The sequence below is a fragment of the Macaca thibetana genome, chromosome 13 (genome assembly GCF_024542745.1).
Source record: "Macaca thibetana thibetana isolate TM-01 chromosome 13, ASM2454274v1, whole genome shotgun sequence".
Lineage (NCBI taxonomy): Eukaryota > Metazoa > Chordata > Mammalia > Primates > Cercopithecidae > Macaca > Macaca thibetana.
Genome location: NC_065590.1, coordinates 21,636,366 through 21,780,544, shown reverse-complemented (window position 1 = coordinate 21,780,544; position 144,179 = coordinate 21,636,366). Strand labels below are relative to the sequence as shown.

General features: G+C 43.4%; 1 protein-coding gene across 2 annotated transcripts; it reads left to right on the top strand.

Moving 5' to 3' along the window:
- Positions 1 to 53,886: 53,886 nt before the first annotated feature.
- Positions 53,887 to 137,266, top strand: KCMF1 (potassium channel modulatory factor 1). 2 transcript variants are annotated; one of them, XM_050754968.1, is made up of 7 exons: positions 53,887 to 54,306; positions 109,443 to 109,610; positions 116,438 to 116,577; positions 125,789 to 125,879; positions 128,320 to 128,505; positions 131,550 to 131,832; positions 136,642 to 137,266. In XM_050754968.1, exons 1-7 carry the CDS (start codon positions 54,291 to 54,293, stop codon positions 136,901 to 136,903), a joined length of 1,146 nt encoding a protein of 381 aa, XP_050610925.1. In that variant the 5' UTR covers positions 53,887 to 54,290; the 3' UTR covers positions 136,904 to 137,266. The 2 variants fall into 2 exon arrangements, with proteins under 2 accessions (XP_050610925.1, XP_050610923.1); XM_050754966.1 differs by lacking the exon at positions 53,887 to 54,306 and adding an exon at positions 54,982 to 55,080.
- The last annotated feature ends 6,913 nt before the right edge of the window (positions 137,267 to 144,179 follow it).

Sequence of the window (144,179 nt, the reverse complement as noted above, 5' to 3'; positions counted from 1 at the left end):
AGTGGCCGGATCTCAGCTCACTGCAAGCTCCGCCTCCCGGGTTCACGCCATTCTCCTGCCTCAGCCTCCCCAGTAGCTGGGACTACAGGCGCCCGCCACCTCGCCCGGCTAGTTTTTTGTATTTTTTTAGTAGAGACGGGGTTTCACCGTGTCAGCCAGGATGGTCTCGATCTCCTGACCTCGTGATCCGCCCGCCTCGGCCTCCCAAAGTGCTGGGATTACAGGCTTGAGCCACCGCGCCCGGCCGATAACGTTTAATTTATAAATTAGGCACAGTAAGATACTAACAATAACTAATAATAAAATAGAACAATTAAGTTAAACAGTTGAACACAAGCACTGTGATGCTGTGACAGTCAGTCCTAACTGAGATGGCTGCTAAGAGACTAGCTAATGGGTGAGTAGTGTATACAACGTGGAAATGCTGGACAAAGGGATGAGTCACATCCTGGGAGGGACAGAGTGGAATGCCATGAGATTTTATCATGTTACTCAGAACGATGAGCCATTTAAAACTTATGAATTGTTTATTTCTGGAATTTTTAATTTCATATTTTCAGACCAAGGTTGACCAGGAGTAACTGAAACTGCAGAAAGCAAAACTGAATAAAGTGGGGAGTCGAGAACCTAGAGAGCTGGTAAAGCATTCTTTCTAGGTGTGTCTGTGAGGGTGCTTTCACAGGAGATTGGCATGTGAGTGGGTGGGCTGACTGAGGTGGATCTGCCCTCGATGTGGGCGGACACACCCACTTGGCTGTGGGCCCAGATAGAACCAAAAGGCAGAGAAAAGGCAAATGCTTTTTTCTCTCTCCTGAAGCTGGGCCACCCTTCTTCTGCCCTTGGACATCAGAACTGCAGGCTCCCCGGCCTTTGGACTCTGGGTCTTACATCAGTAGCCCCCAGGTTCCGGGCCTTTGGCCTTGGACTGAGAGTTACGCCATCAGCTGCCCTGGTTCTGAGACTTTAGGACTTGAACTGAGCCCCACTGTGGTGTCCCATGGTCTCCAGCTTGCAGACAGTCTGTCGTGGGACTTTTCACCCTCCCTAATCTCATGAGCCAATTCCCCTAATAAATCCCCTCTCATACATCTATATACAGTCACCCCTCATATCTGTGGGGGATGGGTTCTAGGTTATGTTGCCCAGGCTGGCCTTAAACTGTCGGGCTCAAGCTATCCTCCCATCTCAGCTTCCCGAGTAGTTAGGACTATCATATTCTTTCTTTTTGGAGATGGAGTCTCTTTCTGTCACTGAAGCTGGAGTGTAACGGCATGATCTCAACTCACTGCAACCTCTGCCTCCTGGGTTCAAGCGATTCTCCTGCCTCAGCCTCCCAAGTAGCTGGGATTACAGGTGCCCGCCACCACACCTGGCTAATTTTTTATATTTTTAGGAGATAAGGGGTTTCACCACATTGGTCAGGCTGGTCTCGAACTCCTAACCTCAGGTGATCCACCTGCCTCGGCCTCCCAAAGTTCTGGGATTACAGGCATGGGCCATTGTGTCCAGCCAAACTGTATTCTTAAACACGTTTTGTTCTGGCTTATTGCTGCTTACCAAATAACTCCAAGACTTACTGTCTTAAAACAATCACTATTTTGTTATATATCCTGTAGGACAGGAGTTCTTATCTCCCTGCAGATAGCAAAATCCAGAGAAGGTCAAGTCTCTGCTATAAAATGGCATAGTATTTGCACATAACCTATGCACATCCTCCAGTCTACTTTAAATCATCTTTAGGTTATTTATAATACCAATGTAAAGGCTGTGTGAATAGCTGTTAAACCATATTGTTTAGGAAATAATGACAAGGAAAGAAAAGTCTATACATATTCAGTATAAATGCTTTTCTCCCAGATATTTTCAATCCACAATTAATTGAATTCACTGATGTAGAAACCCCGGATATGAGGAGCCAACTATATATATATATATCCTACTGGCTCTTTCTCTCTGGAGAACTCTAACATGCCTTCCAAAACATTTAGAAAGCAAATATGATCCTGAAAACAAAATCTACTATGAATATTGTTGCAAACTTCTGAATAAAATACTAGTAAATTTAATCAAAAACTATATTAAAATAACAAAACATGGCCAAATAAGGTTTATTCCAAGGATGCAATAAAATTTCAATACTAGGAAATCTGTTGTCATAATGCAGCACATTAACTGGTAAAAGCAAAATATGTTCATCTTTATTTTTATTTATTTATTTATTTATTAGATGGTTTTGCTCTTATTACCCAGGCTGGAGTGGAATGGCACGATCTCAGCTCACCACAACCTCCGCCTCCCAGTTCAAGCGATTCTCCTGCCTCAGCCTCCCAAATAACTGGATTACAGACATGTGCCACCAAGACTGGCTAATTTTGTATTTTTAGTAGAGACAGGGATTTTTCATGCTGGTCAGGCTGGTCTTGAACTCCCAACCTCAGGTGATCCACCTGCCTCAGCCTCCCAAAGTGCTGGGATTACAGGCATGAGCCACCACACCCGGCCAAAATATGCTCATCTTGATATGAGCCTGTGATGGTTAATTTTATGGTCAACTTGAGTGGGCCCAGATTAAACATTGTTTCTGAGTATATTTGTGAGGGTGTTTCTGGATGAGAATTGCATTTGAATTGGTGGGCCTAGTAGATTGCCCTCCCCAGTGTCTATGCAGCCGCATTGCTTGAACTGGCACATCTTTTATCTTCTGCCGCCCCCAAACTAAGATTTATGTCATCATTTCCTCTGCTTCTCAGGTCTCTGGACCCAGACTGAATTATAGCCCAGGTTTTCCTGGGTCTCCAGCTTGTAGAAAGCAGATTGTGGGACTCTTCAGCCTCCATAATTGCATGAGTCTACTCTTCATAATAAGTTTATTCTTAGGCCAGGCACGGTGGCTCACACCTGTAATCCCAGCACTTTGGGAGGCCAAGGTGGGTAGATCATCTGAGGTCAGGGGTTCAAGACCAGCCTGGCCAACATGGTGAAAACTTGTCTCTACTAAAAATACAAAAATTAGCTGGGCGTGGTGGCGGGCACCTGTAATCCCAGCTTCTCAGGAGGTTAAAGCAGGAGGATTACCTGAGCCCAGGAGCTGGAGGCTTAATTGAGCCATGATCATGCCGTAGCACTTCAGCCTGGGCAACAGAGTAAGACCCTGTCTCAGAAAAAAGAAGAAGGAAGGAAGGAAGGGAGGAAAGGAAGGAAGGAGGGAAGGAGGGAGAGAAGGATTCTAGTTATATAATTCTATGTATAAAATATGCAAATTTTTAAAATATAAGAAAGACATAAAGTTATATTCTTTTTGACAAAAAGAATTTTGTGTAATACAGATATTATGTAAAGGCTATTTATAAAAGATATTAAAAAGAAACTAGTAAATAGGAGAAAGAGATGTAAACAGAGTCACAGATGTAAAGATGCATTTTTGGTAACAAAGATGAAAAAGAGAATAATATTGTATGAGAAATAATCTTGTATGGTAAACTTTTGTCCTACAGTGAAATGACTGTTTATTTAAGAAAGAGGGAAATTTAGGACAAAATAAAAAGTTCAAGTGTGTTGTAAATTTTCTGTATAAATCATGATAAAGTTCATGAAAAGAAAAGTTATAAAAAATTTTGTGTATGATTAACTTGGCTATAATTAAAAGGAAATAATTTATAAGAGTCCTTCTAGAGATTGAGCTTTGATATTAGAAATACACTAATAGGCCGGGCGCGGTGGCTCAAGCCTGTAATCCCAGCACTTTGGGAGGCCGAGACGGGTGGATCACGAGGTCAGGAGATCGAGACCATCCTGGCGAACACCGTGAAATCCCGTCTCTACTAAAAAATACAAAAAACTAGCCGGGCGAGGTGGCGGGCTTCTGTAGTCCCAGCTACTCGGGAGGCTGAGGCAGGAGAATGGCGTAAACCTGGGAGGCGGAGCTTGCAGTGAGCTGAGATCCGGCCACTGCACTCCAGCCCGGGCTACAGAGCGAGACTCCACCTCAAAAAAAAAAAAGAAATACACTAATACAGGCCAGACGTAGTGCCTCACACCTGTAATCCCAGCACTTTGGGAGGCCTAGGTGGGTGGATCACCTGAGGTCAGGAGTTCGAGACCAGGCTGGCCAACATGGCAAAACCTGTCTCTACTAAAAATACAAACCTTAGCTAAGCATTGCAGCACGTGGCTGAAATCCTAGCTACTAGGCGGGGTGGGGGGCTAAGGCAGGAGAGTCACTTGAACCTGGGAAGTGGAGGTTGTGGTGAGCCAAGATCACATCACTACACTCCAGCCCGGGTGACAGAATGAGACTCCGTCTCAAAAAAAAAAAAAAAAAAAGCAGCTGGGTGTGGTGGCACATGCCTGTAATCCCAGCTACTCAGGAGGCTGAGGCAGGGGACTCGCTTGAACCTGGGAGGTGGGAGTTGCATGAGCCAAGGTCAAGCCACTGCACTCCAGACCTGGGCAATGGAGTAAGACCCTGTCTAAAAAAAATTTTTTTTAAAAGAGGAAGAAAAAATTAAATCTGGTCCTGCACCCCAATATTAAGTATATCTACCACATGGGTGCTCCTACAGGGAAGGCTACTTCCGTGAACACAGAGAGTGGGTGAGAGTCTCAGGTCCTTGAGGAAACTGCAGGCTTCCGGTTCCTCCCAGTCCTGGGGAGTTTCCCAAACCTCTCTCCCTTTGTCTTGACACTTCCTCTCATTCTCTTCCCCTGGGGTCAACCCACATAATCCCGGTGCAGCCCATTCCTTCCGGGATTAGCCCACTAAAATGCTAAAATCCTTCAGAGTTTCCTTACCACCAACACTGCTCATGAACACACCTGTCACCAGGACATGAACTGTACCAAGGGATGCTTTTCCCAACTATAATCTTCATCAACCTCTTAAATAAAATAAGCACTTACAATATCCTCATATAAACACGAATAAAGGCATCTCTGGAAAATGTTTCTGTTTTAGTTAACCTGCAAACGCTTCATCCTTACAAGGCACATACCGTTTCAAGGCAAATCATAGCTGCCCCCTGCATCCCTAGACCACCCCCTCCTGACTGAAGCAGGAGAGCAGGGTCTGGAGGCAGGGAACCTAAGGTCGATTCAGTGTGAATCGACCTTAGGTTCTAGAACTAAATCAAAAGGAAAATCCCAACTTTCCACACCTAAGTAACAAAAGGACTGGAGGTTACTCCCTTTGCAAACCCCACCGACCTTTTCTGTGGGGCCGTTGGAAAATTGAAAGTATGTCTGATTGGTTGCTTTCTGCAACCAATCAGATATTTGCATAGGAGTGTATCTTTGTAACTTCACTTCAGCCTCTTCACTTCAGCCTGGTTGGTTAATTTCGCAACCAATCGCACTGATAGTGGGCCACTATTTCATTTACCTAGAGTGTACACCAAGTCGCCAATGGGAAACCTCTAGAGGGTATTTAAACCCCAGAAAATTGGCCGGGCGCGGTGGCTCAAGCCTGTAATCCCAGCACTTTGGGAGGCCGAGACGGGTGGATCACGAGGTCAGGAGATCGAGACCATCCTGGCTAACACGGTGAAACCCCGTCTCTACTAAAAAATACAAAAAACTAGCCGGGCGAGGTGGCGGGCGCCTGTAGTCCCAGCTACTCGGGAGGCTGAGGCAGGAGAATGGCGTAAACCCGGGAGGTGGGGCTTGCGGTGAGCTGAGATCCGTCCACTGTACTCCAGCCTGCGCGACACAGCGAGACTCCGTCTCAAAAAAAAAAAAAAAAAAAAAACCCAGAAAATCCTATGCTTGGTCTGCTCACACCCTGTGGAGTGTACTCTCGTTTTCAATAAATCTTTGCTTTTGTTATTTCATTCTTTCCTTGCTTTGTTTGTGCATTTTGTCCAATCCTTTGTTCAAACTGCCAAGAACCTGGACATTTTCCACCCATAACATAACCAGATTGCTGCCTCTGAGCCTCTTCTTTTTAGAAATTCTAGAGGCGCTGCTGAGAATATGATGCATGTCCCTTCAGCCACTAGCTGTTCCCATCCTCTCCATCCGCCCACAGGTTCAGGGAGCCAAGGGAGCCTTCCAGAGCCTCTAAGACACCTCTCTGGGAGGCTGTCTGCCTGGCCCACACACAGGCAGGCCCCATTCTTGGCCTCCCCAAGCCAAGAGGGCACAGACTGATGATCCAGGGCAGGTCTAGGCAAGTAGGACATGCAGGGATATTGTATTATAAGCCTAAGCATCACGAGAGGATCTGATGACTCAGGGAGCAATTTCTTGAGCCCATATTGTCCACCTGGGAAGAAATTGTGGCTGAAGAGTGTTCAGGAGCAGCTATCGGGGAGAGAGGGGCAGAAATGCACTTCAAGGTAGGCCTCTACTGGGTTCAGGAGATCCCGGGGCTAGGCAGAGAAAGGCAAGCTTGAGACCCAACAGTGCCACCCACGGTGCATAAATCGGCTCGCTAGTCATCAATTCGCTTATGAATACCGAGGCCCCAGAAAGGTGAAGGTGTGCCTTCTGGTGGCCAGCTGTGGAGGTGGCCTCAGAGAAGAGTGACCCCAGTGACTTCAGTTGCAGTGAGCGCCGGCTGCGTGCCCAGCCGCGTTGCACAACTCCAGGGACACCAGGGGGCGCAATTCTCACAGGCTCCAGCGCGAACGGTGCTCCTTGGAGTTGAGCGGCGCGATGGTCCTGCAGCAGCCAGCCTGGGATGTACCCACAGCTCACCGGGGAGGCCGGGCCATACTTCAGCTGGATCTTGAATGAGATGAAGACGGGAAGAAAGGGCCTTCCGGACAAAGGGCTTACGCCCTAGATAAAGGGCGTGGAGGGGCGTGGCACATTCAGTCTGGACAGAGCATAAAGTGCATTGGAGAGAGGCTGCAGACAGCATGGAAAAGGAGGGTGGGAAGAGCTGTGAAGGGTCCCCAGAGCCTTGCTAACGTGTTTGGACTTTATCCCGCGCCAGACATTTTAAAGGTAGTAAGTAGTTTACAGATGTGCATTTTGAGGCCAGCACAGTTTTGTTTTTTTTTTCTTTGAGACGGAGTCTCACTCCCAGGCTGGAGTGCAATAACTCGATCTCAGCTCACTGCAACCTCCGCCTCCCAGGTTCAAGTGATTCCCCTGCCTCAACTTCCCGAATAGCTAGGGCTACAGGCGCCTGCCACCATGCCTGGCTAATTTTTATATTTTTAGTGGAGACGGGGTTTCACCACGTTGGCCAGGCTGGTCTCGAACTCCTGACCTCAGGTGATCCTCCCGCCAAGGCCTCCCAAAATGCTGGGATTACAGCCATCGCGCCGGGCAGCAGCACAGTGTCTTAAGCAATTTTGGATGTGAATATCTTCAAGACGAGCTTGCGCTCCCACAGACCCCACCACTCCTGCAGTCTGTAATTACCCCCAGCTGCACCCATATACGTAGCTTCCCTGGTCCAGAGGGACGTGCGTGTGTGACCCTGCAGGATAGTGGGGTGGTCTTGCATGGCATGGCTGCCAGTGCTAAGAGGGATGTACCGCCAGCCTCCGGTCCCTCTCACCCGCGGGCCCCCCATCATCATCACTATATGATGACCTCAGGCTCCCGAGGAAAGGCTGCCGCCCTGGTTCCTACAGTGGACGCCTAAACACAGAGTCCTAAACACATGCAGGGTTGGAGGGAGACTGACGAACTCAACCACCAGCCTGCAGTCGGCAGCCGTCAGTGGATTGCAGGTACCCTGCGTGCGAGTCTCGGCTACATTGCGGAAGAGGCCTTAGGAAGTGGGAACGGGCGCCATCTGGTGGTCATCTCTGGAGTGACAACAGAGAATTGGAACATATTTCATATTTTGTTCCGACTGCTCCATGACTTGAATGAAGCAGAAACAATTCGGAGAGTAATGTAGTATTAAATACCTAAGGACAGGCCGGGCGCGGTGGCTCAAGCCTGTAATCCCAGCATTTTGGGAGGCCGAGACGGGCGGATCACGAGGTCAGGAGATCGAGACCATCCTGGCTAACACGGTGAAACCCCGTCTCTACTAAAAAATACTAAAAACTAGCTGGGCGAGGTGGCGGGCGCCTGTAGTCCCAGCTACTTGGGAGGCTGAGGCAGGAGAATGGCGTAAACCCGGGAGGCGGAGCTTGCAGTGAGCTGAGATCCGGCCACTGCACTCCAGCCTGGGCGACAGAGCCAGACTCCGTCTCAAAAAAAATAAAAATAAATAAATAAATACCTAAGGGCCACACCAGGCCAGAAAGAGCAACAAAAAAGAAATGCTAAAAAGAAGTTCTTCAGAGAGAGATCCAAGAAGGAATAAGTGAAGGTAAAATGAAATATTTTTTCTTATACTTAATTAACCTAATAGATAACTGATCAAAGTTCTAACAGCAACAATGTATTAGGCAATTATAGCGTATGGATAAGTGAACTGAATAACGGCAATGTTATAAAGGATGGGAAGGAGGAATTGTGGATGCATAAATGGTACCTGCACCACTTGTAACACTTGTGAAGTGCTGCAGCGTTATTTACAAGTGGAAGTAGCCAGACACGAAAGGGCAAATATTATATGATTCCATTTATATCATTGCCTACAATAGCCCAAATTAGAGAGAGAGAAAGTAGTATAGAGTTTACAGGGACTAAGTCAAGGGAAAAATGGGGAGTTGTTATTTAATGGGTAGAGTTTCCGGGATCGTGAAAAAATCCAGAGACAAGTAGCGGCGATTTTTCTTTTTTTTTTTTTTTTGGAGATGGAGTCTCGCCCTGTCACCCAGGCTGGAGTGCAGTGGCCTTCTCGGCTCACTGCAACCTCCGCCTCCCAGGTTCGAGTGATTCTTCTGCCTCAGCCTCCCAAGTAGCTGGGGCTACAGGCGCCTGCCACCACACCCCGCTAATTTTTGTATTTTTTAGTAGAGATGTGGTTGCCATGTTTGCCAGGCTTGTCTCAAACTCCTGACCTTGTCATCCACCCACCTCGGCCTCCCAAACTGCTGGGATTACAGGCCTGAGCCACCGCGCCTGGTCCAGCAGTGATGTTTATACAACATTGTGAGTGTACTTGATGCCACTGAATTATACACTTAAATATTGTTAAAATTTGTCAGGCATGGCTGGGTGCGGTGGCTCACACCTGTACTCCCAGCACTTTGGGAGGCCGAGGTGGGTGAATCACCTGAGGGCAGGAGTTCGAGACCAGCCTGGCCAACATGGTGAAACCCGTCTCTACTAAATACACAAAAATTAGCTGGGCGTGGTAGCGCATGCCTGTAATCATAGCTACTCGGGAGGCTGAGGCAGGCAGAATTGCTTGAACCCAGGAGGCGGAGGTTGCAGTAAACCGAGATTGTGCCACTGCACTCCAGGCATTCCAGCCTGGGCTACAGGGCAATACTCCCTTTAAAATAAAATAAAATAAATAAAATAAAATAAAATTTTTTCGGGCATGTTGGCTCATACCTATAATCCCAACTCTTTGGGGGGCAAAGGTGGGAGGATCACTTGAGCCCAGGAGTTTCAGACCAGCCTGGGCAATATAGTGAGACCTCAGCTTTACAAAAACTTTAAAAAGTAGCCAAGTGTGTGCACGTGTAGTTGCAACTACACAAGAGGCTGAGGTGGGAGGATCCCGTCAGTCTGGGAGGTGGAGGTAACAGTGAGCCGAGATCATGCCACTGAACTCCAGCCTGGGCAACAGAGCAAGACCCTGTCAAAAAAAAAAAAAAAAAGGTTAAAATGACAAATTTTGGGGCCAGGTGCGGTAGTTCACACCTGTAATCCTAGCACTTTGGGAGGCCGAGGCGGTTGAATCACTTGAGGTCAGGAGCTCGAGGTCGACCTGGCCAACACAGTTGAAACCCCATCTCTACTAAAAATACAAAAATTAGCTGGGCATGCTAGACTGCACCTGTAGTCCCAGCTACTTGGGAGGTTGAGGTGGGAGAATCACTTGAACCCAGGAGGCGGAGGTTGCAGTGAGCTGAGATCACAGCACTGTACTCCCACCTGGGCAACAGTGAAAGACTTTATCTCAAAATAAAAATAATGAGAATAATAATAAACGACAAATTTTATGTTATGTATATTTTACCACAATAAAAAATGAAATAGGCTGGGTGCGGTTGCTCACACCTGTAATCCCAGCACTTTGGGAGGCTGAGGCTGGCGGATCACCTGAGGCTGGGAGTTCAAGAACAGCCTGACCAACATGGAAAAACCCCATCTCTACTAAAAATACAAAATTAGCCAGGTGTCGTGGCACATGCCTGTAATCCCAGCTACTCGGGAAGGCAAAGGCAGGAGAATCGCTTGAACCTGGGAGGCGGAGGTTGCAGTGAGCCGAGATCACGCCATTGTACTCCAGCCTGGGCAACAAGAGCGAAATTCTGTCTCAAAAAAAAAAAAAAAAAGGGAAATAAGTAACATGTGGCCAGGCACTGTGGCTCACACCTGTAATCCCAGCACTTTGGGAGGCTGAGGAGAGAGGATTACCTGAGGTCAGGAGTTCAAGACCAGCCTGGCCAATATGGTAAAACCCCATCTCTACTAAAAATATAAAAAATTAGACAGGCGTGGTGGTGCACACCTGTAGTCCCAGCTACTTGGGAGGCTGAGGCAGGAGAATCTCTTGAAGCCAGGAGGTGGAGATTGCAGTGAGCCAAGATCGCGCCACTGTAATCCAGCCTGGGCGACAGAGCAAGACTCCATCTCAAAAATAAAAAAAAAAATTAAAAAATAAACATGTGACATGAATAGAAAACAGTTACAAATATGGTAGATATTAATCTAACTATATCAATAACCATTTAAAATCTGAACCATTTTTTAAATCTACTCTGATGGTGTGATTACATCCGAGTGGATTTTAAAAAGAAACCCAATTAGATGGTGTATACAAGAAATCCACTTTAAATATGAAAACTCAGATTGATTAAAAATACAAGAATGAAGTAAGATATATTATGCTAAAATTAATCCAAAAAGAAAACTGGAATAGCTATATTAACTTTGGACAAAGCAGGCTTCAAAACAAGGAAAATATCATGGATAAAGAGGGCAGTATGTAATGACAATGGAGTCAGTTTTCCAGAGGGATATAACAATCCTTAACCTACATATACCTAACAATAGAACATCAAAATATGTGAAGCAAAAACTGATAGAACTGCAATGAGAAATAGACAGATTCACCATTTTAGTTGGAGACTTCAGCGCCCTTGTATCCGTAATTGACCCACTTATGAGGCAGAAAATCAGTAAGGATATAGTTGAACAGAAGAGCATCATCAATCAATTGAATCTAATTGACATTTATAGAATATTTCATCCAACAACAGCAGAATACACATTCTACTCAAGCTCATATGTAATATTCACTAAGATAAACCATATTCAGAGCCACAAAACATGCCTCAACAAATTTAAAAGAATAGAATACAAAATACATTCTGAGACCACAGTGGAATTAAATTAAAAATCAGTAAGAGAAAGATAGCTGGAAAATCCCAAAATATATGGAGAATACACAATATAATTTTAAATATTCCAAATAAATAGATCATAATACAGCTGTCAAGGAAATGTTTACATATTTTGAACTAAATAAAAATGAAAATACAGGTCAGCCATGGGGGCTCATGTCTTTAATCTCAGAACTTTGGGAGACCAAGATGGGTGAATCACTTGAGGTCACGAGTTGGAGACCAGCCTGGCCAATATGGTGAAACCCCATCTCTGCTAAAAATACAAAAATTAGCTGGATGTGATGGCACGCACATGTAATCCCAGCTATTCGAAAGGCTGTGGCAGGAGAATCACTTAAACCTGGGAAGTGGAGATTGCAGTGAGCCGAGATCGTACCACTGCTCTCCAGCCTGGGCAACAGAGTGAGACTCATTGCTAAAAAAAAAAAAAAAAAAATAGAAACTACAACTCATCAACATTTGTGGGCTATAGTGAAAGCAGTGCTTAAAGGTAAATTTATAGCATTACATATAAATAGAAAAGAAGAAAAGTTAAAAATCGATAATCTGGCCCGGCGCAGCGGTTCACACCTATAATCCCAGTACTTTGGGAGGCCTAGGTGGGTGGATCACGAGGTCAGGAGTTCTAGACTAGCCTGGCCAACATTGTGAAACCCCATCTCTATTAAAAATACAAAAAATTAGCCGGGCATGGTGGCAGGCACCTGTAATCCCAGCTACTTGGGAGGCTGAGGCAGGAGAATCACTTGAACCTGGGAGGCAGAGGTTGCAGTGAGCCAAGATCATGCCATTGCACTCCAGCCAGGGCGACAGAGCAAGACTCCATCTAAAAAATATATATATTTTGGATCAATAAATAACAACTTTCCATGAAAGAAAATACCAAGCCCAGAGAGTTTCAGTGGTGAAGTCTAACAAACGTGTTCTTAATATCAGTTCCCTCTCATCTTTTCCAGAAAATAGAAGCAGAGACAATACTTCTGTTTTGTGTTTTCTTACAGTCTATATTTATCTGTTTCACATCCATTAGTCACAGGGCCAAACTAATGGCCAAAGTTGTTTAGCACCTGTCCTGCAATCCAGAGTCCATACCCTGAACCACCACCCTTTGTATCTAATTCTCAGACATCAAGACAATATTTTCTTTTCCCTAAATCAACCCAGGGTCCAGTACCAGACAACTAGGGACAGCCTCTATGCCCCAAAGCCCACTGGAATTCTTCCAACCGGCTAATCCTAAAACATTTCCTTCGCCCTGCCTTGCTTTTCCCATGGAAAACACAACATAGGCTCTGGGCCAGGCTGTCCCCTGGCTCACTCTGCCTCTTGACCTACTTTGGTACTTCCCCATGTGGCCCTCTATTGCATGCCCCCTTCTCCTGGGAAACACAAATAATAAGTTATTCTTTCAAAGACAGTTGTCTGTATGTCTGTCAACTTACCACACCTAATTAAGACAAATCCCAGGTGCACATTTTAGAGCAACTTCCTGACTCATTGAATGGGGCCAGCCTTACCCTAATACCAAAACCAGATAAAGGCATTATAAGAAAGGAAAACTAGAGATCAATATCTCTCATGAGCATAGATGCAAAAATCCTCAACAAAACATTAGAAAATCAAATTCAACAATGTATAAAAAGAATTATACACCATGACTAAGTGGGATTTATTCCAGGTATGCAAGGCTGGTTCAACATTCAAAATAAATTAATGTAATTCATCACATCAACAGAATAAAAAAGAAAAATCATATGATCATATCAATTGATGCAGAAAAATGCATTTGATAAAACCCGACATTCATTCATGATAAATGAGCACCCACTCTCAGCAAACTAGGAGTAGTGGGAAACTTCCTCAAGTTGATAAAATCTATCAAAAAGCCACAGTTCACATCATACATAGTGGTAACAAACTACATGCTTTCCCCCTAAATTCAAGAACAAGAAAATTACATCCACTCTCATCACTCCTATTAAACATCACATTGAAAATCCTAACTTATGCAATAAAATAAGAAGACAAAAAAAATGTTAAAGGCCAGGTGCAGTGGTTCATGCCTTTCATCCCAGCACTTTGGGAGGTTGAGGTGGGAGGATCTCCTGAGTTCAAAAACAGCCAGGGCAACATAGTGAGACCCTGTCTCTAAGAGAAAAGAAAAATGATCTGGGCATGGTGGTGTGCACCTGTAGTCCCAGCTACTTGGGAGGCTGATGTGGAAGGATCGCTTGAACCTGGGAAGCAGAGGTTGCAGTGAGATCAAGCCACTGCACTCCAACCTGGGCAACAGAGCGAGACTGTGACTCAAAAAAAAAAAAAAAAAAAAAAAAAAAAAAAAAAGAGAAAGGAAAGAAAAGAAAAGAAACATTAGCTGGGCATAATGGTGTGCACCTATAGTCTCAGCTACTGGAAAGGCAGAAGTGGGAGGATTACCTGATGCCAGGAAGTCAAGGCTGCAGTGAGCCATGATCATGCCACTGCACTCCAGCCTGGGTGACAGAGCAAGACCCTATCTAAACTAAAAAATAAAAATAAAAATAAAAAAGAAGAAGAAGAAATAGTAGGGGGTAGGTATAAGCATTGGCAAGGAAAAAAAAAAACCTGAGTTTCCTCACAGATGGCATTAATGTCTCTGTGCCCAAAAAACTCAACAAGATCCTCCTAATGCTAATAAGCCTTATAGCAAGGCTGCAGAATCCATTAGTCGCAGGGCCAATATGCAACAGTCAATTGCTTTCCTATACACTAGCATGAACCATTGCAATTTGAAATTTATTTTTATTTTTTATTTATTTATTTTTTGAGACAGAGTCTCACTCTGTCACCCATGCTGGAGCACAGTAGCCTAATCTCAGCTCAATGCAACCTCCACCTCCTGGGTTCAAGCGATTCTCATGCCTCAGCCTCCAAGTAACTGGGTGCCCACCACCACACCCGGCTAATTTTTTGTATTTTTAGTAAAGATGGGGTTTCACCATGTTGGCCAGGCTGGTCTCGAACTCGTGACCTCAGGTGATCTGCCCACCCCGGCCTCCCAAAGTGCTGGGATTACAGGGGTGAGCCACAGCGCCTGGTCACAGTTTGAAACTTAAAACACAATACCATTTATATTAGCACCAAAATAGAAAGAAGAAAGAAATATTTTGGAATAAACCTAATAAAAATAAAAGGAGAGATATTCCACGTTCATGAATGAGAAATTTCAATATTATTAAGATGACAATTCTGCCCAACCTGATCTATAGATTCAAGGCCATCCCAATTAAAAAAAAAAAAATGCTGGCAAGTTATTTTGTGGATATCTACAAATTGATTCTAAAGTTTATATGGAAAGGCAAAAGACCCAGAATAACCAACACAACATTGAAAGAGAAAGAACAAAGTTACAGGTCTGACACTATTCAATTTCAAGACTTACTATCAAGCTACAATAATCAAGGCAGTACGGTATTTGCAAAAGAACAGACAAATAAATTAATGGAACAGAATACAGAGCCTTAAAACAGATATACACAAATACAGCTATCCGATCCTTGACAAAGGAACAACGACAATACATTGGAGAAAAGACAGTCTTTTCAACAAAGAGTTGGGAACAATTAGATGTATATAGGCCAAAAAAAAAGAATCTAGGTCGGGCGCGGGGGCTCACGCCTGTAATCCCAGCACTTTGGGAGGCTGAGGCAGGCGGATCGCCTGAGGTTGGGAGTTCGAGACCAGCCTGACCAACATGGAGAAACCCCATCTCTACTAAAAATGCAAAATTAGCCAAGTGTGATGGCGCATGCCAGCTGAGGCAGGAGAATCACCTGAACCCAGGAGCAGAGGTTGCGGTGAGCTGAAATCGCACCATTGCACTCCAGCCTGGGTGACAAGAGTGAAACTCCATCTCAACTAAAAAAAAAGAAAGAAAAAAAAAGGAATCTAAACACAGGCCTTACACCTTTCACAAAAATTAACTCAAAATGGATCAGACACCTAAATGGAAAATGGAAAACTATGAAACTTATAGAAGATAACGAGCCAGCTATGGTGGCTCACACCTGTAATCCCAGCATTTTGGGAGGCCAATGCAGGTGGATTGCTCAAGCTCAGGAGTTCGAGACCAGCCTGGGCAAAACCCCATCTCTACAAAAAATACAAAAATTAGCCAGGTGTAGTGACACATGCCTGTAGTCTCAGCTACTCAAGAGGCTGAGGCAGGAGGATACCGTGACTCTGGGAGGTTGAAGCTGCTCTGAGCTAAGATTGTCCCACTGCACTCTAGCCTGGGCAACAGAGCATGACCCTGTCTCAAAAAAGAAGAAAAAAGTCAACTTTAATTTAAACTATGGACCTTAGCTAATAATAATGTGTTCATATTGGCTTATTAACTGTAATTAATGTACCACACTAATGCAAGATGTTAATAATAGGAGAAACAGTGAGAGGAAAATATATGGGAACTTCCTTTACTATCTGTTCGATTTTTCTATAAGTTTTCTATAAATTCAATTTTCTATAATGGTGGGCTGGGCACAGTGGCTCATGCCTGTAATCCCAGCACTTAGGGAGGTCAAGGCAGGCAGATCACCTGAGGTCTGGAGGCCAAGACCAGCCTGGCCAACATGGTGAAACTCCTTCTCTACTAAAAATACAAAAATTAGCTGGGCATGGTGGTGCACACCTGTAGTCTCAGCTACTCAGGAGGCTGAGGCAGGAGAATTGCTTGAACCTGGGAGGCAGAGGTGGATGTGAGCCAAGATCGCACCACTGCACACTGCACTCCAGCCTGGGTGATAGAGCAAGATTCCATCTCAAAAAAAAATTAAAATAAAAATAAAGGTGTTCTAAAAGTTGTTTTTTTTTGTTTGTTTGTTTGTTTGTTTTTTTATGCTTAGACCAGGCGCGGTGGCTCACGCCTGTAATCCCAGCACTTTGGGAGGCCAAGGCACGCACCTGTAATCCCAACTACTCAGGAGACTGAGGCACAAGAATCACTTGAATCCAGGGGGTGGAGGTTGCAGTGAGCCAAGATGATGCCACTGTGCTCCAGCGTGGTCAAGAGAGCAAGACTCTATCTCAGAAAAAAGTCTGGGCATGGTGACTCACGCCTGTAATCCCAGGACTTTGGGAGGCTGAGGTGGGAGGACCACTTGAGCCCAGGAGTTCAAGACCAGCTTGGGCAACATAGGGAGATCCTGTCTCTATAAAAAATGAAAAAATTCACTGGCTGTGGTGGTATGCGCCTGTGGTCCCAGCTACTCAGGAGGCTGAAATGGGAGGATCGCCTGAACCCAGGGGTAGAAGCTGCAGTGAACTGTGGTCACGCCACTGCACTCTAGCCTGGGTAACAGAGTGAGACCCTGTCTCAAAAAACAAACAAAATGTCTGAGTCTGGACTTTGAGACTTCCAAAATCTAAAAGTGACTTAGAAGATATTCATTCAGACTGGATAGTTTTCCTTTTGGGGAGGAAAGAAAAAAAGTGTCCTGGACTAGGCCAGGTGTGGTGGCTATAACCCCAGCACTTTGGGAAGCCGAGGCAGGCAGATCACGAGGTCAGGAGTTCGAGACCAGCCTGGCCAACATGGTGAAACCCCGTCTCTACTAAAAATACAAAAATTAGCCGGATGTGGTGGCATGCACCTGTAGTCCCAGCTACCTCGGAGGCTGAGGCAGGAGAATCGCTTGAACCTGGGAGGTGGAGGTTGCAGCGAGCTGAGATCACGCCATTGCACTCCAGTCTGGGCAACAAAAACGAAACTCCTTCTCAAAACAAAAAAAAGACAGATGATCTTAATGTCAATGTGCAATGTCCAGTGGTCTTCCATGTTGTTTTCAGCACAACCTCTTCAACTTGCATACAAAGGGAGGTTAGACAAGACACATCTGCCCGTCTAATCTCCATCTTGATCTGGAAAGGGTTTATAGTGGTTTACAAGTTTATAACAAGACAGAAATTAAAACGGAGGCAAAAGGGCTGGGCGCGGTAGCTCACGCCTATAATCCCAGCACTTTGGGGGGCCGAGGTGGGCGGATCACCTGAGGTCAGGAGTTCAAGGCCAGCTTGGCCAACATGGTAAAACCCCATCTCTACAAAAATACAAAAATTAGCCAGGCGTGGTGGTGCGTGCCTGTAATCCTAGCTACTTGGGAGGCCATGGCAGAAGAATCACTTGAACCTGGGAGGCAGAGGTTGCAGCCAAGATCGCACCATTGCACTCCAGCCTGGGGAACAGAGCAAGACTCAGTTTAAAAAAAAAAAAAAAACTGAGGCAAAAGTAGAGAAAAAGTCAAGCCAGGAATAGGGATTACAAATTCAGAGCTTAGGCTAGGCGTGGTGGCTCACACCTGTAATCCCAGCACTTTGGGAGGCCCAGGCGGGCAGATCAAGAGGTCAGGAGTTCAAGACCAGCCTGGCCAACATGGTGAAACCCCGTCTCTACTAAAAATACAAAACTTAGCTGGGCACAGTGGCGTGTGCCTGTAGTCCCAGCTACTCGGGAGGCTGAGGTAGGAGAATCGCTTGAACCCAGGAGGAGAGGGCTGTACAGTGAGCCAACATCACACTACTGCACTCCTGCCTGGGTGACAGAGCCAGACTCTGTCTCAAAAAAAAAAAAATTCAAAGTTTAACCAGACGCGGTGGCTCACGCCTGTAATCCCAGCACTTTGGGAGGCTGAGGCCGGTGGATTGCCTGAAATCAGGAGTTTAAGACCAGCCCGGGCAACATAATGAAACCCCATCTGTACTAAAAATAAAAAAAATTAGCTGGGCGTGGTGGCGGGTCCCTGTAATCCAGCTACTTGGGAGGCTGAGGCAGGAGAATCGCTTGAACCCGGGAGGCAGAGGTTGCAGTGAGCCAAGATCGTGCCACTGCACTCTAGCCTGAGCAACAAGAGCAAAACTCCATCTCAAAAAAAAAAAAAAAAAAAAAAAAAGGAAGGAAAAAAAAATTCAAAGCTTAAAGAACTCAATGCTCAATGCTTGCCAGAGCTGGGCCGTATATTTGATTCAAAGTTTCCTAGCAGCCTGTGTGAAAAGGGAAATCTGATTAGTTATGCAGTTTACAGTATCTATGAGATAAAGGCAAACTCTTAGCCTTTATAAAAAACTGTAAAAAGAGAACAGTCTCTATTTGTCTCCCAGCACTTTGGGAGGTCCACGTGAGAGTCCAAGAATTCGAGACCAGCTTGGGCAACATAGTAAGACCCCACCTCTACAAAACATTTTAAAAATTAGCAGGGTGTGGTGGCACACGCCCGTGGTCAGCTACTCAGGAGGCTGAAGTGGGAGGATGCCTTGAACCTAGGAGGCTGAGGCCACATGAGCCGTGGTCACACCACTGCACTCCAGTCTGGGAGACAGAATGAGACTCTGTCTCAAAGAAAAAAAAAAGGCATACTTCTGAATCTAAAGAAGTATAACTCTTTTTGATATAAGACCAGAAAAAAAAAAAAGAGTAAAACTCTATCCTGGAGTTTCGTATAAAGATGACACGTGTGTGACTTATTATTCATTTAAAAAGTGAAACCAGAGGAGAAACATCCTGAGGTAAGACTTTAACTGAACCCATACATGGTATAACAGACCTTATTTTTCAGTTCGTCACGCTACATGCTAAGTTAGAAACAAGTTCCCACACATGTTAGAGTACATTTATGCTACAGTGTCAGAGTCCATACAGTTATTTTTTTCTTTCTTTCTTTTTTTTTTTTTTTTGAGATGGAGTTTCGCTCTTGTTGCCCAGGCTGGAGTACAATGGCACAATCTCAGCTCACTGTAACCTCCTCCTCCTGGGTTCAAGCAATTCTTTTGCCTCAGCCTCCCGAGTAGCTGGGATGCCCACCACCATGCCCGGCAAAGTTTTGCATTTTTAGTAGAGATGGGGTTTCACTGTGTTGGCCAGGCTGGTCTCAAACTCCTGACCTCAGGTGATCCACCCGCCTTGGCCTCCCAAAGTGCTGGGATTACAGGCATGAGCCACCGCACCAGGCCGTGTCCACACAGTTTTCTAGTTTGCTGAGCTGCAGACACACCAGCAGGTCTGCAGAGAAGGGATGTTCCTGGTAGAGCTCCTTAGGCCTCCCTCGGATCCATGGGATGCACTGGGACTATTTCTTTAGCTACACAGATAGGTGACCATGTTCATCCTCTGCAGTTATTTGGTTACCCCAATCTTTCAGTGAATTATCTGCTAGACAAATGGAGTTGTAAGGTGACCTTGGTGTGACAGTGGGGGTAGTGATTATGGTGGTGGTGATGTGAAAGGGTGGTGGTTAAAGTGAAGGGGATGAGGGTAGTGGTGGGGGGCGGTTACTTAAGGTTACAGTCTGCAGTCCACTGCCGTGGCTGCTGAGAACAGTCTTTATTTGTCTGCCATCAGTCTATCCAGATCCTTCTACCTGGGGGAAGATCTGGACTGGCCAAGCCTGGTCACACGGCAGCAACCAGGTTGCAACGAACAAAATTTCCTCTCTGGAGGGAAAATTAATCTAGATTTAGAAACTGCCAAGAGTGGGTTTCTCAAGCCATCTTGGCCTTGAACTTCCTCCAAGGGAGGCCATCAGTGAGGGTGTAAGAGGTACTTGGGAGCCTGCAGTTGGTGGAGCTGAGATGGGTGTGGTGACCCCACCTTTGTGATGACCTGCAGGTTTCAGTTTTAAGCACGTGGATTTAAAGGGGAATTTCCCCACCAGAGGAGGAAGAGCTGACAATTGGAACAGCCCCTGAGCTTAACAAACTTTGCCAAAAGCAGCTACAATTGGCAAGCAATAAAGACTGAGATGGTGGAGTGTCCACACAGCTGCCAGCCGCTAGAGCCAAAACTGAAATCCAGAAACTTACCCTGACCGAACCAGGAGTTCGTGAAAGCACAAACTTCTCCTCCCCTTTTGTGGGGAGGACAGGGGAAATGAAAGTTAATATTAGGCTAAGCAGTTGTTGATAACAGTAAAAGTTTGTGCCAAGTCAACGTGAAGAAAGAAATGACCAAAGATGGGCTTTCTGGTGGAGGAGATAAAGGATCATTGGGATGAAATGAGACCAGCATACCTTCCCTGAGATGCAAATTGCCCTCACCCCCCAATCTCAGCTAGGGAGACTGGGGGAGGGGGCTCTTTAAAAAGTCAGGCCAGGCACAGTGGCTCATGCCTGTAATCTCAGCACTTTGGGAGGCCGAGGTGGGCGGATCACTTGAAGTTAGGAGTTTGAGACCAGCCTGGCCAACATGGTGAAAACCTGTTTCTACTAAGAATACAAAAATTAGCAGGGAGTGGTGGCGCATGACTGTAATCCCAGCCTGTGCAACATGGTGAAACCCCATGTCTACTAAAAATAGAAAAATTAGCTGAGCACCTATAATCCCAGCTACTCGGGAGGCTGAGGCATGAGAATCACTTGAACCCAGGAGGTGGAGGTTGCAGTTAGCCCAGATCATGCCCACTGCACTCCAGCCTAGGCAACAGAGCGAGACTCTGTCTCAAAAAATAATAAATAAATAAATAAATAAAACATAGTAAGTTCAAAATTCCAATGGTAAAAAGAATACACAGTGGAGTTGCCCACTCTGGGACACCCAGATCCCTTCCCCAAAGGATCTACTGGTTTCTTTTGTTTCCTTCCCTGAGCTAGTTTATACATATCCAAATTATATGAGTGTGTATGCATATGTATACTTTTTACCTTTTTTTCCTACAAAAGGCAGCATATTATTAATATAATAGGGTTCAGATACATGCTTTTTCATATCTCAGGATATCTTGGAATGATCCAGATCAGTACCTAAAGAGGTTCCTCTTTTTTTTTTTATAGTTGCATAGTATTACTCTGTGCAGTTGCACCGTCGTTGTTATTTATGTTGAGCACACAGGTTACTTCCAGTCTTAGTTATTACCAACAGTGCTGCCGTGCAAAACCTTATACAAATGTAATTTCATACACATGCAAGGAAAGAAGCAGTCCTAGAAGAGAAAATGGTGGTGAAATTTTGTTAGTTTTATTGCCAAATTGCCCTCCGTAAAATTTACACCAACTTTACCCTCCCATTTGCAATACAGGGCAGTGCTCCAGGTTTGAATGGAGACAACTTCAAGCTCACTGTGCTGAGAATCTGCTTTTCAGAGGGCTTCCACAGAGCCCACAGGTGAGTGAGTCCCTGGAGGAAGGGGCAGCTCTCGCCTTCCAAAGCTCTTCCTGTATACCTTTCTTATCTGAAGTTACGAAATGCACCATGGTCATTTGTTTAGTCAGTCTCCCCACTCTGGCTGTGAACTTCTCAGGAGCTAAGATTTGGCCTTATTGGCCGGTGTGATGGCTCACGCTGTAATCCCAACACTTTAGAAGGCCAAGGTGGGAGGATTGCTTGGGCTCAGGAGTTGGAGACCAGCCTGGGCAACATGGCAAAACCCCATCTCTACAAAAAATATAAAAATTAGTCAGGCGTGGTGGCTGTCACCTGTAGTGCCAACTACTCGGAAGGCTGAGGCAGGAGGATCACTTGAGCCCAGGAGACCGGGGTTGCAGTGAACCAAGATCGTACCACTGCACTCCAGCCTGGGTGACAGAGGGAGACCCTGTCTCAAGAAAAACAAAAACAAAAACAAAAGATTAGGCCTTATTCACCTTTACACATTTAGTGTCTGGCCCAGAGCTCTTAGATGATCAATAAGGGTTCATTAGATGAGTGAAAAAATTGATAAATTGGGCCAGGCATGGTGGCTCACACCAGTAATCCTAGCACTTTGGGAGGCCAAGTTGAGACAATCATCTGAAGTCAGGAGTTCAAGACCAGTCCTGGCCAACATGGCAAAATCCTGTCTTTACTAAAAATACAAAAATTAGCCAATTGTGGTGGTGTGTGCCTGTGATCCTAGCTAGTTGGGAGGCTGAGACAGGAGAATCACTGGAACCCGGCAGGTGGAGGTTGCAGTGAGCCGAGATCACACCACTGCACTCCAGCCTGGGCCACAGATTGAGACTCCATCTCAAGAAAAAAAAAAAAAATGATAAATTGGGCTTCTAGGTTCAATCTTAGGAAAACAACTGGAAACTATATACTGTAAGGACTGAGGCTATAATCACCTTAAGAGATTTCATGACTCTGCAACTTCCCCATGTGTGGGGTTTTTGTCTTCTCATGTATATTTCCCTAGAGAGACTAGTAATTAAACATCTAAAACAAAAAGGGTCTGTTCCCTGTAAGCATGTAGAGTATCCTGACTCAGCCAGCAGGTATCTTCTGCTCACTGGGCCCACTCTGGCCACAAGGCCAGGACACAGCTTCTGTCTCAGAATCCTAGGTCATGGCTCTGTGGTGCCATCTTTTCAGAAGCAGAAGTATTTCTCGAGGGCTACAATGTGCCAGGTACTTGACTGGTGGTCTGAGTTCCATCTGCATGGGGGAGGGATTTCAGAGCATTGCCCTTTATAGTGAATACTTGTTGCTTGTTCCACACCCCTCTTTCTCCAGCACAAGACCCTGCTGCAGGCTCCTGACCTCAGAGATCTATTCAGGGGCCAACAAATGACCCTACTGGCCCCATCAGAGTGACTCTCAGCACTGTTGCAGGCACCTGTGGATAAAAGGCTTGCCCTTTTTGGCTTGACTTGATCTGGAAAGGAATGAGTTGGAGCTACTATTACCATTTTTTTGTTGTTGTTGTTTTAGATGGAGTCTCACTTTGTTGCCCAGGCTTGAGTGCAGTGGTGTGATCTCGGCTGACTGCAACCTCTGCCTCCCAGGCTCAAGCAATTCTGGTGCCTCAGCCTCCTGAGTAGCTGGGATTACAGGCATCCATCACCACGCCTGGCTAATTTTTATATCTTTTTGTTTTACTATGGTACAAAACATTTTTTTTTTTTTTTTTTTTTTTTTTTTGAGACGGAGTCTCGCGCTGTGTCACCCAGGCTGGAGTGCAGTGGCGCGATCTCGGCTCACTGCAAGCTCCGCCTCCCAGGTTCACGCCATTCTCCTGCCTCAGCCTCCGAGTAGCTGGGACTACAGGCGCCCGCCACCACGCCCGGCTAGTTTTTTTTGTGTTTTTAGTAGAGACGGGGTTTCACCATGTTAGCCAGGATGGTCTCGATCTCCTGACCTCGTGATCCACCCGCCTCGGCCTCCCAAAGTGCTGGGATTACAGGCTTGAGCCACCGCGCCCGGCCAAAACATTTTTTTTTAATTATTTTTTATTATTATACTTTAAGTTCTAGGGTACATGTGCATAACATGCAGATTTGTTACATATGTATACTTGTGCCATGTTGCTGTGCTGCACCCATCAACTCGTCAGCACCCATCAACTCGTCATTTACATCAGGTATAACTCCCAATGCAATCCCTCCCCCCTCCCCCCTCCCCATGATAGGCCCCAGAGTGTGATGTTCCCCTTCCCGAGTCCAAGTGATCTCATTGTTCAGTTCCCACCTATGAGTGAGAACATGCGGTGTTTGGTTTTCTGTTCTTGTGATAGTTTGCTAAGAATGATGGTTTCCAGCTGCATCCATGTCCCTACAAAGGACACAAACTCATCCTTTTTGATGGCTGCATAGTATTCCATGGTGTATATGTGCCACATTTTCTTAATCCAGTCTGTCACTGATGGACATTTGGGTTGATTCCAAGTCTTTGCTATTGTGAATAGTGCCACAATAAACATACGTGTGCATGTGTCTTTATAGCAGCATGATTTATAATCCTTTGGGTATATACCCAGTAATGGGATGGCTGGGTCATATGGTACATCTAGTTCTAGATCCTTGAGGAATCACCATACTGTTTTCCATAATGGTTGAACTAGTTTACAATCCCACCAAGAGTGTAAAAGTGTTCCTATTTCTCCACATTCTCTCCAGCACCTGTTGTTTCCTGACTTTTTATATCTTTAGTAGAGATGAGGCTTCACCACGTTGGCCAGACTGGTCTTGAACTGCTGACCTCGAGTGATCTGCCTGCCTTGGCCTCCCAAAGTGCTGGGATTACAGGCATGAGCCACTGCGCCTGGCCTACTATCACCAATTTTTGCCACCACACAGAGAACCCCCCAAGAATACAGCTGAGAGACAGGAAGTGAGACTGAATCATCAGGGAGTGAAATCAAGGGCCTTGCCACATTTACATCCCTAGATTCAGTCATGCCTAAAGTGAGGCTTTTGGTTACATGTGAGAAAGAGCTCTAGAATATATTCTCTGGTCCCTCTGAGTATAGAAGATCAGTCACATGACAAATTTTATTTCACAAAGCTGCTGGAGGCCTGAGCCATGGGTCTGTGTACAGGTAAGAGGCCCTTCATGAAGACTGAGAGGAAAGATCCCTAGATACATGGGTGACATAAGGTCAATAAAAGGCATTCTGCCTCCACTGAGATACAACAGGTATATAAACACATGGGAGAGAATGGGAAATTATCAGGGGAACCCGCCCCCGATGGTTAACATGGGTTCTTTTCTATTTCCCTAAGTGTCTCAGCTGGTTTGAGAAATAAAGGGAAAGAATACAAACGAGAAATTTTAAAGCTGGGTGTCCAGGGCAGACATCACATGTCGGCAGGTTCCCTGATGCTCTCTGAGCCGTAAAACCAGCAAGTTTTTATTAGCGTTTTCAAAAGGGGAGGGAGTGCATGAATAGGGTGTGGGTCACAGAGATCACATACTTCACAAGGTAATAAAATATCACAAAGCAAATGGAGGCAGGGTGAGATCACAGGACCACAGGATGGGGCAAAATTAAAATTGCTAATGAAGTTTCGGGCACATATTGTCATTGATAACATCTTATCAGGAGACAGGGTTTGAGAGCAGACAATCTGTCTGACCAAAATTTATTAGGTGGGAATTTTCTCATCCTAATAAGCCTGGGAGCACTACAGGAGACCGGGGCTTATTTCACCCCTTCGGCTTTGACCGTAAAAGACGTAGCTCCCACGGGGGCCATTCATAGGCCTACCCTCAGGGTCACATTCTCTTTCTCAGGGATGTTCCTTGCTGAGAAAAAGAATTCAGCAATAGTTCTCCTATTTGCCTTTGAAAGAAGAGAAATATGTCTCTGTTCTGTCCGGCTCACTGGCAGTCATACTCCAAAGTCTTCTCTCCCTTGTTCCCTGAAGTTTGCTGTTATCCTGTTCTTTTTTCAAGGTGCCCAGATTTCATATTGTTCAAACACACATGCTCTACAAACAATTTGTGCAGTTAACACAATCATCACAGGGTCCTGAGGCAACATATATCCTCCTCAGTTTACGAAGATGACAGGATTAAGAGATTAAAGTAAAGACGGGCATAGGAAATCACAAGGGTATTGATTGGGGAAGTGATAAGTGTCCATGAAATCTTCACAATTTATGTTCAGAGACTGCAGTAAAGACAGGCATAAGAAATTATAAAAGTATTAATTTGGGGAACTAATAAATGTCCATGAAATCTTCACAATTTATGTTCTTCTGCTATGGCTTCAGCCAGTCTCTCCGTTCGGGGTCCCTGACTTCCCGCAACAGGAAATGGGTCAGTCAGAAGCCAAGCCACGCTGGGGTTGTCAACTCGGTCCAGGAGTGGGAATGAATGTCCCAGTCACCCTGTATTACCAGGAGACATAATAAATGATTGTTAAAGGCTGGGTGTGGTGGCTCACGCCTGTAATCCCAGCACTTTGGGAGACTAAGATGGGTGAATCACCTGAGGTCAGGAGTTCGAGACCAGCCTGGCTAACATGGTGAAAGCTTGTCTCTACTAAAAATACAAAAAAGTAGCTGGGCTTGGTGGCACACACTTCTAATCCCAGCTACTCGGGAGGCTGAGGCAGGAGAATCGCTTGAACCTGGGAGGAGGAGGTTACAGTAAGCTGAAATCACACCTGTGCAATTCAGCCTGGGCAACAGAGCAAGACTCTGTCTCAATAAATAAATAAATAAATAAATTGTTGTTGTTTGTGTCACCGACACAGTAGGTAACTGAAACAATCTTCCTTCCCATATCTGCTCCTTTTCTCTTTTTTTTTTTTCTTTTTCTGAGACGGAGTTTCACTTTCGTTGCCCAGGCTGGAGTGCAATGGCCTGATCTCAGCTCACCACAACCTCCTGGGTTCAAGCAATTCTAGTGCCTCAGCCTCCTGAGTAGCTGGGACTACAGGCATGCACCACAATGCCCAGCTAATTTTAGTAGAGACAGGGTTTCTCTATGTTGGTCAGGCCGGTCTTGAACTCCCAACCTCAGGTGATCCACCCACCTCAGCCTTCCAAAGTGCTGGGATTACAGGCATGAGCCACCGCACCCGCATCTGCTCCTCTTCTCATATCTCCCGCCTTGGCTAATGGCACCAGCACCTCCTGTGGTAAATATGTATTCTGTCTTTGTCCTCAGTCTTGGCACATGGTTCCTATAACCCTTGGAATCTCCGGAATGATGCCTTTTGTGTGCTAATGAAGTGCCTGGTGGCTGGGAGGGTCCCTGACATAGCTTGAGGATGGGGACTGGTCACCAGAGAGACCAAGGCATGACAGAATTGGAACTTTCAGCTCATCCCCCAACCTCCAGGAGGGAAAAGGGGCTGGCTACTGAGTCAATCACCATTCGTCACTGATTTCATCAATCGTGCCTGTGTAATGAAACCTCCATAAAAACCCCTAAATGATGAGATTCGGGGAGCTTCCAGGTTGGTGAACACACTGAAATGCTAGGAGGGCAGTGTGCCCAGGGGAGACATAGAAGCCCTGTGTGCCCCTCCAATACATGCCCTATGCTTCCACCTGGCTGTCTCTGAGCATACGTGCTTTATCATGAAATTGTAAGCCTAACGAAAGTGTTTCCCAGAGTTCTGTGAGCCATTCTGGCAAATTATTGAACATGAAGAGGGGGTAGTGGGAACCTAGGACTTACATAGCTGGTTGATCAGAAATACAGATGGTAACCTGGTACCAGTAACCGACATCCGAAATCAGGGCAATCTTGTGGGATGGAGCTCTTTAACTGGTGGCATTGACACTAATTCTAGGTAGATAATGTCAGAATGGAATTGATTTGTTGGATACCCAGTTGGTCATCTGGAGAGTTGAATAATTGGCCAGTATAAGAAAAAACTCACACATGTGATGGCAGAAGTATTGTGAATAAAAACAGCTTAGAGCTCCCTACTCCCAAACCAGAAAACCTGGAGTCATCTTCAATGCCACCCTCTCACCACCCACCCTCTGCACTATCCCTGCCAATCACTTGCCAAGGTGTCCTGATTCCACCCCCAAATACCTCTCTCATCTCCCATCTTCACTTTTCATTCATCATTTACTCATTCAATCACAGATTATTTGCTCTAACCTTCTCTGTGCCAGGCTTTGTGATAGGCATTGGAGTCAGAAAAACAAATGAGACCTGGTAGGAGAATCACAAGGTAGTGGTAAAACAAAAACCACAACACAATCATAAAGCAATGGGATGCACACAGAGAGAAATGCACAGAGCTGCCAGGTGTGGTGGCTCACGCCTGTAATCCCAGCACTTTGGGAGGCTGAGGCGGGCAGATCATGAGGTGAGGGGTTCGAGACCAGCCTGACCAACATGGTGAAACCCCATCTCTACTAAAAATAGAAAATTAGTCAGGTGTGGTGGCACATGCCTGTAATCCCAGCTACTCAGGAGGCTAAGGCAGGAGGATCACTTGAACTCGGGAGGCGGAGATTGCAGTGAGCCAAGATCGCACTACTGCACGCCAGCCTAAATGACACAGCAAGACTCTGTCTCAAAAAAAAAAAGAAAGAGGCCGGGCGCGGTGGCTCAAGCCTGTAATCCCAGCACTTTGGGAGGCCGAGACGGGCGGATCACAAGGTCAGGAGATCGAGACCATCCTGGCTAACACGGCGAAACCCCGTCTCTACTAAAAACACAAAAAATTAGCCGGGCGAGGTGGCGGCGCCTGTGGTCCCAGCTACTCGGGAGGCTGAGGCAGGAGAATGGCGGGAACCCGGGAGGCGGAGCTTGCAGTGAGCTGAGATCTGGCCACTGCACTCCAGCCTGGGCGACAGAGCGAGACTCCGTCTCAAAAAAAAAAAAAAAAAAAAGAAAGAAAGAAAGAAAGAAATGCCCAGAGCATCGCAGAGTCCAGGGCAGGGGTCCCTGACCAAGCTCAGGAATGGTGGGGGATGGGGTGGGGACATCAGTGGAGTTTTTGGGGTTTTTTTGTTTTGTTTTGTTTGAGACAGGGTCTTCCTCTGTCACCCAGGCTGGAGTGCAGTGGTGTGATCATAGTTCACTGTAACCTTGAACTCCAGGGCTCAAGAGATCCCCCTGCCTCAGCCTCCTGAGTAGGTGGGATTACAGGCATAAGCCACCACACCCAGTCAATAGACTTTTCTTGATGGGGGTGACGCCCAAGCTTGAAGACTAAAGGAGAGCTGGCACACCAAGAGTATAGGAGAGGAGAGGACACAGCAGGCTGGTAGGGCAGCTTTGAGCATGGCTCAGAGGCGAGGCAAGCAAGGTCTGAATCACTTGTGCTCCAAGTCTAGGCCCACATTACTTCTTACATGGACAAGAGTCCAGCAATTGCTCTACCCACACATTCTCCTCCCCTACCATCAGAAAACTCTCCCTAAAGCTCAAATTTGACTTCCTGTCTTCCCTGCTGGCTACCTTCTGCTGGTTCCCCTTTCTGATCTGTGGTGTCTCAGCTCCACCTCTGTTCATAAACTTCATATGCTGCCTTCAAAAGTATTTCCGTCTCTGGACCTTCATCCCTGCACTACTGTCTGCCTGCAATTTCCTGCCCTGCCTTGGTTGATGAGGTGGACTCCTATTCATACTTCAGAGTGACTCATATGTGACTTGTTCCACAAAGTCCCCTCCCACTTGCACTCACCTCCGTGGTGCACGTATTCCAGGGCCGTGAGCTTCACCTCTCTGCACAGCTGTGAGGGTTCAGACCTCCTCTGCTGGCACCAGGGCCCGGCCTGCGGTGGGCCTTTAGCAAATGCGGAATTAAGGCTCCCGGTAGGTGAAAATGCAGCTAATGACCAGGAAGCTAGAAGCTGTTGGAACATTTTTGAGACCCTTTAGACCTGGAAATAGCTCTATGTGAGAGGACTGCTGATAGGGAAGCCTGGAAGTGAGGTCCCTCTGTCCCCAACTTGCCTCAGATCCTGGTTCCAGATACAGCCACATGTGTTTCCAACCAAAACTCTGATCTGGCTCCTCAACCAAACCTCCCCTGTGTCCATGGATCTGTCTGAACTCCCATTTATAACCGTAAGAGGTTGTGGGTTAGAGAGGCACTGTGCTAATGATGGCTGTATGGTTATTATGATTGTGAAGTTGTTATATTTTACATAGAATACAAGTTTATGTACATTACGATTAAGACTAGTAAAGCTCTTTGGAACTTTAAAAACAAATCCCAGTCAGGTGTGATGGCTCATGCCTGTAATCCTAGCTCTTTGGGAGTCCAAGGCAGGAGGACTGGTTGAGCCCAATTCTCCAGGAATTTGAGACCAGCCTGGGCAACATAGTAAGACCCCATCGCTACAAAAAAAAAAAAAAAAATCAAAAAATTAGCCAGACATGGTGGCATGCACCTTTAGTCCCAGCTACTCGGGAGGCTGAGGCAGGAGGACTGTTTGAGCCCAGGAGGTTGAACCTACAGTAAGCCATGCTCTCACCACTGCACTCTAGCTTGGGCAACAGAGTGAGATCCTGTCTCAAAAAACCAAAACAAAACAAATCTCAATTCAATTACATTTAATTATTCCAAAAACCAAGCTCTCTCATTGTACAACATTCAAACAATAAAGTAAGAAAAAGTGCCTATGTGCCCCAAATTGGCGTGACTACTGCTTGCAGTTTAGATGTGTGTCCTGTCAGCCTATAGAAACACAAGTGTCTGTGTGTGAGTGTAACTTTGACCCCTTCTCCTCCCCCTCCAACAAATGTACATATATATATATATATATATATATATTCTTTTTGTTCGTTTTGTTTTGTTTTGTTTGTTTTTTGTTTTTGATGTTAGTAGAGACAAGGTCTCACTATGTTGCCCAGGCTGGTCACAAACTCCTGAGCTCATGCGATCCTCTCACCTTGGTCTCCCAAAGTACTGAGATTATAGGTGTGAGCCACCATACTCAGCCTATATATTCTTTTTTTTTTTTTTTTTTTTTTTTTGAGACAGAGTCTTGCTCTGTCACCCAGGCTGCAGTGCAATAGCATGATCTTGGCTCACTGCAACCTCCACCTCCTGGGTTCAAGCGATTCTCCTGCCTTAGCCTCTTGAGTAGCTGGGATTACAGGCATGCACCACCACACCAAGCTAATTTTGTATTTTTAGTAGAGATGGGGTTCCACCAGTCAAGTTGGTCTTGAACTCCTGACCTCAGGTGATCTGCCCACCTCAGCCTCCTAAAGTGTTGGGATTACAGGCGTGAGCCACCACAGTCAGCCTTTTTTTTTTTTTTTTTTTTTTTTTTTTGTGAGACAGAGTCTTGCTCTCTTGCCCAGGCTGGAATGAAGTGGCATAATCTTGGCTTACTGCAACCTCTGCCTCCTGGGTTCAAGCAATTCTCCTGCCTCAGCTTCCTGAGTAGCTGGGATTACAGGTGTCCGCCATCAAGCCTAGCTAATTTTCTGTATTTTTAGTAGAGATGGGGTTTCATCATGTTGGCCAGGCTGGTCTTGAACTCCTGACCTCAGGTGATCTGCTCACCTCGGCCTCCCAAAGTGCTGAGATTACAGGCGTGAGCCACCATGCCCTGCTATATATCCTTTTTTTTTTTCTTTTTTTGAAAAGGAGTCTTACTCTGTCACCCAGGCTAGAGTGCAGTGGCATGATCTTGGCTCACTGCAACCTCCACCTCCTGGGTTCAAGCAATTCTCCTGCCTCAGCCTCTTGAGTAGCTGGGATTACAGGCACACGCCACCACGGCTGGCTAATTTTTTGGTATTTTTTAGTAGAGATGGGGTTTCACCATGTTGGTCAGGCTGGTTTCGAACCCCTGACTTTGTGATCCGCCTGCTTTGGCCTCCCAAAGTGCTGCGATTACAGGCATGAGCCACTGCACCTGGCCTTATATTCTTTTTTTTTTTTTTTTTTTTAAACAGCCTGATCAGGTGCAGTGGCTCCTGCCTGTAATCCCAGCACTTTGGGAGGCTGAGGTGGGCAGATCACTTGAGGTCAGGAGTTAGAGACCAGCCTGGCTAACATATAGTGAAACCCATCTCTGCTAAAAATACAAAAATTAGCTGGGTGTGGTGACGCACGACTGTAATCCCAGCTACTCAGGAGGCTGAGTCTGGAAAATCGCTTGAACCTGGGAGGCAGAGTCTGCAGTGAGCCGAGATCACACTATTGCACTCCAGCCTGGGCAACAAGAGCGAGACTCCGTCTCAAAACAAAACAAAACAAAACAAAACAACTTGATGGACATCTTTGTCAGTACATATAATTCTATTTGGTTCCTTTTAATGGTCACATAGTAAGACTTATTATATTAGGGTCAGCAAAGTATGGTCTCTAGACCAAATATGGCCCAGCACCTAAATGAAGTTGTATGGGAACATAGCCATGCCTATTCCTTTCCATAGAGTCTCAGCCTACTTTTGCACAATAGTAGCAGAATTAAAAGGTTGCATCAGAGACTCTGTTGCCTACAAAGTCCAGAGAGTTTACTATCTAGCTCTTTACAGAAAAAGTATGCCAACCTGTGCAATATATGGCTGTATCATGCTTTATTTAGCCAGTCCCTGTTAATAACATTTAAATTGTTTCCACTTGTTCAGCATTAACAATCTCACAATTAACATTTTCTTTTTCAACATTTACATCAGTTGATGGCCACCATGGCTATCAGTGAGTGAGAACATTAGTAAGTGTGAACCCAATGTGTCGATACAGAAATATTTCCTTTAAGAGTGGACCCTCTCATTAATAGACATTGTGGCTCCAGGGGCAACTCTGGAAATAGGAGCAATTACCAAAGTTGCCAAGGCAAAGGGCTGTACAGAAAAATCTCATTTTCATAATAAAGAACCAGAACACTCAGCAAAGAGCATCAAAGCAGACTTTAGGGTCCAGCATGAGGTGAAAATTCAGGGATGCAGAACAATGAAACATAGATACAAGCCGAGGATAGCCTACTGTCACTGACGGAGTGACATAAAGGAGCCCAAAAGTAAAGGGAAGGATATCATTTCAAACATTAGCTGGGCATGGTGGCACATGCCTGTAAGCAATCCCAGCTACTCAGAAGCTGAGGCAGGAGAACTGCTTAAATCCAGCAGTTCAAGGCTGCAGTGAGCCATGATCGTACCACTGCACTCCAGCCTGGGCAAGAGAGCGAGATCCTGTTGAAAGAAAGAAAGAGGCCGCACGCGGTGGCTCACATCTGTAATCCCAGCACTTTGGGAGGCTGAGGCAGGTGGATCGCCTGAGTTAAGGAGTTTGAGACCAGCCTGGCCAACACAGTGAAACCCTGTCTCTATTTAAAATACAGAAAATTAGCTGGGCTTGGTGGCGGACGCCTGTAATCCCAGCTACTCGCGAGGCTGAGGCAGGAGAATCGCTTGAACCTGGAAGGCAGAGGTTGCAGTGAGCCGAGATCATGCCACTGCACTCCAGCCTGGTCAATAAGAGCGAAACTCCGTTTCAAGAAAAAAAAGAAAAGAGAGAGAGAGAGAGAGAGGAAGGAAGGGAGGAAGGGAGGGAGGAAGGAAGAAAGGGAGGGAGGAAGAGGGGGTAAGGAAAGGGAAGGGAAAGAAAGGAAGGAAAGAAGGAAAGAAAGAAAAAAAGTAGCAATTACCAAGCATTTGCCAGGCACGAGTGCTTGATACTGTACAGGCAGGCATGGTATTCCAAATGTTCAATAAGGATTATGGCTCAGACATCAGCCAGTCAGAACAGATGCAGAACTTTTTCATTTTTCCTTCCTTCCTTCCTTCCTTCCTTCCTTCCTTCCTTCCTTCCTTCCTTCCTTCCTTCCTTCCTTTCCTCCCTCCCTCCCTCCCTCCCTCCCTCCCTCCCTGCCACCCTTCCCTCCCTCCCTCCTTCCCTCCCTCCTTCTCTTTCTTCCTTTTTTTTTTTTTTTTTTTTTTTTTTTGAGACACAGTCTTGCTCTTTCACACAGGCTGGAGTACAGTGGGGTGGTGCAATCATGGCTCACTACAGCCTCGACCTCCCAGACTCAAGCGATTCTCCCACCTCGGCCTCCGTAGTGCTGCGATTACAGGCATAAGCCACTGCACTCGGCCAGATGCAGGACTTAAATAATTGATATCACTGAACCAGTGTGAGTTGCTGAATATCACACTGCCCATATTCAGTACTCAATTTAATCCCCACAGTCATATGCCACCTGACAGTCAAGAGAAGCAACTTTGAGGAAAAATATCAACCAACACAGTTTCCTTCTCCTCCAAGCATGTCTCAGGATATGCCCCCTCCACTCTAACCACTGATAGTAACTGAAGAAGCAATTGTCAGACCTCCTGCCCAGTCTCAGACTGTACTAGAAAAGATGGATATGTGTGTGTAAAGTTATATACTGCTATAGATATTTCTCCAAAGAAGATATACAAGTGGCCAATACGCACAAGAAAAGATGCTCGACTGGGCGTGATGGCTCATGCCTGTAATCCCAGCACTCTGGAGGCTGAGGCGGGCAGATTACCTAGGTCAGGAGTTCGAGACCAGTGTGGCCAACATGGCAAAACCCCGTCTCTACTAAAAATACAAAAAAATTAGCCAGGCACGGTGACAGGCGCCTGTAATTCCAGCTACTTGGAAGGCTGAGGCAAGAGAATCGCTTGAACCCGGGAGTTGGAGGTTGCAGTGAGCTGAGACGGCGCCACTGCACTCCAGCCTGGGCAACAGAGCAGGACTCCATCTCAAAAAAAAAAAGAAAAAGAAAGAAAGAAAAGAAAAGATGCTCAACATTATTAGTTATTAGAGAAGTGCAAATCAAAACCACGAGATACTACCCCACATCCACTAGAATGGATATAATAAAAAGAGGGACCATAACAAGTCAGTAAGGATGTGTGTAGAAGTTGAAGCCCTCATCCACTGAAGGTAGGAATGTAAAGCAGCACAGTTGCTGTGGAAAACAATTTGGCAGTTTCTCAAAAAGTTAAACAGAGGTACCATATAACCCAGCAACTCCACTCCTAGGTATATACCCAAGAGAAATGAAAACAAGTGTCCACACAAAACTTTTACACAAATGCTCATAGCAGCACTATTCACAATAGCCAAAAGTAGAAACAACACAAATGCTCATCAACTGATGAATGGCTGAACACAATATGGTATATCCATACAATAGGCTATATTATGCAGCCATGAGATGTACTGAGACATGCTACAACATGGATGAACCTTGAGGACGTTGTGCTAAGTGAAAGAACAGACACAAGGCCTGGTGCAGTGGCTCATGCCTGTAATCCCAGCACTGTGGGAGGCTAAGGCGGGTAGATCACCTGAGGTCAGGAGTTCGAGACCAGCCTGGCCAACATGGTGAAACCCCATCTCTATTTTTAAAAAGTACAAAACTTAGCCAGGCGTGGTGGTGTGCACCTGTAATCCCAGCTACTTGGGAGGGTGAGGCAGGAGAATCGTTTGAACCCAGGAAGCAGAGCTTGCAGTGAGCCAAGATCGCACCACTGCACTCCAGCCTGGGTGACAGAGCGAGACTCCGTCTCCAAAGGAAAAAAAACAAAAACAGAAACAAAAGGCCACATGGTATATATGATTCCATTTTTAGGGAATGTCCAGAACAGGCAAATCCATGGACACTGAAAGTAGATTCATGGCAGCCTGAGACCGAGGGTGGGAGAAAAGGAAATGACTGCTAATGGGTACAGGCTGATGAAAATGTTCTAGAATTAGATAGTGGGGATGGTTACATAACTTTGTTAACATACTAAAAACCTTTAGAAGAGCGTGAATTTTATGGTATATAAATAACATTTCTTTTAAAACTATAGATTAGGCTGGGCACAGTGGCTCATGCCTGTAATCCTAGTACTTTGGGAGGCCAAGGCAGGAGGACTGCTTGAGCGCAGGAGTCTGAGACCAGCCTGAGCAACATAGCAAGACATCATCTCTACAAAAAAATGTTTTTAATTAGCCGGATGTGGTAGCACTCGCCTGTAGTTCCAACTACTCAGGAGGCTGAGGTGGGAGGATTGCTTGAGCCCAGGAGGTCAAGGCGGCAGTGAGCTGTGATTGAGCCACTTGTGCTCCAGCCTGGGTGACAAAGTGAGACCATCTCAAAAACTAAATAATTTTTTTAAAGTTACATATTATTAGCCAGGTGTGGTGGTGCATGCCTGTAATCCCAGCTACTCAAGAGGCTGAGGCAGAAGAATTGCTTGAACCCGGGAGGTGGAGGTTGTGGTGAGCCAAGATTGTGCCACTGTACTCCAGCCTGGGCAAAAAGAGTGAAACCCCGTCTAAAAAAAAAAAAAAGTACATATTATTATACCAATGAACCACATTCCTTGGTGACTTACCTTCATTTTTCATCCTAAAGATCTCCCTGTATAAGAGAGAGTATGTGCTTCATTTTGGCACATCCTAATTATCAGTAAATGCTTATACAGGCTTACTGTGGGCCAGATACTACGCTAAGTGCTTTCCATGAGTGAATGAACTCTACTGGGTGGGATGAGCCACTATTTGTACTTCTGGACCCGTGATCCTTGATGTCTGCCCATTTGAGTTCTGAGAGTTGGCCTCAGCATTAGGATGGTGGCAGCAGTGGTGCAGAGAGAGAGCGCACAGGACCTCGGGTTCGAAAAACTCAAGAAAACTCAGAACACTGATAGAAAATAGCCTGGGACAGTATCCAGCAACAGAAGAACAAGTTGAAGCTCAAAATCAGGAACTAGGTTGCAGACTGGGATTGGTAAAGAAATTGGAGTCGGGGATGGGTTCCCAAAAAGGGACAATGTCAGCACTCCATGCTACAACACTGAATCCCAACAAAACATAGCAGATATAATCCAGGTCTACATCAAAAGTTCTTGGGAATGTACATGAAATCATACTGGGGCCAGGATATGTTGAGTGAGGCACAGACCTGGCCATGCAGTGCAGGGATGATGCCAGTGTTGATTTCTAAGCCTGTGTTTTCTCTGAGTTCTGATGGATCAGTGCCTAGGAGAACAAAGGCAGGATCAAGTGCTCCAGGTACTCAGAGTCAGAAATCCAATCTACAAGGCAAGCAATGAAGACAGCAAGAAAGGACCGCAAGACGAAAACTAAAGGCCAAGCCCAGGGATGGGTAACGATTTCTGAGAAAACATGTAAGCGCAGTGGCTGTCGCTGGCCACTGGCTCCTGGTGCCAGACTATAAAGCGAAGGTATGGGAAACAGCAGCATGAACTCAGGGATCAGCCGAGGACAAACAGAGCTGAGTCTGCTTTCAACCTGCCCCCTGGAATGAAGTGAGCTATGGACTACATAACAGGATGCGATGAGACAACAGGACAGCAGAAAGCTAAAGGTAAGCCTAATAGACTCTATCCAAAGTGTCCATCTGGGTTGGACACGGTGGCTTATGCTTGTAATCCCAGCACTTCGGGAGGCCAAGGCAGGCAGATTGCTTTAGTCCAGGAGTTCAAGATCAGCCTCGGCAAAATAGTGAGACTTCGTCTCTACAAAAAAAAAAAAAAAAAATGGGGCCAGGCGCAGTGGCTCACGCCTGTAATCCCAGCACTTTGGGAGTCCGAGGCAGGTGGATCACAAGGTCAGGAGTTCGAGACCAGCCTGGCCAATATGGTGAAACCCCGTCTCCACTAAAAATACAAAAATTAGCCAGGCATGGTGGCGGGCGCCTGTAGTCCCAGCCACTCGGGAGGCTGAGGCAGAAGAATTGCTTGAACCCGGGAGGTGGAGATTGCAGTGAACCGAGATCGCACCACTGTGCTTCAGCCTTCACCCATGAGACTCCATCTCAAAAACAAACAAACAAAAAAATTGTAATCAGCTGGGTGTGGTGGTACGTGCCTGTAGTCCCAACTACTCCTGTGGCTGAGGTGGGAGGGCTATTTGAGCCCAGGAGTCTGAGGCTGCAGTGAGCCATGATCATGCCACTGCACTCCAGCCTGAGTGACAGAAAGAGACCCCATTTCAAAAAACACAAAACAGAAAAATAAAAAAGTTTGGTTGCAATGGCTTTTTAGAGACACCATGTCTAAAAAAACAAGAAAAAGAAGGGCCAGGCACGGTGGTTGATGCCTGTAATCCTAGCACTTTGGGAGGCTGAGGCAGGCGGATCACTTGAGGTCAGGAGTTCTAGACCAGCCTGGCCAACAGAGTGAAACCCCATCTCTATTAAAAAATACAAAAATTAGCTGGGCATGGTGGCACACACCTGTAATCCCAGCTACTCGGGAGGCTGAGGCATGAGAATTGCTTGAACCTGGGAGGCAGAGCTTGCAGTGAGCCGAGATTGGGCCACTGCACTCCAGTGTGGGCAACAGAGCGAGACTCTGTCTCAAAAAGAAAAAAAAAAGAAAAAGAAACAACTGGCCACAGAGTAGAGAAAGAACAGAATGGGAGAAAGACGAGAGGCTTGGGGACCAGTTAGGAGACAGCTACAAGTTGAGAGTAAAGTGATAAAGGCCTAAATCAGAGGCTAACAAACTTTTGCTGTAGGGCCATGTGGGAAATATTTTAGTCTTTGCTTGCCATAAGGTCTGTGTATCAATTTTTTAACTATGCTGTTGTAGCATGAAAGTAGCCATAGATAAGAAGTAACAGGCTGGGTGAGGTGGCTCACACCTATAATCCCAGCACTTTGGGAGGCCAAGGCAAGTGGATCACTGGAGTTCAAGACCAGCCTGACCAACATGGCTTCGCTATCTCTACTAAAAATACAAAATTAGGGCTGGGCACAGCAGCTCACACCTGTAATCCCAGCACTTAGGGAGGCTGAGGTGGGCAGCTGAGGTCAGGAGTTCGAGACCAGCCTGGCCAACATGGTGAAACACCGTCTCTACTAAAAATACCAAAATTAGCCAGGCTTGGTGGCATGCCCCTGTAATCCCAGCTACTCGGGAGGCTGAGGCAGGAGAATTGCTTGAACCCAGGAAGCAGAGGTTGTGGTGAGCCAAGATCGTGCCATTGCACTCCGGCCTGGGCAAAAAGAGCAAAACTCCATTTCAAAAAAAAAGAAAGAAAAGGAAAAAAAAGAAAAATTAGCTGGGCATGGTGGCGCGTGCCTAAATCCCAGCTACTCAGGAGGCTGAGGCAGAAGAATTGCTTGAACCTGGAGGCGAAGGTTGCAGTAAACTGAGATGGCACCCCTGCAATCCAGCCTGGATGACAGAGACTCTGCTTCAAAACAAACAAACAAAAAGTAACAAATAGGCATGACTGTGTTCCAATAAAACTTTATTTACAAAAATAGTGGTGGGGAGCCAGATTTGGCCCATTTGCCTACCCTGGACCTAAAGTAATAATATAATAGTCAACATTTGTTGAGAACTATGACATACCAGGCACTTTATTACTGATTCTCACAGCAACCTTGAGGGGAAGTATTATTGGCTCTTTTCTAGAGATAAAGAAACTGAGGCTGAGAGATGTTAGGTTACTTTCCCAGGGTCACCCTGATGGTATGTGGCAAAACTGGGATTCAACTCAGGTCTTACTCCAGAGCTCATGGTTAGTCTATGCCACCTGCCAGAGCAGTCAAAAGGAAGGGAGAGGGGAATATATGACTATCACATCTCAGTTCCTGGGAGAATTCACTCACTCGCTCGCTCACTCACTCACTCACTCACTCATTCATCCATTCAACAAATATTTTACTTATGCTATTTGCAAAGTACTTGGGATTCAAAGACAAGTAAGATATGATTGCTGTCCTCGAGTAGCTCAGAGTCTAGATTTTTTTTTTTTTTTTTTTTTTTTTTGACAGGGTCTTGCTCTGTCATCCAGGCTGGCATGCAGTGGCACAATCATGGCTCACTGCAGCCTCGACCTCCTGGGCTCAGGTGATCCTCCCACCTTAGCCTCCCAAGTAGCTGGAACTACAGATATGCACCACCATATCAGGTTAATTTTTTGTTTATTTGTTTGTTTGTTTGTTTTTGTAGAGATAGGGTTTTGCCATGCTGCCCAGGCTGGTCTCGAACTCCTGGCTCAAGTGATCCATCCACCTTGGCCTCCCAAAGTGCTGGGATTACAGGCATGTGTCACGGCACCTGGCCAAGTCTAGCATTTAAACCTCTAACTGAATGTAAGGGATGAAGAAAAGGGAATGTGATTTATTAATAAGATCAGTGAGTTAAAACATTGAAGTTGCTCTCATCCCTGCTTCCTTCCCTCCTCTAAGCATCCACAGAGCTCTCTGATCCTTTAGGATCACAGACACGGGATATTTTTACTCTCCAGAATGAACACATAGGCGGATTTACTGTGAAACTACTGAAGCTTACACTTCAGGGTCCCTTGCTTCCTCAAACAAGGCTTCCAAGCCCTGTATCTAATTTTGTATTTCTTTTTTTTTTTTTTTTTTTTTTTTTTTTTTTGAGACGGAGTCTCGCTCTGCCGCCCAGGCTGGAGTGCAGTGGCCGGATCTCAGCTCACTGCAAGCTCCGCCTCCCGGGTTCACGCCATTCTCCTGCCTCAGCCTCCCGAGTAGTTGGGACTACAGGCGCCCGCCACCGCGCCCGGCTAGTTTTTTGTATTTTTTAGTAGAGACGGGGTTTCACCGTGTTAGCCAGGATGGTCTCGATCTCCTGACCTCGTGATCCGCCCGTCTCGGCCTCCCAAAGTGCTGGGATTACAGGCTTGAGCCACCGCGCCCGGCCCTTTTTTTTTTTTTTTTTTTTTTTTTTTTTTTTTTTTGAGAGGGAGTCTCATTCTGTTTCCCAGGCTGGAGTGCAGTGGCCGGATCTCAGCTCCGCCTCCCGGGTTTACGCCATTCTCCTGCCTCAGCCTCCCGAGTAACTGGGACTACAGGCGCCTACCACCTCGTCCGGCCACTTCTTTGTATTTTTCAATAGAGATGGGGTTTCACCATGTTAGCCAGGATGGTCTCGATCTCCTGACCTCGTGATCTGCCCGTCTGGAGGCCTTGTGATCTGGCCTCCCAAAGTGCTGGGATTACAGGCTTCAGACACCGTGCCCGGCCCTGCATTTCTTTCTTAAGAGTTGCCTGTCCCAAATATATAAGCCTCAGGGCCCCAAACCTGGATCCAGCTTAAGTGAGTATTTTTTAAGAGCCAGGTCTGATAGAAGCCTGTTTTTAAGGAATTACCAGGAACTGAGATGCTGTTTTTGGCCTTCAGGGGTTTCTCTCAGAACTAAGAATTTGGGGGCTGTCCTCAGTCACAGGTGCAGCCTGAAGTCTGTTCCCACCACGTCCACTCTCCTCCATTTCCCATCACCTGCCCCTATTTTGTCTTCCTTTAAAATACAGCCCTGGGCACTAAGCTTTGTGCTGATTCAAGCTCTTTGGAATTCAAGACATCCAGGAATCCGATGCTCCAAGAATTTTCCCAGTGACCTCTCAGTGGGCCGTTCAGGCAGGAAAGGACACACACATTCCTAATGGGGCCAGGGGCTGTGACTGAGCCTGTGTGTGGCTGGGAGTCTGCTGAATACAAGGTGCTGGCAGTTGGCAGGGCTTCCCAGGGTGGGGACGTCTTGCTGAGCTCATCAGCAGGCCCAGCTCTGTACCCATTTGTCCAGGGAAAAATCAACCCCTAGTGGAACTGTTTGTTTTATACTCTCTCACCCAAGTCATAAATGACTCACAACTAGAATGTTATTAACGTGAAACAGGAGGCCTACCTGGCAAAATAATTGGTTTTGGTCATTTTTCAGAGTGGCAGGCAAATCCACAAAGCATATCAAATTACAGGTTAGAAACTTGATGACTAAACAAGAATAATACTGTGAGTTCTCAAGGGTACATCCTGTACCTGTTTTGCCCACTAGTCATATCACCAAAAAGACACAGTGAATACAGCCCCTGACACATTGGAGGAACTCTATAAAGAGTTACTGAATGATTGAAGAAAAGGGATGAGCTGTTCTTAGCGGAAACACCCATTTCTCCTAAGATGAATTCGCATTCTTTTGGACCAGTTCTTTCTAAATTAACTGCACTAGCCAGTAGTATCAGAGCATATTTATCTTTGGATATTACAACTCTATAAATTCGAATTTCTTCTTTTTTTTTTTTTTTTTGAGACAGAGTTTTGCTTTTTCGCCCAGGCTGGAATGAAGTGGCACGATCTCGGCTCACTGCAACTTCCACCCCGCCTGGGTTCAAGCGATTCTCCTGCCTCAGCCTCCTGAGTAGCTGGGATTATAGGCACCTGCCACCACGCTGGTTAATTTTTCTATTTTCAGTAGAGACAGCGAAGTCATGTTGGCCAGACTGGTCTCAAACTCCTGACCTCAGGTGATCCACCCACCTGCCTCCCAAAGTGCTAGGGTTACAGGCGTGAGCCCTGCACCCGGCTGAGATGCTATAATTTCTAACCTATGGCTTCCCCTTTTCTGGATTCCATGCAGTCCACACACAAGCATTCTATGACTCATTACCTCCTGAGCATCCAGCTTCTTAAGTGTTACATTCCAGGGATCTTTTCTACAGTATGTTTCTAACTCCTTGGCGGTTTTTGGGGAGACCTTGGTGACACACTTGGAACAGACCTGCTCCAAGGGCTTGCTCATCCACTTTGTGTACATCCCACTCCCTTCACTTTCAGGTGACCTCATTTTCTAACCTTCCTTAGAGCAACCAATCCCCCATACCGTCTCCTTCAGAGAATCTTTCTATGGGGATTTGTGGTTTTTAAATTGGCATATGAGTTTTAGGCACAGTTGGAGCAGGAAATGCCTTCATGAGGAATTCAGCAGCTTCCAGAGATAAAATGTGATAGGGCAAATTATGAGTCTGGGAATCAGGACACTTGGGTTCCAGTTTTGTACACATCATTCATTCATTTCACAAATGAGCACCCAAAGCCCACTAGGATAGCCAACTGCAGGGCTGTGCTAGAAGTATGTAAATAAACACACCTACTCCCGCCCAAAGGCAGCCCAGTGGGGGAAGTGAAAGGATTAATTGCAATAATAGAGAATTGTAAAAGGAATTGGGAGCACTTAGTGAGGTGGTTCTCCAACTTTATTGCATCATCAGGATCCCCACGGGTGTTCTTTCAAATGCCAATCTTTTGAGTCCCAGCCTTCAGAGATCCTGATCCGGTCGATCTAGGAATGCTCAGGGACATTGAATATTTATTCTGAGCGCATTCCCTCCTCCCTCTACTCCCCTCCCGGTGATTCCACTGGAAGTGGCCCCAACCCACACACTTTCCTTCAAGAAAAGGTTCACAAAGGCAGGGGTCTGCAGCTGATTTTTTTTTTTTTTTTCAAGAGACAAGGTGTTGCTGTCACCCACTCTGGAGAGCAGTGGCACAATCATAGCTCACTGCAGCCTCAATCTCCCAGGCTCAAGTGGTCCTCCCGCCTCAGCTTCCCAAGTAGCTGGAACTACAGGCATGTGCCACCACATCCAGCCCTTACAGCACATCCAGCTCTTACAGCTGATTTTTAGAGGAGGAAGGAATACAAACTTATGAGGCACAGAGGCAAAAAATGGCATGATTTTACCCTACACTCTAAGACAATGAAGGCCATGAAGCATGAATACCACAGCTTCCTGACCTACCCAAATGGACACCTTTATCTCCACTAGCAACTTTTTCTTTTGAGACAGAGTCTCACTCTTGCCCAAGCTGGAGTGCAGTGGTGCGATCTCGGCTCACTGCAACCTCTGCCTCCCGGGTTCAAGCAATTCTCCTGCCTCAGCCTCCTGAGTAGCTGGGACTACAGGCATGAGCCACCATGCCCAGTTAATTTTTGTATTTTTGGTAGAGATGGGGTTTCACCATCTTAGTCAGGCTGGTCTTGAACTCCTGATCCACCCGCCTCGGCCTCCCAAAGTGCTGGGATTACAGGTGTGAGCCACCATGACTGGCCAACTTTTGTATTTTCTTAGTAGAAACAGGGTTTCACCATACTGGCCAGGCTGGTCTCAAACTCCTGACCTCGTGATAAGCCCGCTCGGGCTCCCAAAGTGCTGGGATTACAGGTATAAGCCACCACGTTGGGCCCATTGGCAACCGTTTCTATAGCACCAGCAGAGGAAGAGGTATCCTGCTCCTGGTGGAAGCTAAACTCATCTAAGCTCCTTCTCCCCTCCATCTCCCACTCTCACCAACCCCACCTCCCTGCTCCACACACACATACACCCTTCAGTTCTCTGCCACCTCTCCTGGATCCTTCCCCTAAACCTCTAAACACACTAGACTCTCCTATTCCTAAAACCAAAAACACTTCCCTTCACTCTGGGGCCTCCACTTACCATCTCTTTTTTTTTTTTTTTTTTTTTGAGATGGAGTTTCACTCTTGTTGCCCAGGCTGGAATGCAATGATGCAATCTCGGCACACAGCAACCTCCGCCTCCTGGGTTCAAGCGATTCTCCTGCCTCAGCCTCCGAAGTAGCTGAGATCACAGGCATGAGCCACCATGCTTGGCTACTTTTGTATTTTTAGTAGAGACGGGGTTTCTCCATGTTGGTCAGGCTGGTCTCGAACTCCCGACCTCAGGTGATCCGCCCGCCTCGGCCTCCCAAAGTGCTGGGATTATAGCCATGAGCCACCATGCCCAGTCCCACTTACCACCTTTTATTTCTCATTTATTTCTCTTACAAGCTTTTTTTTTGAGATGGAGTCTTGCTCTGTTGAGTGCAGTGGCAGGGTTTGGCTCACTGCAACCTCCAGCTCCTGGGCTCAAGTGATCCTCCTGCCTCAGCCACCCAAGTAGCCAGGATTACAGGAGTGCGCCATGACGCCTGGTTAATTTTTGTATTTTTAGTAGAGATGGGGTTTCGCATGTTGGCCAGGCTGGTCTTGAACTCCTGACCTCAAGTGATCCATCCGCCTCAGCCTCCCAAAGTGCTGGGATTACAGGTGTGAGCCACCGTGCCCGGCCTCTGCCAACCTTCTTTAAAGAAAGAAAAAAGAAATAAAAGGGCTATGAAACCAGTGTATGTTAATTAAAGAAAATTTCAAAACTAAAAGGAGAAAAAGGCCTTCACACCTTATCATAAGCTCTCAAAACATCAATCGTAACTGCTTCAATTAATTTTGTCACCAGAATGTAAATACCTCCAGGATGGGGACATGGTTTTCTTTTTCTTCATTGTGTCCTCAGTGGACCCAGAAGACTCAATAAATACGTATTTATTGGGGACTACTAGATGGAGGAGAGAGGGAGGGAGACAAGGGCTAAAAACCTACCTTCTGGGTACAATGCTTAGTACCTGAGTGACATAATCATTCATACCCCAAACCTCAGCATCATGCAATACACCAGATAACAAACCTAGGTAACACAAAAGTAACACAAATCATCCACATTATACACCCATAACCATACTGACTCTGGTATCCATCCAATCTTTATGTGTTTTATTAAAAATAAAAAATGAGGACAGGTGCCATGGCTCACGCCTGTAACCCCAGCACTTTGGGAGGCTGAGGTGGGAAGATCATTTGATGCCAGGAATTTGAGACCAGTATAAGCAACATAGCAAGACCTCATCTCTAAAAAAAAAAAAAAATCTTAAAATTAGCTGGGCGTGGTGGTGCATGCCTGTAGTCTCAGCTACTCAGGAGACTGAGGGTGGGAGGATCGCTTGAGCCTGGGAGGTCAAGGTTGCAGTGAGCCATGATCATGCCACTGTCCTCCAGCCTGGGTGACAGAGCAAGACCCAGTCTCAAAAAACAAAAACAATAATGACATCAGGCTGTACATACACAATTTAGAAAAGAATGTTTTATAACCTGCTTTTTTTGCTAAAAACGTATCATAAGTATATTTCTAGTTCATTACCCATTTTTAGTTGCTGCTTTTGGTTTGGATAGACAATAATTTATAGATTTTCAATTTTAAATATTAAAAAGAACACTGTGACAAACATCCTTGTGTCTAAAATCTTTGCATGTATCAGTAATTACCTAAATAGGCTGAGTTGAGCCGGGACTGCTGTGGCAAAGAATGGGCAAAAATCTATGGCTCTTGAAACCTACCATAAAATCCCATTTGGAATGCTTGTAACAAGTCATGTTCCTTTCTTGACACCCTCATTATCAAGTATTATTAAAATTATTTTTCTGCCAATTTAAGAGGTGAAATGGTGTCTCCTTTTAATTTGGATTTATTTGATTCCTAGTGGTTGAATTGTTTCATATTCTTATTTCAGCTCATCTTCTAGAAGTCACCTATAGCTACTGTCAGTTTCCAGGCTTCCAAGGACTCCCTTCAGCCTACTGCAATGCAGCTTCTGACCCTACTCCTCCATGGACAGATGACATCCATTTCTGAAATCCAGGGGCCACACTTCAATCTATCTCATGAGGTATCTCTGCTGGGTGGACGCCAATGGTCTCCCTGCCTGAAGACTGCTTCTCTGACTTCTGTGAGCAGAGCCTCTTCTGGTCACTCTTGTTCTCTGGCATAGACTTCTCTTGTGGGGGGTGGCCTTCAGCATCATTATTGCTCAGGGCAGTACAAAAGACCACATAACGGAGTATGATTGTTAGTGAGGAGCCAAGATCACGCCACATCTCAAGAAGAGACGGTAGCAGCCTGGAATGGTTTGTTGGCCATGGGAATAAAGAGAAAGGGATTGATTTGACAGATGTTTAATGGGTAAACATCACAGGATTTGGCAATTGGCTCTGGAAGATAAATGGGAGGAAAGAGTCTAGGATGACCACTGTGTTTCATCTTGCGGGGTGGGGGTGACTTGACTAGGTTGGTGACTTTGCTCAATCCAATAGGGGATACAAAAAGAGCAAAGACATGAAAGGGAAGATGATGAAAGTGGTATCCCAGAAAATGAGAAGGTGACCAACAGCACCAAAAATCAGGCAATCAGATAAACCAGTTTCTAAGCTGAGGAAGGGGAGTGACAATTCTTTCAAGAAGATTGTCCATGGAGAGAAACAATAGGGTAATAACCAGAGGGAGTACAGGGTTGAAGGGGTGTTTTTTGGCTGAGGGCAACGGACCAGTTGAGGCTGAGCAGCTGAAAGTACAGATGCCAAGCAGGTGGCTGAAGGAGTAAGATCCCAGAGATGGGATGAAGTGGGATCATAACAGAGGAAGGGCTGAACAGAAAGGATATCTCCATGCACGAGGCAGCAGGATGCAGATGTACACATTCCCTTGGAGGCTCACAGTAGGAAGTGAAAGTTCCTGCATTTTGAACTTTCCTCCCTCTGTGATTTAGAAGGTGAGGTTATCTATTAGGCACGTCGGTAAGTAAGCAGTTGGAACCAAGTGGTGAATGTTTATAGTAGAGGGTTCTGACCACAGACAAAGATTGCTCAGTGGCACTGAGGTCCAACTGTAGTTGAATGCCCTAGATTTATAACAGCCACAATCTGTACACTTCTATCATTTTTAGTTGCTATATTCTACACCCCAAACAGATATACATAGGGATAAACTGAGTCAGGCAATTCAGGCTTGGAAGCTTGCAAAGCTGGTAGAGTTTGAGGATGAGGGGTTTAAGGAGTTGAGGGCATGAATGAGAAGTCTGAGTTGACCACAGGGCACCAGTTGGGTCAGGTAGAGAATGCAGTTAAAAAGGGAAAAAACAAAAGAAAAAATGGCCGGGCATGGTGGCTCACACCTGTAATCCCAGCACTTTTGAGAGGCCAAGGCAGATGGATCACTTGAGGTCGGGAGTTCAAGACCAGCCTGGCCAACATGGTGAAACCCTGTCTCTACTAAAAATATGAAAATGAGCCAGGCATGGTGGCAAGCGCCTGTATTCCCAGCTACTTGGGAGGCTGAGGCAGGAGAATCACTTGAACCCAGGAGGCGGAGGTTGCAGTGAGCTGAGATCACGCCACTGCACTCCAGCCTGGGCAACAGAGTAAGACTCTGTCTCAGAAAAACAAACACACACACACCGTAACAGCAAGTGCAAACATCAAGGATTAGGCCAGGCGTGGCGGCTCACACCTATTAATTCCAGCACTTTGGGAGGCTGAGGTGGAAGAATCACTTAAAGCCAGGAGTTCAAGGCTAGCCTAGGCAACAAAGCGAGACCCTTGTCTCTACAAAAAATAAGAAAATGAGCTGGGTGCAGTGTGGGGCATGCCTGTAGTCCCAGCTACTCAGTGTCCGCTGAGAAATACAGATGATTGCTTGAGCCCAGGAATTCAAGGTTGCAGTGAACCATGATGCACCACTGCACTCCAGTCTGGGTGACACAGCAAGACACTGTATATTAAAAAAAAAAAAAAAAATGATTTAGTGGTAGAGAGTAAGAAAACTGAAAAATAGGAAGTTACAATAAGACAGATGATTGGAGTTTCGAGCATGGTCACAAGAGAGGAATGTGTGGTTGAAATGGAAGTGGACATAGATTTGAAAAAAATCAAAGCCTTGTATAGCCAATTGTAAGGCCTTGCTTGAAAACATTCAGGGTGGCAGAATTTGGGATGAAGACTGCAAAGCAGAACTGAGGACTCAGTGACTCCTGCATAGTGACGGTGAGATTGGTAGACAACAGAGAGCTGGTGAAGTAACCAGATGGCATGGGCCTTCTGACCCTTTCCAGACCTCATGGAAGTGGCAGAAAACTGTAGTCAATATCAGGGCCTCAAATTGTGGCTCCAGCAGTGATTAGCAACATGGCCTTGGGCAAGTCAATTTAACCTCTCTGTGCCTCACTTGCCTTATCAGTAACATGAAGACATAATAGTACCCTCAAGTAAAGTGCTTATAAAAAGGCCTGCCACATGTACCAGAGCACTACTTAAATGTCAGCATCATTATCATTTCTCATTTCAACAATGAGGGGGTTGTTAATAGTCTCTAAGGCACAGATTCTTAAATTTTTTGGTCTCAAAATCCTTTTACATTCTTAAAAATTGTCACAGACACCAAAGAACCTTTTTTTTTTTTTGAGACAGAGTCTTGCTCTGTCACCCAGACTGGAGTGCAGTGGTGCGATCTAAGCTCCCTGCAACCTCCACCTTCCAGATTCAAGCAATTCTCCCGCCTGTCTCCTGAGCAGTGGGGATTACAGGTGCGCGCCACCACACCCAGCTAATTTTTTTTTTTTTTGTATATTTAGTAGAGATGGGGTTACACCATGTTGGTCAGGCTAGTCTTGAACTCCTGCTCCTGATCTGCCCACCTCGGCCTCCCAAAGTGCTGGGATTACAGGCGTGAGCTACCATGCCCAGCCCTAAGAACTTTTTAAAAAAAAATTTATCTGTCAATATTTTTCATATTAGAAAACTGAGAAAATATTTTTAAAATACGTAGTCAGCTGGCTGCAGTGGCTCACGCCTGTAATCCTGACACTCTGGGAAGCTAAGGTGGGTCAGGAGTTTGAGATCAGTCTGGCTAACATGGCAAAACCCCGTCTCTACTAAAAATGCAAAAAAATTAGCCAGTCGTGGTGGCAGGGGCCTGTAATCTCAGCTACTTGGGAGGCTGAGGCAGACTTGCTTGAACCCAGGAGGCAGAGGTTATAGTGAGCCCAGACGGCGCCATTGTACTCCAGCCTGGGCGGCAGAGGGAGACTATCTCAAAAAAAAAAACAAACAAAAAAACAGTCACTTGAAAACAGTAATAAATCCACTAACTAGAAATATAACACGTTTTAAAGAAAAATAACTATTTTTTTCCCAAAAAATGTGGAAGTACAATATTGTTTTGCAGATCTCTTTAATGTTTGGCTTAAATGAAGACAGCTAGATTCTCTTCTTCTGCATTCAATCTGTTAGGATGTGCTGTTTCCTGTTTGCTTAAAGCGTGAAAATCCTAGCAACTCACCTCACCTCTTGGGGACCTTGGACCACACTTTGAGAACCATTACTTTTTCTTTCAGCTCTAAATCATTCACAGCCCTGCGCGGTGGTGGCTCATGGCTGTAATCCCAGGACTTTGGGAGGCTGAGGCGGGCAGATCACCTGAGGCCAGCAGTTTGAGACCAGCTTGGCTGGGCCACATGATGAAACCCCGTCTCTACTAAAAATACAAAAAGTAGTCAGGCCTCATGGCACCCTCCTGTAGTCCCAGCTACTCAGGAGGCTGAGGCAGGACAATCACTTGAACCCGGGAGGCGGAGGTTGCAGTAAGCCGAGATTGCTCCACTGCACTCCAGCCTGTGTGACAGAGAGAGGCTCTATCTCAAAAATAAATAAATAAATAAATACATAAATAAATCGTTCATTCACTCACTCATTCAACACTACTGGATCCCAGAGACAAAGAACAATGTGGTCACTGCCTTTGAGGAGTCTAGTTGAGAAAAAAGATGAAAACAAATTAGAAATTACAGCACGACATGAGCGAACAGAGGAGGAAGTTAGGAAATTACTGGTGTGCCTAAGAGAGGCAGGGAAGGCTTACAGGAGTACAAGGAACCCGAATTTGACTTTACTTTCCTATGCTCCATCTAAGGAGAAGGAAGATAATGCACAAAGGCGCAAGGGCAGGAATTAATATAGTATAAGGAAGCCCAGAGTACACTGGCAGGAGGAAGAGTCCGTATGCTGGAAAAGCACGTTGGCCTTAAAGTTACATTTCATCCTATTAGCCCCAGGAGGCTGGGGTGATAAGAGCTTGCTTTTCTTTTTTTTGATTGGGAGTCTTGCTCTGTTGCCCAGGCCTGGACGCAATCTCGGCTCACTGCAAACTCCACCTCCCAGGTTCACGCCATTCTCCTGCCTCAGCCTGCCATGTAGCTGGGACTACAGGTACCCACCACCAAGTCCGGCTAATTTTTTTGTATTTTTAGTAGAGACGGGGTTTCACCATTTAGCCAGGATGGTCTCGATCTCCTGACCTCGTGATCCGCCCGTCTTGGCCTCCCAAAGTGCTGGGATTACAGGCGTGAGCCACCACACCTGGCCAAGAGCTTGCTTTCCTTATTTTAAGTCAGGTTTACCGAAGTATAATTTACATAGAAGTAAAAACCACCCTTTGGCTGGGTGCAGTGGCTCACGCCTGTAATCCCAGCACTTTGGAAGGCCGAGGTGGATGGATCACCTGAGGTCAGGAGTTCGAGACGAGCCTGGCCAACATGGTGAAATCCCGTCTCTACTTAAAATACAAAAAATTAGCCGGGCGTGGTGGTACATACCTGTGATCCCAGGTACTCGGGAGGCTGAGGCAGGAGAATCACTTGAACCCGGGAAGCAGAGGTTGCAATGAGCCGAGACCCTGCCATTGCATTCCAGCCTGGGGGATAACAGAGAGACTTCGTCTCAAAAAAAAAAAACCAAAAACACCCTTTTAGGTCTATAGTTCTGAGTTTTGACAGATCCATAGATTCATCCAGTCATGTAAATACCACAATCAAGATATAGAATATTCTCATCATCTCAAAAAGTGTGGTCAGTCCACCCTTCCCCAGCTGCAGTTGCCAGCAACCACTGATCTAATTTCTGTCCCTATACTTTTTTACTTTGAAATAATCATATACCCATAGGTAGTTGCAAAGAGGGCCCAGGTACACTTTCTCCAATGGGAACATCTTATAAAGCTATGGAGAAATATCAAAAGCCAGGAAACTGACATTGGTACAATACTATCAAGTAGACTACAGACCTTATTCAGATTTCACTAGTGCTTACATCCATTAGCTTATTTGAAAAAACATAACTGGGCCATAGTATGAAAGAAGGGTTAGCCTAGCAAAAACATGCATTAGTTACGGTTGTCCACAGAAGAAAGGAGAACTCAGGGGGGTGCAGAGAGAGGAAGGGAATGGAGGAAAACATTTCTGGAGTGGAACAGAAATCATTTGGTAGACACTTTGGTATAAGGATTTAAATTAATCCTTCTTGATCTTTTCTTTTTTGAGACAGAGTGTCACACTGTCACTCAGACTAGGATATTGTGGTGCAATCACGGCTCACTGCAGCCTAGACCTCCTGGGCGCAAGCAATCCTCCCACCTCAGCCTCCAGAGTAGTTGGGACCAAAGGCAGATGCCACCACACCTTGCTAATTTTTTTTTTTTTTTTTTTGAGACGGAGTCTCACTGTCACCCAGGCTGATACGTTCCCAGGTTCAAGCAATTCTCTGCCTCAGCCTCCCAAGTAGCTAGGATTACATGCACCCGCCACCACACCCGGCTAACTTTTGTATATTTAGTAGAGATGGGGTTTCACCATCTTGACCAGGCTGATCTTGAACTCCTGACCTCGTGATCCACCTGCCTCAGCCTCCCAAAGTGCCAGGATTACAGGTAGGAGCCACCGCTCCTGGCCGCTAATTTTTGTATTTTCTGTAGAGATGGGGTTTCGCCCAGGCTGGAAATTAATCCTTTTTTTTGGAATGAAATTTCCCATATGGCAGGGCAGCAAGCAAAAGGTTGTTTTAAATTGAACAGCCTGACCTCTAACTGAATGAAGGTCATGAAAACCCCAAATAACCATAATATTTCTGAGAATGGTTTAGTTACTCTCTTTCCTTACTCTTATCTGACTGAAAACAACGAAGTAACTACCAAAAACAAAGTTATCTGTTTAGTTAGCTAACCGTTTGCAAAACCCAAGCAAATGAAATCTCTATATTTACTCTTATTCCCTCTTGCAGTTCAGTACTGTAGTAGGCTTTCCTATCTGTTCCACCATTTTATCAGACTATAGTACTGATAATGCCTTAATCTCTATACAATTTATTTATAGACATCACTTACCCATCAGGAGACAATGGGATCAGCGTTGTTGTCCCCACTTTTACAGCCCAAGAAACTGAGGCTCCTGATACCCAGGATCACATATGCCAACACCGTAAAATGCTCAGAAAGGCATCGACACAGGATAAGCATTCAATAGACGTTAACTAGCTTTACTTAATAGCCTTCTTTCTACTCCACCACACCCCATTTACAGCCAGGTTGGACCTCTTTCTACAAGAGAAATGGAATAAATTTGTGCAGAAGTTCCATATAGGCAATGAAATTATCTCTGGTGACAAAGTCCTCATTTAAACTACAGTTTAACACTAGTTACTACCAAATACAGTCCCTCGGGAGTTCTGAGTGACCCAAAACCTACTTCCTGGACTTTAAGATGAGCTTTTAGTTTCTTTAAAATCAGAAAGTGTCTTAAAACCAGATTCAATGAAATACGGTAACAATCTTTTTACTGTGTCCTGTGATAGGTATTTTATATGCATTTTAGCACTTAACCTCCAAACCTCTTATTATTATATATCTGCTGTTACGTCCATTTTAAAGATAGAGAAGTCAGGGCACAGAGAGGTTAAGAGGTCACACAGTGAATGGTGAACAGTATAAGAGTAACCCCAAAGCAAGCAGTACCCTAGATTCCAATTTCAGTTGACTTCGCCGGCTAACAGTTCAATTTTATGCAAAAACCACGACTTCAAACGGAAAAACATAAATTAAAACAACCACAAAAAACAGACAAATGGAGGCTCAGCAGGCCTTGTAGCTCGTCCACGTTACACAGAGGGTATCAGAGCCAAAATCCATGGCCGATCTGTCTTCAAAGCGCGATCTATTTCCACCAAACCACGCTACCACCGACACGTGGTAAGGGGCAGTACAAAGATCTGTCGAATTAATAATGCCTGAAAACAAAGTTGACAATAAGAAGGTAAAAATGGAAAACACAGATAAAATGGGAAAAGCAGACCATTTGCAGGAAACAAAAAACTCAAGTTTTCAAGGCAGGGCATTCACGGTGAGCCAAGGCGCTGGGACAAAGTTTGCGCGGGTACCGCCGGACTCCCGGGCTGCCCGGCGCGGAGTCTTTAACGGAGATGGTTCGCAAGGAGTCGGCCTCGGATCCTGGCAGCCTCCTGGCTTCCCTCCCGACCGCCAGTAACACGGCCGGGGAACACCGGCGACGACCGGGGGTCAGTCGCCTTTCCCTTCTGGGCTGATGGCTTAAAATACACATAAACACAAGTCCCCAGACGGTCCGCGGCCTCTCCGTGGGGCCGGAGCTCGCTGCCCGCGGCCGGTCCGGAAGCCATGCACCTGGGGACAGGAGCACCTCCGAGTCGCAGCTCGGCGCCGAGAAGCACCCACCTCCCGCGGCCGGCCCAGTCCAAGACCTTGGCCCCTATAGCCCGGCCTAGGCCCGCCCCAGGCGGGGCTAGGGGCGGCGAGGCTGGCGGGCGCCCCTCAGGCCGCGCGGGTGAGCAGCGGGAGCCGGCGCCGGGCATTTCCTCTTCCTCCCTACGCGCGGCGCGGCGGCGGCGGCGGCGGCCAGGCCGAGGCTGGGCACGGGCGCCCGATCGCGGCCTGCTGGCTAGCGCGGGCAAGCGCCGCGCCCCGAGCCGCCGTCGCCGCGCCGCCCCCGTCACGACCGCCGGCCGCGGGGCCTCCGGGCGGCTGGGCCCGGCGAGGGCAGCGAGAGGCGGGGCTGGCGTGCGGGCGGCGGAAGGAGGCGGAGGAGGAGGAAGAGGAGGAGGCGGCGGCGGCCGGGAGCCGGGGGAGAGGGGCGGGGGGTGGGCCGGGGGAGGGGAGGAGCGGGATTTGCGGAGCGCCGCGCCGCTGCCGGGAGCCGGCAGGCCCGAGAGTGACCGGAGTCACGGCGGGCGCCGGCGGAGCCGCGGCGTCGGACCCGCCTCCTGGAGGAGCTCAGCCCCGACCAGGCCCGGCCCCATTCCCGCCCCGCGCCGCCTCCCCGCCGCCGCCGCCGCCGCCGCGGGAGCGCTCCCTTGCCCACCCCGCCCCCGCGGCCGAGCCCGGGAGTCGAGTGGGAGTCGGCCGGCCGGCGCGGGCAGCGCCGGGACCCCGCGGGGGACACTGCAGCCGGAGCCCGGGAGGGGCCGCGCCGCCACCGTCTGAACTAGGATGTCCCGACATGAAGGTGAGAGGAGCCCCCGCCCCCACCCGCACCGCCCGGGCCTCGGCCTACCCCGCCCGGGCCCGGCGCGGCAGAGGGCGGCCAGGAAGCGGCGGAGACTTTGGCCGAGCCCGAGCCGGGCCCGAGGCGCTGGACCCGGCAGTGAGCGAGCGAGGGCGGAGAGCCGCGGCGCCGCTGCCGCCACGGCCGCGGCCCTTAGCTGGGCCTGGTGCTGGAGGCGGGGCGGCCCGGGCGGCCGGAGGGTTTGCACTGTCATGGGGCGGGGGGGGAGGGGAGGCGGCGGGGCCCGTTACCGGCGGGAGCTCGGCCCTCGGGACTGATACCGGACGCCGAGGCCCGCCCGGCCGGTTCAGGAGCCGCGGGCCCCAGCGCGGCCTAGCGCTCCCGTCGCCCCGGAAGAGCCCGGTGTGGTCGCAGAGCCGGGCCGCGGGCGGCAGCAGGAGGCAAAAGAGCCGGTCCGGGACCCGGCAGGCGCGTCCGGTCGCCGGGAGACGACGGCGAGTGTCCCCGCCTGCGGGCGACCGCGGGGCTGGCGGGAAGGCTCTGCGGCCAGGGGACGGGAAGCCCTCGCCGCCTGGAGCCCGCCCCAGCCTCGCGGCTAGGCCTCGGCGCGTCCCTGGGCTCGGGTAACCAAGTTCCCGGGGTGGATCCGACCCCGCCGCAGCAAGCAAACTCCCTGCTCAGTCACCCAGGCAGAGCAGGGCTCGCTCCCCGCCGGCTCCGGTGCCCTCGCCGGCATGTGCTGCCTACCAGACAAGGTTTTGGAAAATGACGATGGTGAGGTCTATTCATGGTCGGGGGTCGTTTTGGACCTTGTTATGCGATTTAAAAACACGATTGGAGTACAGTTGCAAATAAGCAGACTGCTCTAAGCCCAGTCCCAGGGCACAAAGAGACAAATGTTTAGGGTCGAGGCTTTGAGCTGGTAAGAAATAAGTTAACTTTAATTTACTGCCATATGGTTTAGAAAAGGAGGAGGGGGTTGTGTTTTCTTTGTTTCACTACTACAGGTTTTTGGATAAAAAGTGTTAAGAGTCTTGGCGGAAAGTTTGCCCTGTTAAGGTTAATACAAGATTGTAGAAGTGGCTTGAAAGTTTGTGTACTCACGATTTTAAAATCCTGTATAGGTGATGTAGGAGTGGAGAAAGTTTAGTGAGTCAGTTTAGTGTGTGCTTCGCACTGTGGGAAAGATATTCTTTGGGAAATACAGACCTTAGAATTTTAAGGCGGAAAAACTCAGATTGATTAAAATTGTATTTAGAACAAGTTTCAAAATTCGCATTACTAATTACAGCGTTGAAATTGACTCAACATTCTGTGTTCAACGATTCTGTATTTTAAAAGTTACAAAACTAATATGAAATATACTATATTTTCTTCGCAAAGCATTTACTGAGTACTTACTGTGTTCAAGTGTTGGACATTTTGAAATAATGAGGTACCTAGCCTCATAGAAAGGAACACATAAGTGGGAAGCTGTGCCTCTTTTCCCACTTTGGCTGCTTCATGGAAATGTATCCTTATCTCTGTAATTTTAAGAACTTGTAATTAAAGTTATAATCAGATTTCAATTTGGGATATTAAAGTTTATCTTAAACTGTAGTCCTGTGTACACTGACCACTTTCAAGACAAAACAAAAGTGAGCAATGGCTGCAGGCTTTCTTAACGCTTAAAAACTGGGAGAGTTAAAGTTACAGAATCACAGCCATGGAAGAGTGTTTCAGACTCATTCTCCTTGGTCTAAGAAAGCACACAGATAGTTCCAGAGAAGCATTCTAATTGAAGTGTCCTGGGAAGAAAATTCCTTCACCCCCCATGCTCTGTTGGAGTAATTAAAATCTCATATTTGGAACATTCTTGAATGTAACATACATTCTGTAATTTAAGCCCATTTCCCCCCATTTGGTCCTGTGCAAAGGTGTGTGGTTATGAAACTTCTGTTACCTTTTAGTTACTTGAATATTACTGAACCTCAGCACACTAGTAGCACACCTTTCCTAGTAACTTACGTTAATGTCAGAAAATAGAACATACCTAATGAAAAAGGACCATACCTAAATACATCTGTTGAAGACTTACAGTACAATATTTGATAAGTGATTATCTTTCAGTGGTCTAGTTTATGGTCTGAGACAGGAATAGCAGTCTCATGAATCACACTTAACTCATTAGATATATGTTTTGTGGAATATTAGTTCAGACTGTCATTATTGTCATCAGTACGACTTTGACTTATCAGCAAATACAGGGTATGGCAACCTTGCTGTTCTTTTCTTACCTTTCCCTTTTTTGGGCCAACGAATCCCATTTCTTTCAGCATTTCTTTCTTTCTTTCTTTTTTTTGATGGAGTCTCGCTCTGTCACCAGGTTGGAGTGCAGTGGCGCCATCTCGGCTCACTGCAACCTCTGCCTCCCGGGTTCTAGCCATTCTCCTGCCTCAGCCTCCCAAGTAGCTGGGATTACAGGCGCCCGCCACCACGCCCATCTAATTTTTGTATTTTTAGTGGAGACGGGGTTTCACCATGTTGGTCAGGCTGGTCTCAAATTCCTGACCTCAGGTGATGCACCTGCCTTGGCCTCCCAAAGTGCTGGAATTACAGGTGTGAGCCACCGCACCTGGCCTCAGTATTTCTTTAGTGGTGTGATTTTTGCTCTCTCAGTCATCTGTCCACCTCCAAATTCTCTGTAGTTCTCATTTCCTTTCACACTCTCATTTCAGTAGTGTGACCCCAAGTTGGATGTAATAGTCTGGTAAAAGGTTTGAACAAGCCTATCATGTTGTACTTGCCTGGTGCTTCCTTTTCAGGGCCTTGTGTGTGCAAGTAATATGTTTCTTTGTCTTTGTACCCACCCTAATGAATTACACTAAATCCTATTATTTTACTAATGAAACTTTGGACAACACAGTCCTGAGATGGACACCTGTCAGGCTTGAAGGCTGAACCTTGTGAAGCAGTGCCTCTGAGAAAGGCAGTGCAACCAGGAGCATAGAGAAATGCTCTAGTCCAGGGGTCAGCATGCTGCTTCTGTAAAGGGCCAGGTAGCAAACATTGCAGGCTTAGCGAGCTATAATAGTACGAAAGCAACTGTAGACAACATGTAATTGAATTAGCATGGCTCTGTTCCAATTAAAACTTTATTTGTGGACACTGACATTTTAATTTCATACAATTTTTTTTTTTTGAGACAGAGTCTTGCTCTGTTGCCCAGGCTAGAGTGCAGTGGCGTGATCTTGGCTCACTACATCCTCCCCCTCCTGGGTTCAAGTGATTCTCCTGCCTCAGCCTCCCAAGTAGCTGGGATTACAGACACCCACCACTGCGCCTGGCTAATTTTTGTGTTTTGTTTAGTAGACATGGGATTTCACCATGTTGGCCAGGGTGGTCTCAAACTCCTGACCTTGTGATCCACCTGCCTCGGCCTCCCAACGTGCTGGGATTACATGTGTGAGCCACCACGCCTGGCCGAATTTTGTATAATTTTCATGTATCATGAAATATGATTTGTCATTTGACACCCCCAGCATTCAAAAATACAAATAACCATTCTTAACTTTCGGGCTGTATAAAAGCTGGTGGTGGGCCGGGCGCGGTGGATCATGCCTGTAATCCCAACGCTTTGGGAGGCCGAGGCGGGTGGATCACCTGAGGTCAGGAGTTCAAGACCAGCCTGGCCAAAATGGTGAAACCCTGTCTCTACTAAAAATACAATAATTAGCTGGGTGTGGTGGTAGGCGCCTGTACTTCCAGCTACTCAGGAGGCTGAGGCAGAGAATTGCTTGAACCCAGGAGGCGGAGGTTGCAGTGAGCTGAGGTCATGCCACTGCACTCCAGCCTGGGCGACAGAGTGAGACTCCGTCTCCAAAACAAACAAACAAAAAAAATGGTAGTGGTTGGATTTGGCCTGAGGGCTGTAGTTTGCCTTACCTCTGCCCTAGACTGGCGCTTTAGAGAGTTGATAGAGCTTGAACTGTCAAGAGTCTAGAAGGGGCCCAGTCGGCTTGGTGTTCCATCATTTCCTTTGGGTGATGGGAAATGAGTTCACAGACTGAACCAGCTCCTCTGTACGTCACTTTTCAGCAGCACCATGTGGAATGGAAATAATTGTTCCTCACGAGTGGGCAACAGGCTCCCCACCCTCCAGACCCTTAATGGAGATGGCAGTACTCTATATTTTTCCTGTTTGCCCGTTACTACTTTTCCAGGGAGAATTCCAGGGCCACTTTTAACTCACTTTGTGGTGTTCTTGTCATGTTAACATTTTGTAGACTTTAGTGCCCAGTCACTTTATGTTCACCCTACCAACACTGTCTAGTTCACAGTGAACCCAATCATTTTTTATCTTGATGTATTTTTTAAAATGTGTCACTGCCATACTTTCAAATACATTTAAAATGTATGTTATTCAGAGCTTAAAATCTACTTTTAAAGCTTTCCAAATAAAAAAAGCAACTTATCAAATTGCTCACTGCTTATTAGCTAAAATGAAATTATGAATGTTCTTGAATAGATTAGAGCCTCGTTGATTACCTGGATCTCGGTACACGTGTCGCCTTAAATCATTCAACCTTTCAGTCACTACTATGTGTAAGGCAGTCTGCTAGGTTCCAAGGAATGTGGGGCTAAGTGAATGAGATGCAGCTCCTTACCTTAAGTCTGGCGAGGAAGATGCATTTTTTATCTAACTTCCACAGTGCAGTGTGAAACATGGCATAAGGAAGGGGTAAACATTGATGACAAAGTAATTACCAACTTTTCTCTTACTAATTTTGTCAAATTTCAGAGAGGTACTCTACTGTGATTCTAGCACTTTTTTCTTGAGTGCCTTCTTAACTCCCTTTTTTTTTTTTTTTTTTTTAAGACAGAGTCTCGCTCTGTCGCCCAAGCTGGAATGCAGTGGTGTGATCTTGTCTCACTACAACCTCTGCCTCCCGGGTTCGAGTGATTCTCTTGCCTCAGTCTCCCAAGTAACTGGGATTATAGGTGCCTGCCACTGCGCCTGGCTAATTTTTCTATTTTTAGTGGAGACAGGGTTTCACCATGTTGGCCAGGCTGGTCTCGAACTCCTGATCACAAGTGACCCACCCACCTCGGCCTCCTAAAGTGCTGGGATTACCAGTGTGAGCCACTGCACCCAGCACCTTCTTAACTCTTTCTGGGCCACTTTTGATTTTGGGTAAAGTTGTTTGAGATTTCAAGCCGGTTGCAGTGATGTGCACATGTAGTCCCAGGTACTTGGGAGGCTGAGAGACCCTATCACTTAAAAAAAAAAAAAAAAAAAAGAGATTTAAAATAGAGTCCTTATCTTTATCTGATTTATAATTTCCCTAGCTTTTTGAAGATTTTCATATGTAAAAATGATAGTGGATAAATGAGCAGGTGGTCATGTTGTTGTGCTGTTCTCAGAAGTATCTGATACTATTTATTTTTAAAATGTAAAATACAAGACTACGTAAGCCATTAATCTAGTTAGTCCCAACTTTTTTTTGTTTTTATTTTTTAATTGGCAAAAATTGTATATATTTCTCGTGTATAACGTGATGTTTTGAAATATGTATATTTTGCAGAATGGCAGCTCCAACTTTTTGAAAGTTGTACCACTTTTTTCTTAGTAGATTCTAATTTTCTCTCGCTCTTTTTTTTTTTTTTTTTTTTTTTTTTTTTTTTTTTTTTTTTTTGAGACGGAGTCTCTCTCTGTTGCCCAGGCTAGAATAGAGTACATTGGTGGGATCTTGGCTCACTGCAACCTCCACCTCCCAGGCTCAAGTGATCCTCCTATCTCAGCCTCCCATAGTGTTGGGATTACAGGTGTGAGCCATTGCTCCCAGCCTTAATTTTCTCTTCTCAAAACATGTTATCTGCCACTGAAACACACATATAGACAGAAATAATTTGGTTTTAGAATTTGGGGACTGCAGAGCCAACATGGGTAATTAGCATGTGATTTTAATGCAGTGCCTTTTGCCTCCCTGTAGAAATGTAAATGGACTCCCACTGGTAAGATCCTTACCATCAGATCTTCTTATAACTTATTTTACTTTAACTATAATCTATTAAAATATTATGACATTTTTAAGCCTTTTTCAGTTGGTTTTCTGTTTTTGAGACAGAGGTCTCTGTCGCCCATGCTGCACGCGAGCACAGCCTGCTGCAGCATTGACCTCCCAGGCTCAAACAGTCCTCCCACTTCAGCCTCCGAAGCAGGTGGGACCACAGGTGTGCACCCCACACCCGGCTATTTTTTTTTTCTTTTTTGCAGAGACTGGATCTTCCACTATTGCCTAGGCTGGTCTCAAACTCCTGGGCTCAAGTGATTCTCCCACTTCAGCTCTCAAGAGTGCTGGGATTATAGGTGTGAGCTGCCATGCCCAGCAACTTTTTCAGTTTCAATAAATCGTAAATTATATTTACCTTGACTTTCAATGGAGAATGTATAAGAATGTAAATTTATGGAAAAACGAATCACATTTTAATTTCTGGGGTCTTTGATTTCATGATTTCATTTAAAGTTCATTTTGGAGCTCATTTTCCCGTATTTTTACATTCATGTTTAAGTTAAAATGTAGCAAAACATGACTACATGTTCTTCTTTCAAATTGGGAACTTAATTTGGAAGAATTTCCTTTTGGTCTGAGGATTTTAAGATGTATTAGCAGCAATCTTTTTTTTTTTTTCTCCTTACTCTTGTTCCCCAGGCTGGAGTGCAATGGTGCGATCTCGACTCACCGTAATCTACGCCTCCTGGGTTCAAGTAATTCTCCTGCCTCAACCTCCTGAGTAGCTAGGATTACAGGCATACGCCACCTTACCCAGCTAATTTTGTATTTTTAGTAGATACGGGTTTCTCCATGTTGGTCAGGCTGGTCTTGAACTCCCAACCTCAGGTGATCCACCCACCTCAGCATCCCAAAGTGCTGGGATTACAGGCATGAGCCACTGCACCCAGCCTCAGCAGCAATCTTGTAAGATGGTAACTTTTTCACAGTAGGAGCTTATGAAACTTATGATGTGAAATATCTAAACAGATCCCTTCATATTAAGCTTTGCAACCTTTTTAAAAGAAATCCCCGCATCATAACTTACTTTTCAAAATATCAACTTTATGAGATCTATGATATATATTTGCCTAGGTTTTTTGTTTTTTGGTTTTTGAGTTTTTTTGAGACAGAGTCTCACTTTGTCGTCCAGGCTGGAGTGCAGTGGCATGATCTCGGCTTACTGCAACCTCCGACTCCCAGGTTCAAGCAATTCTCCTGCCTCAGCCTCCCAAGTAGCTGCAATTACAGGCATGTACCACCATGCCTGGCTAATTTGTGTTTGTTTTTTGAGGTGGAGTTTCGCTCTTGTTGCCCAGGCTGGAGTGCAATGGCGCAATCTCAGCTCTCCACAACCTCCACCTCCTGGGTTCAAGCGATTCTCCTGCCTCAGCCTCCTGAGTATCTGGGATTACAGGCATGCACCACCATGCCTGGCTAATTTTGTATTTTTATAGAGACGGGGTTTCTCCATATTGGTGAGGCTGGTCTCGAACTCCCGACCTCAGGTGATCCACCTGCCTCAGCCTCCCAAAGTGCTGGGATACAGGCGTGAGCCACCACGCCTGGCCATGTGTTTTCTGTTTTTTAAACTAGAAGTTCCAAAAGTTTTTAGTGAAGGCTAAGGTGTCATTGAATTACCATAGAAATAATGTTTTTTAAATCACTTGATGGGCTGGGCGTGTGGCTCATGCCTGTAATCCCAGCACTTCGGGAGGCCAAGATGGGTAGATCACCTGAGGTCAGGATTTTGAGACCAGCCTGGCCAACATAGTGAAACCCTGTCTCTACCAAAAATACAAAAAAATAGCCAGACGTGGTGGCAGGTGCCTGTAATCCCAGCTACTTGGGAGGCTGAGACAGGAGAATCTCTTGAACCCAGGAGGTGGAGGTTGCAGTGAGCTGAGATGGCCCATTGCACTCCAGCCTGGGCAACAAGAGCGAAACTGTCTTAAAAAAAAGAAAAAAAAATCACCTTATAAATATTGCTGTGGGGCTACTTTTATGAATATGGACTCGAAGCATTCCCTAACTGCATATATTCATAAAAGTTAAAAGTAGAATGCTGTTCCTAATGTCTTTGTTTATAGAAGATTAATTTTTTTTATTAATTTTAGTGTTGTGCTGAGGACCATGATGTTTTTCATTTCCTTAAAATGATAAAGTATTTTTTTTTTCAGTCTTTGAAGTTATTCATTAAAGTTGAGGAAAGAACCTGTGAGCAGTATACAGATCAGAGCATCTTAAAATGTGGTAATTTTTTGTTTTGTTTTGTTTTGAGACCGAGTTTCACTCTTGTTGTCCAGGCTGGAATGCAATAGAGTGATCTTGGCTCATCGCAACCTCTGCCTCCTGGGTTGAAGTGTTTCTTCTGCCTCAGCCTCCCGAGTAGCTGGGATTATAGGCATGCGTCACCACGCCCGGCTAATTTTGTATTTTTTTTTCTTTCTTTCTTTTTTTAGTAGAGATGGAGTTTCTTCATGTTGGTCAGGCGGGTCTTGAACTCCTGACCTCAGGTGATCTGCCCGCCTCAGCCTCCCAAGTACTGGGATTACAGGTGTGAGCCACCATGCCCAGCTGGTTATTTTTATATATTAGCCATGTCTTGATTTATGTTAAAGATCTGGGGTAAGGCAGACAGTTTCCTAAGGGAACATATTACCTAGATGACATGGGAAAGAAGTGAGGAGCCAGGAAAAGATAGGCTGTTCTTGGGTTGGTAAGGACCAGCAGCCAGGTGGGTGTCGGCAGAGGAAAGACAGGCAGGGTGGGTATGAAGCTTGGAAATGGATCTGTAGCTACGGGATATTGGAAACAGAAAACCAGCTCTCATGCCTGGTGGAATGTCTTGAGAGCTGGGTACCAGGAAGTGAAAACTCTGCCCAATGAAATGAACAAGAGATGAATTACCTTGTTAAGCACCTCCCACCGTTCCGTCTCTGCTACATCCCTGATGGTCCTCTTGGTGTTTGTTAATCATGATAACTGCCTAAAGAATTGTTTTTAGTTGTTGGCTCTCTGAGTTGTAGCAAAGTAGAATTATGAGTCCATCCAATTCATATACACAGTCAATTAGCCTCATCTCTTTTTGTTTTTTGTCTTGAGGCAGAGTCTCACTCTGTCACCCAGACTGGAGTGCAGTGACATAAACAGGGCTTACTGCAGCCTCAACCTCTGGGCTTAAGTGATCCTCCTACCTCAGCCTCCCAAGTAGCTGGGACTACACCTGAATAATTTTTAAAATTTTTGTAGAGATAGGGTCTCATGTGTCATCCAGGCTGGTCTTGAACTCCTGGGCTCAAACGATACTCCTGCCTCAGCTTTACAAAGTGCTGAGATTATAGGTGTGAAGCACCACACCTGACCTAGTCTCATCTCTTGTATGGCCACAGTGCCAGCCAGCAGTCCATCAAACTTTGCCAATGACCACAGGTATGGGCGAAGAGGTATGGATGGATTACTGTAAATTGATCACTGCTACTAGAAAAAAAAAACAAAAAACTGAAATCAGAAGAGTGGGTCAGTTGTGTTATCTTCAGCTAGAAGGGACAGCAGAAGAATAAGTGGATGAAGCATCTTGATATGATGACTAATTAGGTTTGCACATTATCTTCTGTTGAATTTTAATGTGGTGGTTTTTTTTTTTTTTTTTTGCTCTCTTGCTGGTACTCAGTGCCAGTGTCATGAATATCAGCTTTTTCTATAGTAAGAGGGTTTTCATTAGGAGAGTCACTTCTTAGAGTACTAGGTAGATGAGTTGACTTGGAACAGTTATAGGTGTATTTGATTATTTATTATTTGGTTATGACTTTTATTGTTCCTTTAAGACTCTGTCGTCCTCCTACTCAGCAAAGTAAAGGGTCTCTCCAGTAGCACTCCTGTCTTATTCACCAGGCTTTAAAAAAATTTTTTTTGAGATGGAGTCTCGCTCTGTCAGCCAGGCTGGAGTTCAGTAATGCAATATCGGCTCACTACAGCCTCCGCCTCCTGGGTTCAAATGATTCTCCTGCCTCAACCTCCTGAGCAGCTGCGATTACAGGTGCCTGCTACCACACCCAGCTAATTTTTGTATTTTTTTAAATAGAGACAGAGTTTCACCATGTTGTCCAGGGTGGTCTCGAACCTCTGACCTCAATTGGTCCTCCTGCCTCAGCCTCCCACTGCGCTGGGATTACAGGCATGAGCCGCTGCGCCTGGCGATTCCTCACAGATTTGTAATTATGTTTTGATACTTAGAAAAGAGCTAAAGGGATTAAACATTTATTTTTGTGTTCATTGTAGTTTTTTGCATTATGGGTTTTTGTGAATGGTTAGATAACTAACAACTAACTACTGGGGTGAATAGCTGGACCCTACTGTTATTGTTCCACCAGTATTCTTCTTTGGTGTGCTCTGTGGTTGTAGAGGTTTGGCAGTGTGAGCAGAGAAGTTTTCTAAATTAGGAGTTAAGGATGTTGAAGTAGAGCAGACAGGGATTATATAAAGGAGTTACAGATGTGTTCCTTCTTTTCTTTTCTTTTCTTTTCTTTTTTTTTTTTTTTGAGACGGAGTCTTGCTCTGTCGCCCAGGCACGAGTACAGTGGCGCAGTCTCGGCTCACTGCAACCTTCGCCTCCTGGGTTCAAGTGATTCTCCTGCCTCAGCGTCCCGAGTAGCTAGGATTACAGGCATGCACCACCACGCCCTAATTTTTGTATTTTTAGTAGAGACAGGGTTTCATTATGTTGGCCAGGCTGGTCTTGGACTCCTGACCTCAGGTGATCTACCTGTCTCTCCCTCCCAAAGTGCTGGGATTACAGGCTGAGCCACCACATCCGGCCCTTCTTTTTTATAATAATAAAATACATGCTGGGAGTTGAGGATGGTTGGATGATGAATGGGAACCCAGGTAGTTTTCGTATTCAGAGATCTTGATGTTTAGTCTGACACTATTAGGGATTTGTATGTAGTTAATTGCGCTTCTAAGTCAATGTAAATTATACAGTGTGTTTGTATGGCTCTACATATGAATACACATTGTGGTCGCAGAGGTGGGACTGATTTTCTCTTCTCTAGAAAAATGGTGATAAGAACATCAAGTGACAGTGGATGAGAAATACAAGTATTCCTATATTACACCAGTATCAAGGGTCTTCATTCTGAGTCAGACATACTGTATATTTTCATGTTTTTTCGTTATTCTAGATCATTTTCTACAAGTTTTTTAAAAGCTACCAGTGGAAAAGAGATAGCAAATCTACTTGCAGAATTGGGGTAGACCATTGCTATCCAATAGAAATCTAATGTAAGCCACATACATAATCTTAAATTCCCTGGTAGCCACATTTTTTAAAAAGAGGTAAAATTAATAATGAAATAACAACCCAATATATCCAGAATACTATTTCAACATGTAACTGACATAGAATTATGATATATTTACATTTTTTTCTAACAAAGTCTTAATTTTTTTTTTTTTTAAGAGACAGGGTCTCACTCTGTTGCCCAGGCTGGAGTGTGGGGGTGTGATCGTACCTCACTGCAACCTTGACCTCCCAGCCGCAAGAGATTCTCCCACCTCAACCTCCCGAGTAGATGGGACTGCAGACCTGCGCCACCACACCTGGCTAACTTTTGTTTTGTTTTGTTTGTTTGTTTGAGACAGAGTTTCGATCTTGTTGCCCAGGGTGGAGTACAATGGCCCAATCTCAGCTCACTGCAACCTCCACCTCCTGGGTTCAAGCAATTCTCCTGCCTCAGCCTTCTGAAGTAGCTGGGATTACAGGCACCTGCCACCATGCCCAGATAATTGTTTTGTATTTTTAGTTGAGATGGGGTTTCACTGTGTTGACCAGGCTGGTCTTGAACTCCTAGCCTCAGGTGATCCACACACCTTGACCTCCCAAAGTGTTGGGATTACAGGTGTGAGCCACCGCGTCCGGCTGACTTTTGTATTTTTTATAGAGATTGAGTCACCCTATGTTGCCCAGGCAGGTCCTGAGCTCCTGGCCTCAAGCAGTCCTACCTTGGTCTCCTAAAGTGTTGGGATTATAGGAGTGAGTCCCTATGCCCAGCCAAAGTCTTAAATCTTAAATTTTACATTCAGCATATTTTAATTCAGATGCTAAATTTTCATTTAAAAAATGCCTTAGTTGAAAAACGTATTCAAATTTATTCATTGAAGGTCTGCTGACCACCCTATCTAAAGTAACTCATACTCTGGCTGGCCATGGTGGCTCATGCTTGTTATCCCAGCACTTTGGGAGGCTGAGGAAGGAGGATTGTTTGAGCCCAGGAGTTTGAGGCCAAGTTGGGCAACATGGTAAGACCCCATCTTCACAAAATAAGTAAGTGAAATAATAGAAGTTTCTTTGAAAAAAATGAGTAAATAAAGTAGCACACACTCTATATGTATTTTTTGTAGGGATGGGATCTTGCTGTGTTGCCCAGGGTAGTCTCAAACTCCTGAGCTCAAGCAATTTTCCCACCTCAACCTCCCAAAGTGCTAGGATTACAGATGTGAGCCACCACACTTGGCTGTGGATTTCTGCTTCAGTTTTTCTCCTAAGAACTTAGAGTTTTCATTTCCTTATTGCCGGGCGCGGTGGCTCACGCCTGTAATCCCAGCACTTTGGGAGGCCGAGGCGGGGGGATCACAAGGTCAGGAGATCGAGACCACGGTGAAACCCCGTCTCTACTAAAAATACAAAAAATTAGCCGGGCGCGGTTGTGGGCGCCTGTAGTCCCAGCTACTCGAGAGGCTGAGGCAGGAGAATGGCGTGAACCCGGGAGGCGGAGCTTGCAGTGAGCCGAGATCGCGCCACTGCACTCCAGCCTGGGCGACAGAGCGAGACTCCGTCTCAAAAAAAAAAAAAAAAAAAAAAAAAATTATTTGTTAACATATACTGGTTTCATGACCCTTTTATTTATTTTTCTTTATTTTATATTTAAAGAAGCTAAGCAGAGGCTGGGTGCAGTGGCTGACACCTGTAATCCCAGCACTTTGGGAGGCCGAGGCGGGTGGATCACCTGAGGTCAGGAGTTCAAGACCAGCCTGACCAACATGGAGAAACCCCATCTGGCTAACTTTTGTTTTGTTTTGTTTTGTTTTGTTTTGTTTGTTTGTTTGAGACAGAGTTTCAATCTTGTTGCCCAGGGTGGAGTGCAATGGCCCAATCTCAGCTCACTGCAACCTCCACCTCCTGGGTTCAAGCAATTCTCCTGCCTCAGCCTTCTGAAGTAGCTGGGATTACAGGCGCCTGCCACCATGCCCATACTAAAAATACAAAATAAGCTGGGTGTGGTGGCGCATGCCTGTAATCCTAGCTACTCGGGAGGCTGAGGCAGGATAATTCCTTGAAACCGGGATCGGATGTTGCAGTGAGCCAAGATTGTACCACTGCACTCCAATCCAGCTGGGCAACAAGAGCAAAACTCCATCGCAAAAAAAAGAAAGAAGCTTCTATTGTTTATTTATTTTGTGAAATTGGGGCCTTACTATGTTGCCCAGGATGGCCGCAAACTCCTGGGCTCAATCCTCTTGCCTCAGCCTCCCAAAGTGTTGGGATTACAAGCATGAGCCACCATGGCTGGCCAAAGTATGGGCTGCTTTAGGTAGGGTGGTCAGGAAAAGCCTGTCTGAAGATGGATGTTTAAGAAAAACCTTAGTTAAATGAGAGAGATTTAAAGGAAAAAAAATGGCTGGGCATGGTGGCTCATACCTGTAATCCCAGCACTTTGGGAGGCCGAGGCAGGCAGATCATGAGGTCAGGAGATCAAGACCATCCTGGCTAACATGGTGAAACCTCGTCTCTACTAAAAATACAAAAAATTAGCTGGGCGTGGTGGCGGGCGCCTGTAGTCCCAGCTACTTGGGAGGCTGAGGCAGGAGAATGGCGTGAACCCAGGGGGTGAAGCTTGCAGTGAGCCGAGATCACAACACTGCACTCCAGTCTGGGCAACGCAGCAAGACTCCATCTCAAAAATAATAATAATAATTAATAAATAAAGGGAAAAAATATGACTGAGGATACAGCAAGTGTAGAGGTCTGGAAATTGGAATGTTCTTGGAACAGCACAGAGGCCGTGTGGCTGGAGGGCAATGGTTCAGGTGGAAAGGGGTATGAAGTGAAGTTAGCGTAGTTGGAGCCAGATCTTGCACACCGTTGCATTGTAGGCTGTATTGAGGACTGTTGAACTGTGAATGCTTTGAGAAACACATTTCGGAAGCCCTGCTTTGACTAAATAAATGGCAGAGGGTGGAAAGTAAATACTCAGTTTGTGTCCCAAACACCTCTAAGAACATTTCTTTACAAACTTTCCCTACATTTACCATTATTTTAAGCTTTGTCTTTCTTGACCCCTATTACTCTATTTAACTGATGTTTCCTGAAGGGTGTGGGGTTTGATGGAAAGTGAATCTTTCTAGTTTGAATGTAAAACCCTTGGGCCTGGCGATCGGTGGCTGACACCTCTAATCTCAGCACTTTGGAAGGCCCAGGCAGGCGGCTCACGAGGTCAGGAGTTTGAGACCAGCCTGGCCAACATGATGAAACCCCATCTCTACTAAAAATACAAAAATTACCTGGACGTGGTGGCAGGCACCTGTAATCCCGGCTACTCAGGAGACTGAGGTAGGAGAATCGCTTCAAACCGGAAGGCGGAGGTTGCAGTGAGCCAAGATCGCGTCACTGCACTCCAGCCTGGGTGACGGAGCCAGACTCCATCTCAAGAAAGAAAAAAAAAAAAAAAAAAAAAACTTGGGCCTAGAAACTGGGTCATCTAAACTAGCAGCTCTCAAACTTTAAAAAATATATATATTTTATGCTGAGAAATATATTTTATGTTCTGATCCAGTAGTCACATACATATGTAATGAAGCAAGAGTAATGCAAAATAGTACTTATCACTACTTTGAAACATATACCTTGTTTTCTATTCTGCTTCATTAAAAACCAAATACTAGTTATGTCCTTCTAGATCGATTTCACATTCTATTCATGGATTGTCACCTCCTATTGAAAAACACTGGCCTTGGATGTCAACCTAAAACTTTGGGTCCTTATGTGCAAGGTATTATGATAGGTACTATGAGGCATATAGAAAACTGTTAGAATTTTTACTCCTGAAGTATGTGGTATGACTGAAGCAATAAGGTCTAAGTATTTAAAATAAAATAGCCCTTGTATGACTGGGGCATTTAAAAGTGTCGACTCATTTACTACAAGTTCTGTAGTGTTGGCAAGTGGAATGAAGTGTTATTTGGGCGTCAGAGAAGAGATTTCCTTAGGGTGGCATTTAAACTCAAGACTTGAAGAAGTACTGTATTTTTATAGGATGAGTTGGGGGAAGGGGAGCTGCCAAGTGAGAGAATGTAGGAGGTAAAGTGCAGAACTAAGAAAACATGCAGTGTGTTGGAGAGAGGTAGGTGGGACAACAGTGAGGAGACCAGAGTTTCTGGAACAGAAGACTCCCATATGTTAGCAGTGGGAGTGAAGTATATTAGGGCCAGGCGCGGTGGCTCACACCTGTAATCCCAGTGCTTTGGGAGGCTGAGGTGGGTGGATCACGAGGTTAGGAGTTTGAGACCAGCCTGGCCAAGATGGTGAAACCCTGTCTCTACTAAAAATAAAAAAGTTGGGTGTGGTGGCGGGCGCCTGTAATCCCAGTTACTCGGAGGCTGAGGCAGGAGAATCGCTTGAACCTGGGAGGCAGAAGTTGCAGTGAGCCTGCACTCCAGACTGGGCGACAGAGTAAGACTCCATCTCAAAAAAGAAAAGAAAAAAAGGAAGGTTGATTGACTTACCTAAGGTTCCAGGGGACTCATTTGTTCGGACCTCAGTTCAATGCTAGTAGTCTGTTTTCTCATCTGTAAAAGAAGGACACTAATGCCTGTTTAGCTACTCTCTAAGGCTTTTGTCGAGATGAAATGCCAGTGCATGTTAGAAGGTTTTCTAAACTAGATAAAGCACTGCATAAATGTAAGGTGATGGTATTTTTTATCACGGTAGATAAGATAAGAAATGGAGGTGGGAGCAAGGTAGATAAGTGAAAGATTTTGATTGCCACGTGAAGGTCAGTCTTGTTCTTTTCCCATACAGATTGTGGGATGGAAGAAGGAGTAGTGCATTAAAAGTGTTAAGCAGAGAAAAGGAACAATGAAAATTGGTATCATTTAAGAAGATTGGTATGGTAGTATGTGAGAGAGAGATTGGTGCCTGTGCCTGTAGCAGGGATACCTGTAGACCTTTTTGCTGGAATGAGCTTGAGTTTGAAATAAAAAAGACCTGAGTTAGTCAATGGTCATAGGAACAGAAAGAAAAAAGATGCCTTAAGATAAAAGCTTATTGTTGAGAGAGCAAGGAATAAGGGTATAAATTGCAGGACAGCCAGCCAGAGTGCAGGAAGAATTGTAGGTTCTTCTAGTAAATTGGGCAGCTAGGAGGGGAGAGACAGGAAAAAATCTTTTTCAGCTTTTGATGTTTTGAATTTAAGGTGATGGTAGGCAACTAGACAGAAATCAGAAGTGGGAAATACTACTCTGGGGTTCAGGGAAGAGAAATTGGGATTTAAGAATTTCATAGCCTTCTACATTGAAGCCTGGAGATAGGCTAGATTTCTAAGGAAGAAGGCATAGAGAAGGGAAAAGTATGTTCATATTTAGAAGCAAGAGACAGAGGAGTCAGTCAGCCCAAACAGAGAGAGCTAAGAGGAGGACCCTGCTTGTGTATTGACTTGGAAGACATCTTTTATAGTATAACAGCTCTTGTCATGTGGGTGTTGACTTACTTGTCTGTTTCCTTAAAAATGTAGGCTTCTGCCGGGCGCAGTGACTCACGCCTGTAATGCCAGCACTTTGGGAGGCCGAGGTGGGCAGATCACCTGAGGTCAGGAGTTCGAGACCAGTCTGAACATGGAGAAACACCGTCTCTACTAAAAAAAAAAAAAATACAAAATTAGCTGGGTGTGGTGGCGCATGCCTGTAATCCCAGCTATTCGAGAGGCTGAGGCAGGAGAATCACTTGAACCTGGGAGGCAGAAATTGGGGTGAGCCGAAATTGCGCCATTGCACTCCAGCCTGGGCAACAAGGGCGAAACTCTGTCTCAAAAAAAAAAAAAAAATGTAGGCTTTCTTGGGAATGGGAATGGGAAGTAGAGTAGATGAAGAGGCAGCAAGGGGAGAAACTAATATTAACCAAGCATCTGCTATATTAATATTTATTGAATGCTTACTACGTGCCAGGCACTGTTGTAAGCATTTCATGTGTACCAACTCATTTAATTCTCTAAACAGTCCTATGAGATATGTATCATTATCTCAGTTTTATAGATTAGGAAATTAATGCACTGAGAAGTTAAGTACCTTGCCCAAGATGGCAGTGTCTGAAGAGCTAGAACTCAAACCCAGGTCTGGGTTCTTAACCTTAAGCTCTATACCAAGAACTTTTAGACTGGTTCTTAGGCATTTGTTATTCCATTTTACAAATTAGGAAGTTGAGTTTCAGAGAGGTTAGGTTATTTGTCCTAGGTCCCATAGGTAGTAAGAGAGAAAGCCAGGATTTTAAATCAAACTCTATTAGAGACCAAAGCCCACGATCATTCATATTTAGCTGAGAAGCCATCTGACTGCTTTGAAGAACCAGATAGCAAATGTGGTTTTGGAGGCCACATGGTCTTGATTGCAATTACTCTACTCAGCTGTTGAGGTATGAAAGCAGCCATAAGACTGTGCATAAACAGATGAACATGTCTGTGATCTGGTAGATCTTTATGGGCACTGAGTTTGAATTTCATGTAATTTTCAGGCACCACCAAGTATTATTCTAAGTTCCCCCCCACACCATCATTTAAAAATGTGTAAAAACCATTCTTAGCAGGTTGCACAAAACCAGATAGGGGACCAGATTTGTCCATGGGCCATAGCTTGCTGACCTTTGCTTTAATCGATTCTTCTAATATATATGTATTGAAAACTTACTTTGTGGAGATGTGCTGGGCACTGGTGACAAAATAACAAAGGGAGTTTCAGTCCTGTGAGACAGGTGATTATAATACAGTGTAGTAAGAACTGTAATAAATTTATATTTACCAGATATAGTAGAAAAAAACAGATACAGAGGCTCCATATTTTGGTGAATTTATAAAGGCATCTCAAAAAAGAATGATAGTTGATGGATTGCCAGGCTTGTGGTGTAGGGGGAAGGCGTAGATAGCATTGCTGAGGCAGAAAGGGAGAGACAAATGCCAGGAGATGAGCTTTGTCAAGAGGGTAGGGTGATGAGGAGTGAGTTTGTAGGTAATTTTAAGCCAGGGAGTAACATCTGATTTTTGTGCTCTGAAAGATAGCACTTTGGAGGATGGATCTGCAGGGAGGAAGGTATAGGAGGGAGACAGTTTGGTTCCACAAGAAAAGATCATTGCTGTAGAGGTGAATAAGAGGCATGTCTGGTGATTGATTAGGCATAGAGATTGTGGAAGAAGGAAAAGTCTAAGAAACTTGGGTTTCTGGCTTGATTAATTGGGTATTGCCATTCATCATGATGCATATAGAGGACGGAGAAGCATGCTTTGAGGGTGGGTGCAGGAAGCAGGGAAAAGAGAAGGGACTTTGGTTTTGGCATGTTGGGTTTGAGGTACCTGAGGGACATCCAGGTAGAGATGTCCAGGGGGATTTGAACATGTGAACATGAGGTCTAGGCTAAGAGGTGTCCATTGTTGTAGAGTGATTGATTGCTCAGGGATGGTGAAAATACATGGATTGAGAAGATAAGGAAACTGAATTGAGCATTGAAGGAGCAGGAAAATAACTGAACAGCCTGGAGAGTGGGAGGACCAGGTGAGAGTATTGGTGTTGAAACTTAAGTGATGATTTTCCTGAAGAAGAATATGGTCAATAGCGCTACAGAAAGGTCAAGAAGATAAGGAATGCCGTGTTCATTGGCTTGAGCCATTGGAGTAGGGAAGGTTGTGAAACTTAATGAGCAGTTTCAAAGGAGTGGGCTGGACCCAGATTGCAATGTGTTAAATTCTGACTGAGCATGAGAAATTGAGGACACTACCCAAAGGTTTGGCTCTGAAGGGAAGGAGAAATGACAACAGCTGGAGGTATCTCTAGCACCTAGTGCATATTTTGGCACATAATAGAGACTGGGAAAATTCATTCATTCTACAAATACTGTGCCAGACACTATTACTGAAGCTAGGGATAGAGTAATGAAAGATTAGAGGAACTTCTCACTCTGAAGCTTACATTTTAGTGGAGACTGGGGGTTGGGGAGTGGAGTAGAAATGAAACATCATTTTGGAAGGTGATAAATATTCTGAAGGAAATAAAGGAGAGTGAGAGAATAAGGATTGCATAACCTGGCTGGGTACAGTAACTCACGCCTGTAATCTCAATACTTTGGGAGGCTGAGGTGGGAGGATTGCTTAAGCCCAGAAGTTAGACCAGCCTGGGCAACACAGGGAGACCCTGTCTCTATTTTAATCAAAAAAAAAAAAAAATTGCATAACCATGGAAGTCAGATGATTGGGGTGTGTGGCTGTTTTAGAAAGGATGGTCAGGGAAGGCCTTTTGAGGAGGTGACGTTGGAGCAAAGACTTCATTAAGTATAAAAGCCCTGAGTTGGAACACGGTAGGTTGGTTGAGGAACAACAGGGTGGTTGAAGCTGCTAGGCAAAGAAGAGTAGAGAAGAAGAGGTAGGGATACTGGGCCCAGGTTATATGGGACATTTTAGGCCATGGTGAGGAATTTGATTTTGATTCTTGCTTAAAACCCAGTGGATGGTTTTGAGCAAGTGACTGACTTAACCACTTGTGTTTGAGATCTTTCTAAGCTGCAGGGTGGAGTGAGGCAAGAGTATAAGGCAAGACTCCTAATTGGAAGGCTGCTTTGGTCAAAAGATGAAGGTGTCTTTAGCTAGGGTGAAGGCATGACAGTGATGAGTAGTGGTGGCCTCGCCCAGGTGTATCTTGAAGGTAGAGACAACGAGGACTTGCTGGTGTAATGTAGGGGAAAGGAGGAATCAAGGATGACAGCTCAGTCGTCTTTGTGAAAGCAAATGGTAGAGAAGAGGGCCATTTACTGAGACGGGAAAGGCAGGAGGAAGGGAGAAGCATTTTGGAGATGGAGGTCAGGAGTTCTGTTTCAGGCGTGAATTAGGGATTTCTGTTAGATGTTCAAGTGGAGATGTTGTGTAGGCCATTGGGATGACCCAAGTGTATTAATTTGGTTGAATGAATATAAATAGATACATGCTCAGCAGCAATATCGTTAGAAATCTTGAAGTCAGGAGTTGTTGTGATTATGTTGCCTTTCTCTCTAGTTTAAACTCTTATCAGGTAGACATCATTTTGGTGGCCTGTGAACTTTGTCTTTTTTCCCACAGTTGCAGGAGAGAGATAGAAAGCCCGATGTGTCTTCTGTGCCAGTGCTACAGTGAGACAGGTCCAGGCCTGGAGATCACACTGTGGGAAATAGGCCAGTTTGGCAGCTGGATAATGAATTAGTTTATTTTAGTGCGTTTCTCTCCAATAAAATCAAGAGGAAGATAGAATAATAGACCTTTTGGTCCAGAAGGAAATCAGCCACAACAGCCTCCTCACCAGCCCCCTTTAATAATACCTCCAACTGTGGTCTAGAGGAAAGATTGAACCATACTACTTGAGATCATACTACAACTTAGTGACAAAGTCAGGACTAGAATCTAGATCCTGTGACCCATATTTCAAACCCATTTTCTACTGTATATGCTGCTGGTATAAGAGACCCAAAACCACAGGCTCAGAGAGAATTTATTAGTTCATCAGTACCCCGAGGCCACACTTCTGCAATGGATGAAATTTTCCTGTTTACTCTTAACTTTTTCCTGAGATGATGAGTAATGAAGTTAGGAATAGAACTTTGGAGCCAGACTGCCTGAGTTCAAACCCCAGCCTGGTCACTTACTGTGACCTTGGGTAAGTTATTTATCTCTCTCTGTATCATTTTATGAAATAGGCTTAATGTTTAGTAACCTCAGAGAATGGTTGTTATTGGATGGTTTTATATATAAGATGTTTGGAGTAGTGCCTAGCATATGGTAAGCAGTCATCATTTTAGTTTTTTTTTTTTTTTTTTTTTTTTTTTGAGATGGAGTCTCACTGTGTCGCCTAGGCTGGAGTGCAGTGGCACGATCTTGGCTTACTGCAACCTCTGCCTCCCAGGTTCAAGTGATTCTCCTACCTCAGCCTCCCAGGTAGCTGGGACTACAAACGCATGCCACCACACCCAGCTAATTTTTGTATTTTTAGTAGAGATGGGGTTTCGCCATGTTGGCCAGGCCAGTCTCAAACTCCTGACCTCAGATGAGCCACTGCGCACGGCCCATTTTAGCTCTTAGTAACCATCTTCATTTTCTTCTTGGATACAGAAAAATAGCTGTCTACCATCCTTATAAATACTTTGCATACAGTTTTAAAGATTTTATTTTTATGTGTTTTTTTGTTTTTATTTTTGTTTTTCTTTGAGACAGAGTCTCACTCTGTCGCCCAGGCTGGAGTGCAGTGGCACAATCTCGGCTCACTGCAAGCTCTGCCTCCGGGTTCATGCCATTCTCCTGCCTCAGCCTCCTGAGTAGCTGGGACTAAAGGCGCCCACCACCACACCCAGCTAGTTTTTTGTATTTTTAGTAGAGACGGGGTTTCACTGTGTTAGCCAGGATGGTCTTGATCTCCTGACCTCATGCTCCGCCTGTCTCGGCCTCCCAAAGTGCTGAGATTACAGGCTTGAGCCACTGCGCCCAGCCTTATTTGTATGTTTTTAAATTGACATGTTGTATATATTGTACATATTATATATAACATGTTTTGAAATATGTATACATTGAGGAATGGCTAAATTGAGCTAACATATATAACACCTCACATATTCTTCGTGGTGACTTTGGATATAATTTGAGTGCTAACAACATGCAAGGTACATTTCTTTGTATAAGATACGGTCTGTGCCCTCAAGGAATCTTTATTTTAATGGGAAAGAAAGTGTAAAAATACAAGGTACACTACAAGGCTTACCTGTTTAAAATTATAGGACAGTAAGAACTACAAATAGTCTCTTCCTTTCCATAGTCTATGAATTAAGAATGTGTTCAGATGAAAGCCAGGGGACTGAGGAGGAGTTTGAGCAAGTTTTGTGAAGAAAGTAGAAGTAGATAGACATTCCAGGACAATGAGTGTGTAGGACAGCAGCTAGGGCAGGAAAACACAAGGGAGAATTTGTGAACAGTGAAAAGAACAGTTTTGTTAAGGAAAAGCCCATGAAAGATAGTGATTAGGATCCACTGGGGGTATACAAGACCAAGCATACCAAACTTAGGTCTTTTTCGACTGGGCTTCTAAATTGGTGTATCAGAGCATCGCCATAGACAGTATCTTTTAGCTGGGCTCAGTGTGTAATCCCAGCACTTTGGGAGGTCAAGGCAGGCAGGTCCTTTGAGCCCTGGTGTTCCAGACTAGCCTGAACAACATAACAAAACCCTGTCTCTACAAAAAAATTAGCCAGGCGTGGTGGCACATGCCTGTAGTCCCAGCTACTTGGGAGGCTGAGACAAAAAGATCACCTGAGCCCGGGAGGTTGAGGCTGTGGTGAGCCATGATTGTGCCACCGCACTCCAGCCCAGGCAATAGTGTGAGACCCTGTGTCAAAAAAAAAAAAAAAAAAGAAACAGGAAAACAAAACAAAACAAAAAAACTAAAGACAGTATCTTTGCTTCATTAGGGAGTGTCAGACAAGACTGTCATTGTCCTCATGGACATAATAGATGTGTTGGATGATAATATAAGAGGAGCTCATTACGATTGAGTAGCCCACAGAGTGTTGATCCACAGATAGTGTCAACCTGGAATACAGAGAAGATCACCGAGGTGATAATCACTTTTTTCTGTTGGGAGATAATTTGTTTTGTATGGACCGAGATTAACACATAGTTGACATACTCTCTTAATCTATTACCCAGCTTCACATCAACATTTTATCATTTTTTTGGTCAATTCTCTACATCCATGTTTTGTTTGTTTGTTTATATATGTTTTTATTTATTTTTGAGAAGCAATTTCACTCTTGTCCCCCGGGCTGGAGTGCAGTGGTGCAATCTTGGCTCACTGCAACCTCCGCCTCCTGGGTTCAAGTGATTCTGCTGCCTCAGACTCCCAGGTAGCTGGGATTACAGGCACACGCCACCATGCGTGGCTATTTTTTGTATTTTTAGTAGAGACTGGGTTTCGTTATGTTGGCCGCCTGGCTTCAAACTCCTGACCTCAAGTGATCCACCGACCTTGGCCTCCCAAAGTGCTAGGATTACAGGCGTGAGCTACCACACCTGACCTACCCCCATTTTTGAGTTTGAACATTTTAAAGCAAATTTTAGACCTGTGTATCCTTTTACTCACAAATATTTCTGTATTTATCCGTAACTACTGGATAGTGTACTACACACACGTGTGTGTGTGTGTGTGTGTGTATGTGGAATTGCAATGTTACTATCACACCTCACTAAATTAACAATACTTCTTTTTTTTTAATTTTTTTTGAGACAGAGTTTCGCTCTTGTTGCCCAGGCTGGAGTGCAATGGTGCAATCTCAGCTCACTGCAACCTCCACCTCCCGGTTTCAAGCAATTCTCCTGCCTCAGCCTCCTGAATAGCTGGGATTGCAGGAATGCGCCACCACTCCCAGCTAATTTTGCATTTTTAGTAGAGACGGGGTTACTCTATGTTGGTCAGGATGGTTTCAAACTCCCAACCTCAGGTGATCCACCTGCCTCGGCCTCCCAAAGTGCTGGGATTACAGTCGTGAACCACCACGCCTGGCCAACAACACTTCTTTAATATTTAATACTCAGTTCATGTTCAGTTTTCTCATGTGTCAAATATGTCTTTTTTAGTTTGTTAAAATCAAGATCCATATAAGATCCACATGTTACATTTGGTTGATAGGTCCTTTAAAATGTCTATTTATAGTAGCCCTCCTTTTGAAAATACTGTTTATTTGTTGAAAAAACTAGATCATTCCTTTGATAGTATTTCCCATATTTGGGATTGCATTTTAATGATATTTTACTATGTTATTTTCATCACCTATATTTCTTTTAAGTGGTACTCAGTTCTAGAGCCTTTTTTGAAATTTAAATTTTATTAATTTTTTATTTTTTTATTTTATTTTATTTTTTGAGACGGAGTCTTGCTCTGTTGGCCATGCTGGAGTGCAGTGGTGCAATCTCGTCTCACTACAACCTCTGCCTCCTGGGTTTAAGGAATTTTCCTGCCTCAGCCTCCCAATTAGCTGGGATTGCAGGCGCCTACCACCAAGCCCAGCTAATTTTTGTATTTTTAGTGGAGATGGGGTTTCACCATGTTGGTCAGGCTTGTCTCGAACTTCTGACCTCGTGATCCACCCGCCTTGGCCTCCCAAAGTGCTGGGATTACAGGCGTGAGCCAACCGCGCCTGGCCAATTTTATTATTTTGTTTTTCTTGGTATGATAGATGTGTTCAGAGTGTCGGAGTTTCAGTTCTAGAGTCTTGATTCAGGTTTTTGTCTTTGGTAAGAATATTTCATAGGTGCTGAAAATGTTTTTATAAAAATGTTAGTATTATACTTCTTACTACATCACACTGACAGGCTTACAATGTCTGGTTGTCTCAGTGGATTCAGATGTCAGGCTGTCCCTTTATTGTCTGTCACTGATGTGAGCTGCTTGGATCTATTCTTTGTTAGTGATTGCAAGAGGTTGATTTTCCAACTTTATCATTTTTATTTCTGTGTTTATTCATTAGAATTATTTTATAAAGAACTGTTGGCTGAGCACTGTGGCTCATGCCTGTAATCCCAACACTGGGAGGCCAAGTTGGAAAGATCACTTGAGGCCAAGAGTTCAAGACAAGCGTGGACAATACAGTGAGACCCTGTGTCTTTAAAAAATCCATTTTTAAAAAGAACTCTTATTCACATACTTTAAAGAAATCACTAGAATGCTCAAATGTAAAGGAAAAATGAAAACAATATATGATAAAATAATATGCCTTTCAAGATACAGATGCTCAGGAAGTTATTTGAAGCAGTAATGAAGAAGTCAGATACTCTATGAATGTGATGGCTTCAGATGCAAGTCCATAACAGACATGTTGTATTGAAGTTCAGATACCACAAGCAGCATTGCCATCAATGTTGTTTCTTTTTGAACAGCTCATGGTGTCAAGTTCCAAACAATTGTATTACTGGTGATTTCAGTGTGTGTTAAAATCTTGCAAAAGTTCTTAGTGTCTGTATAAAAAATTGAGTTAGCTTCTACACTCAAGTAATTATAAACAGGTTTTTCTTTTGGGACATTTGACAGTTATGTGAAAGATGAGTCTTTATTGTATAGTATTGTCTGTCACACTGCAGATGTCTAGAATCGCTGATAGTGTTCTCCCAAATGCCAAACTGTCACACAATCATTGTGACAACCAAATTTTCATTTTACTCTCTAAAGTAATGTCACCCTCATTAAGAACCACTGGTCAATTGACAATAGGAAGATAGGAAATCAAGTAACCAGTATAAATAAGCAAACATTTGAAAATAGGAGCTAAAAATCATCTCTTTTTGCTGATATTACTTTATACCTAAATAACCTAAGAGTTTGTTTGTTATTGTTTTCTTTTTGAGACAGAGCCTTGCTCTGTCACCCAGGCTGGAGTGCAGTGGCACAATCTTGGCTCACTGCAACCTCCACCTCCTGGGTTCAAGCAATTCTCCTGCCTCAGCCTTCTGAGTAGCTGGGATTACAAACATGCGCCACCATGCCCAGCCAATTTTTGTATTTTTAGTAGAGACAGGGTTTCACCATGTTGGCCAGCCTGGTCTCAAACTCCTGATCTCAGGTGATCCACCCGCCTTGGCCTCCCAAAGTGCTGGGATTACAGGAGTGAGCCACTGCGCCCAGCCTAACCTAAGAGTCTCTTTAAAAATTACTAGAATTAATGAGATAATTTCATAAGTAGCTGGGTATGTATAGTGATTCTTTGCTTAATGACAGGGATACGTGCTGAGAAATGCATCATTAGGTGATTTTGTCATTGTGTGAATATCATGGAGTGTACTTACAGAAACCTAGATGGTAGAGCCTACTACACATCTGGGCTATGTGGCATAGCCTGTTGCTCCTAGGCTACAAACCTGTACAGTATGTTACTGTACTGAATACTGTAGGTAATTATAACAGAATAATAACTGGATCTAAACAGAAAAGATACAATAAAAATTTATGATCTTATGAGACTGCCATAGTTATGCAGTCTATTGTTGATTTAAGTGTTGTGCATGACTATACCTAGTGTGACAACTACTCAGTCATAGAACAGGTTTGCTACTTAGTTTCACTGAAAATTTTTTTGTGGTGCTCACTTTTTTTTCCCTCATAAAATTGCTTGTCTCTTCCTGATTGTTGTAGGCCTTGAGGATATTATAGGATTTTTTTTCCATTTTCATTTGGCTTATATGTAGTGTCTTGGTTCCCCAAAAAGATACTCATTTTTATTTTAGACATATCCTCTGCCTTTCCTTTTGGCTTTCTGGATTTCATCATATCTAAAAAGGCAATTACCATGCCCATGATTCTTTTGTTTGCTTTTAAGACCAAAAAGGTGAAAAAGCAATTGAGGGGGGACTTGAAGAAGGCATATATTTCTTAACCCTCACTCCCCCATGGTCTCCTCTTAAGAGAAAGGCAGCATATTAGGAAATGGATCACAGAGTAAGACACAGAGCCCAGGAATGGAGGAGACCTTTCTGAAGGAGGCAAGGAGTGTGAGGTACCTTGTAGAATTGTTGAGTGGTGTCTGTTCAGTTTGTGCCTCATCTATAAGTGTTGAAAGGCCTTGAGGTTGAGGGAGCACTTAACAGTGCCTTGCATACTAATTTGATGTTGACTTACGGCAAAAAATAAATTTTCTTTTTTTCTTCTTTTTTTTTTTGAGATGGAATCTCACTTTGTCATCCAGGCTGGAGTACAGTGGTGCAATCCTGGCTCATTGCAACCTCTGCCTCCCGGGTTCAAGTGATTCTCATGCCTCAGCCTCCTGAGTAGCTGGGATTACAGGTGTACATCACCACACCCAGCTGTTGTTTTTTGGTTTTGTTTTTTGTTTTTTGGATTTTTTTGTATTTTTAGTAGAGATAGGGTTTCTCCGCGTTGGCCAGGCTGGTCTTGAACTCCTGACCTCAAGTGATCTGCCCGCCTTGGCCTCCCAAAATGTTGGGATTACAGGCATGAGCCCCCACACCCAGCCAAAAAATATACTTTACTTACTTACTTACTTATTTATGGTTTATTTATGTATTTATTTTTGAGACGGAGTTTTGCTCTTGTTGCCTAAACTCTGGAGTACAGTGGTGTGATCTTGGCTCACTGCAACCTCTGCTTTCCAGGTTCAAGTGCTTCTCCTGCCTCGGCCTCCCGAGTAGCTGGGATTACAGGTGCGCACCACTACACCTCGCTGATTTTTTCGTATTTTTAGTAGAAACGGGTTTTCACCATGTTAGGCTGCCCTCAAACTCCTGACCTCAGGTGATCCACCCGCTTTGGCCTCCCAAAGTGCTGGGATTATAGGCATGAGCCACTGCACCTAGCCTCTTACTTACTTACTTAGTTACTTATTTATCCAAGTGTTGCCCAGGCTGGAGTGCAGTGGCGTGATCTCTGCTCACTGCCTCCTCAGCCTCCTGGGTTGAAGCAATTCTTCTGCCTCAGCCTCCCAAGTAGCTGGGATTACAGGCGCCTGCCACCACACCCAGCTAATTTTTGTATTTTTTTAGTAGAGACACGGTTTCACCATGTTGGCCAGGCTGGTCTTGAACTCCTGAATTTGTGATCTGCCTACCTCGGCCTCTCAAAGTGTTGGGATTACAGGCATGAACCACCACACCCTGCCTCATTTATTTTTTATAACATATATTTTAATGCCTATTGATTATCCTGAAATAAGGTTAATAGGTGAGTCTTTAACTACATTAGAATCTGACATTATAGTGAAGTAACTGAATACCTATTTACAATAAATAAGTTGGACTTAAAAGAAATAAGATCAGAAGAACTTTCATTTTCCTTTACTATTTATAGATATGGGGAGATACCAGAATGAAAACTGTTAGAATGAGTAAAAGCAGAATTATTTGCATAGAAGAGAAAGGGGGAAATAATTTTGTTTGATGTAGGGATAACATAAGACAAATTACATACTTTCCACATGGAAAAATAAAAATAGTATCATGTAGTCACCAGTGAGTTTGCCCTAATTATAGTATCAAAATAATTCCCAGTTAGAGGCCCTGACATGAGACAAAGAAGTGAGGAAATCTCACAGAAAACCTGGTGGCATTTACATTCAGCCCCTAGTACTTAAATGTCCCTTAGAGAAAATATCTCTTGATAGGCAATGGGGAATAAAGGATAGATTAGAAAAAGAAACAGTAATAGATGTGTGGTTGACTTCAGGGGACATTAAAAACAAAGAAATGATAGCAACCTCAAAATAAATAAGTTCAATATTTAATTTTTACAACATAGATGTCTATTGTGTCACAAAAAATTAAACATAACTAAGATGATATTGATGTGAAATACATATACACACACACACACACACATATATATGTACGTATGTATGTATGTATGTTTTTTCTTTCCTTCGAGATGGAGTCTCGCTCTGTCGCCCAGGCTGGAGTGTAGTAGCACGATCTCAGCTCACTGCAAGCTCCGCCTCCCAGGTTCACGCCATTCTCCTGCCTCAGCCTCCCGAATAGCTGGGACTACAGGCACCCACCACCACGCCTGGCTAATTTCTTTGTATTTTTAGTAGAGACGGGGTTTCACCGTGTTAGCCAGGATGGTCTCAATCTCCTGACCTTGTGATCCGCCTGTCTCAGCCTCCCAAAGTGCTGGGATTATAGACGTGAGCCACCGCACCCAGCCATGAAATATATTTTTTAATGTTAATAAAATCTAGCAAGAACCGTGTGTTTCATAAGCCCCTTATGATTTAATAATGTTTAGAAATAAATATCTTCGGTCTCTATTTCATATTTGGAAGTTATAGCTCTGAAAGCAGTCTGATCAGGTACAGTGTACTGGAAAGTCAGCTACAAATGGCTTTGTCATCCAATTTTCTGGAATGTTAAACAGTCTTTGGTAAAATTCTAAATGAAGCAAAACAATATTAATTTGTGGAATAGTGACATACTAGAAAATAAGTGTTTACTAAAACTGAAATAATATTTTGTGTTAAGGTAAACAATTGAATTAGGTATTGTGCTTCGATAATTTTACTTTTTTTTTTTTTTCTAAGAGTCAGGGTCTTGCTTTGTTGCCCAGGCTGGAGTGTAGTGGCATGATCATAGCTCACTGCAGCTTTGCACTCCTGGGTTCAAGCAATCCTCCCACTTCAGCATCCTGAGTAGCTAGGGCTACAAACAAGTGCCGCCATGCTCAGCTAAAGTTTTGGGGTTAGTTTTGTTTTGTTTTGTGGGGGGGGGGGGGGTTTCTTTTTTTTTTTTTTGTAGGGATGGGGTCTCACTGTTGCCCAGGCTGGTCTTAAACTCCTGGTCTCAAGTGATCTTCCTGCTCTGCTTCCCAAAGTGCTGGGATTACAGGTATGAACCACTACTCACAGCCTTATATTATTTTATTTTATTTTATTTTATTAATAAATTAATTTTTTCATTTTTTTGAGACAGGGTCTTTCTCTGTCACTCAGGTTGGAGTACAGTAGCGTGATCTTGGCTCACTGAAACCTCTGCCTCCCGGGTTCAAGTGATTCTGTATCCACCTCAGCCTCCTGAGTAGCTGTGACTACAGGTGTACACCACCGTGCCCAGCTAATTTTTGCATTTTTTGGTAGAGACAGGGCCATGTTGGCCAGGCTGTTCTCGAACTCCTGACCTCAAGTGGTCTGCCTGCCGTAGCCTCCCAAAGTGCTGGGATTATAGGTGTGAGCCACCGCACCCGGCCCCCAGCCTTACATAATTTTACAGTTTTGGGTTTTTAGTTTCCTTCTTGAATGTCTGGTAGGAGGTTTAGAAAATCCTGTTGGGATGCCGAACAATTCTTTATTGCATTTTCTGTGCGTTGCAAAACGCCTAGCATCTTTGGCACTTTTACTCAATAAATGCCAGTGCAGCCCCTAATCATTGTGATGACCAAAAAATAGCCCCCATACCATTCCAGAATGTCCCGTGGGGGTGATACCTCCCAGTTGAGAGCGATAGTGACTGAACTGATTTTACTAAAAACCTGTAGTTTGAAAAACACACGATCACATGTTGCCTAGCAACATAGATACATTCTGAGATCCATTGTTAGACAATTTCATAATCATGTAAATATCATAGGGTGTACTAACACAAACCGAGATGGTACAGCCTACTGTACATCTAGGCTATGTGGATAGCTTATTGTTTATCTAAGCTAGAAACCTGCATAATATGTTGCTGTACTCAATACTGTAGGGAATTATAACACAATGGTGTTTGTGGTTTTAAACATATCTAAACGTAGAAAGGGTATCAGTAAAAATATCATATAATAAACTTGTGGGACCACCATCAAATATGCAGTCCTTCATTGACCTAATCATGGTAGGCTTTGGCATCCTCCTCAAAACAAGTAGAAGAATTGATTGTATTAATAACATTAGTGCAAATACAAAATTGTTACTTTTCTAGTATTGATGGATCTACTTCAGTTAGCTTTGTTCTTTACATTCTGGTTTTCAGGCTCCAGTATAAATATTAATGGCCCTACTAAACTCATTTAACCTCCAGTTTAGATGGTACCAGTGTCCTATGAAATATGCAGAAACCCTTTCAAAAGCATGTTTCAGTTTGTATTTTAAACTCTGACCATAACGCATTGACAGAGCATTCATTGTACCATCAGAGAATCATCCTTTTGAACCACCTGCCTCCTTGTTAGCTTACTTTTTAAAAATAAGCTGTTATTTTGGGATAATTTTTGATTGACAGGTAAGTTGCAAAGGTAGTATAGAGACTTCCCATATATTCCTTACCTAGTTTTTCCTAATGTTGATATTTTGCATTACCTTGGTACATTTGTCAAAACTAAGAAACTAACACTGGTACATTATTACTAATAAAGCTCCTGACTGTATTGGGGTTTTACTTTTTTTTTTTTTTTAAACTTATATTCCTTTTCTGTGTGTGATCCAGGATACCAGGTTGCATTTATTGTCTCCTGGTTTTGACCTTAGTAACTACAGAGAACTGAGTGTACTGCCTCTTTGTGATAGCTCTGTATGGAGCTGTGGCATCCCCTCAGCATTGCCTGTTCCCAGCTCTTTTGCTAAACAGCCCATTTTGTCCTTTAGTAATTTATCTTGGTGTAGTTTCTAGATACTTTGCCATTCTGTCTATATACTATATATACTAACTATATAACTATATATACTACTGTACTTGTTTCCCATTTTAAAACAAGACACACAGAACTGAATGTAGTTTTTCACATATGGTCTGGCAAGAGTAAAATGTTATAGATATATCACAGTTATGAATCTTGTATGGCTATTAATGCAACCTAAGCTTGCTTGTTTATTTGCTGGCATTTTTAGCAACTGTATCTCATCCTGAGCTAATATTGAAGCTAAGCTTTTGCTTAATTATTCCAGGATTTCTTATCGCATGAATTGTTGTTTTATCCAAAGGCAAAACTTTGTACGAAGTCCTTTTAAAATTCATCTTGTTTTACATACGCGTTTGCCTCACTTCAATCTCTGTTCTGTCATCCAGCATTTTAACTGTTTGTTTTATGCACAAGCTTATAAATGTTTGCTGTCATTTTCTTTTCTTTTTATTTTTAATTTTTTTGTTTGTTTGTTTTAAATAGAGACAGGGCCTCCCTATGTTGCCCAGGTAGGTCTCAAACTCCTGGGCTCAAGGAATCCTCCTGCCTAGGATTACAAGCATGAGCTACCACACCCGGCCTATTGTCATTTTCTAAGTCACTAATAAAAACATGTATAAAATAGGGTCAAGCACAGGACCTTACAGGCCCAAGATAACTGGGCAGATGAAAGAAGATATAGCAAGCATGTAATTGTGTGAGGAAGCTAAAAAGGGTTAGCATAGGGTAAAGGCCCTGATTCTGCCTTACAGTAGTCACCCTTTATCTGAGGGGGACATTTTTCCAAGACCACCCAGTGGGTGCCTGAACCTGTGGATAGTACTGAATCCTGTGTATCTGTTTTTCATCTGATAACCAGCTACTAAGTGACTGCTGGGCAGGTATACAGCACAGATATGCCAAGCAAAGGGATGATTCACCTCCCGAGTGGGACAGTGCACGACTTCATCACACTATTCAAAACAGCATGTAGTTTAAAACTTATGAATTGTTTGTCTCCGGAATTTTCCATTTAATATTTTCAGACCATTTTTGACCATGGATAACTGAAACCTCAGAAAGCAAAACTTTGGGGCCAGACACGGTTGCTCACGCCTATAATCCCAGCACTTTGGGAGGCCGAGGTGGGCAGATCACGAGGTCAGGAGATTAAGACTATCCTGGCTAACATGGTGAAAACTCATCTCTACTAAAAGTACCAAAAATTACCGGGTGTGGTGGTTGGTGCCTGTAGTCCCAGCCACTCGGGAGGCTGAGGCAGGAGAATAGCGTGAACCGGGGAGGTGGAGTTTACAGTGAGTCGGGATCACGCCACTGCACTCCTGCCTGGGCGACAGAGCAAGACTCCATCTCAAAAGAAAAACAACAGCACCACAAAGAAAACGAAACTTTGGATTGGGAGGACTACAGTATATTCTTACCTGTGGGTGGTGCCTAAGCTAGAACTCTTGCAGAGCATGAGAACAACTGAATTTTTTGGAGGGGGGCAGGTGGTGGGCACAGGGTCTGTCTTAACTGAGAATGAAGCCAGTTGTGATTCACAGGATTGTTCACCTATCTTTTATATTACCGGTCATGCCTCAATCTTCTATCTTGGGATTTTCGTGAGTCTTGCTTGAACTAGGCCTTTTTATGAATGGCATTGAAAATTTTGGAGGACTGTAGGCCTATTTATTTATTTATTTATTTATTTATTTATTTTTTTGAGCTGGAGTTTCACTCTTGTCGCCCAGGCTGGAGTGCAATGGCACAATTTCAGCTCATTGCAACCTCCGCCTCCCAGGTTCAAGCAGTTCTCCTGCCTCAGCCTCTCGAGTAGCTGGGATTCAGCTCACTCCAACCTCCGCCTCCCGAGTTCAAGTGATTCTCCTGCCTCAGTCTCCCAAGTAGCTGGGATTACTGGCACCTGCCACTGCGCCCAGGTAATTTCTGTATTTTTAGTAGAGACAGGGTTCCACCACGTTTTGGCCAGGCTAGTCTTGAACTCCCTGAACTCAGATGATCCACCCGCCTCAGCCTCCCAAAGTGCTGGGATTATAGGCATGAGCCACCGTACCTGGCCTAAATTTTTATTTTTAATTGAGACATGATAATTATACATATTTCCAGGGTACATGGTGATATTTTGCTTTTTTATTTTTTATTTTCTTTATTTATTTTTTTTGAGACGGAGTCTCGCTTTGTCGCCCAAGCTGGAGTGCAGAGGTGCGATCTCAGCTCACTGCAAGCTCCCCCATTGGGTTCACGCCATTCTCCTGCCTCAGCCTGCCAAGTAAGTGGGATTACAGGTGCCTGCCACCACACCTGGCTAATTTTTTTGTATTTTTAGTAGGGATGGGGTTTCACCATTTTAGTCAGGATGGTCTCGAACTCCTGACCTCAGATGATCCACCCACCTCAGTCTCCCAAAGTGCTGGGATTACAGGCATGAGCCACTGTGCCTGGCCTAAATTTTTTATTTTTAATTGACTCATGATAATTACACATATTTCTAGGGTACATGGTGATATTTTGCTTTATTTTATTTTATTTTATTTTTTTATAAAGTAGTGATAAGCTCTCACTGTGTTTCCCAGGATAGTCTCAATCCCTGGCCTTAATGGTCCTCCCATCTTGGCCTCACAAAGTGCTGGGATTATAGGCATAAGCCACCACACCCAGCCGATAGTGATAGTTCAGTAAATACATATAGTGTGTAATGACCAGATCTGGGTAATTAGCGTATCTATCACCTCAAACATTTATCGCTCATTTGTGTTAAGAGCATTCACAATCCTCTCAGCTATTTGAAAATATGCAATAAGTTATTGTTAATTAGGCATACTTCTTTTATTTACCAAGCATGTATTTGAATGACATACTTCCTCCTCAGTAATGCCTGGGCACATACCAGTTCCTATTTTTCTATTTTTTTTCCCCCTCCTACTGGTCTTTTTCTTAATGTTTAGGAGTCCATTGTTATATTTGTTACCGATATTTCTCCCTACTTGTTGTAATTTGAGTTTGTTTATGGAACCTTTTGCCAATATTAAAGTGTTATATGTATTTATGATCAAATTTACAGGGTGTTCCACTTTCCCCTGTTTATAGTTTCACTTTCCCTATATTGCTTAGAAAGGCCTTACCCACTAAATATTTTCATTTTCTTTTAAGAAGAGTATGTCTTTTTAAAAAATCTAAATAGTATTTGCCATTTTAAAGACATATGGCCAACCAGTTCTTTTCTTTGAGAATGGAATTTTTATGTATGTGTGTGAAATGTGTCATAACATTTAGAAGAGTGTACAAAAGTATGTATCCAGTAAAAACAGAATAAAACAAACGTCCACACATCCACTACTCATATTAAGAAATAGAACATCTCAGCCAGGCGCAGTAGCTCACGCCTGTAATCCCAGCACTTAGGGAGGCTGAGGCAGGTGGATCATCTGAGGTCGGGAGTTCGAGACCAGGCTGACCAACCTGGAGAAACCCCGTCTCTACTAAAAATACAAAATTAGCTGGGCACATGCCCGTAATCCCAGCTACTCAGGAAAGCTGAGGCAGTAGAATCACTTGAACCTGGGAGCCAGAGGTTGCGGTGAGTCGAGATGGCACCACTGCACTCCAGGCTGGGCAACAAGAGCGAAACTCAGTCTCAAAAACAAAGAAATAGAACATCTCGTCCACATGTCCATAACCACTAACTGGATCTTCGTTTCAATAATCCTCTTCCCTTTCTGTGCAGGTTTACTCCCAATATATCCATTTCTATCTGAGCCACATATTGTTTGGTTACGAAACATGGAATAGCAAGCCTAGGCCTCACCATGTGAGGAAAGAGCAGTTTGCACTATCGGGGGAAGCCCTTAGAAGAAAAGCTGAACAGTCTACCTTCAGCTTCCCTGAGTTTCCAAGAGTCTGAAGAAATCATTGGGCAAGGTCGCAAATGCACCTTGGAAACTCAGGACCCAACATATATGGAGCGTTTAGTGGGATTATTGTATGGACCAGCTTGGATTTCCAGCAGAGGGGTAGTCAGAGGACTGTTCTTCACTTGGCCCACCTCCAGCTCCCAGGAATAGGTCAGAGTGGGACACTCTCATGGGGTGAAATGAGATCAACTGAACCTTTTTCCTTGAGGGGAGAGCAGGAACTTCAACATCACTTGGGCAAGACCAGCCAAGTTCAGATAAGATGTGGGTACTGGACCCCAGGTACCATTGTGTCCTCAGGTTACAAAGAAAATGTATGATACTGTATGATTTTATGTACATATGTGTAATTAATTTTTGTTGTAGGTGCTAGTTGTGTTGTTGTTGTCGTTGTTTTGAGACAGAGTCTCTTGTTGCCCAGGCTGGAGTGCAGTGGCGTTATCTCACTGCCACCTCCCCCTCCCGGGTTCAAGCAATTCTCCTGCCTCAGCCTCCCAAGTAGCTGGGATTACAGGCACTGCCACCACGCCCGGCTAATTTTTTGTATTTTTAGTAGAGACGGGATTTCACCATGTTGACCAGGCTGGTTTTGAACTCCTGACCTCAAGTGTTCCACCCATCTCGGCCTCCCAAAGTGCTGGGGTTACAGGCATGAGCCACTGCACCCAGCTGCTAGTCGTGTTCTATAAAGTTTACATGAACACCAAGTTAGCAATTACTGAACCTCTGTTCCTAGAGGAAATTCAGGTTGAGTTTCCTCTGAGCCTCTGGTTATAACATTTTTATCGATGGATTAATACATAACCTTGTTTTATGTGTATTTCTGCTAAAATATATATTATATATTACATATAAAATACACTACAATATATATAAAAATATATATATATAGTTGATTCATTAACATTAAACTGAAGGCCAGCAGCACTATAACTCATGCCTGATACATGTGTTTTCTCTGTAAGCCTCATGTCAACCTTGTGGTGAGGAACACTAGGCAGCTTTTCAGCAATACACTTGGGAGCCATTTAAATTAGTGAAACCACCAAGAAACAGCACAAAAAGATGAAAACATGGGACTAAACAGACCATGAAAACGACACTTGTTTACAAAATGAGAGCTGAAACAAGAAGGCAGAGCATTGCTTTGTTGGACCTGAGCTGGAAACATGCATATCAAGCCACTCAGCTTTCATGCTGTTGTGTGCCTGTTTCAGCCACTCACTGGAAAGACTGAAAGCACTGCAAGTATTGATGTGTACTTTTTTTTTTTGAGACAGGGTCTTGCTTTGTCTCCCAGGCTGAAGTGCACTGGCTAAATCTCACCTCACTGCAACTTCTGCCTCCCAGTCTCTCAAATAGCTGGCAATCAGTCTCTCAAATAGCTGGCAATTTTTGGTAGATAGGAGGTCTCACTATATCACCGTGGTTGGGCTCAAGCAGTCTTCCGGCCTTGGCCTCCCAAAGTACTGGGATTGTAAGTGTGAACCACCACGCCCAGTACTTTTGTATGTATATGTTATGGTTTGGCTCTGTATCCCCACCCAAATCTCATCTCAAATTGTAATCCCCATATGTCATTGGAAGGTGATTGAATCATGGGGGCGGACTTCCCCCTTGCTGGTCTCGAGATAATGAGGTCTGGTTGTTTGAAAGTGTGTGGCACTTCCCCCTTCAAGCTCTGTCTCTCTCCTGCTCCACCATTGTGAAGTGGGTGTCTGCTTCCCTTTCACCTTCTGCCATGATTGTAAGTTTCCTGAGGCCTCCCAGTCATGCATGCTTCCTGTTAAACCTGCAGAACTGTGAGTCAGTTAAACCACTCTCCTTCATAATTTACCCAGTCTCGAGTAGTTCTTTATAGTAGTGTGAAAATGGACTAATATAGAAAATTGGTGCCAAGAAAGTGGGGCATTGCTGTACAGATGCCTTTTCAGTGGGGCATTGCTGTACAGGGGCCCTTTCAGCCTGGCAACTCCTATTCTCTGTTCTGGAAAGTTTTCTTGAATTACTCTGTTGATTATTTCCTCCCTTCTGTTTTTCTTACTTTGAGGATATTGAAGCTTCTAGAGTAGGGTTCCAGTTTTCTTCTGTGTTCTAATTTCTGTCCTTTTCTGTCTTCCCCCCTCCTCTTCTTTCTTTTTTCTGTTTCTGGAAATGATTTACTTAATCCCTCTGTTTTCAATAAAATATGTGCTTTATTCTGTTTTCAATGATGTTTTGAGTTCCTAGGGGTCAGAGACCCTCTTTAATGAATAAACTTCTACTTTCCACTTGAAATGCAGCATAATGTTGAAGAAGCAACTTAGAGATTTAACTGCTTCTTAAAGACCTTTTATCCATATTCTATCCTTCAGCAGTTCTTCACCCTAACCAGGGTTCCAGCAATGTTGCTGCCAGTCCCAGACGTTTTGTTGAATTTGCTTGGTAAATTGGTTTGTTTCTTAGCTTTCCCCTTTGCCCATACGGGGATTCAGCTCTTTCCAATCTCCTAATTCAGTTATCTAATTCTGCTTTTCAGCATCCAAAATTGTATTCGTCTTGTTTCTTTTATTCTCTTTATCCTTGTGAAATTGTCTTTTATTTCAATTTCATTACAAAATTTTAAGAGTTTCAGAAAGCAACAAAATGAGATCTTACTTTAAGACCGTTCTAGATCAGGTGCCGTGACTCACCCCTGTAATCCCAGCACTTTGGGAGGCTGAGGTGGGATCACTTTAGGCCAGGAGTTCAAGACTATACTGGGCAACGTAGTGAAACCCCATCTCTACTAAAAATACAAAAATTAGCTGGGTGTAGTGGTGCACCTGTAACCCCAGCTACTTGGGTGGCTGAGGCATGAGAATCACTTGAACCAGGGAGGCAGAGGCTGCAGTGAGCCTAGGTCGCCTCACTGTACTCCACCCTGGGTGACAGAATGAGACTGTCTTCAATAAAAAAGACTGTTCTAGACATCATTTTCACAAAATTATGGCTCAGTCTCTTAAATGCCATTGTCCAGCGCACCACTGTCCAATGCAGCAGCCATTAGCCACATGAGCACTTGAAATGTGGCCAATGCAATTGAGGAACTGAATTTTTAGTTTTATTTAATTTTAGTAGGTTACATTTAAATAATGACATGTGCCTAGTGGCTACCATATTGGACAGCATACTTCTAGTACCAGTGAAGTAAGAAGTAATTTGGAATTACTGTAATTGGAATGTAATTTCTAGTCAATCTGTCTACCACAAGGAAGATTTTTTTTTTTCTGTTTCCTCCTTCTGATTTATGTATTCCTTTATATCAGTATGGAGTCGTGGATTCCGGTGCTATTCAGTGAGTTATAATCTATTACTTTTTTTTTTTTTTGAGACGGAGTCTTACTCTATCATCAAGCTGGAGCGCATTGGCATAATCTCAGCTCACTGCAACCTCCACCTCCTGGGTTCAAGCGGTTCTCCCTCAGCCTCCTGAGTAGATGGGACTACAGGTGCACACCACCATGCCCAGCTAATTTTTGTATTTTTAGTGGAGATGGAGTTTCACCATGTTGGCCAGGATGGTCTTGTGATCCGCCTACCTCGACTTCCCAAAGTGCTTGGATTACAGGTGTGAGCCACCGTATCCGGCCAGTCTGTTACTTTTATTATTTATCCTGATGCTCAAATTGTCCCAGGTTTGGCTGGTGAAACCCCTTTAAAGTTTCTTCTGTGTACTTTTGATATGTCCCCATCATTCTTCCTCAGACATTTCTAGATGATTCATTTAGAACTGGATATATTTACAGGCTCATGTATTTGCCCTGTGCAGCCCATAGAATCCTTCATTTCTGTGAGGAGCCCTGGTTCCTCTTAGCGGAGGATGCTATTTAGACTTACTTGGTACTTGGTTGGTAAACTTGTTGTATCACTGCTTCTAGGCCCTGTCACCTGACAAGGCATTTTAATTGCTAATGGCTATTATTGGACAGTATAGATGTAAAACCATCATTGCAAAAAAGGAAAAACAAGTTACTAGAATTTAGGAGTTCAAAGTCTCACCTGCACATCTCTGCACAGTTGGTATTTGGCCTTCTGAGCAGGATGCAACTAGCTGGTGATAAGAGTGCCTGAAGATGCTTAGTGTTGGAGCTCTGGATGGAAGAAGCCCTGCTGCTAGAAGGATGCTGACCTCTTCCCATTTTTTTCTCTCCCTGTGAAGCCTCTCATGGGCACAGTGTAAACCAGAAGCAAGCTGCTAAGGGATTCTGAATAAATGAGTCGGCACTTCCTAGGCCATGGTTTCTCATCCTTGGCGTCGTAGACATTTTGGGCCAGGGGGCTGTCCTGTGCTTTGTAGGATGTTTAGTAATATTCCTAGCCTCTACAAAATTGATGCCAGTAACCCTCCCTGTCCCAGTAATAGAACTGAGAGTGTCTCCATGCATTGCTAAGTGACCCCTAGGGGGCAACATGGAACCTGGTTGAGACCCATTTCCTAGACCCAGCAGAGCAGGCTTGGAGCTGAGAAACAGTAGTACTAACCAACCATCAACCTACTTTACTTCAAATGTTCTTGAAATGTAGAGGAAGGGCAAAGGGATTATGTTTATGGGCCTGTGATGGTTCTGTAATGTAGAGAGATGATGCTTTTTCTTTTTTTCATTGACAGGGAAAGCAAAGATCAGGTAAGCAATCTCTTTATAGACAGGCAAGATTCAAATCCTGATAAAGTTGATATTTGTTTACATGCTCTTAAAGTGTGTTGTTGAATTTTCTGAGTTGGAGTTATTGCCATACTGTTTTTACATGAGTGAACTGTTTTTTGTGTGTTGCATTTCAGTCATTCTTGGTGCATTATTAACATGAATGCATTTTCTGGATGGTGCCCTGCTAGGGTCATACTGTTCAGGCTCATGGCTAGACATTGTAAGTGGAGGAAAGAAGAAATGAATATTAAAGCCAGTGTTTAAAAACTTTTAAATTTTGGCTGGGCATGGTGGCTTACGCCTGTAATCCCAGCACTTTGGGAGGCTGAGGTGGGCGGATCACAAGGTCAGGAGATCGAGACCATTCTGGCTAACACAGTGAAACTAATTTTTTAGTCTCTACTAAAAAATACAAAAAATTAGCCAGGCCTGGTGGCAGGCGCCTGTAGTCCCAGCTACTCGGGAGGCTGAGGCAGGAGAATGGCGTGAACCCTGGAGGCAGAGCTTGCAGTGAGCTGAGATCGCGCCACTGCGCTCCAGCCTGGGCAACAGAGCGAGACTGTCTCAAAAAAAAAAAAAAAAACTTTTACATTTTGTGTAATTATACTGTGTTTGTATACCTTGGTTTATTTGAGATTCACTTCAAACTGTATAAGCACTATCCATTTTCCTCATTTTATCTTTATGCTTAGTCCCTTCTTTCTTTCTTTTCCATACTACCATATATCACTCTTAGACATCCTCTCTCAGAGAAAGTCTCCCAAAGATCAGCTTATCCTAACCAACTGTTTACCTTTCAGCTGGCATGTCTCATCACCTCAAACCAAACATGTCTAAAATCAGACTTGCATGTCTCCTAAACTAGACATAAACCACACCTCTTTTCCCCCAGGGCTAGGGTATTCTCTATACTTTGTATTAATTATTCCTACTCCTATCCAGAGTTTGATGTTTGTTGGAGGTCCCTTTATTTTAAAATCCCTGAAGAAACTGGCGCAGACATAAAGAAATGTAATTTAACAGTTGAAGGTAGGATTTTGGAGGACTTGCTAACATTTTAAATTGGTTAGCCTGCAAAACAGGGGAAAGTGACTTAATTCATGTCTGTGGTGAGTTTTTGAGACTGGATTTAGAATAACTGCTTTGTATGTAGAGCACATTAGAACAAAGGGACCTGAAGTTGTATTTCAGTGTCTTAGAGAGGACTTCAGGAACTGCTTGGTATGAAGAGTTGTGTCAGGGTGAGTCTGTTGTACAACTAGAACAAGTCATCTTTCATCATTTTTATATATTTGGCTGTGTTTCTGTAGATCTCTATCCTTTAGTCTTCGTACTGTTTTAAATGCTTATTTACTTATCCTTATTCCCCATTTAAGCTCTAAGCACTAAGTGGGTATTACAAGTGCTCAAAAATTTTGGTTGTTAGAAATAGTAATGTTAAGTCAATGAGAAATGGTCTTAAAATACAGATCCAGGGCAGATCTTTTCCTACCTCAATATAAGGAGCTGTCATGTGCCTTACTTGACTGGGAATCTGTCACAAATACATATGCAGACATTTCTAGTTTAGATAACATTAAAAAAAATTTAGCAAACAGTATGTTTTCTGCTCCCTCCTTATACATCTTGTGGTACATTAAAGATTTCCAGTTCTCCTTTCCCTCAAACAGTTGCAGAAAGTCAGTATAAGAGTGTTTAGGCCGGGTGCAGTGGCTCATGCTTATAATCCCAGCACTTTGGGAGGCCGAGGTGGGCGGATCACAAGGCCAGGAGTTCCAGACCAGCCTGGCCAGCATGGTGAAACCCTGTCTCTACTAAAAATACAAAAATTAGCCAGGCATGGTGGCATGCGCTTGTAATCCCAGCTACTCAGGAGGCTGAGCTAGGAGAATCACTTGACCCCGGAGGCAGAAGTTGCAGTGAGCCGAGATCCTGCCACTGTACTCCAGCCTGGGCGACAGAGCAAGTGGGGTGGGGGAGGGGAGACATTAAATGTGTTTCCCCCCTTTCATTGTTTGAAATGACATTATTCTCTTACGTGTAGTGTGTCTTTTCAGGCTAGAGGTCACCTGTTGCTGTGCATACATTATTAGCCAAGTATATGATGGGAAGGCTTTCTAAACAACTCTTAGACTCTGTTTTCAATGCCCAGTGGTACACAGTCTTTTGCATTGCCTGTAAGTTGTATCTGTAATTTTCAAAAAGTTGAGAAAACACTACATTAGAGTAAGAACTTAAAATAGTGACTTTAAGTAGAGCTTTGTTTGGTGATAAATCTCTGAAAATAAATATCTATAAGCACCTGCCTCAAGAGTAATTCCTCAATTTCAGGATTTCATTCCAGAGAAGTTAGGTAATTGGTAGAATCTTCTTAAAAAATAAGTCAAGGGGCCGGGCGCGGTGGCTCAAGCCTGTAATCCCAGCACCTTGGGAGGCCGAGACGGGCGGATCACGAGGTCAGGAGATCGAGACCATCCTGGCTAACATGGTGAAACCCCGTCTCTATTAAGAAATACAAAAAACTAGCCGGGCGAGGCGGCGGGCGCCTGTAGTCCCAGCTACTCGGGAGGCTGAGGCTGGAGAATGGCATGAACCCGGGAGGCGGAGCTTGCAGTGAGCTGAGATCCGGCCACTGCACTCCAGCCTGGGTGACAGAGCGAGACTCCGTCTCAAAAAAAAAAAAAAAAGTCAAGGGAAAAACAATAAACAAAGCATGAAATATATATCTCCATATCGTAATAAATACAGTTCTGAAGGCATCTACTTCTGGGGAAAAAAAGATTATTATCAAACGATATGCTTCAGTAGGCAACCCTTAATCACTGGTTTGCCACTTAATGACTCTGCCTTTGGAGCAAATTACTTAGTGCCTGTGTGCCTCCGTTTATCCATCTGTAAAAGAATCAACAGTTAAGTGACTAAGTCTTTAGCAGATTAAAAATCATCACCTTCCCTTAAAAGAGCTCTTTTTTGGGAAAAGTTGGAGCCTAAACCAAGCTCTCTCTGCCTTGCTCCCACAGACCTGTCTGCAGAATTTTCAAAACAGAGCAGTTTCTATCTAGTGTGCATTGTTTAAAGCAACTAAACTGAATTGCAAATGTATATGGAAATACTGGGGGGTGTGTGTGTGTGTGTGTGTGTGTGTGTGTGTGTGTGTGTGTGTTTAAAATAGAGATGAGGTCTCGCTATGTTGCCCAGGCTGGTCTCAAACTCCTGGGCTCAATTAGTCCTCCCGCCTCAGCCTCCCAAAGTGTTGAGATTACAGACATGAGCTACCTCACCTGGCGTTATTTTTGGTTTTTACATGTAAACTTTTTATCACAAAACCATGGCTGACAGGATTCATTTCTTCAAAACCTGTTCCCCACTAACCACCTGTTAAAACTTGCAACCTAGTTCTCCTGGGCTGTTGTTGCCACCTGGTGGCTTACTCCTGGAGGTATTTGGTATAGCATTTTTATCTACTTAATTTTATTTTCTCCTATAGAAAACAAGTACTTGTTCAGGGCCTTCTTTTTCCCCCCTCTACTTTCATTATTCAGTAGTTCTTACATCACGAAGTCTGTTATAGAGGTTGCAGTGAGCCAAGATAGCGCCACTGCACTCCAGCCTGGGTGACAGAGTGAGACTCCATCTCCGAAAAAAAAAGTCTGTTATAGACACACATTAGTCCCCTCCCCCTTTCCCTTCTCTCTTTTTGAGCTCTTATCTAATTACCCTAGGAAAACATCCCCTTCTTTTCATTTACTTCATTCATTCAATAGATATTATTGAATTCCCACATTGTCCCAGGCACTGTTTATCCACCTCCTCTTCCTTCATTTTATGAGTCAGAAAACAGCTCTAATCATGGCAGAGTATAATAGTAGATTGAGTAATATAGAAGCTTCTCTATTTCCAGATAAGAGGCTCTGAAAGGCTGTTCCTAAGCTCACTCATGAGCAAGTCCATTGTTGCTAAGTTTCTGTTTTCAAAACAGGGATGCATTTCTACGAACAAATGAAAGAGTGTAGATCAGTTCTTTAAAATCAGGCAAACCAATCGGTTATTCCAGAGAGGACCAAGTTCCTCTATACTGAAAACTTTTAGAAGTGAATTAATCTTCCCTCTTTCACAAAGTTCATAAAGAACTCTTTAAATACAATATTTCACCCATTTTTCAATTCACTTTGTTGGGCAGATTTGAACCAGCTTTAAATCAGCTATAGCCACAAAAGAAGTTTTATCACTTTCCACCTACCTCATGACTTTGTGAAGATTGGCAAAGTAATATATGTAAGTCATTAGGTACATAATTAAAAGTGAAGGAACTTGCTATTAAACCACTAGAGGGAACTCTGTGTGGCAAGAATTTTTACTCACTGTTGTATCCTCAGCAAATATTTTTGTTCACTGCTGTATCTTGGCATATAATAGATAATAAATAATGAAAGGATAGGTGGATTCTCCTTGTTGCTACGTATCACAGAACTCGCAGAATTCCACCTGGAAAAAAAAAAAAAGTAGAAAAGCCAATTTCCAGTAAGAAAGGGTTGTTTTAAATGCTGAATGACCATACAGTTCATTCAAATAAGACTACCGTGTGAGGAGTACACATTGCAAAACCTACTTACTGAGCTTCTTGGTTCTCTTTCTTCTGGATCTTGTTTCTGGATCATGCTCTCCCCCTTTTTCATTTCTCTTTCTCTGCTGTGGAATCTCTTTAGCTATAGGTTTATTCTTGAAGAGTCTGTTTGAACGGGTCTCAATACCCCATTTCTCCTCTTGAGTCTGTCCCTTAAACACAGGGCATAGGTTTTTAAAAATACGCATATATAGAGTTATATGTATGTTTAATAGACCTTTTTATTCTCTTCCTATTTCTAAAAATAACTAAGGAAAGCTCTTAAAAAAAACACACACACACACACAGACAAATCCTAGAGTTTCTTTTTGTTTCTTTTTGTTTTGGCAAGGGATGATTTGTATTTCCTTTGTGATTCTTAAGTAGAAGATGAAAAAACTCTCCACTCCTGACATAGGCTCCCAGTTTATGAAGCATTATAAACTTTGTCTTAGATTTCCTTCCTCCAGCAGTTTCACATCTGGAAGTATCCTTTGACCGTTTTCTTTAAGCAAAATAATTCTGGTTACTTCTACTTTTCATTGAGTTACTTATACTATAGTTTGTCTTTTTTTTTTTTTTTTTTGAGACAGAGTCTTACTCTTTCACCCAGGCTGGAGCACCCTGGCACAATTTTGGCTCACTGCAACCTCCACCTCCCGGGTTCAAGCAATTCTCCTGCCTCAGCCTCCCAAGTAACTGGGATTACAGGCACCCGCCCCTACACCCAGCTAATTTTTGTATCTTTAGTAGGGACGGGGTTTCACAGTGTTGGCCAGGCTGGTCTGGAACTCCTGACCTTAGGTGATCCTCCCACCTCAGCCCCCCAAAGTGCTGAGATTACAGGCATGAGCCACTGTGCCCAGCCTAGTTCATCTTTTTTACTTGGTTTTGTGTTCATCTGAGATCCTCTTCTAAGGGTTGCACAATTTTTCAACTGCTTAAATGCAGAGTCTCTTCTTGGAGATTGTCTATCATTTAATAGTATTGTTCTTTGGGCAGTTCTCAGTGTCAAAATGATACAGCCTATATGATACATACCCTTTTTTCAAAAAGTCACACTTGGAGAGATGCATGGGCCTTGAAGAGACAATACACAGACATTTCACAGAAGTAGAAAAGAGGCCTTCCCTCTCTCCACCGCCCCCGCCCCCATCACATGGTAGCTAGAAGTCAAAATTGGCTGTCAATGACAAGTGCTGTGTAATCCCAGGCCTTCAAATTCCAGATGAGGTCGACTTTTATTCTTTTTTCCCTGTGTGTCTTGAAGGTAACTTGCCCTTTGTTGACCTTTTCTTTCCCATCAACTCTCTATTCCCTAGCTAAAAACTAATTTTATTAAAAAGTAAAAGGTATACCAACCTGAGATTTTTCTCCTTTAAAAAGCTGTAAACGAATATTAGAAACTTTTTTTCTTTTTTTTTTTTTTTTTAAATAAGAAAGCAAAGACTACATATTATTTCAGTGGCTTTTTAAAAATGTGTTCCCAGGCAGGGCGCGGTGGCTCAAGCCTGTAATCCCAGCACTTTGGGAGGCCGAGACGGGCGGATCCCGAGGTCAGCGGATCGAGACCATCCTGGCTAACACAGTGAAACCCGTCTCTACTAAAAAATACCAAAAAAAAAAAAAACTAGCTGGGCGAGCTGTCGGGCGCCTGTAGTCCCAGCTACTCGGGAGGCTGAGGCAGTAGAATGGCGTAAACCCAGGAGGCGGAGCTTGCAGTGAGCTGAGATCCGGCCACCGCACTCCAGCCTGGGCAACAGAGGGAGACTCCGTCTCAAAAAAAAAAAAAAAAAGTGTTCCCACTAGAGGGCATCCTTTTCTCCTTAAAATTTTAGTTCATAGCTTTCGTTTGTTTTCCAGAACTTCTAAATATACAAAACAATGAGAAAAGATGGGGGATTACAAATTTAACACCTTAACCTTATAATGTAGCTTGTCCAAGTTACGATTTTACAAACTACCATTTACAAACTTTGTGATTTCTCAACTTCTTTATGACACAGTATGACTAAGCTAGATTTTTTTTTTTTTTTTTTGGAGACGGAGTGCCGTTCTGTTACCAGGCTGGAGTGCAGTGGCACAATCTCAGCTCACTGCAACCTCTGCCTGCCGGGTTCAAGCGATTCTCTTTCCTCAGCCTCCCGAGCCTCTGCCTGCCGGGTACCTGGGATTACAGCCTCCCAAGAACCTGGGATTACAGGCACGCACCACCAGTCCCGGCTAATTTTTGTATATTTAGTAGAGATGGGGTTTCACCGGGTTGGCCAGGCTGGTCAGGAACTCCTGACCTCAGGTGATCTGCCCTCCTCGGCCTCCCAAAGCCCTGGGATTACAGGCGTGAGCCCCCGTGCCCAGCCGTGACTACGCTAGATTATTCAGTGATGGGTTGCACATGTTATTATTTGGTTAACTCAGTTTTGGCAGAATATATGTAGTGTAAGGTAAATGAAACCTAAATGTTTTTTAATGTAATGGATATCAGTGCTATCTAGACAACTAGTGGTTATTCAGCTTTGCCTCTCAAGGCATTATTTTATAATATTTGAACTCTTGTTTCTGTTATAATACTTTTCAGAGCTTTGATTTGATTTTTTTTTAAACGGAGTCTTGCTCTGTCACCCAGGCCAGAGTGCAGTGGCATGATCTTGGCTCACTGCAACCTCCACCTCCCAGCTAATTTTTGTATTTTTAGTAGAGATGGGGTTTCGTCTCTACTAAAAAGAGTTTCAGGCTGGTCTTGAACTCCTGACCTCAGGTGATCCACCCGCCTCGGCCTCCCAAAGTTCTGGGATTACAGGCGTGAGCCACCACGTCCAGCCAGAACTTTGATTTTTTAATATCTTAAATACAGTGTACTGATACCTCATCAGAAGCAACTTCATTCTTCCTGTGAAGGAATTGATAGTTTTACATATGCCATGTATCTGTTCTGTTTCAGATTTCTCTGACTTCCTGATACCAGGTAGAATCACTATTGTTAACCAAGGGACTGCAGCAAAGAGCTAGCTTATTTCCTCCCATAGGAACGTTCGATTACCTGTAGTTGACAGTAGCGGAGCAGGTTTTGTTAGTCTGTGTCATAAAATGATACAAATTCTGACAGATATACTTAGGAGGTCCTCTGTATTGAGTGAGAGTCATTCTAAGGGGGACAATGGGCTACTATTGAGAAATTGAAAAAGTCTGTGCTTGTATACTTTTATTTAGAGACTTAGGTGGTATGAAATGTTCTATAAAATTAAATATTAACTTCAACAAGTTTATGACAACAGAAGGAATTAAAGGACAGAGCTTTCGTAAACAAAACAATGAGAAAGGATGATAGCAGACTATATGGAAAAACTGTATGTTATAAAACATTTTTACTTAGCTCAACTTCTTATTCATAGTATGCTAATCACCAAAAAACCCTCTGTAGCATGGCTGCCACAGAGATTATTATTATTATTATTTATTATTATTATTATTATTATTTTTTTTTTTTTTTTGGAGACAGAGTCTGGCTCTGTCATCCAGGCTGGAGTGCAGTGGCCGGATCTCAGCTCACTGCAAGCTCCGCTTCCCGGGTTCCCGCCATTCTCCTGCCTCAGCCTCCCAAGTAGCTGGGACTACAGGCGCCCGCCACCTCGCCCGGCTAGTTTTTTGTATTTTTTTTTTTTTTTAGTAGAGACAGTGTTTCACCGTGTTAGCCAGGATGGTCTCGATCTCCTGACCTCGTGATCCGCCCGTCTTGGCCTCCCAAAGTGCTGGGATTACAGGCTTGAGCCACCGCGCCCGGCCGCCACAGAGATTATTAATAAAGTGAATCTTATGTTGTAAGAAACCCTGCTGTAAACTTACCTAAAGTTTGACTTAAATATTTTATATATATGTATGATGTATCTGTATTTGAAATACTGATCTTGAATCATAAAAGGCCTTTCAGTATTTGAGAAGCTAAAAAATATATATTACAGAAATGATTTCATCACAAATAGACAGTAAATTTAAACAAACAAACCCTGTTTCCTTTTTAAAGGGCTTACAGTTACAGAACTCTAGCTGGGTTTAAGTGAAGCCTGAGGCTACCACCCCCATCCCTTATGTGAACCACTTAGGTAGCTTTGAATTAAATCACAAGAGTAGAGTGAGCAAGGGATAAGTATCAGCATCTTTTTACTGAAAGATACAGTGTTTATCAATATCACCATGCACAGCTGCCTTAAGCTTTGTTCATCTATACTTGCCAGTAGGCATCCCCACCTCAGAAAGAGAAGGCAGGCCTACAGAATAATGTCAGGCTACACACCAAAAAGTTCAGAGCTGGGTTTACCTTCCTGGCACCTAAATTCACAGTACAATTGTTTGTCCATGTTATTATACCATTTGTGAACCTAAATAGGTATCATAGGTATCCCCCCCCCCCAATTCATTATTTTCAGTGTTGTGCTTAAAGCATCATCATGCATGAAAGCTATTTTGTTTTTGTTTGAGATAGGGTCTCACTCTGGCACCCAGGCTGGAGCGCAGTGGCACAATCTCCACTCACTGCAGCCTCAACCTCCTAGGCTCAAGTGATCCTCCTACCTCAGTCTGAGTAGTAGGGACTACAGGCGCTCACCACCACACCTGGCTAATTTTTCTATGTTTTTTGTAGAGGCGGGGTTTCTCCATGTCTCCCAGGCTGGTCTCAAACTCCTGCACTCAAACAATCTGCCCGCCTTGGTTTCCCAAAGTGTTGGTATTGATTACAGGCCTGAGCTGCTGCGCCTGGCCTGGAAGCTATTTTGAATAAGCAAATTTTTAAGTATTCCGTCTCTTTGCTCAAGTATCTTTTTTAGTAATACTTTCTTTGCCCACGCTGTCCTTCACTGGTTTATGTTTCTCCATAGCACTTACTTCCACCATGCTCTGCAACTTTTTTTCTTTTTTTGGAGTCAGGGTTTGCTCTGTCTGCAGGCTAGAGTGCAGTTGCATGATCATAACTCACAGCAGCCTCGACCTCCTGGGCTGAAGCAATTCTCCCACCTCAGCCTCCTGAGAAGCTGGGTCTACAGGCACACACCACCACACTTAGCTAACTTTTATTTTTATGCTTGTCTTAGTGCGTACTAAATGTTAGTTTCTTGGGGGCAGGCTTTGTTTTGTTCATTGCTATATCCTCAGCATCTAAAACATATTACATATTAGATAATCAATATTTGTTGAATTTGCTGAAAAATTGCCACCATGATGCCATCATTTGGCTGTCATTGTAAGTTGCTCAGGGAGTCTCACTGCAGCTTTTGAGATCAAGGATCTCGAAGGATATTTTGAAAAGTAATTTAAAAGGTTGTGTATATTACTGAGATCAAATTGTATTCTAGGAAAGTACTAAAATAATCTTATAGCTCACGCCTGTAATCCCAGCACTTTGGGAGGCCGAGGTGGGCGGATCACAAGGTCAGGAGATCAAGAACATCCTGGCCAATGTGATGAAACCCTCTCTCTACTAAAAGTACAAAAATTAGCTGGGCGTGGTGGTGGGCGCCTGTAGTTCCAGCTACTCGGGAGGCTGAGGCAGGAGAATGGCATGAACCCGGGAGGTGGAGCTTGCAGTGAGCCGAGATCGTGCCACCACACTCCAGCTTGGGCGACAGAGCAAGACTCTGTCTCAAAAAAAAAATCTTACTGCATCTGAATAAGTTAATATTACCACTTTAGAATTTAGGACTTTCATATCTTTTTTTCCTCATTTGATTCTCATAGCAAACTTCATAGATGAAGAAAGATTGAGCAGAGAACATTAAGTGATTTGTCTAAGTGGTTATTGTTAATGGCTAAGTAATAACAGGGAATTCCATTTTTTTTGTTTCTTTTTTTTGGTGGTGGTTTTTGTTTTTTTTTTAGAAGAAGTCTCGCTCTTGTGCCCCAGGCTGGAGTGCGATGGTGCGATCTCGGCTCACTGCAACCTCTGCCTCCCAGGTTCAAGCAATTCTCCTGCCTCAGCCTCCCGAGTAGCTGGGATGTGGCTGCCACCACGCCTGGCTAATTTTTGTATTTTTAGTAGAGATGGGGTTTCACTATGTTGGCCAGGCTGGTCTTGAACTCCTGACCTTGTGATCTGCCTGTCTCAGCCTCCCAAAGTGCTGGGATTACAGACGTGAGCCACTGTGCCTGGCCTGATTTTTTTTTTTTTTTTTTTTGGTGTTTTTTGTTTTTTAATAAAAACATTCAACAAACATTAAGAATCTACAACCTAGGCCAGTCTCAGTGGCTCATGCCTGTAATCCTAATACTTTGGGAGGCTGACACAGGCAGATTGCTTGAGTCCAGGAGTTCAAGAACATCCTGACAAAAATTATGTGGGCATGGTAGCACACACCAGTAGTCTCAGCTACTCAGGAGGCTGAGGCAGGAGAAAGGCATGAACCCAGGAGGTCGAGGCTGTAGTGAGCCGAGATTATACAACTGCATTCCAGGCAGGGTGACAGTGAGACCTTGTCTCAAAAGAAAATCTACAGTCTGCCAAAACTATGTTAGTTTTCCGGTTTTCCACCTTGAACTGACAGCCCAAAGGTGGTTGTAAACAATTCCAGCTTTGCTTTATGTTTTTGTTTTTTGTTTTTTTGTTTGTTTGTTTGGAAGGAAGGAAAGAACTTTTAAAAATAAAATATTGGTTGGATATATGAGAATTTTCATAAAATAAATGCAAAGGAGAAGAATGGTACTACAGATCCTCTTGGCCAGATGTAAAAATGTTACATTTCAAGATCCCTAAAAGCTTCACACACTCATCTCCTCATCCCCTTAACCCCCAGAGGGAACCACTGACCAAAATTTTATCATTCCCTCATTTTCCTTTTATAGTTTTACTACATGTTTGATTTCCTAAACTAGATACTGGTTTTCAACTTTATACTATATGTATTCTTTGAGACTTTCTTTCATTCATCTGAGGCGATGTTCTTACCTGTTGCTTTGATTCATTCTTTTTCCAATTCATTCTGTGCATATTGAACTGTTGAGCTTTTGAATCTGAATAGTCTTTTTTTTTTCTTTTTTTGAGACGGAGTCTCGCACTTTTCGCTCAGGCTGGAGTGCAGTGGCGTGATCTCGGCTCACTGCAAGCTCTGCCTCCTGGGTTCATGCCTTTCTCCTGCCTCAGCCTCCCGAGTAGCTGGGACTACAGGCGCCCGCCACCATGCCCAACTGATTTTTCTTTGTATTTTTAGTAGAAATGAGGTTTCACCGTGTTAGCCAGGATGGTCTTGATCTCCTGACCTCATGATCCGCCCGCTCGGCCTCCCGAAGTGCTGGGATTGTAGGCATGAGCCACCACGCCCGGTCCCTGAATCACCTTTTTAAAATTCAGTTACAAAAACTGCCGTCAACATTCTTCTACATTCTCTAGGTGCACACAGACAAAAGATTCCCCCTGGGAACGTATTTAAGAGTGAAATTACGGTATCATAGGAGGTATATGTATTTAACTTGACTAAAATATGAACAAATTTTTCAAAGTGGTTGTGCTGACATACACTCCCACCAGCAGCGTATAAGCACTTCTGCTGCCCTTTATCTTCATTAACACTTGACATCATGAAACTTGTAGTTTCTTACCAGTTTGGTAAATGTAAAATGCTAGCTCACGGATGTTAATCATGCACTTCTTTGATGACTAATGAGACTGAGCGTCTTTTCATATGTTTACTGGCCATTTATGTTTGTTGTTCTTTGAGTGCCCTTTGACAGGTTTCTCCATTTTTCTATTGAGCGTTCATCATTTACTTACTGATATGTAAGAGTTCATAATGCATTCTGAATACCAAACTTTTGTCTGACATGTATGTTGTACATATCACCAGTTTCTGAGCCTTGTGTTTTCAGTCAGTGGAGGCTGTTAAAAGATGAAGAAAAAGTCTTAACATAGTTATTTAAGAAATTGTTTTCTACTTTAGGCTGATAAAAATATTCTATATTGTCTTCTAGAGATATTTTTCATTGTTCTTTTGAATCTGTCTTTAAACCATGTGGAATTGATTTTTTGTGTGTATGGGATATGGGGAAGAGATCTAATTCTGTTTTCCCCACACGTAGATAATCACCTGTTCAGCACTATTTATTGTCCACTCCCTTCTTTTCTCAGTGTTCTTTAGTGACCTTGCTGTCGTAAAACAGATTTCAACCTCTGCTTCGGGGCTTTCCATTCTATTCCATAGGCCAGTTTGTCTCTACGCTGGTGCCATTCCTTCTTCTTATAGTTATTATAGCTTTATAATTTGTTATTGTATTACTTATTATTTATTAGTGTAGCTCTCTCTCTATATATAAAACAAGTCCCTCTATCTCGTTTTTCTTGGGAGCATCTTGACTGTCCTTGGCCCTTTTTGTAACTTGTATCAGCGTTTGAGTCAGCTTACCATGTCCCACAAAAAAATTCTTTTTAAATTTTGGTTATAATTGTTTGAATCTACAAATCAGTTGACATTTTATTATGAACCTTCCAGTCCATGAAGTTGGTATCTGTATTTTTTAAAGTCCTTTAGTGTCTTTGAATACATTTGTACTCATTTGCTTCATAAAAGGCTACCTATCTTTGGTTAGATTTATTCAGAGGCACTTTTTAAAAATGCTGTTGCAAATGGCATATTTTTTTATTACAGTAAAATATACATAGCATAAAATTTATTTTAAGCCCTTTTTGGTGTACAATTCAGTAGCATTAAGTATATTCACATTCTTGGAACCATCACCACTGTCCATCTCCAGAATTCTTCCATTATCCCAGACTTCAAAACTCCCTACCTGCTAAACTGTAATTCCCCATTCTCCCTTTCCTCCAGCTTCTGATAGCTAGGGCTACAGGCACAGGCCACAATGCCCAGCTAATTTTTAAATATTTTTGTAGACAGGATCTCTCTATGTTGCCCAGGCTGGTCTTGAACTCCTGGCCTCAAGCCATCCCTCTGAGGGCCTTGCCTTGCCAAAGTGCTTGGGATTACAGGTGTTAGGCACAACACTCAGTTATTTCTTTTAACAGGTTAAGAATTATTTGATATCCAGTTCTGATATGAACTCATGACTGATTCTGCTGCTCCTGCTAGTTCTTTCTGATAGTGCTTTGCTTTTTTGTATTTTATGATTTAAATTATGAACTTATTCTTTGGATGTTAATATATGCCAGATGCTTGCTGTCAATTCTAATTTAAGACCACTTAAAATTCTTGACCCAAGGTCTTTGGAACCATTTGATAGAATTTGGGCTATAAACCCATGAGGACTGGTTTGTGGTTATGGCTTTTTGTTGTTATTTTGTGCCCCCAGGGCAGGGGGCTTTCACTAGGGTAATTTTTGTAATCCCCTAGGGAGGATTTCTAGCCCACCCATGCATTGTGAGAGTATATTAGGATCTTGGTTTTATGAGGAATCTTCTGTTAATTATCCCACCTTCAGTAGGCCTTTGTCCTGTAATGCTGTGGAACTTAAACTTAGATTTTTACGTGCTTTGGCAAATACCCTCATTGTGAAAAGCCCTCTTTAGTGCTTCCAGTCAGTCACCTCTTCATCTTGGTTTTTACTTTCTTGCTGGCTTATCAAGGCTTTTTTTTTTTTTTTTTTTTGAGGTGGAGTCTCGCTCTGTCGCCCAGGCTGGAGTGCAGTGGCTTCGTCTCGGCTCACTGCAGCCTCCGCCTCCTGGGTTCAAGCGATTCTCCTTCCTCAGCCTCCGGAGTAGCTAGGATTACAGGTGTTTGCTACCAAGCCCAGCTAATTTTTTGTATTTTTTTTTTTTTTTAAGTAGAGACGGGGTTTCACCATGTTATCCAGGATGGTCTCCATCTCCTGACCTCGTGATCTGCCCACCTCAGCCTCCCAAAGTCCTGGGATTACAGGCCTGAGCCACCATGCCTGGCCTATATCAAGGCATTTTTTAAGGGGGGAAAAGGGTGATTACATTGTGTCAGTCATTTTACTTTATTTAATTTTAAGTGGTTTTTTGTTTGTTTTTAGTTTCGGTTTTGGTTTTGGTTTTTGTTTTTTTTTTTTTTTTTTTGGAGACAAAGTCTTGCTCTGTTGCCCAGGCTGGAGTGCAGTGGCGTGATCTCAGCTCAGCTCACTGCAACCCCACCTCCTGGGTTTAAGCAATTCTTGTGCCTCAGCCTCCCAAGTAGTTGGGATTACAGGCACCCGCCACCAAGCCCAGCTAATTTTTGCATTTTTAGTAGAGACGGGGTTTCAACATGTTGACCAAGGCTGGTCTTGAATTCTGACCCCAAGTGATCCACCCGCCTTGGCCCGCCAAAGTACTGGGATTACAGGCGTGAGCCACCGCGCCCAGCCTGTATCAGTCATTTTAAATTATTTTCATCTGGAGTATATAAATCAGAGTAATGAATCCAGCACATGGCTAAAAATTCCCATACCATTTTACTAAGTCATTTTGGAAAGGATATGTGGGGTTAAATGAGCACCTGAAACATTCATAAAAATGAAATCAAGAGTGGTCTTTATAACTGGTAACGAAAGATATTTCTTTTTGTTATAGGTGTCAGCTGTGATGCATGTTTAAAAGGAAATTTTCGAGGTCGCAGATATAAGTGTTTAATTTGCTACGATTACGATCTTTGTGCATCTTGTTATGAAAGTGGTGCAACAACAACAAGGCATACAACTGACCACCCAATGCAGTGCATATTAACAAGGGTAGATTTTGGTAAGTAATTAAAAATTTAATGAATTACATCATTTAGAATTGTATGTACGTGTGAAGAAGTAAAGGCAAAGTGTTCTAAAACTCCCCAGCAGCATACCATGAGGCCCCAGATTCATTAAACATGAAATAAATCTTACCTTTTTTTTTTTGGGAGATGGAGTCTCACTCTGTCACCCTGGCTGGAATACAGTGGCGCAACCTTGGCTCACTGCAACCTGCACCTCCCTGGTTCAAACAATTCCCCTGCCTCAGCCACCCAAGTAGCTGGGATTACAGGTGCACACCACCACACCTGGCTAGTTTGTTTGTATTTTAGTAGAGACAGAGTTTCACCATGTTGAACAGACTGGTCTCAAACTTCTGGCCTTAGGCAGTTCACCCGCCTCAATCTCCCAAAGTGCTGGGATTACAGGCGTGAGCCACCATGCCCGGCTTTTTTTTTTTTTGAGATAGAGTCTTGCCCTGTCGCCTAGGCTGGAGTGTAATGGCGCTACCTCAGCTCACTGCAACGTCCACCTCCCAGGTTCAAGCGATTCTCCTGCCTCAGCCTCCCCAGGAGCTGGGATTATAGGCGTGCACCACCGTGCCCGGCTAATTTTTTGTATCTTTAATAGAGACGGGGTTTCACCATGTTAGCCACGCTGGTCTTGAACTCCTAACCTCATGATCCACCTGCCTCGGCCTCCAAAGTGCTAGGATTACAGGCATAAGCCACTGCACCCGGCCTTACTTTTATATACCAAGTAATTCTGTCTGTTCGTCTTAATCATAGTTTACTTGTTTAAAAAAACCATTCAGAAATACACACCACTGACAAGGTATGAAATAGAAGAGTGCTTCAGTAAAGAAGAAATATGGTCTGTCTTTTGTTCTTGCTATTAACACACAAATAATAGCTTTTTTTTTTTTTTTTAAAGTCAGAGTCTCACTTTGTCACCTAGGCTGAAATACAGTGGCCAGATCTCAGCTCACTGCAACATCTGCCTCCTGGGTTCAAGCAATTCTCGTGCCTCAGCCTCTTGAGTAGCTGAGACTACAGGTGTGTGCCACTGTGCCCAGCTAATTTTTTTGTATTTTTAGTAGAGGTGAAATTTCACCATGTTGGCCAGGCTGGTCTTGAACTCCTAACCTCAAGTTATCCACCTGCCTTGGCCTCCCAAAGTGCTGGGATTATAGATGTGAGCCACCATGCCTGGCAGTAATAACTTTTGTAATGACCAGAAAGCAGATTGTTGGCTGGGTGTGGTGGCTCACACCTGTAATCCCAACACTTTGGGAGGCTTAGATGGGCAGATCACTTGAGTCCAGGAGTTTGAGACGAGCCTGGGCAACGTGGCGAAAACTGTCTCTGCACCCACCCCTCAAAAATACAATAAATTAGCTGGATGTAGTGGCACACATACATCTGTAGTCCTAGCTACATGGGAGGCTGAGATGGGAGGCTCACTTGAGCCCAGGTGGTCGAGGCTGCAATGAACCCTGATTGTGCCACTACACTCCGGCCTGGGCAATAAAGCAAGATGCTATCTCAAAAAAAAAAAAAAAAAGATTGTTTCCACAGTTGATTAGAAGACATTGTAAGAAAATATATAAATGTTTCATGCTATAATTTTTATTTATTTATTTTTTGAGACAGAGTTTCAGTCTTCTCGCCTAGGCTGGAGTGCAATGGCGCCATCTTGGCTTACTGCAACCTCCACCTCCTGGGTTCAAGCGATTCTCCTGCCTCAGCCTCCTAAGTAGCTGGGATTACAGGTGCCTGCCACCATGCCCAGAAAATTTTTGTATTTTTGGTAGAGACAGGGTTTCACCATGTTGGCCAGGCTGGTCTTGAACTCCCGATCTCAGGTGATCCACTTGTGGGCCTCCCAGGGTGCTGAGATAACAGACATGAGCCACCACACCTGGCTTCATACTATAATTTCTTACCTAGCCCCACACTTTTTGTCCTTTTTATTTCAGCCATCCTAGTAGGTGTAAAGTAGTATCTCAGGTGGTTTTGATTTATATTTATCTGAAATATAAATTATGAGCATATTTTCTTGTGCTTATGGGCCATTTGTATATCTACTGTGAAGAAATACCTAGATCCTTTGCCCATTTTTTAATTGGATAATATGTCTTTGTTATTGAATTGTAATAGTTTTTTATTCCATAGATAAGTGTTTTTATCTGATAGATGATTTGCAAAAATGTTCTCCCATTCTGTGGGTTGTGTTTTCACTTTCTTGGCGGTGTGCTTTGAAGCACAAAAGTTCTAATTCTGATAATGTCCCATTTATGTATTTTTTCATTTGTTGTGCATTTGGTGCTGTATCTGGAAAATCACTGCCTAATTCAAAGTCACGAAGATTTAAACCTGTGTGTTCTTCTAAGAGTTTTATAGTTTTAGCTCTTATATTTAGATATATGACCCATTTAGAATTAATTTTTATATATGGAATGAGGTAAAGCACCAACTTTATTCTTTTGCATGTGAATATTCAGTTGTCCCAGTATCTTTTGTTGGAAAGACTATTCTTTATCCAATGCATTGTCTTGGCACTCTTGTTAAAGATAGGTTGACTGTAAATGAGGGTTTATTTCTAGACTCTCAGTCTATTCCATCGATCTATATGCTTGGTGTTTTTGTTTGTATTTTGACACAGAGTCTCACTCTGTCACCCAGGCTGGAGTGCAGTGGTGTGATCTTGGCTCACTGCATCCTCTGCTTCCCAGGCTCAGGCAATCCTCCACCCTCAGCCTTCCAAGTAATTGGGATCACAGGTGGAAGCCACCATGCCTAGCTGATTTTTTAATTTTTTGTGGAAATGGGGTTTCGCCACATTGCCCAGGCTGGTATCAAACTCCTGAGCTCAACGTGATCTGCCCGCCTCAGCCTCCCAAAGTGCTGAGATTACAGGCGTGAGCCACTGTGCCAAGCCTATATGTCTGTCTGTATGCCAGTACTACACCGTCTTGATTTCTGTAGCTTCATAGTAAGCTTTGAAATAAAGAAGACTAAGTCTTCCACCTTTGTTCTTTTTCAAGACTATTTTGGGTATTTTGTGTCTCTTTCATTTCTGTATTTTAGATTCAGCTTGTCAGTTTCTGCAAAGAAGCCAACTAGGATTTTGAATGGAATTATGTCGAATCTGTAGATTAGTTTGGAGAGTACTGCCATCTTAATAATACTAAATCTGCTGATCCATGAACATGGGATGTGTTTCCATTTATGTAGGTCTTTAATTTCTTTTGACACACTTTTGCAGTTATCACAGTATGAGTTTTGCACTTCCATTGAATTTATTTCTAAGAATAGATGGTCCCCAGTTTATGATGGTTCAGCTTATGATTTTTTTATCTTATAGTGGTGCAAAAGCAATATATGTTCAGTAGAAACAGAACTTTAAGTACATACAACCATGCTGTTTTCATTTTTAGTGCAGTCTTCAATAAATTCATAAAATAGGCTTCGTTTTAGGTGATTTTGCCCAACTGTAGGCTTACATGAGTGTTCTGAGCACATTTAATGTAGACTAGGCTAAGCTATGATATTTGGTAGGTTAGATGTATTAAATGCATTTTCAACTTAAAATAGGTTCATCAAGTTTTAGGATATAACCCCATTGTAAGTCAAGGAGCATCTGTATTCTTTTACTGTCTTAAATGGAATTTTTATCTTATGTATTTATTTTGAAATGGGTTCTCATTGTGTCACCTAGGCTGGAGTGCAGTGGTGCCATCATGGCTCATTGCAGCCTCAATCTCTCAGGCTCAAGTGATCTTCCCATCTCAGCCTTCCGAGTAGCTGGGACCACATGCACATGCCACCACAACAGACTGAATTTTTAATTTTTTGTAGAGGTGAAGCCTTGTTACGTTGCAAAGGCTTGTCCTCCTGGGCTCAAGTGGTTCCTGCCTCCATCTCCAAAAGCATTGGGATTACAGGCATGAGCTACCATGCTTGGCTGTTTTTTTAATTTTATTTTTGAATTGGTCATTGCAACCATATAGACAAACAATTGATTTTTTTTCATATAGATCTCGTATCCCACAGTGCTGCTGAACTTCTTTATTCGTTCCAAGAGGGTTTTGTTTGTTTGTTCGTTTGTTTATTTTCTTTGAGATGGAGTCTCCCTCTGTTGCCCAGACTGGAGTGCAGTGGTGCAATCTCGGCTCACTGCAACTTCTGCCTCCTGGATTCAAGCGATTCTCCTGCCTCAGCCTCCTAAGTAGCTGAGATCACAGGCATGCACCACGATGTCTGGCTAATTTTTGTATTTTTATTTTATTTTATTTTGAGACAGAGTTTCACTCTCATCCCCCAGGCTGGAGTGCAGTGGCGCGATCTCGGCTCACTGCAACCTCCGCCTCCTGGGTTCAAGTGATTCTCCTGCCTCAGCCTCCTGAGTAGCTGAGACTTCAGGTGTGCACCACCACGCCCAGCTAATTTTTGTATTTTTAGTAGAGACAAGGTTTCACCATGTTGGCCAGGCTGGTCATGAGCTCCCGACCTCAGGTGATCCGCCACCTTGGTCTCCCATAGTGCTGGGATTACAGACGTGAGCCCCCACACCCAGACTAATTTTTGTATTTTTAATAGAGATGGGGTTTTCCTAGTTGGCCAGGCTGGTCTCAAATTCCTGACCTGAAGTGATTCACCTGCTTTGCCTCCCAAAGTGCTACGATTATAGGCGTGAGCCACAGCACCCGGCGCCAAGAGTTTTTTTTTTAGTGGATTCCTTAGGACTTTCTGTACACAAGGTCATGTCATCTGCAAATAAAAATCATTTTACTTCTTCCTATCTGGATACCTTTCATTTACTCTGGATAGATCCTCCAGTAAAATACTAAATAGAAGCGGCAAGAGTGGACACACTGGTCTTGTTCTGATCTAGGGGAAAGCATCCAGTCTTTCACCAGTAAATGATGTTTGCTGAGTTTTTGGTAGATGCCCTTTATGAGATGAGGAAGTTCTATTCTTCTTAATATATTTATCCCCACTTACTCCAAATCCACCTGACAAGTCTTGTACACCTAATAAATGGTCAATATATACATAATACATAAAACTTTTATGATCATTTAAATCTCCCTAAAAATGAATATGAACAAATCTATCATGTAATGAACACTTTCTTCCATTTTCTTTTCTTAAAAAAGCTCCCTTAAATTTGGTGTTTGTTTTATGCTAAATAATTAAATAATTCCTTGTGGTGGCATAACATACTGAATATACTTGCATCTTATTTTATGTTTCTGTCTCTCTGTTTTCTCTTAGTATAAGAAAATCCTTGAAATTAGATAATTTCTAAAGGAAAGGGGTCTGTTTAGCTCACAATTCTGGAGGCTAACGGGGCCAAGACGGTTCATCTGCATCTGGTGGACTTCGGGTGAGGGCTCAGCTGTGTCATAACATGGCAGAGAAGCAGAAGGGGAAGTGGGCATGTGTAAAGAGACCAAACAGTTGTAAGTGACAGACAGCCTCACTTTAAAATAACTCACTCTCAAGGGAACTGATTCAGTCCTGAGAGAGCGAGAATTCACTCCTGAGAAAGGCATTAATACCTCTTAACAACCTTATCATCTACTAAAGACACCACCTTCCAACACCACCACATTGGAGACGAAGCCACAGCATGAGCTTTGGTGCGGACAAACCATATTCAAACCATAGCAATTACCTAATGGAAAAAATAGACTTATTCCTTGAGATAAACTTATGAGGTGAACAAATTATTCCCACAGACTACTGGTTAGTTTTCCAGTAAACCAGTTGGGCGAAATATTTTGTGACAGGCCAGGCGTGGTGGCTCATGCCTGTAGTCCCAGCACTTTGGGAGTTCAAAACCAGCCTAGGCAACAAGGTGGGACCCCATCTCTACCAAAAAAAAAATTTTTTTTTAATTAACCGGGTGTGATGGCACACACCTGTAGTTCAGTTATGTCGGAGGCTGAGGCAGGAGGATCATTTGAGCCCAGATACTGAGTGTGCAGTGAGCTGTGATCATGCCACTGTGCTCCAGCCTGGGCGACAGAGTAAGACCTTGTCTCAAAAAAAACCTTTTTAATGTTGTTGGTAGTATCTTAAGTTAGCATTGTCCTCCATGCTCTGAGAGCAGCGTGTTCTATAGACAGCTAACTACGTCTGGCAGTTCTCGTATTGATCATGGTTGTCTGTCTTTCCCTCTGAGCACATTTGTCCTTGTTTCTTGGTGGACCCTCCTGATTTTTTCTGTTGATATCAGTGTTGCCACAGTGTATACAGATAAGGAAAAAATAAATTACAATAAAATTAGAGCCAGATGTAAAATGACCAATGTTTCAAATAAGTGAAGGAGGATGGAGTTGTTTGCTTCGTTCTCTCTTAAGGCTATATATATAGTAGCTATCTGGGGAAGGAATTTTGGAGGAATAACATGGAGTCCTCATGGGAATAAGGATATTACAAATGTAAATAGGTACCTAAGCATTCCTTGACCACATGAGGTTGTCGAATATTTTAGGCACACTTTCTTTTGGAGTGCAATGGCGCGATCTTGGCTCACTGCAACCTCTGCCTTCCAAGTTCAAGCAATTCTCCTGGCTCAGCCTCCAGACCAGCTGAGATTACAGGCATCTGCCACCATGCCTGGCTAATTTTTGTATTTTTAGTAGACACGAGGTTTTACCATGTTGGCCAGGCTGGTCTCGAACTTCTGACCTCAAGTGATACACCTGCCTTGTCCTTCCAACGTGCTGGGATTACAGGCGTGAACCACTGCTCCTGGCCCACACTTTCTTTATTACATTTTTATGTGTTTAAAGACTAATATTCCTCAATGCAATTCTACTTTATTTTTCAGATTTATACTATGGTGGGGAAGCTTTCTCTGTAGAGCAGCCACAGTCTTTTACTTGTCCCTATTGTGGAAAAATGGGCTATACGGAGACATCTCTTCAAGAACATGTTACTTCTGAACATGCAGAAACATCAACAGAAGTGGTAAGTGAAGCAGCAGCCTTATGACTAAAATGATGTTGTAAAGTACATTATTTCTAACATTAATAAAGCTAGGTCACTGTCATCTACTTCCTGCTCAGTGTAATGATACCATTTGCATAGTTATTAAAATCATCTTTTAACAGCAAATTTTAAACATCATGGGAGGCTGCATTTTTGCAAAATAGTACCTCTTACTGTCCACACTGGGTTTCTTAACCTGTAGCTAAAACCACAGCATGGAGTCTTGACCAAATTCAGGAGCCCTTTATTCAATGCATTGTGAAAGGTTAAAAGGACGGCAACCTGCAGTGCATCTCTTGTTATAGTATCCTTGCTATCTGCTTAACTTTTCTTCTACAAGGAACTTCACAAGGAAATTTAAAAACCTTTGGTAGTGTCATAATAATCCATTGTCACATCTCATTGTAGCATATCGCTGATCTTACCTGGTTTTCATCAGATCACATCTCTTGCTTCCTAGGTCAAGCTCTGGGGTCCCTAGAAGTTCTTCCTATCCTGATCTTTCCAGTGGCTAAAGGCCATGGACCCAGAATAATACACAAAGAAAGTCTTACCTTGAAAGCTTGTTGGATTTTTTACTTGACATCTGAGTCAGCATGCATCCACCTTCAAGAAATGATAAAGTACACCTAAGAGTCTCTCCCCCACCTCTTTACCATTGATAATAATAGGTAAAGTGAAGGCTTTATATGGAACTATAGATACTGAATTGGGAGAATTTTGGCACAAGTAATTGCATATTGCATCAACTAATAAACCCCTAAATGTACTCAAAACAAATTAATTGAAACCCAGAGAAATAAAGTAGCATGCTCAAGGACATTCAGCTTAGTAAGGGGCAGGGGTAGGGGCAGGTGTTTGGACTCAGCTAGTGTCCCTCTGGGTTCCAGAGTCTCTACTTAACTCTGCTACAGCTATGCATATAATATAGGGTTACTTTTATTCCCACTGACACTGCTAGTTTGATGCTTGAAGTTGTTATAACATGTATCAAGCAGTAGGTAAATTTATTTTGTATAGACATCAAGCCAAATGTTACTGTCTTAACAGCTCAGAAATGCTCTGATCTTGCACCTAGGAGAGCCTCAGACTACTGTTGTCACATTTTATTACTATTCTTAGTTTGTTCTTTTTATTCTGTAAAGTGACTTTGCTTCCTTTTGGTACAGTCCCACATACCAGTATGAAGAATCCTGACTCAGTTGCATCTCCATGCTGGTTGTTGTGGAAAACTTGGAATCATTTTTCTTTGATTTAATTTCTGTTAAGTTTGGGTCCTTTACCTAAATACAATAAGATAAACATGGAGTTCTTATTGTAAATTAGGCATCCTTAAAATCATTATCAGACTGTGCACAGTGACTCATGCCTGTAATCCCAACACTGGGAGGCTGAGGCGGGAGCATTGCTTGAGCCCAGAAGTTTGAGATTGGCCTGAGCAACAAAGTGGGGCCTTGTCTTCACAAAATTTAAAAATTAGCTGGATGTGGTGGCACATGCCTGTGGTCCCATCTACTTGGGAGGCTGAGGTGGGAGAATTGCTTGAGCTCAGGAGGTTGAGGCTGCAGTGAGCCATGATTGTGCCACTGCGTTGCACTGCAGCCTGGGTGACAGAACAAGACCCTGTCTCCAAAAAAAAATTATGTATTATTATATATATTATATATAATATATAAATAGCATTATATTATCATTAATAAATATATATAATGATATATAACAAGTAATAATATATATTATTATTATTATCAGCCGGTAGTCCCTAGTATAGTATTCTCATCTCCCCACAAGGGCAAGACAACCCAGTTTTCCATAACGTTGCCTCTGGTTGGTTTGCTCCCCAACCCCCACCCCCCGGAAAGTAAATACTCAAAATTTGTTGTTTACACTCTGGCATACCTGATACATAGTTTGAAAATTAAATACCCACCACCTGCAAATGGTTTCATGGTCTATTTCTTGTGAGTTGTGTTTATGCCTTCATTAAGTTTCCAGGCTTTTGGTACATAGCCCAAGGCAGTTGTCACTCTATTTTCATATTGGCTTTTGTGGAATATTTTAAGGATTTATCTCTCCTCATTAGCCCTAAATCTTCACATGAATACTATATCTACCTCTGTTCCCACCCATACACCCAGACATTTCAAAGTGAAAAATGGCAGGCAGATAAGAATCTTTAATATAAAAGTACAAGATTTCTTCAGGTCATGTGGGTCAAGTCCTAGAGGCAGGGCTGGCATTCAGCAGGTGCAGTCAAGTGTAGCATGCTGACTAGTGTCCATTCCGAAGGATTGGTGCCTATGCCATACCAGTTGTTAAGTGTTTTGAATGCCTCTCTGTATATATGTGAAACATATTATCAACTCCAGTGTGCTACAGTTACATGTAATTGTCCAGGTGATAATACTGTGTGTCCTCTCTCACCCCTCAATGTTTTGCATTTTTGAATTAGGGAATTCAAGAGTGATTTATATCATTTTGGTTTGAGGGATTATATCTACACAACAACTTGCTATATCTCCTTTTCTATTCCTCTTAACATGTTCCTTTCTGAATGCTCTGTTTGCTGTCTTGCTTTGTCCCACATTACCTGCATGTGTCCTCTAGACCAGGGTTCCCCAACCCCTGGGCCACAGACGGGACCAGACTAGTACCCATCTATGACCTGTTTGGAACCGAGCCACAGAGCAGAACATGAGCAGTGGGCCAGCGGGCATTACCGCCTGAACTCCACTTCCTGTCAGATCAGCTACATCGTTAGATTCTCACAGGAGTGCAAGCCCTTTTGTGAACTGCTTTCTGATTTCTTTGGAATTATTTTTCAGTATTGCTAAATTATATTAATACTATTTCAAGTTTTGTGAATTCCCAAGATGTCGTCATACACATAAATTTTTGTACAAGAACCATGTTTAAATGTAAAACATAATTGCTTTTTAGGAATTCCTAAATTACATGTAGATGCTGCTCTTTAGAAGCCAGTGACAAATCTAACTTCAGCATTATGGGAGAATGGAATTGAGAGGGAAAATAATTTAATATGAAGTAATTCACAATTGTAAGTTAATTTCACTTATAATTGGACACTTATTAACTGTTCACTGCAGCAGCAGAAAATTAGATTGTAATCTAGTTGAACAGTGCGCTCACTCAACTCTTGAAAGGACCTTTATTTATATTGGCAAAATGGATGGCCAAGGTGCAGGTAGCTACAAGCTAGACAGTTCTACAAGGCCCAAAAGGAGTTTCTTGACCATGTAGCATAGATCATCCACTAGTCCTTTATGTATATTCTCAAAACAAAACTTCAGTTTCTGTCTTGTATTCATTATATCTGCAGATTTTGTAGGATAAACTAATACTTTTAATTGGGAAGGAGATCCAAAAGCCTGAAGTTGTCATTGGCCGTGGCAGTTAGTTAGCTCAATAGAATGTCTTTCTTCTAACTTTTTTTTTTTTTTTTTTGTATAAGCACTAAAGTATAACACGTGTCAACAGGTTTTGTGTGTTGGCTTTAAATTCGGATGACTGTTTTTGGGTCATTACTCTTCTGTGGAAAAAGTGTTTTAAACCCCATTCCCCCCATTGTATTGCAGGTGATCAGAAAATCCCTTGGCATAATAAGCCTGGGTGTTTCTGTGGCTGAGTTCTAAGAGCCGCTCAAAAGCAGAGACGTGAATTGTACCCCAGTTTGAAGAAATAATGAAAAATATACACCAATTTTTTTAAAAAAAATTTTGGTAGAGACTGCGTCTCACTGGGTGGCCCAGGCTGGTCTCAAACTCTTGTCTGCCTCATTCTCCCAAAGTGTTAGGGTTACAAGTATAAGCCACTGTGCCCTGCCCCAATTTTGGCCCCAGTTTTTAAAAAGAAATGAAATTCATATGAACTTTAATATTGGCAGGAACTATGCTCATTTCTTGATAATGTTTTAACCTAAAGTGTTAAGTTAGTTCTGATTTGGTACTCAGTAAATGCTTAATGGATTAGTGCATGGTAACAAAATTATACAATGTAACAGTCAGAACTTTAACTTTACCAGTTTACCTGGATTTCATAGCATAGATCCTTGAACTAGAAATAGGAAGGTGGTTATAAAGAATAGTTTTTAAAGCTGTGCATAGTACCCAGAGAGAGAATGCTGTCTGATGTGGTTGTATTAGTTCAAGAGAGAGGTGAGAGGAAATCCAAACTTGCCTTAGAATGGTTGATAACTGTATGGGGAAGAATGTGTGGAGCTATTGTTTAAAAAAAAGTCACGCATGCTGACTTCAGGTGCTTTCACAGAGGAAAAGTTCTGTGCATTCAGCAGTGACTCGGTGTTTATATGTGGAGTAATGACTTCAGAAGGTATGTTTTAAAGACATTGGCAACTGTGCTATATAATGTGCCCTAACTGGTTGCTGGCTGGCAGTCATGCGCTGGAACCACGTGGAAAAATGGAGACTCTGTATGTTCTTGGAATGGGACCTTACCTCAATTAGTAAAGGCTTCCAAAAGGGCTACAGATAAAAAGCAAGATTGATGGTGACCCTCAGTGGCATGGTGAAGGAGAAGAGGAAACTCAAGCAATAGCAGAGACGACATTGAGAATGGCAAGAACATCTGTGAATCCAAATTTTTTTGTTATGTTAGGTAACAGTAACATTTGGTGTTTTCGTATAACAGAGTAAATACAGTTTTTGAATATCATTGTATATTTAAACTGTATTTGCCAAACTTACGTAGTTTGTTAATAATCAACCAGGACCTTTGTCAAAATAGATTGTTAAATCCCTCTATTTCCAGGACTAGGAAACTGTATTTTTAACAATTGCTCCAGATGATTTATATTCTTTTTTTTTTTTTTTTTTTTTTGAGACGGAGTCTCGCTATGTCACCCAGGCTGGAATCCAGTGGCTCCATCTTGACTCACTGCAACCTCCACCTCCCTGGTTCAAACAATTCCCCTGCCTCAGCCTCCTGAGTAGCTAGGATTACAGGCGCACGCCACCATGCCCAGCTAATTTTTTGTATTTTTAGTAGAGACGGGATTTCACCATGTTGGCCAGACTGGTCTCAAACTCCTAACCTCAGGCAATCCACCTGCCTCGGCCTCCCAAAGTGCTGGGATTATAGGTGTCAGCCACTGCGCCTGGCCCTGACGATTTATATTCTTTTTTTTTTTTTTTTTTTTTTTTTTTTTTGAGACACGCCCAGACTGGAGTGCAGTGGCACAATCTCGGCTCACTGAAAGCTCCGCCTTCCGGGTTCACGCCATTCTCCTGCCTCAGGCTCCCGAGTAGCTGGGACTACAGGCGCCCACCACCACGCCCGGCTAATTTTTTGTATTTTTAGTAGAGACGGAGTTTCACTGTGTTAGCCAGGATGGTCTCAGTCTCCTGACCTCGTGATCCGCCTGCCTTGGCCTCCCAAAGTGCTGGGATTACAGGCGTGAGCCACCGCGCCCGGCGATGATTTATATTCTTAGCCAAATTAAAGAAATACTGACTTAAGCCAGTTAAGTAAATCTTAATTGATAAGTTGTTATAATTTTAAGCTTGTGTGTTACATGGAATTTTCCTGTACGAATAACAGATACTACTCTATCATGTGGCAGTGGAAGTATGATAAATATTAATGTTGACAAGCTGTCATAATTTTAGGGTCAGTACCCTAAAATTACCCTTGTGTTGAGTTTTCCTGTGCTGTAAGAGATATTAGGCACCATGATGTGGAAATAAAGACACACTCAAAACTAAGAAGTGTTTGTGGCCATGAGTGGTACAGTGGCTTGCTTCCTCCCACTCCCCACCACCTCTTTTCCATTTCTCTTGCCCCGCTTTGCTCTCCTTTTTCTTTCTTCCTCTTGTTCCCTTCATTTCCTTTCAGAAAACACAGTCTTAAGAACAAGCGTTTTTGTCTTAAAGCGTAAGTTAGCTTGCTAAATATAAAATGTAAAACCTAAAAGATGACCAGGCCTCTGTGGTCACATCAGCATCTGAGCTTAGTTTTCCTTTCCAAGTCCTCATCTGAGTTCACTTTATGTGACCCAAGTGTGGCAACATCTTCCACTTGGTTCTAAATCTAGCCTCTTGATTTTCTTTTTTCCTTTTTTTTTTTTTTTTTTTTTTTTTTTTTTTTTTGAGATGGAGTCTCTGTCGCTCAGGCTGGAGTGCAGTGGTACGATCTTGGCTCACTGCAACCTCCACCTCCTGGGTTCAAGTGATTCTCCTGCCTCAGCCTCCTGAGTAGCTGGGATTACAGGCATGTGCCACCACGCCCAGCTCATTTTTGTATTTTTTAGTAGAGATGGGGTTTCACCATGTTGGTCAGGCTGGTCTTGAACTCCTGACCTCGTGATCCACCCGCCTCAGCCTCCCAGAGTGCTGGGATTACAGGCATGAGCCACCACGCCTTGCCTAGCCTCTTGATTTTCTATGATAGCTGTCAACCTGGGTGATCCTCCCGCATAGTAATTTCTTATCCTCAGTAATTCTTTATCCCTAGACGTTATGGAATTTTGGTTGGTTGATTGGTTGGTTTTATATTATTTCTCTATGAATGAAGCAGTTCTGAATACCTTCATCCTGCCATCTTAACATAGTTACTCCAGTGAAATAAAAAAGATTTTGAGTATAGAACCAAAGTCAATACACAATAAGGAAGGATCTTGGCTTTATTTTATATCCTCCTCTCAAAGGTACTTTTCTACTTGTTAAATTATGTATCTTATTAGGACATTCTTAGTACATTTGGTATCTCTGCTTCCTATTCTGTTTTCCTTCTAGGAATTTATATCTTTGTGGAGACTTTTCTCATCTGCCAACATTTTTATGTCCCCTCAAGTACCGAAGCCTCTGCAGCAATCTCTGGATAGCTCAAGTTGTTTATAGATTTTACCCGAAGGCCAATATAAAGGAAGGTATCTTAGAAGAAAGATGCCTTTTCCTTTTGGTGGTTATTTTCTCTTTAAATAAAAATCTTATACAGCCTTATAATATTGTAATAAGACTATAACCCAGCACTTGTTAACTTTTTCAAAATGATGAGTCTCTAAGGTAGCTTGTTTTATTTTTAAATAACTGGAACATTTTTTCTGTTTCTCCAAACATTGCTGGTCTTTTTTTTTTTTTTTTTTTTAAAGCAAATCTGTCTGGAGTTTAAAACCAAAGACAAATCATACTGTGCTGCATCTCAGAGTTTACAGTTTAGCTAGGTAAGACCAGAAGCACATGAAAAGTAAAATAGGTATATCAGACATAACCAGGTAATGTCAGAGTACAGGAATGGTACAGATAGTAGAAGTTAAATTCCTAGTAAAGAGAGAGTGGATAATCTGTAAACTTGTGACACATACAGCTACTTTACTGACAGAGGAAAGAATCTGACCACCTTCCTGGCATCTTTTAAGAAAGGCATAGACAGGTCTATCTACTTCTTTTTCTCATTTGCCTCATCACATTCCATTGTGACCTCTCTAGTTCTTTTGCACACTGTCATGCTTAAATGTTATTTCTCATGAACATATTTAGGTTTTCCTGCGGATATTTCTCAGAGTCCTGAGTCACATAATCAGGACAGCTGATTAGGCATAAGAGAGACTGATACCAAATCAGAGTTGAACTCTCAGGGGACTTCTGCTGTCTGGTTGTTAGATGATGGGAAGTTATGTTTGTTTGGGCTCCAGGAATCGGAGCAGTTTGTTTTCCCTCCATACCCCAGGATTGTCCTTCCAAGTCTCACCTTTCGCATCTCCCCTCATCTCGAGCACTACCACCTACTCCCAGTGTGCTGTCAGCAGATAATAAGGCTGACCAATTGCCTAGATTTTGCCTAGGTGAAAGAATTTTGGCTCAAGTACTAGCAAGATGAATCACGTATCCTGTCTTTAACCTTCTTATTTATTTATAAAGACACAAGTCTACCATTTGAACTGTGCACTTCCTGGGGCTCCCTTTGGTCATGCCCCTTGCTTCAGACCTTTCTTCTTGGCCCTGTTATTTAAGATTGAAATTGTTCATACTTCAAGGCTTGGCTACCATTGTTAGAACATTATCTGCCCATTTGAATTTCGGAAGAGTAAGGGCCTTTCCTCTTTAAAAAGTTCCTCATTCTAGGCCGGGCGCGGTGGCTCAAGCCTGTAATCCCAGCACTTTGGGAGGCCGAGGCGGGCGGATCACAAGGTCAGGAGATCGAGACCACAGTGAAACCCCGTCTCTACTAAAAATACAAAAAATTAGCCGGGCGCGGTGGCGGGCGCCTGTAGTCCCAGCTACTCAGGAGGCTGAGGCAGGAGAATGGCGGGAACCCGGGAGGCGGAGCTTGCAGTGAGCCGAGATCGCGCCACTGCACTCCAGCCTGGGCAACAGCGTGAGACTCCGTCTCAAAAAAAAAAAAAAAAAAAAAAAGTTCCTCATTCTTTCTATCCTTCCCCTCTCCTTCCCTGTTTCACCAATTCTGTTAACTATAGACACCGCCTTCCCAACTTGTCACCCACTCCCCAAACCGTGACTGTGTACACATCATTTTATTCCTACTTTCTCCTGTCTCTTGCCAAAAGGCCCATGGAAAGTTGAGCTTCTACTCCTTGAGCCTGACCTGGTTACAAGCTTATGGCCTACCACCCATTTCTTTGGAAAATAAGGTTAAAAAATTGACTTCCATACAATATGCCCCTTGGAAGTCACATTCATAAATTTATAGACCACATTTGCATATTATTAGTAATCATAATCTGTCTTACATTCAACATATCTGTTGAATGTTTGCACAGTTGCATTTAATCAGACCTCTGCTGTCTTATTTGGGAATTGTCTCTCAAGTATAGCTTACTTTGGAGAAGTGTGCCATAGGCTTGTATCTGTCTTTACCATTCAAGACTGGACTTAAACATAAATGTGCACTAAATAGCATATTTTTAAAGTCTTTTTAATGGAAACTATTTTGCTAGGCCATACGAATGAATCAGGCAGGCTGTTAGAAGGCCCTGCCAGAGATCAAGTTTGGTGTGTCTGAAACTGTTGTGTTTGACCCTGAGGGACCTTGTGTGAACAGTTCTTGCTTAGGCTTCTACTGGTTTTCACTAATTCAGGATCTGCTGAGTTTTTTATGGTTAAAACTTGATAATAGTAAAACAACAGAATACTCGTCTGGAAAGATGTCTTATTGACATTCATTTATTAAGCTGCTTTCTTTACTTCCATTTCAGATTTGTCCAATATGTGCAGCGTTACCTGGAGGCGATCCTAATCATGTCACGGATGACTTTGCAGCTCATCTTACACTTGAACACAGAGCCCCTAGAGATTTAATATCCTTTTAAGAGATGACAAGGAAAAGAGTTGTTTGTAATGTTTGTCATTTTGAGTTTTTGTTTTGGAGACAGGATCTCGCTGTGTCGACCTGGCTGGTCTCAAACTCCTGAGCTCAAGTGATCGTCCTGCTTCAGTCTCTTGAGTAGCTGGGACTATAGGCACACAAGTGCCACTGCATCCAGCTTGTCATTTTGATTATTTTTAAGGATAATATCCCCCAAAAGAGGAAAAGTAATCTCCAAATTATTTTTACTTATTTGAACTTTTCTTAGAAGTGACTCAGTGTTGAGATGCAATTGATTTCTCTTTTTATATACTATCACTGTTGCATGAACATTTTCACTAAGTGAAAGTTGACTTGTCCTTCATCTTTAGTTCACTATAATTAGATTTTTTAAGGCAGTTTGACCAGATTATGTCTTCCAGGATGGCATTTTCATACAAAAGCGGAAAATGTTAATCCAAATTAAAATTTAATTAGTTAAATATGAAGAGGCATTATTCATTATTTGCTTTCCCTCTCTGTTCCTCTGCTGCCTTACCCTGTTGTGGCTGTGGTGTGGTGAGATGGTGGGGGCAGGTGTGCATCTTAGTGTTCCTTTCGTTTTTGGGGTCTCCTTCTCCAAAGAGAGCCATTTCCTGCCCAGTTCCTAAGTAGGATAGCGTAAGGTCAGCTCTAGCTTTACATTTCCTTTCCTGCTTTTCTTTTTTTTTTTTTTTTTTTGAGTCTGAGTCTCACTCTGTTGGCCAGGCTGGAGTGCAATGGCACGATCTTCAGCTCATTGCAACCTCCACCTCCTGGGTTCAAGCAATTCTCCTGCCTCGGCCTCCCAAGTAGCTGAGATTACAGGTGCCCGCCACCATGCCCAGCTAATTTTTGTATTTTTAGTAGAGATGGGGTTTCTCCATATTGGCCAGGCCGGTCTCTTGGCCAATCTGGTCTCGAACTCCTGACTGCCCGCCTTGGCTTCCCAAAGTTCTGGGATTACAGGCATGAGCCACTGCGCCTGGCCAGTTTTTGTATTTTTTTTTTAGTAGAGATGGGGTTTCACCATATTGGCCAGGCTGGTCTTGAACTCCTGACCTCAGTGATCCGCCTGCCTCGGCCTCCCAAAGTGTTGGGATTATAGGTGTGAGCCGCCACGCCCAGCCTCCTGATTTTATTTCTTCATTCCCTTCCTTATCTCTCAACAGTTGCTGGCAGTGTTCCCTGAGATTACTGGCCTACCAGAGCGATTAATTTTGTGGTCTTTGCTTCTGGTTTCAGGTTATGAATTGTTCGTCTAAAACTGTCACCAGCTGGGTACAGTGGCTCATGCCTATACTCCCAGCACTTTGAAAGGCCAAGGTGGGAGGATCACTTGAGCCTAGAAGTTCGAAACCAGCCTGGACAACATAGGAAGACCCCGTCTCTACCAAAATAATGAGCTGGCCATGGTGGCACACACCTGTGGTCCCAGCTACTCAAGAGGCTGAAGTAGAAGGATGGCTTGAGCCCATGAGCTCAAGGCTGCAGTAAGCTATGGTTGTACCACTGCACTTCAGCCTGGCAACAAAGTGAGACCCTGTCTCAAAATACATATATATATAAAATCATAATATATAAATTATCAAATATATAAATATGATCGTATCACTTTCTCTAAAACCCAAACCATCCTTATTAATATGATGGAACACTGCATGTACAGTGACACCTGAAGGCCTCCTGGAGCTGCCCATCTGGTCCTTAAATAACTCCAGAACCATCAGCTGAAAAACTGAGAAGCCAGCAAAAAAATGAATCTGCATTATAAAGCTGGTCTGTTTGGTGCTTTAAAGGAAAAATCTCTTCTATATGATCTGGCCTCCCCCACCTCTTATTTGCCTTTGTGGAAACGTAGGGTTGTCTTCATGAGTTTTGACAGCTATTTGCGACTCAGGACCTTTTTCAATTTGACTCAAACTCAGCTATGTAAGATGGTTGAGGCTGCTGGGAATTTGACTTCGTGATAAATGTCATGTTAATCTGTGTGTCTTACACAAGAAATGCAAATCTGTTTTCTGCTTAGCAGCAGCATTGGAAAAAAGCTTGAAGACAGATTAAAACTGATAATCCAAAAGGAATCTTTGATCTGCTGAATATAAATTCAATATTGTTCCTTTTTCATTATAGGTGGTATTTGAGATTTCATGAGCTATATAGAGAAGCTTTCTTACCTCACACAGCCAATACACACACACACACTCACATGTTGCCTTATATTTGAGTGTTTTTTTAGGGTTAATAGCCCTCCCTCATAGATAGAGTTGGGACATTTGCACTTTTAAGTTAAATGTGCTGTTTTTAAATGCTTACAATTCAGGAAGTCTTTATATCTCTCTAGCAAGGGCTCAAGTGATTTTTTTTTTTCTTTCTGTGAAATATTTTCATTTTTTTCTTAACTTTTGGGTTATGATGAATCGAGTGGTGTTCGACATGTACGTAGAATGTTTCACCCTGGCCGGGGATTAGGAGGTCCTCGTGCTCGTAGATCAAACATGCACTTTACTAGCAGTTCTACTGGTGGACTTTCTTCTTCTCAAAGTTCATATTCTCCAAGCAATAGGGAAGCCATGGATCCTATAGCTGGTAAGTTAGTTTCACATTAATAAGGGAAATGGCAGGGGAAGGAGGAGCTCCTTTTAAAACTTTTTGTGATGCCAGGTGCGGTGGCTCACACTCTGGGAGGCTGGAGCGGGTGGATCACTTGAGGCCAGGAATTCAAGACCAACCTGGCCAACATGGCCAAACTCCATCTCTACTAAAAATACAAAAATCAGCCAGATGTGGTGGTGGGCGCCGGTAATCGCAGCTACTCAGGAGGCTGAGGCATGAGAATCACTCAAGCCTGGGAGGTGGAGGTTCCAGGGAGCCGAGCTCGCACCACTGCACTCCAGCCTAGGTGATGGAGTGAGACCCTGTCTCAAAAAAAAAAAAAAAATTGTGAGATTTTTGTAGCCTCACCTCTCTGATCATAAGCCATGTTCCTTCACAAAATTGCCAAATACTTTAAAAGTGTAAAATGTGTTCAAAGCAGATACTTAACATAAAGTAATTCATACTCTTCTGGTATCACTTAAGTCCAGTAGTCCCCCTCTCATATGTGGTTTTGCTTTCCTGGGTTTCAGTTACCCATAACCAACTACAGTCAAAAAATAGGTGAGTACAGGACAGTAAGATACTTTGAGAGGGAGAGAGACCACATCACATAACTTTCACGGTATATTTTTAGATTTACTCTATTTTGTTGTGAATCTTGTACTATGCCTAATTTATAAATTAAACTTGAGCACAACAGATAAGTATATATAGGAAAAAACATATAGGGTTCTGTGTTATCCAGATGCCCATTTCAGCCATTCACTGGGGGTCTTGGAACATGTCTCCTGCAGGTAAAGGGAGTGGGAGACTCCTGTTCTTAGAGACATAAGATGATAAAAAATGGTTTTATGTTGTATTTGTGGCCTCTATTGAAGCCCAAGGAAATCATAAAAGATTTCAGTTTGATTACCTCCAAAATTTCATGGTTAAACCTCCATAAGTACACATAACAAATGTCCAAAGCACATTTGAAATTAAGGTTTTATAAGACATAGCTAACATTTTTAAGAACATGTTATCTGTAAAATTCTATCACAGATTTATGCCTATCTCAGGTGTTGTGCAGGGCGCCTCATGGCTTCCAGGTACACATACATTCCACCACATGGACACATTTCAGAACTGTTATCTATAGCTAATTGACAAGACTAAAAAATTAAGCTCTTCTCATGGAAGAAAGGAACGTAAGACTTAATGTCCTGATCTTGATTTGAGAACTATATTGTTGTAGAACATACTGAAAGGTACATGTTTAATAGCTTGGGGAAAATCTTAAAAAAAACAAAAACAAAAATACACAGTTTTTGAACCTGGCCATGTCACTGGGTCTAGTACATGACAAACCTGGGAAGTTGGTAGCAGAACACAGGGTCAGAATAAAATATAAGAAATCACTGTAGCCTGACAATCTGCAAGACACACCAAGCAGACAAGTGGTAAGACTGTGGGACGTGTGCACACATTTAAAGCAACAATTCTGAAATGTGTCCATGTGGTGAAGTGTGCACCTACCTGGAAGCCATGAGGTGCCCTGCAGAACACCTGAAACACTGGTAAGTGTAAATCTGTAATAGAAACTGAGAACATCAGAGCTAAATGACAACTTAGGAACACAAAGGAGGAGACAGCAGACACTGGGGAAGGGTGGGAAGAGAGAGAGGAGTGTTAGGTACTGGACTTAATTGGGTACTGCGTGATGTAATAATATATACGACAAACCCCCGTGATGTGTTTAACTGTGTAACAGACCTTCACGTGTACCTCCAAATCTAAAATAAAAATTTAAAAAAGAAAAAAAAACCTAAGAATAATTTTACACCTATCATGTTATTAAAAAGTTAGATATACCATATAAAATTTTAATTCCAAATGTGCTTTGAACATTTGGGTGTGCAACAACAAAAACAAGCCTAACAAACTGAGTTTGGGGGATTTAAAAAATATTTCTTCATCCAAAGGGAATATTTACCTGCTATTTTGGTGGCAGACACTAAAAATTAAAGTAGTTTCTGAGAGCAGAATTCAAATTTGAGAAATTTTCACTTGTTTTTTTTTCTGTCAGTGAAAATTAGTTTATTTTAGTGATAGACTGTATATTCCATGAAAGAGTGGTGTAAGAGTGCTATCAAAAGCCTGGGATAAAGCAACAGTGAACAAGAAAACAAACTGTTAATGAGTTTTAATGATAAAGAGTTTTTGCTGGCCTAAGAGTGTGTGCAAGGCAATCATGGGTTCCCTATAAGCGAGGTAGACCCTCCACTTGGAAGAAGGCATTTCACTGCACCTTACGTAGATGAGGGTGCAGGGACAAAGGTTTACACCTCTCTTAATGAGTACAGCCTTATGGACACAAGACAGTCTGGATCATAACAGGCCACTAAGTACGCTGTACAGTCAGATGCAACAGGTTCTCAGGAGCCTTGCTGAGCACTGCTAGTGGTACCTACTGCAGTGGTACTCTGAAACAGCAGTACCAAAAGGTACTAGAGGGAGAAGGCAGAGGCGAGTGTTCAAGGGCCACTATCAGAAATGATCCAGGCCTCTTGGACTAAATCCTAATAATTCATTCAGTCATTCAGTAAATGTTTGAATTCCTGCTATATCAGGCCCTGTTCTGAGAGCTGGGAATATAGTCAACAGTAGACCTCATCCCTGCTTCCATGAAACACATATTGAGAAAGCTTATATTATAATTGGGCCCGCAGATAAACCACTTCATTAAATACTAAGAGAAAGCTTAACTAAATTAGTCTATTATACAGATAATTTTAAAGACAATTTAAGTTTTACTTAAAGCAAACATAGTTGGGTCTGGGTTGATATTCGTATGCATTTGCGTTCTCTGTACACAGTAACTCCTGCCTCCAGGAGGCATTCTAGAAGGTATTCAGCTCTTAACTGAAACTCTGTGCTGCTGTGGTTACCTACCTGTTCACAATGGTTTTGATGTTGTTCCAGTGAAAGAGTGATCTGTAGCGTTTTGTTTTCCTCGGTATTAAGCAGACATTAATTGTCTTCATTTCCATTGGCAGAGCTTTTATCTCAGTTATCAGGAGTGAGACGTTCTGCAGGAGGACAGCTTAATTCCTCTGGCCCTTCCGCTTCTCAGTTACAACAACTGCAGATGCAGCTGCAGCTAGAACGGCAGCATGCCCAGGCAGCACGGCAACAACTGGAGACCGCACGCAACGCAACCCGGCGTACTAACACAAGCAGTGTCACCACTACAATCACACAATCCACAGCAACAACCAACATAGCTAATACAGAAAGCAGTCAGCAGACTCTCCAGAATTCCCAGTTTCTTTTAACAAGGTAGCTCATTTGTTAATAGAATTTTGTTTGGGAAGTAGTATTTTATTGCCACTACAGTCTGGAATTATCTTTTCTCTTTTGTGCATATATATTTCTTTAAAATTCTGTGTTTGATTAAAACTCACAAATCTCTGATTAAAACTGCATATTCAGTATTTCCCGAAGAATGTGAAACATAGTAATTCTTTTAGATAAATTAAGAATACTGGGCCAGACCCAGTGGCTCACACCTGTAATCCCAGCACTTTGGGAGGCCAAGGCAAGCATATTGCCAGAGCCCAGGAGTTCCAAACCACCCTGGGCAACATGGTGAAATCTTATCTCTACAAAAATTAGCCAGGTGTGATGGTGCGCACCTGTGGTCCCTGCTACTTAGGAGGCTAAGGCGGGAGGATTGTTTGAGCCCTGCAGGCAGAGGTTGCAGTAGCCAAGATTATGCCATTCATTCCAGCCTGGGTGACAGAGTGAGACCCTGTCTCTAAAATAAAATAACTGGTCTTCTTGTTCTCAAGGTATATATCATCATATAATATGAATTGTTTTGCCATAGTACCCATAAAACATTAAACACTATATCATTATATATATATATGGTTCATATTAGGTGCATTTATCATAATTAACATTGCTTTTTATTGCCAGTTTTAATCTACTGTGAAATATTAAAAGGTATAAGAAGGATTTCATAATACAGTGACAGTTTTCTCCTATGAATTTCTAAAAAAGCTAGATTTAAATTTTTATGGTTGGCACACAAAAGTAACTGTTAAAAAAAATGACTTCCCATGGTATAAATAATATTCAGTACAACAGTAAACTACTCTACCGGATGGAGTTCCTGTTCGCTTCTGAAACTGTTAGCAACTGTATGTATTTGTCTGCCAGAACTTCATAGGCATTTTATGTGACTTTCAGGAACATAAAGAATTTTAAAAAGAGCAATGATGAGTGGAGACTTAGCCTCAACAGATAATGAACCTGGACTAATTTGGGCTTTTAAGGGAGCAGAGAGGAATATAAAGAAAGAACTGTAAAATGAAGAATAGAGTTTGTATAATACATCATTATCTCCAAAATGCAGTGTGTATGACAATTCATTGGGATGTTAGAAGAAAATATTATAATTTCTACTTATATTTCTTTTATCTCATACTCTGTTAATCCAGTGGTGCATGTGTATAGTTATAAATAACATAGTGTGGGTGCAGAATAAAAAATGCTTGAAAATCCCTGGACTAGAGCCCCAGCTTTGCCACTTGCAAGTTTTGGACCTCAGGCAAGTCATTTCACTCCTCCAAACCTCAATTTTATCATCAGTATCCCAGAAGTTTTGCCTCTAGAGAGAGAATTATTTTGAGGATGAAATGGAATACTGGTATGTGTATGGTCTGGCTCAGTATCTGCCCTATAGTAAAGGCCCAATTAATGGTATTCATTATTATTTGTTATGAAACCAAGAAAAAAAATGTAAATGGGTAATTTACCTTTGAATTACTCTGCTAGGTCAGGAACTGTGCCTGGTTATTAGCAGATAATGCTGCTTTAATATAAGAGAACCACAGGGCCACAGATGGAGCTACCTGCTGCCATGTAGCCTTACCTATAGGGACTGACCAGCAGCAGGTCTGTAGCATACCACATCTAAGTTCCTGCCTCAAAAAGGAGATCTACTAGTGTGCATTTCTCCTGAGAGTTCACAGAACTGTGGGTGGAACGTCTTGCCAGTGCCCTTTGGAAAAGACATCTTCCTGTCCACCCTTGCCCTATGCTTTTTTTTTTTTTTTTTTTTTTTTTTTAAAGACCCAAACTACTCAGTGAGCTTGTCTGTGCATTTATTCCACACCCAACTCTCAGAGCATGGTAGGAGTAACCTCTGAGTGCTCTCTCTGAATTCTGGTTGTAGCTTCTTGAAATTCCCCTTCTGTCATCTGATACTGTACATTGTATGGTACCATGTAATTTGCAAACCACTTTCCACATATTTCATTGTATCATATGATTTATTTAAGGCAATATTTCCCCAGAAATACTCTCTTAACTTCGTATATTCTAAGGAATATATGTAATTATGTTATTCTACCCCCAATTAATAAGGTCAGAGAAAGCAAAGTAAGAAGAATAAAGAGATTATTTACTGTTGGGCTTCTCAGAACTTCACATGTATTAACATGCATTGTGAATTTTCAAGGCAAGGAGAACGGCTGCAGTGTATTCAGGAGAGATCCTGGTCTCTGGTCACTCAGCTCTTATGTGATATATATAGGGCCCAAGCCTTATTTTTGGTCTTTTCTTTGACCAGGGGCAGTTCCTATTGATGTTGCCCTGGAACTGATGGTAAGGTCACAGTTTCTTTGGAGTTCAAGATAGTTGACCTTTTAGAAAGTGATTGTTGGAGTGTGTAAGTCAGATCGGTCTTTTTTTGAGACAGTTTCGCTCTTGTTGCCCAAGCTGAAGTGCAATGGCACGATCTCAGCTCACTGCAACCACCTCCCAGGTTTAAGCGATTCTCCTGCCTCAGCCTCCCAAGTAGCAGGAATTACAGGCACACACCTCCACACCCGGCTAATTTTTTGTATTTTTAGTAGAAATGGGGTTTCACCATGTTAGCCAGGCTGGTCTCAAACTCCTGACCTCAGGTGATCCGCCTGCCTCGGCCTCCCAAAGTGCTGGGATTACAGCTTTGGAGCCACCGTGCCTTTGACAATGGGACCAGCTCATTTTGCTAACCCCAACTTGAAGATCCTCGCAAGCCTTGCAGTTTCATTTATATCCTAAATTTTATATTTCATCAGGAAGTCAAGACCTAGTACCAGTACCTCACACGCAGACTTTACCTGCCTCTCAGGAATGAGGTGTCTTCTCAGTTACTTCCCTGAAAAACAGACAGTAATATTGTTACTGCATGTTCTCTCGAGGACTGAAGGCCGCAGCCTGTATGTCTTTAGTTCGCCTCGTTGTTACGTGGGTAGTCCTCTTTACATTCTTTATCTTTCTGTTACGAGGTTTAACTTCTCTAAATTTTTTTTTTCTTTACCAAAGACCTTTTCCAAAGCTAAGAACATGGAATGACTTCAGTTCGTAATATTTTTATAGCTTTGGGTTGAAAACGTGTAGTCTACTCAATCTTCTATTCCATTAGATACTCTCTTATGATATCCTTAATTTTTTTTTAACCATAAATGTAATCAGTCATTTTCTTTCAATGTGGATTTTATGGCTTTTCTGTAATTACCTTTCAGATATTTTTGCATTCTTTCAGTTCTGAAATTTGATCTTTTGTTTTCTGAGTCATAGATACCTAATTATTTAGTGGTTTTGAACTTAGCACCTATGAGATTTTGTGCAAATTACTTAACCTTTGCTTCAGTTTCCTCTTCCTGTAAAATGTTGATAATAATAGTCCCTAACTCAGAGAGTTAAATGAGCTAATGCACTCAAAGAGCACGCAAAGCCCGGCCCGCCGTTAGTATCATCCATGGTGGCATGGGGGTGCTCCTGTGCCTTGCAGTGCTGGTAGAACAGCAGGGAGCAGGTGCCAGGCAATAGGGCAGCATAGAATAGATCTGTCTCTGGGCTCAGGGTGCTGCCTCTGGGTACTCAGGGAGAAGACCTGTCATGTGTGCCTGCCGGGCCTCCTTTCAGTGTCCCCATATTCTCCCTCTTTGTTCCTTTTGCTGCCCCATTGCTTCTGTTAGTTTCCCTTTCTTTGCCACTGAAAGTGTAGAGAAAACCAGTATTGAAACTAAGCAGAATTTTATATCATTTTTTGTTGGAGATTGACCTTTTTTTTTTTTTTGAGACAGAGTCTCACTCTGCTGCCCAGGCTAGAGTGAAGTGGCACGATCTTGGCTCACTGTAACCTCCGGCTCCTGGGTTTAAGCAATTCTCGTGCCTCAGCCTCCCAAGTAGCTTGGATTACAGGCATGCACCACCACACCCTGCTAATTTTTGTATTTTTAGTAGAGAAGGGGCTTCACCATGATGGCCTGGCTGGACATGAACTCCTGATCTCAGGTGATCCACCCATTTCAGCCTCCCAAAGTGCTGGGATTACAGGTGTGAGCCACTGCACCTGGCCAGAGATTGACATTTTAAAGTAATTTAACAAGTTTAGTAACAAGTGATAAGTAGAATTTTCAGCTCTTGACATCTGTCCAGTCTCTGTGCATATGAGCCGGGTTTCCCAGCATAGCCCAGATCTCATAAGTACATGCGTCAGGGGAGCAAGTCAGGCAGGTAGACCTTGCGTCTGCCCTGCTACACGGTAGGTCCTTGGTAGAAGAAATGTAGGAGGGTGTATGTGTTTTCTTGCCCTCTCTAGCTTCTGCATATACCAGGGAGAATTAAATAGAGTAATAGAGAAAAGTCAGAGGAAATTTTCGGATATTTTTCAGTTGAATATTCTGTTCACTGCAGATTTTGTTTTTGTGTTTTTATTTTCCTGTATTTACCCCCAGATGAAATTCTGGTTAGATACTTTCCCAAGCGTCTAATCTGTAAGAAATCCTGTTTTCCTTAGAAAATTTTCACCTAGCTTTCTCTGGAGTGGAAAAAGTCTAAATGTATTTTTTTTTCTCATTGAGTCTAATTAAAGCATAGATTTGCACTTCCAGGTAACAGTATTGCAACAAATGTGGGGAATTCGTCTCAACACAATTAAGGATAAATTAGAGCCAGATATTCCAGCAATGTCTCATTCTGAATTTTGCCAACTGTAAAACTTGCACAGTGGAGAGCACTGTAGATATTGGCCATGCCATTGTTCATTGACTTTTTAACAATAAGGTCTTTTCTTTTTAACTTAAACAGGTTGAATGATCCTAAAATGTCTGAAACGGAGCGCCAGTCCATGGAAAGCGAGCGTGCAGACCGCAGCCTGTTTGTCCAAGAGCTCCTTCTGTCCACTTTAGTGCGTGAAGAGAGCTCATCCTCAGACGAGGATGATCGGGGGGAGATGGCAGATTTTGGTGCTATGGGCTGTGTAGATATTATGCCTTTAGATGTTGCTTTAGAAAACCTAAATTTAAAAGAGAGTAATAAAGGAAATGAGCCTCCACCACCTCCTCTTTGATGACATCCCAATTCGCAGACAATGTCCTCTGTGCTGTATTTGCCAATGAAAGTGGACAACAACTATCTTGGGTTTGTTTGGTGATTGTAATTTCAGGTCTGTCACTCTTGTTACATTGTGTACATTCAAAAGGAAGAGAGAAAATATATATGATAATCATTTCCACTTAACTAATTTTTACTTCTAGCAGGTAAATGTAGGTAGCAGTGCAGGGGTGATCTCTGCTTCCTGTACCTTGACATGCAAAAGGCTGTCCTAATACTCCACATTCAAACTGAAGAGGAAAATTGAAATCTCTAATGAAGCTGCTGTGTGTATTTATGAATATTAATGAATAAAAACTGCTTGGATGGTTTACCTTAACTACTGCATGAGGTTTTTTGCAGCGTGCATGAGTTTTAGTGACCTTGTTATTTAAAAAATTAAATACAAGGAGTAAAACTTAAAAAAAAAAATACAAAGCCCAAAGCTTTCCCAAACATTATTCAACGGTTACACTACGAAGTAGCTTTTGAATAATGTCTGCCTGAATCACCTTTCTTTGTGTGCCTCCTACGCACAAAGCCAGCTCTGCAGTGGAATCTGGGGATTGTGGCCGGGTGTGGCACTCCGCCCTGTGTGACTGTCCTGTCTCCCTGTTAGTCATCTTGCCTGTGTGGAGCTCAGCCTGTCTCTTTAACTCATCTGTAGAAGACACACCAGTAAAGCTACCGTTGGAATCTGCTGCAGGGGCCTTTGTGTGCCCTAAAAACAAATCCTGTTCATGTTTGTTTAAAGTTTTTACTTTTTGTGGTTGTTTAAAATTTTTTCAATTGTTAAATATGTTTTATTCAGGTGTAGATGAATTTCATTTATTGACTGTTCAACAGAGTTAACCTGAATTATGTTGTCTTTGTTTTTAAAAATCTCACATTCTCAATCATATTTTGCGTTATTTATGTATTTGCTTTGTAGTTTGCTGAGACAGATCAGTATCAGGGGAGCTTTGAGGATTTGCCTTCCCAGATTTGTCAATATATTACAACCAAATTCTTAATGCTAATTTTAGCACCTTTTATTTATTGGGTTTTTTTTCTGGCATAAAAAGTAAAGCCTTTTAATTGAATCATGCCACCTATATGCCTATATTATTAATCCTATGTGTAAAAAAAATGTACAGCTTTTTTGGGGTTTGTTTTGGGGTTTGGAAGGGCTGGGTTATTTTTTATTTCCTGTTTCGGTTTTTGTGCATAGACTTTCACAATAGCTCCAAGGCAGGGACAGCGGGTTTGGGGGTTGGGAGGGCAGTTTTTGGAATGTAAATTTAGGACTTTTAAAAAGGTGCGCACAGCTTCTGATAAATTTATAACCAGACTTAACCTAATCATGTCTCGTTCCAGTTCTGTTTTCTCTGAGCCCTTTTCTTAGTCTCCTCTCTTTCTCCTGTCATCCTTTTCCTTTCCTGTCCGTGTATCTCCGTTTCTTCAACATGACAAGCATACAGACTTGAACACCTTTCCGGTGTTCTTCCGAGAACTGTGAAGTCCATGTTCATCCAAATGTAACCAAAAAAGAAGTCACCCTACATGTCTGAAAAACTGTTGCTTCTCCTCTGAAACTTCAAACTCCAATAATAGCTTTGTTTTCTTTAGTTTCTGTAATGGAAAATGTTTAAAGGAAAACTTTACACCAGGCTTCTGGTTACACTAGAAGTCAAGCCCAGTAGGGATTTTCATTTTTTTTTCGATTGGTTGTTGAGAAGTTTCAAAAACCAGTTTTCAAGCTGTGGTCTTTCAAACACATCTGCACTAAGTCACACATTTCAATAAAGCATTTTCAAGACTGTTGACCACTTGAATTTCTTTGGTGTTGGTGGATGAACCTAACCATTACTCAGAGATTTTATATCTCTAATCCAGTATTTTTTTTTCTTTTTATGCTAAACGTGGGAGATCCTGGTTTTGTGTGAATGCATTATTTTGGATGTGAGAAATTTTTAAAAATGCCAATTATGTACTTTCCCTTTTCTGCACAAATTCTGGGAAAATGTAAGAGCCTTCATTTTTTAACATGGTTTTAGGGAACAAATGTAAGTCCATTCAGAGCAGTTTAATTTAGATGATCACTTTAACACTGCAGAAGACCTAAGGAGTCATAAGATTCCATCTCATGTAGAATACTGTATATTAATTATTTTTTACCAGATATTTTACAAATACCTCACCTCATCCTGTATGTAATCAATAATGTATTATTTTAGGGTAGAAAGACACAGAATATCAATATAAAAATATATTCAAGCCCTTGAAATTCTTGTGTCCTTTTTCTTTAGTTTCTGGATCAAAATCTTATTACTGGATGTACTGTTGAATAAAAATTGCAAAGACTTTGATGGACAGGAGACAAAATCAAAATATACCACTGTTTATTTTGGCAGTACCTTCAAATTTCTAAGGACCAGATCCTGAATTTTGAGAAGTTTTTGTTTTGTTGAGTTTTGAGCGTCTAGGATATAAGTTTATAAATCTTCTACAGTGCTCGTCTTTACTTCCTGTTAAGAAATCATTTAAATCTTTCTCCTCAAGGTGCTCTGGAAGAAGTTTAATTTCAACTCTGAACAAATAGAAATAACTGTGCTTCCTTGTATGGCTGCAATCATAAGATACAATTTCTATGGTTGGCTACCGTGAAATTATTGTATTTATATTGCATTGTTTTGTTTAAAACAAAAAAAAATCCACAGAAGTAGAACCTAGGTTTGCTACTAACAAAATAGTGGATTCTTATAATGAGGCTCAGGTAAAGTAAGAGAAAGCTTCTCTCCCTGTGGTCCCCAGAGAAATGAAGTTTAGGATAGCACATTACACTATTAGAAATAATAGATGTAACCAAAAAAAACCCAGTCCATTATCCCCACCCCTCATTTTCCCTCTCAATATTAGAAATTTCAATAATATACTGACAGATTTTCAAAGGTCACCAAGGCTTTTGTGTTTTTTCTCGTCTGTGGGCCACAATTAGAGAACAGCTAACAGGTCCAGAGTTCTCTTGATAGGTCCAAGACTTAGTTTACAGAAAAAAGCTAGGCTCCTCACTGCAAATATTAATACTTTATACACTTTACTCCATGGATCTTGGGGTGAGCACACATGTCAATAGTTCATAGCTCTAGTTAAGGACAAATAAAGCGGGGTTGGGAGTAGGAGGAGAACACTCTACAGAGAGGCTACGGTAGCAGGTGACTGGAGAAAAGGATCTTTTGAATGGGATTCCTGTAACGGTGTTCAGTACCTATGTTAAGTCTTCTGTAAGTGGGGTCTAATATGGCTTACTGATACAGGCATGTGTGAAAAACTAAGTGTGATGGAGGAATGGGTGCTAAAAGCTCTTAACAGTTTTGTAGAGAAGCCCTGCAGCAATGTTTCTATGACATGCCTGTTTCTTAATTATTTGCATGCGCAGTTTAAGGGGTACATGCAATATTGGTTTCATGTGCAGTAAAAACATAGCTGAGTGCGGTGGCTCATGCCTGTAATCCCAGCACTTTGGGAGGCCAAGGTGGGTGGATCACGAGGTCAGGAGTTCAAGACCAGCTTCGCCAACATAGTGAAACCCCATCTCTACTAAAAAACACAAAAAATTAGCCGCGCTTGGTGGTGGGCACCTGTAATCCCAGCTACTTGGGAGGCTGAGGCAGGAGAATCGCTTGAACCTGGGAGGTGGAGGTTGCAGTGAGCTGAGATCATGCCATTGCGCTCCATCCTGGGTGACAGGGCGAGACTCCATCTCAAAAAAAATTAAAATACTGGGTACGAAATTTTCCCAGAATTACATGCAAAAGTTGGTGTTTATGCTGGAAAAAGGTAACAGTTATCTGTGCTCTTTCTAAAGCTCAACTAAACACTAAAACAGTTCTCTCCTTGAGATTGGAGGTAGGATGGCAGTTGGCAGGGTGAAGGGAAGAGGTTGGGGAGGAGTCTCTCATAACATTTCATCCCCAATGGTAACTGAAGCCCTGTGTCTGGCCTGGAGTGGATAGAGGTTAGGGTTAGAGTGCAGGAGGGAGCAGCAGTCTGCAGACTTTCAGGTTGTGACAGTGTAATGAAATTCTGTGCTGGTAAACATGGCTATGTCTGAGTTAGTCATTACAGTATTCCAAAGCCAAATTCAAGTGACTGTTTTTCAGAATAGTGTAAAAATTAATTCCCTGTGCTCATCGGCTTCAACCATGCAGACGCAACATTTGTTTCTAATTAGTACTCTTGCCTCTTGGTTTCTGTAGTTTTTCAACCATCTCTGTCAGTGTTCTATAAATGCAAACATTCATTACTTAAGGAACCCTGCAGCAGACCTCGAATAAGATGTGACTTGATGTTTGTTGCCACTTCCTCAACTTGGTTAGCAAATTCAAGTTTTGAAAGATGATTCATCTCAGAGAAGTTGATCCTGAACCTCTACATCACATTTTAGTTGGTTGCTATCACGTGGGTAATGTCTTAACGTGGGTTCCTCGAATCACAAAGGAGAATGCTCTAAAGTCCTCACGTTAACTTTAGTAAGTCAGTTACCTTTACGGCAACTAAAGAGATGAATTAAAAAGAACCCTTAAGCCGGGCGCGGTGGCTCACGCCTGTAATCCCAGCACTTTGGGAGGTCGAGGCGGGCGGATCACGAGGTCAGGAGATCGAGACCACGGTGAAACCCCGTCTCTACTAAAAATACAAAAAATTAGCCGGGCGCGGTGGCGGGCGCCTATAGTCCCAGCTACACAGGAGGCTGAGGCAGGAGAATGGCGTGAACCCGGGAGGCGGAGCTTGCAGTGAGCCGGAGATCGCGCCACTGCACTCCAGCCTGGGGGACAGAGTGAGACTCCATCTCAAAAAAAAAAAAAAACCCTTAAGTCTGACTGTCTCGGGTAACTTTACTTGGTGTACTGTCTCGGGTAACTTTACTTGGTGTACAGATAGTGCACAGATATGGATGAGGGCTGCACATGGCTGACTTGAAAACCCTTGTCGGGCCGGGCGTGGTGGTTCACACCTGTAATCCCAGCACTTTGGGAGACAGAGGCGGGTGGATCATGAGGTCAGGAGTTCAAGGGCAGCCTGGCCAAGATGATGAAACCCAGTCCCTACTAAAAATACTAAAATTAACTGGGCGTGGTGGCGGACACCTGTAATCCTAGCCACTTGGGAGGCTGAGGCAGTGAATTGCTTAAACCCAGGAGGTGGAGGTTGCAGTGAGCTGAGATGGGGCCACTGCACTCCAGCCTGGGGGACACAGCAAGACTGTCTTCAAAAAAAAAAAACGTGGGCTGCATGTGCAAAGCCTGGGGCTGCTTTCCACAGGCCTAGATAGTGATTCTCTTCAAGGAGGCCTTTACTAACCACAGGGAACCGAGCATCTGACTGTGTCCTTGGCAGACAGTGCAGGTAGCCTGTAGAATGTTGGCTCCTCTGTCTATAGAAACCATCAGTTCCCTGCTCGCTCTCATTCATACATACTTTTTGAGTTCCCAGTAGGTACCAAGCTTTGTCTAAGCATTATTTGCCAACTGTGATTTTTACAGACTTCTCCTGTAAGAATTTTCTAAAAGAGCCTTTCTCCCTTACACAATTGAAATGTTTTCAAAGGTCATCAAGCCTGTTGCCTTTGGTCGATCACGTGACCAATCAGATCTGGTGAGTGAGCTGCTGCCTTAAATCTACCAAATTAGACTAAGAGCGTTTGGAGTCTGCCTCACACATAAGAGATCCATATTCATTTAATAGTGAAACCAGCCCAGAAGCATCCTCTTCTGTAAGTTGGATGGAGTCCCAGCTCTCTCTCCTTGTAGATTTTCTGACCACACCCTGTATATAAGGTTTTCTTGAGGTAGATGCAGCAATATTCCTGAGGTAAGATTCTACAATGCTCCTGTACTGGCGAGTGGACTGGACCAACAGGCACTGGCTTCAGCCGCTGTCCCTAGGGACTGAAGGGGAGTTCATGGATTCTTACACCCTAGTCATGAAAGCTATTCTGGCCAGCCTTGAATCCACTTAATTTTGCCCAGGAGAACCTCTCATGACAAGAAGACATTATTTTGCCCATGAAAGTCCATTTTTAAATATACAGTATGGGCCGGGCGCAGTGGCTCAAGCCTGTAATCCCAGCACTTTGGGAGGCCGAGACGGGTGGATCACGAGGTCAGGAGATCGAGACCATCCTGGCGAACACAGTGAAACCCCGTCTCTACTAAAAAATACAAAAAACTAGCCGGGCGTGGTGGCGGGCGCCTGTAGTCCCAGCTACTCGGGAGGCTGAGGCAGGAGAATGGCGTGAACCCGAGAGGAGGAGCTTGCAGTGAGCTGAGATCCAGCCACTGCACTCCAGCCTGGGTGACAGAGCAAGACTCCGTCTCAAAAAATAAATAAATAAATAAATATACAGTATGCTAATTAGCAGTGTCTGTTGAATTGCCCTATCGGATAGCAGCCACCATGTGTGCTGACCTCTCAGGATTCAGACTCACCTTGGAAAATATCACACTGATGATACCGTACTTTAGAGTAAATTGCATATTGTGGCAGGCTCCCAGACTAATTCATACTGAACCTTTGATATAGATTTTCCTTTATAACATCACCACCTGTCATGAAGCTTACCTGTTTTCTGATTTGAATAAACTTTGGGTTGTGCGCCTCACTTTACATTGCATTCGCTGAGATAACTGAGTGTGACTTCCGTGTTGTGTCATCTTAAGATGTCAGTAATGTTCAACACAGACTTGGTCATCTGTGGCACTGGTGTTTTGGCGTTTCTGTAGTTTTTGTTTTGGTTTGTTTTTTGAGATGGAGTTTTGCTCTTGTTGTCCACACTGGAGTGCAGGGGCACGATCTCGGCTCGCTGCAACCTCCGCCTCCTGGGTTCAAATGATTCTCCTGCCTCAGCCTCCCAAGCAGCTGGGATTACAGGCACATGCCACCAAGCCTAGCTACTTTTTTATATTTTTAGTAGAGACGGGGTTTCACCACGTTGGTCAGGCTGGTCTCAAACTCCTGACCTCAGGTGATCCACCTGCCTCGGCCTCCCAAAGTGCTGGGATTACAGGCATGAGCCACCACACCTGGCCTCATTTCTATAGTTTTAAATCCCCTGTGAAATACAATTTCTCCTATTGTCCCTCTCTGCTTCCTCTCCTGTTTCCTTATGGGGGTGTGTGTGTGTGTGTGTTTTATTAATGCTTCTAGTGACATCTGCCATTTCAGTTCCATTTGCCTACAGAATTTTCAGGACCATCCAGGTTACCATTCTT

Bases quoted from the DNA above. Each gene is read 5' to 3' on its own strand.
- KCMF1 (XM_050754966.1), top strand. From the start codon at position 55,041: ATGTGCTGCCTACCAGACAAGGTTTTGGAAAATGACGATG. The intron at 55,081-109,442 runs GTGAGGTCTATT...TTTTTGTTATAG, and splicing joins GGTTTTGGAAAATGACGATG to GTGTCAGCTGTGATGCATGT. The intron at 116,578-125,788 runs GTAAGTGAAGCA...CTTCCATTTCAG, and splicing joins CAGAAACATCAACAGAAGTG to ATTTGTCCAATATGTGCAGC.